This window comes from Rhea pennata, chromosome 2, assembly GCF_028389875.1.
Source record: "Rhea pennata isolate bPtePen1 chromosome 2, bPtePen1.pri, whole genome shotgun sequence".
Classification (NCBI taxonomy): domain Eukaryota; kingdom Metazoa; phylum Chordata; class Aves; order Rheiformes; family Rheidae; genus Rhea; species Rhea pennata.
The window spans coordinates 49,140,749-49,284,927 of record NC_084664.1 but is presented as its reverse complement, the minus strand read 5'-3'; the positions used below and the strand labels follow the sequence as shown (position 1 = coordinate 49,284,927).

The window sequence follows — 144,179 nt, the reverse complement described above, 5'->3', positions numbered from 1 at the left end:
AAGGCACTTCACAGATTACCATCAGCACTGGCTTTTCCTGCTCAGCTTCTCCCAGCTGGACACAGGCAGCGGCACTTGCGGCTCTTACCAGCCTGCGCATGGGCTTTGAGGTTTCCATGGCTACTCCAATGCTCAGCGATGCCAAGCAAATGTGGACTTCCAGGAAAACTTCCTGCCTTTATCCTCTTTATCTCACCTCAGAACACAAACATGAAACACATTTCATCAGGACCACCAAATCAGGTAATTTTTGTGGTGCACAAGTGACAAATGTGATCCCCAGAGCCTGATAAACCAGATATATTACTGTAAGGTAAAGCAGGGGGAGAAGAACGCTTTTGCTTGGAGCACATACACCTTGGTTAAGAAACAGGCATACATAAAAGGCAGCCAAGGCATGATCATTTAGGTTATTACTCCTGTATTTAGGCTGCCTAACATTTTTCATTATAAACAAATTGTGCCAGTTTCTTGAAATGCTTCGAGATGACTATGATTCGCAGGAGATCTTAGAATTCAGCAGGTAGAGCCCTCAGGCTAAAGCCATGACTTTTCTTAGCCTTGTGAACTGCTATCCTAATTTTGCTAAAGTATATAAAGAATTAAAAATGAATAACCACTTCACTCCCTCATTCCTTCCCCCATTCCTCTTTCCTCTCTCCACCTCCCCAGCCCCCAAAACTTTTAAGCACTGAGGCAAAATACCCCACAGCAAACGAATGTTCATTCTAAAGGCATTGGGATCAGGCACTGCTTGAACATCAATGCCACATATTGCACTGGGGATGCTGGGGACTGAGGGGAGAGGAAGGGAGAGAGGAGAAAAACAAAAACGGCTGTGTTTGATATTAGGAAGTTTGATACTAGGAAGTTACATGCAAAAAAACGTCCCCTGCAGGAATGTCAAGAAGGGTGTGAAGTAAAACACTTGGGACTTTGGAAGTGCCAGCTCTACTGCCTTCCCAGAACACCTTTTCCTCCACGTACTTTGTATACCACCATATTCATAGGTGCCACGGAGGGCTGCATTTTTCCACAAGACCCTGTCTCATTTTAAGCACAAGATGGAGGCAAAAAGAAGTAGAACAAAGACTACCTGAACAGTTATTTGCAGCGTTACCTAACTTTTGACTGATGGACTTCAGGAACCTATTTTTAATATTTGCATGCTTAGTATGTTAAAGCACACCCACACACCCAAACATAAGGTAGATTTTCAGCCAGCTCCAGTATGTGGAGCACTACTTGAAGCAAGGAAGCCATGCAGTGGCCCAAGCTGAGAAAAGGGACAGATAACACATCTTCCATTTAAAGCAGTGCTACACCTATCAGCTGAGTCACAGGGGTTGGTCAGGGACATCTATTCAATCATTTTGTTCCCATGTGGTTTCTAGAAGCCCTGGGAAAAGGTTGCATCCTTAGGCAGGACACAAAAACATAGCAGCATGCAGAAAGCCCATCCATGCCTCTTACCTCAGTTCTTTTGGGCTGGAGTTGCAGCTAGGGCAGGGACTCCCTAGGGCTTTTTCCTGATGCCAATGCCTGCCTGTCCAAACTAGTGATTTAGGCCAGTTATCTCTCCACGGACCAGCAGAGATTTTCTCTCAGTCATGCACCCTTTTCAGCAAACTATGAAGAAAGGAGTTTTCCCATCTGCTCTGCATGCTTAAAGAGGGGATAGTACTGGCCAGAAACATTTTACCCGACAAAATTAGACACTAGTCACGGATCAGCCTCTGGCAAAATGCAGCCTCCCAGGTTTATTTGAAGTTACAGATCTGTGTTATTTTTTCCTCCATTTACGGAAGGACTACAAGCAGTTTGTTGCAAATGTCCTCTCCAGGAGCAATGGCCCACACAAGTCACATGGCAGTGTTAAGTTTCCTGTCCGGATAAGCATAACTCTTATAATCAGGAGAAGGATTTGCAAAGACCCCTGGTGGCTTTCACTGCCTAGGGACAGGAGACAGATAAGCCGTGACTCAAAGTTTTGTGCAGACCATTTTCAGCTTTTCCTTTCTGGGCCACACAGACCTTTGCCTGAGGCATTGCTACTTCAAAAAAAAAAAAAAAAAAGAAAAAAGAAAAGGAAAGGAAAGAAAAACAACCTAGGCTGCTCTACAGATTTTTTGGCAAGATACGGATCTTATACTTAATTTTGTCTGAGTACTCATTAGATGAACTTATGTGCATGTATGTTTTTATTTACAGAAGCCTGGCACACCCACATCTGGCTCCCTTCATAATCTTTGTTCCGGAGACCTGGCAAGGCTTTCTGAAAACAGGATCCCACGTTAAAAGGTATTATTCCGCTTGCAAATACTGAAGTTTAATTTTGCTTTCTGTAGGCATTCAGAGGAGTAAATCTAAGCTGTTTGAAAGTTCACAGCTCGTGAACACAAGAGAGGTGTGAACATAGATAAAGCAAGCATATTTTTAAGTCAGAGCAAACACTCACAGAAAACGTACTGCATTCTTCCAGTCTAGTAACCAGAGAGCACACTGGACTGCTCTATTTACTCTGGAGCTGAGTAACTCCCAGCTGGGCAAGAATAGACAGAGGCACACAGAACTGACTGAATTACTTGTCACAAATTATTTTGGAGATTTTTGGCCTTTGCTGTTCACAGCTGGTTTGCAAGCAAAGTTCTTTTTGAGCAAACCTCTTGCATATTCACAACTATTTGGCAAACACAGCAGGTGCACAAATTTGAGCCTCCTGATTGTTTGCAAACAGTGTCCATTCGCTATTCTTAGCTCTGCAACAGGGCAGTGGACTCCAGGCTCCTGTATCAGAACGAAGAGCTTCCCTGCAGGTCAGGTGGAAGCCCTGCCTTAATTAGCAATGCTTCCCGCAGAGTCCTGGTGGAAAGCACACCCTACCTGGACAAACGTACACATCCAGCACCTCCTCACTTTAAGAGTCCCGGTTAACAGGTCTACTGTAAACTCCTAGACATGCAATAGCAACTGGCACTGTTGTGATAGGTGCTTATGATGTTTTTGGCTGGTGAATTATTTATTTGCTGGAAAAAAAATGCAGTTTCAGGGTGGCCAGAACTATTTGTAAATTCAGGCTGCTCCACTCTGCATGGAGTATTTGAACATTTAGCCAGCCAGAGACAAGCACACTGAGGGCAAATTGTTCCAGTGGCTGCTGATTGAGGTGAAAAGGTTACCACTCCCAAGCACTCATCACTGTCCCAGCCTTTCCCCATGTTATCATGTTCCCTGTTTTACTTAGTTTGAACAGTTTGTCTGATTGCCTCCTAACTCCAATTTGTAAACTCTCCAGGTTTAATAATAATAAAAAAATAAATCTAAGAGCATACTACTGCTGAAAATATTTTTTTTTAAGAGTGCCCAAACTCTGCATCATCACACAATCGACAGAAAGTTACACAGCTGGTGTGAAGCAGTGGTAGGAACTGGTGACAAGGATGTGGGAAGAAAGTTATGACAAAAAGCTGGAGATGGAGAGGAGAGAATAGGTAATCTGGATCAACAACTGGAATGGGTCATCAAGGTCAACAGCTGGAACAGGGATTCGAGTATATGGAAGAGAATACACTGGGTTTTACTAAATACACAAAAACAGCATTTGAGCCAGGAAATCCCTGAAGATAGTAAGGTTGGGCAAGCACTCGGGAAATGCATACTTGCCATGTTTGAACACTTCCTCAGTGTTCAAACACCCGCCTCTGGCCACTGCTGGAGGCAGGATACAAGGCTTTGCCTGGCTCAGTATGGCCGTTCCTGCGCTTGTCACCCGGCTAGATAGCCACAGCAAGGAGGCAACGTGCCTGAGGTGTTGGGCAGCTTGGTTCAGATCTCTGCTCTGATTCCAGCTAAGAAAGTCGGATGAACAGACCATTTGTTTGGGTAGTAAAAATGACCAAGACTCTGGGAAAAAGAGGGGGAAGGTGGTAATGGGCACTGAGTGTTATCTGCTAAAGATGCAACCATTGTATATTCAGACAGTACTTTAGATAAGGCTGAGACAATGAAGCAAAAACCAGATCACCAGACAACAAGTGATGCCAACGTATGAGAAAGATAATCAGATCAAGGTTTCTGCATCTCCTACCAAGGACAGACGTGTCCCTGAGATCAAGCAGCATTTGCTAACACACTTTTCCAATGAAATTCTTCACTAGCCCTTTGAACCTCTCCTAAACAGCTTTATGAAAGTAATATTGCCCTCACTTTTTAAGGTCAAAAATGACTATTATTATTTTCTAGCAAAGGCTGTAGAAGCAAGTGGGATAACTGACAGTGTCTAGATCTGATCTGCATCATTAATACTGACTTCTAAAGGAGGTATTTCACACTAGGCAGATGACAGGATCAAACATATTTTAGCACCAGTTTAAGTGGGCACAACAAGAATAGCCATCAGTCTTTGTTGTGTTCTGAAACTTTCCAGAGTATGCAAATAACAACACTTTCATGTCACTAGAGCAGCCAGTTGGAACAGTGCTGGGACCAGTTCTTTCCTTTCAACCGTTAGTATGGCTCATGTACAATCTCCCTGCAGAGCAATCACTAGGGCTTTCTCTAGACGTGCTAAGAGAACTAACACATCACCTCTCAAAAACACTGCAATGACCTGGGTAGTTTGTATTTATACTATTGGCCTTTGCAGGGCAAAACTGAGACTAGTAAAATGTATGTTGTGGGCCGTACATTATAAGTAAACAACATATGTTCTTCTGTGGTCTGGCAGAATCAAGTTTTCAGAGTATCAAGGGCATGTTTAGTCCTTTAAGTCATATTGAACTTCTGTCTGGGACTGCTGGAACATTAAATATGCCTAGCATAGATGTTAGGGCATGGAGGTAAGGTGAAAGGTTTGGTAGAAACCTAATGTTAGTCTCCATGTGTGTTCAAGTCATAGCACTTTGGTTTTTGAAAAGCATTTGGGAGTTGCACAAAACTCAAGAGATCTGCGACTTGCACTGAACAAGTAAAACCCCGACACTGCATTGAGACATGAACTGGATGAAGCCTGTGCCTCAGGCACTGGTCCTCAGAGTAACTTGCCAAGTCAGCCTTATCTCTAGCCTTTCCAAGCCATCTAACTTTACTGGCCACTGCTGTCCAATGCCATTAAGAATGCCTATCTTAATGAAGAAAGTGGTAACCTCACGATTTTTGACATGATTTCTGTAGGTGGACTGCATGTGTCCTCCTATGGCAACTGCTGTTTGCCCTTCCTTTGGTCTTTGCTTAGCAATTGTACCCACAGGCAAATTAACAAGCATTAGCAAAAACAGAGGAGTTGTATACCAAGTGTGACTCCAAAACAACTCGCTTGAATTGCAGACAGGAGATCTTTTCCTCATGCTACATGCTGAGAATTTGAAAATTTCCTCTCTCCAGATCTGATTTTTCTTCACTAATGGAATCTAAAGCAAGGTATAATCCTGACCCTCCTTTCCCCTCACCAAGTGTATCAGAGTGAAAACCCACAGGCTAAAAGCTACAGAGTCTACGTTCTATCATCTGCTGCAAGGAGTGGGCAACATCACACTCTTTTTTCTAGGAGAACCAGCCCTGGTTGCTCACCCTGCTGGTGACAAGAGACGCTTCTGCAACAGTAGTAATGGTGAACCTTGCACACAGGGACCCTGGCTCGTTTACTGCTTGTCAACACCTGCACCTCATTCAATAAGAATTCATTAATCTATAAGGTAGCTTTTCCAGGCAGAAACCCTAACAATTACGGATAAATTAAGCCTGAACTGGAACCAGACCAAGAACATTTGAGTAATCCATCCAGCCTAAGCAAGGTGCCCCAAGAAAGGAAATCTCAGCAAGAGCCTAGAAAGATGTTATAGAAGAAAATAAATCCAAGCACAGCAGTCATGTGCAGAAGTGAGAACATATTAGAGGCAGTACAGCTTATTGCCAGTACAGACTGTACACAAAACAAAACATAAGGAAACCTCAGCTGGGACCACTACTCATTTATAAAGAAAAAATTTGCATCCTTTAGGATCTAGGGGTTTTGATGGCTCTATTCTGTAGCATCTTCTACTATTGTCTTTCCCTAAGTTCCTGTGAGAGAAGTGGGAAAGGAAAGCTAATGAATCCCTTCCAAAAAAAGTGCACCTCTAGGTGCATTAGCCTAGAAAGTGCTAATGCCATGCCCTATTTCCAGGGAAAAAATAGAGAAAGAAGGTGCACTGCTATGGTTTAGTGATATATCCTGATGGTGGAGAGCCCAGAGACCCTTGTAATGGTGTTACAGCCTGAAAACACATGACAGGTGCCTGACCAGGGTCACAGGGACTTTTACCAGGTTGCAGTGCCAGGATCCTACAGGCCTTTTCTTGGCTCACCCTTCTTCTGCTGCACAATAATTATGCTCTGGGGGTAGGAAGTTTCATCTTTCCCATATACCTGCACTAACGTGCCTGCCCTGCCACTCATTTCTGGATATTTCTGTACAGAATAGAGCACCTTGCTGAGGACAAGGACTGGACAAGACACTTTATTTCCCCCAAAGGCATTGCTGGCTCCCAGAACGCAGCACCCTTTCCAGGCAGGTTGGTTTGTCACAGATTTCACAAAAGGCCAGAGCAGCATTTCTCTTGCTCACCAACAAACACATCCCAGCCTGATGCAGTGATTAAACAAGACAAGTAAGTTTCTAGCAAAAGAAACCGTATGTTCCTCACTAGGGGAACTGCCTTGAGGCTCAGTGAGGTTCAATACAAGAAGTATTGTACTTGTGCATCAGCATAGAAATCATGAGAAATCTGAGAGTAGACAAAGGGTACTCATATCACAACGAAGTGGGATAGGATAAGGACTGCCAAGCTTTTAAGAGAAATTGGAATTTAATGAAGTGATTGAACAAAGAAATTGAAAGCCTCCTTTGCCTCCTGCAAGGGTCGAATGGATCTGAGCAATACTTGGCTGCATTACAGCGCTGTTATTTAATTTTAAATAACTTGGAAGCATTCAATGTACTTCATAATTTTATTGACATTTATGATTTGAGGTACCTAATCTTGAAAACATAAACACAGCACTGATCTGCCTCTCACCAGAGAGAACGAGGAATCAGTGCCTACAACCCTTTAATGCAGCAGATCGAGCTCTTGTTTGCCATAGGCCAGCTTGTATCTGGTTTTGTTGTTGATGCAGGACAGGAACCTTGTACTTCTGCAGAACCCCAGGGGAATGAGGCAACTCAGCAATATGCATTTTTCAATACTTAATAAAAGATGCCATACCTTCAAAATAAGCTTGTTTTATATTTACCTTGAAGACTGTGACTCTGGCCTTGCTTCTGTACAGAAATGACCTCCCTATAAGGCTATAATCCTTCCTCACATACATCTCACTAGAATGAGTGTGGTCATGACTATGTATTTAGTCACAAGTCTTCTGCAGCAAAGCTCATGTAGCCTGCTCTTGTTAGCCCTCCCATTGCAAGAGGGAACTAGGAACTCAACATCACAGGCTTGTTCCTGGACACTCTAGGACATACGCAAAGCTACAACTGACCCAATGTGTGTGAGCATATGTTGTATCTTTCCCTAGTTTTTTTGCACAAATATTTTTAAGGTCTTTGAATTGTTTAAGTCTGATTATGAAAAAAACAATTCTCTGTTACTTTTTAAGAGAGGTCTATAAGGTTCACAAAATCACACATCAGAAATCAGTCAGGTACTTTGGGATCTCTCCATCGTACATTGGGTACTCTCTCCCCCAGCAAAGGATCCCATAAAAACAACTATGAGAAATGTTAAATACATGCAATGTAGTAAGTCTCATGTTAGGACCAGTAGTCAGTTCTTATGTTCTAATGCCCAGGTCTGCCCATATGTGAGGGCAGATGTTGAGAGTAGTCGTGCATTAAAATGGAAGGATAATATGGCAAGTCTGAAATTAATTAGGGTCAGATTCTGCTCTCATTTACAGGCAAGCAATTCACATTGACTAAACAAGATGTCATACCCTTGGAACAGACCTTGGTCCTTAACTCTAACACCATGAAATTGGCACTGACATTTCAAAGGCATTACAGTAGCAAACAGCTTGACCCTTGGTCTTTGCTACCAAATGTATATTTGTAAAGCCTAACATTGCACTCATTAGTTAGTGAAAGAAGAGCACTTTGAAGATGAAAAGCACTATTATTATTTCCATATTTTTCCTCAACATGGCTCACACACTGAAGCCACGTGTGTCAAATCTGAAGCATTACTTCAAACACATTGTCTCCGAGCAGACAATTCCCATGTCCCCCCATTGTTCTGCATTCATCTGTGATTTTGAGATTATTTTGTTAAGATGCAGTCATGTGGCAATACTGCAAACATGGTGGAAGGCACATCAGGGCAGGACTGTAAAGCAAGCTCTGACTTGGATTTCACAACTGTGTTAGGGAACAGGACCTCAGAACAGCTTTGGATGTCAGCAGAGGTGAAGGCTATGCTGGAGATGGGGTGGCAGATTGCTGCTGCTCTGACGTAGACTTCCCACGCTCTGCGGCAAGGAGGGTGGGAGGAGCAGCAAGGAATTGAAGATGAGAGAAAAGGGAGAGTAAGAAAAAAACGTACTCTCAATTGTCTCACCCTCACCCCCACTCTGGGCTGGTGGCCCACCATCACACGAGAGGGAGCATGCGAAAACAGGCTCACATATATGAACTGCAGATTTGGACCAAGTGGAAAAGTCAGAGCTGAACATTTCACACACAGAGGCAAAGCTCCGTTGCCTGAGCGGCTTCACTGATCCCTCCTCGAAGCTACCGTTCCAGCCGCCATGTCCCACCGCCTCCATACACGTCCTTAACACCCCCTTCCTTCTCCAGCCATGCTGCACCCTCCGTGGTTCCCCCCGCCCCGCTGCTGCCAGCCCTGCAGTACTCCCTCTCCAAAGGCTCCCAATTTTAGTGGAGCCCACAGGAAGGGCCCGGTGCCGGCTCTGTTCACTAAATGGCTGTGTCGGCACTGCACAGCTTAAAGGGACATAGCCAGGTGGGAGCAGGAAATAACCTAGAGAACAGCAAAGCCCTCAGGAAGTTTTCAATTGATTTTAGCAGACTTTCGGTCAGGCCCTGAAAGAAGCCAAACTTACATGTTTGATATCAAATTCTGTTCCAGCTGCAGAGAGGAGGAGGATGGCTGGGTAGAAAAAAAGAAAGAGTAGAAAAAGTTGCCTCTCATTTTCCTCCTCTGTAAAGCTTCTGCTATTTCATGAACTAGCGTACACAGAGAGAAAGGGAAACTGGAAAGGGCCAAATCACTACATTAAGTAAGAATTTGCAGCACTGAGCTGGGCGAAGTCTGTGCCTCGTGAGATGGCATTTCTGATCTGCAGGCACACAAAGCCTTCATAATTGCTGGAGTCATTCTTTGCTGTAGATGGCAGAGAGACATGGCAGGTACCGCAGGACACATAATGAGCTGGAATGAGTGGTGATGTTAATCTAGTACCATCAAAGATCGGGCTCATTGCAGAATCCCATTAGAGTCCACATCAGCAGCCCTGGTGTTGCTAAGGAATATGTTTCAGATAAGCGCACACATCACTCAGTACAGAGTTCAATCTGCAGCCATACGTTTGCTATCTCCTCCTCTACTCCCAGGTACAGCAGCCAACCTGTCTCCATCCCAGCTTACCCCAGCCAAGTACCTAGCCCAGAGTTTGTTAGAGCCTGGCTGCCTGGATTTTATTTCACTACCAAACTATTTCTAGGAATGAAGAGCCTGGTAACAGCCTTAAATAGCATATGTAGAAATCCACTTATCTTTCAGTCCAGCTTCCAAGCTGCAGGTGCTATGTTACTCTTGTGTACTTAGGGGCTACAAGCTGAGTTTCAGTTCTCAACCACTTTATGTTTATCATGATTCCCAGATGCAGTATCATGAACACCCCAGTGTATCTTCTCACTTCCACAGCATGCCAGGTAAGGAGGATGTGTCTAGACAGAAAGCAAGGCTGCAGCTAGGGATAATTTTTCCTCCAACATCCCCTTGACAGCTTTCAGCATTGGAATGACAGCTAGGGATTTACAGATAGGCTGCCAAGTCCAAATAGACAGACACCTTACTCAGGTGCTCGTGTGGGGCTGGGAGACCTAAGAGACAGCTGCCGAAAAAGTACGATGTGGGAGGATGTGTTTAGTTAGAGCTTTGTGAAGCACATTCCTGAATGTTTATTAAATTCAAATTCAACTTGATACAATTTATGACCAGTGAGCTGGATACAAGCATTCCTACAGATAGAGGTGCACAGGAACTGAGGCTGAACTGCAGCTGACTTCAGTGGAAATTGTACCCAGTGACCTGAGCATTTAGCCTGTTATTTATTTTTGACTCGTGAATTTTGCGCTGTGGTCTCTCTGTACCTTACTATTTTGGGAGTAATTAGGTTACTCCATCTGAACAAAGCAAGAGAATAAGCCCAATACAAGTTTTACCTGCCACTGTGAGGGAAGCTGCAAGACACAGGAAAGGGCAAGTGTGAAGTTATACAGAAGAACTTCATTAGTTGACTGTTTATTAAGAAACTGTTGAAGCAGAGCTTAACGGCCCTGTCATCCTAACAGTTAGTAGGAGAGGCCTCTTTTGGTATACAAATATACTACAGCACAATAAGCAACATACCAAATATAAAACAAAATGTCATTTATTGTCCTACATACCTGGAATATAATGCCTTTCCCCTTCTTTTAGAAAATGGAGATTGTTAAATTTCAGGGACTGCAGTTGTTCTCTTTCTTAGTTGTCTGGCTCTTCTGTTCATTGCCTCTTCTCAAGGAAAATGTGTTCCACAAGGGCTCAACTCTGCCTTGAAAATGTGATTAACTTCTATAGGAGAAACTAATATGACCTGGATAATCAAGGACAGATAGGGCATAACTGGAAGGAAAGTGAAGAATGACGAGAAAATGCCATCAGCATTAAGGGATGATTATTTTTATTATGGAAGTACCAGCCACATCTTGATATTCACATATCAGACCCCTCTTTCAGCTGCAAACTGGAACTCAGCCTTGTTACATGCAAATAATGCATTCATGCTTTTAAAAACTTGAAGCACTTTGAGTGTGGATTGAATTTTCAGAAGATTTACAACAATATCCATCAACTGCTTTGGGTTAGAAATAAACACTGGACCTCTCTGATATTTAGCACTTCTGTCAATCTTCTGCTCAACATTCCCATACAGTTAAAAATGAAATTACTGTGCCCAAGCTGTATTGGAAGGCATTAGCTTGTAACTAAGCCAAGCTGGTAATGAATTATATAACTGTTATGATTATATATACTATTGATAGGGTCAAGTCAACAACTCAGTCATTTCCACAGTTGCCTGATAGTTTGTGCACCAATATTTGAAAAACTACCACTTGCAATGCTGCCTCAGAGACAGTAGATGATAATGTAGCATGGCAGAGGGACAAGCACTGGTCACAACCAAAGTGTGAGATATTAGGTCCACTTGGTTTTAGCAATGAACAATAGGACACCTAAATTAGTTATTTAGACTTTAAAAGTCTAAATTAGCTGTGTAGGTTTCCTCCAGGAGGGAGAACATGATGTTTCCAAGAGGCAAATGATCCCTTCTTACTTACCTTAGGATAGACATCCCCAGAGGCAACTCATCTTACAGATCTCCACCAAGGACAGAGTTACTCAAGACAGTTAAACTGAAGGCTATGCTTTTATCTAGCTTACGTTAAACAAGAAGAAGGCAATACCAGCATATATATATATAGCCACGTACCTCGGAGATAGATGTGGTTCACTTCCTGCAGAAACAGGAGCGCTTGGGGCAGACACGGTCAGTCTCTCCCTTACCACCATGGCCAGGAGACGCGGTGGCCAAGGCTGGCGGCTTCCTGCCAGCACCTTCCCTCTGCTGCAGCAAGCTTCCACAATCGCCCCTAGATCTTCTGTGTTTCTCCCACTGCATAGTCACCATTTCTCTTGCTGCCTGGGCGTATGCCCTGCCCCGACCCTGCCCCGCTCCAGCGGCGAAGGTCGAAGGCAGGAGGCTCTTCTCTGCCTTCTTGAGATGCGGGCCCTCCACTCCTGCCCGCCTTTTCCCTACGAGCGGGACAGCCCAGCGCAGAGCAAACCCCACCAGAAAGTGGAGTTATAGGAAGAGCAGAAACATTCGGAACTTCAATCCAAATTTAATCGTTTCAAGTTCCACAAAAAGAGGATTTTTTTTGGGGGGGGGGGGGTATGTTAAATTTGAAATTTAGAAGCATTTATTTCCTTTCAACACTTCTTTCTGGTATAGCATTTTTCATTAAAAAAGCGCCACAAGTGAAAAGACTAGATATCCCAAAATAAATGTTTTGAATTTAGGTCAAATAAAGAATTAAAGATCTACCCCCCCAAAAAAAATTGTTTTCTGTTTGGGTTTTTTTTTTTTTTTTTTTTTTTTCCAAAGAGCCTAATAAAACTTGGGGGCTTTGGTTCAAAGCCCAGCTCCTTTCGGTTTGGCCCCTGCTCAGAGAAACCCTTTCTATTGCAATCTCTGTCTGACAGGTTTGTTTCCACAACCAGCCATGGGTTTAACGCTCCCAGCTTCTCTGCGTTTATCACAAGTAAGGTGATTTTAGCCCTCAAGGAACTCAAGAAACACAAGAAACTTCTGATTGCCCAGCACATACCCCTGGTAAAGGAGGAGCCAGTCACTGTTGCTGTGGGAGACAGGGAGAGCTGAGAGCGGGATGGCAAAGGAAATAACAAGTATTTCCACGAGCAGGAAGGAGAAAGTATAAAACTCGGTCAGATGAAGTTTATGGCTGCTTTGTATTGCCAGAAACTTAATACAACAGCAGGTTGTATCAGGTCTGCTGGTTTGTGCTTCCTGCTCTGCTGCACATGTCCTTGGGGCTTATAGATTAACCGAGAATGGTGCGTTGTACCTTCTTTCCCGGGGAGCTCACGGGATCTTGGGGAATGAGCTGAAAATGAAGTTTCTAGTGGGGTCTTTGGCTACCAGACTGTCACCGTCTTGAGACTGCCTTCTCCATTTCTTTCTCCATCAACCCCCCCCCCCCCCCCCAAACCGTATGCCGGCCTATTCTGACTCAGTGATTTCTTTTTTTCCTCCCAGTTCTCAGACATCACATCCATGGGGGGGGGGGGCGGGGTTAATTACTTTTCTTTTAAAAATTAGAAAGTTAAGCTTATCTCTCTGCCTGCATATGGGGAGCCATGTGTCCTGGATGAGTGAGCTGAGGCGAGATGGTTTCTAGGCAACTTCTGCAAGCCATGTTGGAAGAGCAGTACAAATTAAAACTAAAAACACAAGCTAAGTAAGTCAGATAAAATAAGTAGCAGCTACTCCACATGAACCCAGTTTTGACTGACTCGTAAAGCTCATGCAAAGTCTTTTGTGGGATAAATGTTGCTTTACTCAGGGAGAGAAAAGCTGCCACCACTGAGCCAGCATCTGTAGTAGGACATGTGATAAGTGTGTATATGTGGACAACGTACCTAACTTTGGTGTGATGAGAGGCCTGTCATGCCGTGTCAGTGTGAAGATATTACTTGATAGCTGAAATGCCTCAACCCAAGTGTTCCCAGAACAGCAGCCTGAGTATGTTCAAGGGCTGGAAAAGTTTAGGGGACAGGGGGAAGGGTGTGATTAACTCCAGTTATTTTCTCTCTCCAAAAGAATTTTGCTTTGTATTTATCAATTCATTAGAAGACTTTCTTAAGAGATTGGTAAACCTTAGACAAAAAGTAGCATTCTAGAGAGCTGCCTCCACGTATTTCTTTTCTCTGTAGCACAGAGATGAGGAGGGTGCCCCACCTGCTCAGGTTATTCTGCAGGATTAGAAATGGGTAATTTCAGAATTAAAGTGAGGTGATACTGTTCTCCCCCAATTTTCTTCTAACAACATTGTCACTAACCTATAGTATTAAAAAAGTCTCAAGCAAAACATAACCTAACTCATGTAAACCCAGAGTCAAGCCACTTTTCCAGTGCCAGAGTAGAATTTAGTCCTCAGTGCCGCAACTGACAATTAATTGTTTCACGCAGTTGAAGTCTACGCTCCCAGCTTTGTTTCTGAGCCAGCAATAACAAGGGGTAATGGATATGATGTTTATAACCTTCCTTTAAGTTGTAGATGGGCAAATGGTGCAGCCCAGGGATTTTAATTATCAGGGTCACTTTCTGATCCTGCACTCACCAGTGTGAATGAAGAGCAATTGCCAAAGTCAGTTGACTTGACTGAGGTGAAGAACCTTCATCGTTCAAATGAAGTTGCCAGCAGATATTTTAAAAGCCAGAGTCACCATCTTTTCCTCAAAGTCTGTGGTCACATTTCAAGAAGTAGGATACCAAAACCAAGTAAAAAACCTTCTAACCCTGCCTCCAAACCAGTTTAACTGATAAATGCTTTTTTCCCCCCCTTCAAGCTTGTATGGCATTGTTTCTTTGAACCTAAGATTCCCTCAAGAAAGCAGGCACCTAACAATGTTCATATTAACATTGTTAATATGAAACCAGAACAAATTAGAAACATGATTAGAAAATAAAATCTCTAAGCCTAATTCAAACTATTCTCCCGGCTCTAAAGAAAGCATCAACCAGCAAAATTCCTGGGCCACTTTCCACAGCTAAGCTATAGAAGGACCTGGTACTGCCTTTAGCAGTGGTTTGTTTTCTCCGCTCAAGAACTCAAAGTAGCACTCCAGGTACTTTAAATTATTCCTTGTGTATCCAACTTCTCACAACAGTAACATGCTTTCTGATCCGTCACAGCTAGTACCAGTGTCTGACAGATGGCCAGTGATTTAGCAGCCCAGGATTGCTAATGTTGGCTTTCATCTGGGAATTGTGTTGTTCTGGATCAGTATCTGATGCCAGTGTCACACTCTGGCTCCATCATCTTTTGCTAGTAAGAAGGCTAAACTTTCCTATCCTGGGCACCTTGTCCAGCAAGAACCTCTTGCTTGTTTCCACAGCTGCTGCTGAGAGTGCTGGCTGTGGATGGAAGTGTTAGACCCAAGTTTTTAAGCCCAAATTTAATCACATTAGCACTTCATTCCCATGAGTTTGGCCTTGATTCTGGATTTGGTCAGTCCTTAGCACCACTGGGTGACCATGCATAGACTTCTTGTAATCCCTCCCAAAATATCTCTGCTGCTTTCTGCGTAGTCCCTGTGACCCACTCAGACCTCTAAGACACTGGTAGTTTCCAGCAGGTCAGAGTGAAGCTGAGGTAAGTACTTGGACTGGCCTCATTTTTCCTGCAGCCTTGCCATGTGTTCCTGAACTGACAGTTCTGCTGCTTTCACTAAATAATGTCTCCTGCTGTCATTTCTGTAAAGCTATCTGCAGGGCTTACATTTTTCCATGCAGACAGAAAGGGGCCTATATAATAAAATAAGGAGGAAAAATTAGCAACAGGGCCATGCTGTGACACTGATTATACTGAGTATTAATAGCAGAAGCAACGACAGCATAATTCAGAGTGACACATACCCTTTGCAGTTAGGCTGTAGCCATTCCAGATGGACAAATCCCTGCAACTATACGAAGCATCCCACAGCACTGAGACTTTTGTACCTGGCTTTTATAAAAGATCCTCCCCTCCATGCTACCTTTCACCAACTCCATTGTCCAGAAGACATGCCGAGGACTATTTTAGGAGAGGTCTTGGATTAGTGAGAGAGCTTTGCATCACAACAGTAAAAGATAATCTCTCCTCTTGGGAATCTGAGCTATTACCTCAAGAAGACTTGCAAACATGCCTTGAAAACCCAGGAAGGGAAAAACAAGCCTGGGAACTGGATGTTGGTAATTGTACTTCTAACCCAGAGTGCTGAAAGAGACCCAGTGGGCATTCATCCTATTACTGTTGTTGTTATTAATACAGAGTGAGAATGCAAATAGTATTCAACATCTCTCATATTAGAGAACTAAATGCTGTCCTGAATTACCTTTTGGGACTTCATTGCTGTTCAAGGACACTGGCTTAGCCATAAGTGAGAATTTGGTGGGGCTACAGTTCCCCTGGCTGTATCATTCCTTTTCCTCCCATGCGCTACTTGAAGCAGGATAGAAGTTTCTAATCACCAGGTCTCCTCTTTACATTTTGGCTGCTCTAATCTATACCAGCACAAGGGTAATTCTGGCATGTGGTGATTTTGGAAGTGGCTCTTCCAGACGTTTTGTGATCTGTTAAATGAAACCTCAAACCACAAATGACTTAAATCTTCAGAGGGATCTGGACAGGCTACAGAGTTGGGTGAAGAGAAACCTCATGAGGTTCAAAAAGGGCAAATGCAGGCTCCTGCACATAGTGAGGAATAACCCCATACACCAGTACAGGCTGGAGGCTGACCTACTGGAAAGCAGCTCTGCAGAGAAGGACCTGGGACTGCTGATGGATGACAAGTTGACTATGAGCCAGCAATGTGCCCCTGTGGCCAAGAAAGCTGATGGTATCCTGGGGTGCATTAGAAAGAGTGTTGTCAGCAGATCAAGGGAGGTGATCCTGCCCCTTTACTTGGCCCTGATGAGGCCTCAGCTCAAGTACTGTGTCCAGTTCCGGGGGGCTAAGAGGATGATCAGAGGGCTGGAGCATCTGCCCTCTGAGGAACGGCTGTGAGAGCTGGGCCTCTTCAGCCTGGGGAAGAGAAGACTGAGGGCGGATCTTATCAACGTGTACAAGTACCTGAAGGGAGGGTGTCAAGGGGACAGGCACAAACTCTTTTCAGTTGTCCCATGTGACAGGACAAGAGGCAATGGGCAGAAATTGAAGCACAGGAAGTTCTGCCTGAACGTGAGGGGGAATTTCTTCCCTGTGAGAGTGACAGAGCACTGGCACAGGTTGCCCAGAGAGGTTGTGGAGTCTCCTTCTCCAGAGATCTTCAAGGCCCGCCTGGATGCAACCCTGTCTAACATGCTCTAGGTGACCCTGCTGAGCAGCAGGGTTGGACTAGATGATCTCCAGAGGTCCCTTCCAACCTCAACCACTCTATGACTCTGTGATTCTGTGATACTATCTGAATCTCAATAGTCTGCCAGGGAAAGAGGGTTCCAGAAAGAGGTCTTAGTTTAGCTCTCCCATGCAAGAAAATACACAGCTATATACGAACAACTGTCTAAGCAATGGTTAGGCGTGTTTCTAAAACCTTTGGTGCTCTTAGGAATTTGAAAGACCTGTGAAAGGCCTTTCCCATGCCCTCCCTAAACTATCCAGAGGTTTGTGAATTCTGCTCCATTAGGCAGCCATCTAATCCAAAGGCACCATGATGCTGCAAGGATCTCACCATTTGAGGGATTTCACATAAAAAAGATGATTGATGGTCAGTTATCAGGTTTATCAGACCCCTATCAAATTTCAGGATCATCTATTATTACATAAACAAGTGCAAATCTCACACTGCAGATTAGAGGCTACCATGTAGAAGGATTTCAGAGTAAGCATCTGCCTAAGGTACTTATTGTATATAGTGAACAGTTATAAGCAGAACAGCTGTATTTGTTCATGCCTTTTAGAGGACTACTGCAGATTCACTTTTAGAATAATTTTGGTTCTGGATATTTGTTGCTCATCTCTTTTGGAGATCTGAAGATATTACCAGGTATAGACATATCCATTTCCTGAACCCAAACCTACAGGCAGTGACAGCTTCCTCTGTATTTGTGTGTGTGTGTGTGTGTGTGTGTGTGTGTGTGTGTGTGTGTGTTTGTACGTGGGCAGTAAAAAATATGATCGTGTTATATACACACACATTCAAATAAAAAAATTCTGCTGATGGCTCAGCCTAAAACCTTAAATCAAAACATCAGAGGTATCAGAATCATAAATCAATTCTGTGGGCTCACCTCACACATAATTTTAGTAAAATTTTACAACGCCTTACCTTGGGAATTGTTCGTGATAGCATTTTTCTAAAGGGAATTCATGAGTAAACTACAGTAGACAAGGGCTTGATTATCTTCTGGAATCTGGTGCCAAATTTTCAATAGAATCTGAATCAAAATAGCAAGGGAGGAAAGATGAAGACAATTTTTCCTCATGTTTGCTACTATGACTTAATAGTAGGATACTCAGAGCTGTTGTCACAGCACAAGCACTTCAACACGAAGTACAAATTAAACAAAACAGAGTGATGGGAATAGCTGCCCACTGTGTTATCTAATCAGCAGAAGAAATGCATAGCTGTGGTAAGAAGCACACAGCGTAAGCCCAACCAACAGCCAAGCTTTCCTGTAACAATTAAATTTTACGTGTTAGTTACTCAGCCTTTCTGTCTCAAATGTACTTCATTACAGCCCATCACTCTGATTTTCATTGCTTAAGGCTTAGTAAGGGACTATACTCCTTTTATTTTGTGGTTGCGGAGGTGGTTAGCAGCATGTCCTCACCATTTAGTGCACACATCAGTCCTAGTCCGGGGGCTGTTTCAGCTGCTGTGTGTAGTAAGAGATAAAGACGTGCAGAAGTTCATGCAAAGTATCACTGTGTGATATTTTGATAAAATGACCCTTGAAAGTTCTGCAAAATGCTCCTGGGCACATTACAGATGTGTGGCCATCCTAGTACCTAAGGGAGATGCTGAGCCGTTCAGTCTAATTTTCTGAGGTATATTGGAATGCAAGCAAGAGGAAAATTCCCATATTATAAGTAATGATTGATTAGATAGCTTTCTGAACAGCCATTTCAAACCAACACAAGCCCTGATGGATTTTTGGAGTAAAGGAGAGAGGCAGCTAACCAATATAAAGGTACATTACTTTTTAAATACTTCATTTCCTGCTATTACACATGGATCCCTCAGAGCAATTCCATTGAAATCAACTAAATTTCTCCAGATTTACAGCACTTAGGGCAAAATTTGCCACCCTCCATGAGGGCCCATTAAGGCCTTTATGATCCGGCAACAAAAAGGGCCTTAATACTCCGTTATTAGCAGTATTTTAAAACGGCACAAAGATCTGAAACAAGATCAGAACTCCGTGGGGCCAGACAGGAAGTCAAACTCATGGTCCCATCTTGTCTCATACTCTGTTGGTTCTCTCTAGCCAAACATCTGTGTTCTCATTTACACTAATGCTCCCTTTGCACATCTCTGTCAGAGTAAAGAGATCTGGAAATGAATTACCCTTTGCTCAGCCTAATGCACCAACCTCTGTTTTCAGTTATGATGATAAACATAAATATAAAATTTAGGCTCACTTTTCTGACTCCCCAGGGCATTTCAATATAAGAATTGTCACCCAGCAACTTCAAAACCCAAAGCAGGTTTCTCGCTTTTGGGTTTTTTCTTTCAGAGTCCTACAGCTGATTCTTTGTATGAAAACAATGCACCAAAAGGCACATATGGCAAATGCCAGTACCTCATCCAAACAGATCTTTCAAGCAGACATTTCAAAATGAGGAAAGTAGCACAGCAGCACTGCCCATCTTCAGCCTGGCTTTGCCATTGGCATTGCTCAGTCAGGCACTGCCACTTCAGTCTGCTGATGAGCAGTAACAGGCATGCAAATGTGATGGCTTGGGGCAGGGCACAAAGCAGAATGACAAGCAAAGGCTAAAAACCATTCATAACGTGGGCTTCTGTGTTTAGTATCTGCCAAAGAATGTTGTTTTTCTAACAACAGCTGCTTTTTGCAAAAGGCTCTTACTGCAAATAACATGAGAATTTATTCCTAAAAGGGTTTTAATAAAGCAGTTTCAGTAGCAAAATAGACCTCCTCAGGGAGGGAAATCATCTACTTTATTGTTTCTGTCCGCTGCTTCTCTCCCTTTGCTCTGGCAGCTGACATTCTCTGCCAGCACATAGGAGGAGCACTAGCCTCTTGTGCCCAGTAGGGCTAATGCTGAGCTTTCTGAGAAGTAGTCGCTGTCATTTTCCCTTAGGAGAGGGCTATATGTGTAGCTTTTAAGAAAAGAGGGTTTGATCTCTACTGCTGATTCAGTAGGAAAAAATGTAATACAGAGAGGAACAGAAATTCAGCAAACAGCTAGCTGGGAGCGCGGAAGCTGTCTGCTGATACCTGTGCAAAGTGCTGCTATTTACCCAGGACAGGTGGCCACCGTTTAAAACTCCTGGTTTTTAAAGTCCTGACTAATGTTGCTTTCTGCATTTCTTTGTTTGCTAATCTTGGTGCCGGAGGGAGGGTCAAGCAATTAACCACTTTTCCTCACTATGGTATTTGTCAAACAAGTAATAAGTGAAAGGTGGCTCTTAGAAAGCAGCCATGGTGGGGAGGAGGGAAGGAAGGTAAATTACTGGGGTGTTCAAGAGTCTTGTTCATGATAGGTCAATTGAGACTAAATTCAAAGGCAGATGTTTAAAAGCTAAAACAATTTAAGAGATTAAGTCCTGAATTTATAGCTTCTGCCTTAAGACATGTCCACAAAATACCTATAGGAGCTGTCTAGCAGTCTTCGTCTTTGGCAAGTAGCAGGCACTGCTAGAACCACTCCCTGGGAAAGCTATTCCCTCTCCATGATCACCAAGGAAGTCCCTAGAAGTGCTCCCTTAATGTAGGACCCTCAGCTGAATGCTTGAGGCTAGATGTTAGGAACAGAGCCCATAATTAGCAAACTTGGATGTAGTCTTCAAGCTCGAGTTGAGATAAAAACTCTGTTTGGTGGCCTTGCTGTCCCTGTGACATTTGGGCAGGAGTCCCGGGCCATGCAAATGTGGAACCTCTCTCCAGCTTCCTCATACTCTGCAACACAGGCTGCAGTTACGCAGAGAAGATAGGAGCAGGTCACCTGGAGGAGTGGTAATGGGATAGCAGCAGTTGGAAAGCACTGAAGCAAACCCAGCCGGTACAAGACAACGGTCAATATTTACTAGCCCTCAATCATGTGATGAGTCTCAGTCCAGCTCCCAGTGAACCAAGGTCTCCCTTGAAAAGACCTTCACAGTCAGTGATGCTGAAAAGAGAGGGCTCTTCCTTCCTACTTTACAGACCTGATACAGTGCCTCTTTTATGGCATGCCTTTCAGCTATGGGGGTCTGCCCATATATTCTGTTGTGGAGAAGACTAAGTTTATAAAGAGACCCTGTGAACTGCAGAGACTGGGTTTGTTGACACCTGTCCTTCCAAACTCCCACTCCTACTGTGCTTTTTTCAAGTGAATTTAAAATTCCCTTTCACGTAATTGGCTATTTCTCTTCCCTCCTTCCTACAGGTTAGGTTAAAAGGGGCAGGAGGTCTTTTTCCTTATTGATTTGTTTTCCTGACCTTTTAGATACATGCAGAGAAGATCAGCAAAGAGGCACTGAAAAATGAAAAGAACAGAAGCATAGTGCTTGCTCTCATTTAAAGCAGGAAGACAAACATGGCACTTAGCATTGAATAAAAAATAAACTGTCTGCTGAGGAAATGAAACAAGCTGCCCTTACAGAGAAGGGGCTGCGAGGGGTACCATGTTACACTGGAATACCAATGGAGCAGGATATGAAAATGGAGAGTCAGCCTTCAAAGAGCAGTTGTGATCTCCAAGGTTTTCTCTCTCTCTCTCTCTCTCTTTTTTTCCCCTCCAGGAAATGTGATTTAAGTAGATAAATTTTATTTCCAAATAAAAGGAAATCAGAAAAATTATTTTTAATCCTTGATATTTACACACTGCTCTTAAGCTGGTTCTCCACCATGGTGCACTGTGTGTGGTACTGTTGTGTGTGCTGTGGCTTTGGTTAGACATAAAACAGATATCTTGATCACTAAAGCTCCCTTGGCATTTTCTCGCAAGTCCACCACGGTGACTTGATCTAATTCTAAATTGGGTAATAACATTTTTTTTCTTATTTAATTCCTCCTATACATTTAGTGAGATTTGATACTCATCTTCCCTCCCTTTTCTCGTAACGCTGCTCTTCCTTGCTATATTCCACACTCAAAGCAGATGTAGTTCAGTAGCAAATGAACTGTTTGTCACAAAGCCTTTACCAACAGGGATGCATGGGACATGGTGAGGATTAATTAACTGCTTATTCAGAGCTTTTATATCCCAAGATTAAAAATAGTATAAGCATAATAAAAACAGATTACTACATTATCAGTATCAGTTATTAAAATCCACAAGGAGTCAATACAAATTTCCTACTAAAAATTTTCAGGACTATATTCCCATCCCACCCATACTAGGATACATGCATAAATTAACCCAGACTAACTTTTACAAGGAGTAAGGTATAGCTCATTAAAGCTCGGAATAACATTCTTTTTCATAATCATGCTGAAACAGATTAGGACCATTTTAATTCTGAAGAGTGGACTCCATCCATTTATGTGGCACTACTAATTCACTTTCAATTCACACTTCTAATTAATTCAGATTAAGTGTTCTTTGGTGAGTTTGCATAAGCAAATCCTTAGTTTGAAACAACTGCCTTCCATTGCAGGTACTCATTAGCAGCTTTTGTAATTTCAGTAACATTGAGGATTTATGTGGTTGGGCATGGGCAATGGTTTCTTCAAAGCTTCAGATATTTAAGATTCAGAAGTGGCACCAGAGAAGTGAGGGAAGTGCAGAGGAGATTCCTATAGTCAATCGCCTGAGATGTGACCCTGGAGTGGCTCCAAATCACACTCCAGATGCAGAGCCCCTTATGGGGGGTCAGCCAGTCAGGAGCAGATGGGCTGCTGGTCCTTCCTCACCATCCACTCTCGCACCTTGGTCATCACCAGTGCTTGGATGCAGAAGAGATTTGACTTGAACAAGGGCAAAAAGCCCACAAATGGGGAGTTGAATGAGAGTACCCTGAAACACGGAGAAGATGCTCAATTCAAAACAACTGAAACAATCCTTCTTTTGTGCCCTGAGGCACTGAAATTCTCTCTGAGAGTAGCATTCTTTTAAAGGAAGAGTAATCAAATATAAAGGTTTTTCATTCCTGAAACACGTATGTGGAACAATGATACACAGGGCTGAATGCATCTGTTGAGAGAATCCCTTTGCTGCTTTCCAGCCCACATCAGGGCAATGTGCTCTAGGTGATGCAGCTCCTGTAGCTGAACGTAGAGGATGTGTGCTAAAAAAGGAAACATCATTACTTTTGTGTACACTTAAACCTAGGTTGCCACCGGGAATTCATTTAAGACACAGGTGGTCCTGAAGCTACATGCCAATGATGTGTTTTGAAGTTAAGGCATATCAATTCATTGCTAAGCAAACATTTACAATATGTTAACTTACTCTGCATAAAGCTGTAGAAGGTGTTTAGAAGACATACAAAAGCAAGTTCGTTAGACTCACTCATCAATGAGGTATTGGAGCACCAATGAGTCCTGCCTGAGAGAGGAGCAAGCATATTACTCAAAGGAGATCTGCAGGTATATACAACATTATAAGGTGCTCTTACCACAGTGTCATCTCCTTTGCAGTTGCTGTTCTGGCTTTTCTTGTGTCTTCTCCTTCCTTTCCTCACCTTCATTATTCCCTATTGCTCATCTACCTTCACCTTGCAGTTTTCTCTCTTCCCTTCCTACCTACAGCTGGAGGCCGCTCTCTTCCTCAGGTCTGACCAGGCCTGCCAATACAGCAGCAGCACATCACCTAAACACTATAAGACACGCAGGCTTGAGTGCATCTCACTTTTTTTTGTGTGTGTGTGCATTACCCATGCTTTGCATTACTGATCTAGTCACCCTAAAAGCTCTATTTTTCTTCTACTAAGACAAATAAACAGATCCTGCAGCGTAATTCATTCCATCATTGCCTTCTGGAGTGGTCTTATGCTTACTGGCTGTGGATATTACAGCTCCTGAATCAGACACCTCGGTTAGATTTCCCTTCATCTAACGATAGGCAGGATGAATCTGGGCTTCATATCTTGCCTGCCTGATATACCATTTGCAGTAGACTTGGGGCTAATGAATTTTTTTTGCCAGCTGAGGTTGAAGATAAACAAAAGCCTGTGAAAGAAAAGACAAATTTTTTAGAAAACAATATTCCCTCTCCAATGCAGGAGGTTTTTTTTCTTTAATCTGAATTCACTGAAACTATGTGCATGCACTCTGCACTAGCTTCTCTCCTCTAACTATGGACAAACTTAAAGCCACAGCACAATCTGAAAATTCATAATCTGTGAGTTTTGAAGGACAGAGAACTATTACTGTACAGTGCTGCACATGTATTATTCAAGCTTCTATAGCCACCCAGCTGGCAAGACAACAAAAGAATAACCATTTTGCAATAAAATTCATTTTAACTGGAATACCAAAGAGTCACATGTGCCTCTCCTTTTAGCCTTATGGACAACAGTAAAACTAACTTCATTTTCAGAGGCATTGCTCTTAAAAAAATGAGGGTCATCATTTTCTATCTGTCGGAGAGCCACATTTACTTTTAATGCCCTTCTATGATACCCCATCATCATAGAAGGGAGTTCATTTTGAGACTACAATGCTGTATAATTTGATTTTAATGGATTATATGGCCTCATTGTCACTTCAAATTTTGATACAGATATTACTAGAGAAGGAGCAAGCACAATAAGTTCTGATTCTGTAAACTCGGTCCACCTTTATGACGCCACTCTGCAAAATTGGTGCTGGGAGGGAAACACTTTAGTTTTTTATCTATTTCTTGTCTTGGCATAAAAAATAGCTCTATAGCTCAATCAACTTATATTCTTTCATTCAGAGAGGAGTGTGCGTATGGCTGTTTTCTGGACAAACTCAGGCACCAGGCTTGATGTTTGCACGGTGACATTCCCTTTTCGTTTCTTTTTTTAAACAAATCACTGGAAGCAATTTTGCACGATCTATGTCTGCAATTTCACACAATTTGAGGCTTAAGTCCCTAAGTGAATTAAACTGCTGGTACAAACAGTTCCAAGCACACATATTTATGAGGCCAAAGCTTGCGAGTTCAAAAAGGGAGGCCCAGATGAAGCCAGCCTCTGGCTAACTGTTGTGTCCCTCGATGTACAAGAGCATATGCTATATGCTTCACCTCCACTTGCCTTCTCTTAGAGCAACCTGCTACTATTAATAGCCTGCTACTGTCAAGATTCAGCGTGACATATTAAAGCAAAAGAATTTGCTCCCTTTTGGAAAAGATAGACAACTACAGCCTTCTTCTGCCTGGCTCCTCTGAGCTATTTGCTGTGTTGTACTCTGCTTATACAAGGGCAAATTCTCTGTCCTTGATCATTGGGTTAAAATGCTGTGCATCAGGCAAGTTAAGTAGAAATAAAATGCTGATTCTCTATACTAAGGCACTTGAAAGAGATACAGTGCTCCTCTGTGATACTGCAAGAGCATTATACTTTTACACCTACCGCAAATGAATATTCGGCATGGCTGCAGAGCTGTTCCTAGGCAGCCTAGGCAGCTGGGAAACTGCTCTCTTGGTGCAAGGAAAGAGATATTTCTCGCAGAAGCGAGCTCTGACTTCTCGTCTGGACAACTTAGCACAGCAATCTCTTCAGTGACACCAAGAGAAAGCTGCTCAAAGCTGGTTCCAGGTTTGCTTAGGGTTGGCTCTTGAGTTGTTTCACGTACCGTAAGCAATTCCAAGGCATGGATATTTCCAGGGAGCTTGAAATGGATATGTTGAGAACACTGTTCTCTCCTTTCTTTAATATCCCAAGAAAAATCACATCTGCTTTAGCAACTGTGAAAGCTTCAGACATATTTTTCTCCTGAAGTGAGCCAGACTTGGCTACTAAAGATAGTAGCCAAGGTGAACCATCTGGTCTGTGGCAGCTTCGCTCTAAATTCTCACTTAACAGATAACAACAGATTTGGCTTAATACACTCCAAAAAAGGGAATAGGGGCAGAAGCCTGAATCCAGAGCATGGATGCTTCACTGGGTCACAGCAAGAGGGGATTTCACAAATCAGACTGAATACTAAACTGGAGATTAAAAAAAAAATGCAAATTTTCAAATATGGGCTCAACACATGTCTGTGAAAAAAATACCAGTCCCAGAAAATCTGTAACTGGACTACCTTTCCAGTTGTGTTACACCACCAATTCATTTGGTTCCTGGGATCCAAGCTCCTTGGCAGAGAACATGAAGCACTGCCAGGGAACCGAGGTGAACGAGACAGCCACGGAGAGCCTGCGTGGAGAGCTCCGTTCAGCGGCAATCTGGAAACACTTCTCATAACTCTTCTTCCATATGCTGTCCTTTCTGCTTTATTCATTTGTTGAATATCATTCACTATGCTGCTAATGCTTAAATGCCACACACCGGAGATTAAGGGGTGTTCTGCCCATGCTTAAAGGACAGCATAGTCAGCTAGCTCTGTTGAGCACTAACATATGAATTCCACATGAAAAACTCCACATGAGACAGATTTCAGGAGGACATGTCCTTCAGTAGCCCCTTTCCAGGCTCACACCCATGGCAGCACAAGGCTTTCTCTTTCTCTCAACCTTAATTCTACTCAAAAAAGATTTTTTTTTGGCTAAGGATTTGACGAAGAAATGGCCTCAATGAAAAATTCCATGAAGGATGTATCCCTTTCCAACCTAAAACTTCCTTTCATTACCCCTTTAAAAACCCACTCCAGAAGAACTGTTAGGCTACCTCTTTCTTCCAAGCCTAACCCTAAGCCTTACTTCAGGCCCCTCTGGGGAACAGGACCTGCATCTCCAACCCAGATGAAAAATTCCTAACCATACAGGTCCAGTCTCTTGAGAGTGTAAACCTCCCTTTGGAAATCCATTTCCACTCAAAAGGCAACTCTAGGCTTTCTCTTTCTCACAATCCTAATCCCCGCACCTATTTTGAGGCCAATACCAAGACCTCCATCTCTGGGCCACATGAGAAACTCCAAAGCATAGTATCAAGCAGGCTCTTATTCTTTCAACATATTCAGGAATGCAGAGGGTGAACATGATGCACATGAACCATCCTAACTGCACTTCAGGCACATTTTGAAGATGTGAGTGATATGTAGGCTCTTTGTACAGGGGTGATTTTCACTCTTCCTGAAATCTCTAACTAGTGAACTAAGTTTGCTTTGTCCTGAGCTCCAAGTAGCATTTTATTTCAGGTGTCCAGAATACTCACCAAGTTTATGCTTGCCCAGACCCTTTTTCACTTTCTTTTTTAAAGAGTAGAAGTTTGTCGTTTTCCTTTTTTTTTTTTTCCTTTTTTGGTAATAATGGATTGTTTCTGAATAGCTAATTACAACATTGATTCCTCCCCTCTACAACACACAGTGAATATAAATACTCTAGTCATGCTCTAAGACTTTGCTGCTACCCTGTACTGGAAGCTACTCTTCAGTTCTCTTCTGTAAAATATATACACTTTGTTTGCTGTTTGCTGGCCTGTAGTCAAAGGAAATAACAAGTAAGCACAATAAATTTAAGAGATGGGAGAAGAGAGAGCTTCTGGATGTGAAAACATAGCTGCCAGCAATTTTAAAACCTTCTTCCACTTCCCCCAGCCCTTCCCAGCTCCATCTGCCTTTTGCCTTCCTGAATATCATCAGTCCTGGAGATGGGGAAAAGCCAGATGAATGATAGCTGCTGAAGTATGGATTCTGCAAACAGTCCAAGTTCAGTCTGCTCCATTCCAGACCATTCGGGCGGAAAAAAATACAGTTATATTTTTAGGCATACATGTATTTAAGAGACCACACACAGTTCATAACTTTGAAATGATACCGTGGGATTCAAAGAATATTTTCTGGTCATAAAGGCTTATGGTGCTGCATCAGAGGCCTCTTTGAAGAAATGAAGCAAAGCCAAATGGCTCTGGCCTGAAGGAAAGGGCCATCCAATGAGACATCCAGATATCAGGTTTAAAACTCCTCAAATAGATACACAACCATCACCACAGGATGTTCTGAAGACCAAAATTACAAATGGGTTAAAAAGAGATTAGATAAATTTGTTGAGAATGGCCCCATTGGTAGCTATTAGACGCACAGATCTGGATGCAGCCGCTGGCTTGTGAAGTTCCCTAATTCATCAGTTGCCAGAAACTGCTAGGTTTTATTGAAAAAGGATCTCCGTACGTGCCTATGTGTCTGTAACGTTTTGTTGTACTTTTCCCTTTTGCAGCTGCTACCAACAAAAGATTGTGGATGGGTACAGCTGTGGCTCAAATGCAAAACACAGGAAATCAGTGCTGATTTTGCTCTGCTGCATTGCTCCAGAACGTATGTGTCAGTGCTGCCAGCTGCACCAGGGTTATCTCATCAACCGAGTTTACAAAGGTGCTTAATGCACATGAAATGTGTAGCAGGTGGGAGGGAGACAAGAAGGAAATGTGAGAGATGGGCTCACAGCAGGATTTGTAGCCAGGGTTGGGCTGAAGCATGTGGGACAAACTAGCCTTGCTCCTCACCTATGTCACATGGAAAGTTGTTAACCACCCCTCTTGGCTTCGTACCTCCAACCCCCACTCTCAGGATGAGCTCTTACTATTTTGCAGCTTTGAACATTGTTTCTGCAGCGGCATGAGGGAAACAAGGTGAGGAGAATATCAAAGAGCTTTGTCTCTAAGTCACTTGCAGATGTGCTCAGGCCTACACTGATTGCCACCACCCCAGCACCACTGATACAGAAAACACAAACCAATCTCCAGACAGGCAGTTCACACGCTATTCAGTGTTGCTTCATGTGGTTTCACCCTCAAATATGCTTCCAGTTTATCTTCACTCCAAGCCCTTGGAAATCCACTGTTCTTTGTTCAGATCTGACATCTGCCATAATTGCAGAAGTGGGCCTGACGGTTTTCTCCTATGCTTGCAAGCCAACTCCGTCACGAGGCTTCCCAGCAGTGCCAAAGGCTCAGCTGAGGCCAGGGCGGGTTGTTTGGGCTACTTGCAGGGACACAATGTCCAGAGCCTGCTTCTCACCAGTGCATTGTACTGCTCCACAGCGGGTGCCTGGCACGTCCTCCCCCCACATAGACGATCACCCAAGCAAGGACCGTTTTCTACCGTATGCCTCCTGAGCTCGGGAGCAGAGCAGTCGTGTGCATCCTAATGCAGCTCCCCAGAGGCTGACAGCTACAAGAAAATTCATTCAGAGTTTCCTGCAGGACACTTGGAAAAAACTACCCTCCCCTCAGTAAAGTCCTTAGCACTGAACATAAACATTGTAGGGCAGTCAGCAGGAATCCCCACCGCAAATCCTTAATCCGGTCCACGACTGAGAGCCTCTGCAATAAAACCTCAGGCTGACTTGAATTAGCCCAAGCCCTAGGAAGGCAGAGATAACCAGAGCCTGACAAATCCCCTCACAGTGGCCCACAGCCCGTGCTACGGACAGAGCGTGTGGCCACAGCAGCAGCAGGTGCAGAGCCCTGAGCGGGGTGGCCGCCTCGCTCCAGCCGCGGGAGAGCATCACGGAGCCTCCAGCCGTGCAGCCCTGGGAGCCAAAGCAGGGCTCAGAGCACGGCCCGCCTACAAGGCTCTGCAGGGCTCTCAGAGCCCCCGAAACTCGGGTTTTATCCGTGTCCCCTATGCCCAAGGCGCCTGGGCTACAGGCACTCCGCACAGATGCCCCAAAGGGAACTTTAACCTGGCTCTTCCCACCGTCTCCCAGCACCACCATCCACGAGCTGGTGGCTTTTTCCTAGGCTCCACCATCAGCTGCAGAGCAGCCACACCACGCTTCCGGAAGAGATACACCTGAGACCATATCTCAAAAATACTCACCAGCTTCTTTAAAACAGAAAATCTTGCCAGCTGCTCCGAGTACGGTGCAAGGTGCCCGGCATTTGTGCCGACTCTGCCCTATGGTCACGTACCCACGGCAGGAGAAGTGACACCTCTTTAAAGCCTGGCCTCTTTCTCAGCCAAAGAGTATTTGAAAATCTGGATTCTCCTCTGAGAAATCTCCTGACCCATCACTGCATTTTAACAGCGTGGCATAGAGGATTCTTCCCGTCTGTTGAGAAGACTTTTTTTCCAAGTAAATGTTCCCTCCCTAATACCTTATGCAAGTAGAGTTTAATGCAGATTCAGTGTGGCACCTGTAAACCACCTGGAAGATGAACAGCTAAGCAGACACAACAGCCCATCCCAAAGTGACATCCCATTGTGACAATGAGCTATAATTTTCTTTACTCACAACAGCTAAGTGCTGTTCTCAGCAACAACCTTTCAAACTCCTCTCTAGGCCCTAACTTTTCTTCTGGCCCTGAATGCTCCCATGATGCCACATCTGGTTTCCTTCTCCTCACATCTACACAGGTGTAAATCCAGCAATACATTCATTACAGTTAGTACAAATGTAGTGGAGATATTCATCCTCTCTCAAACTGTAGGGTGGCATTTTACCAAATTTATGTCAAGGTCACTTTGTAATCTAGGGGGAGAAAATAAAAGTACAAGTGTACGTTAAACTCTGAGCTTGTGCTTTGGCCTGCACTTCTCCTAAATGTCACCACACAGGGAAACTATAGGGAACGGTCAGATGGTCCCCAAATTAGTAGCTTGGTGCAGTTCCAGCGCATGGAGCATAGCAGGGAAACACTGCGCCCATTTTCAGCCCAGGGCTGGCAGAGACAAGCTGGTGGACTGCGGCCAGCTCGCATACTCATTCCTGGCTTGACTACTATAGCTTGTACCAAGCGATAAAAACACCAGGCACTGCCTATATCTGAGGCAGCAAAATCTGAAGAGAGTTTAGGTGTGCGGAGGGAATGATTTGATGACTAAGACACGCAACGGGGACTCCAGGGATGTGGTTCGGCGTGACACCAGGCAGCTCAGCCCCCAGTTCTGCACTCCTTCCTGCGACACAGCCATGGTGGGAGGTTTTAACGAGCACTTGTGAATTCTGCAACCTTTTTTTAATTAAATTGTGCTACACTGTGAACTTTTACAGTAATAGGTCTGGTGTGAAATACTGTGCACAATGATCTGCTTAGAAGTCACCTCTTCACATTAAAAATTATTAGAAAAAATGCATCTAGAATTCATTTTAATGGGCATATTTTTCTCTCTATCCTACTCTAGCTCTCCCACCTTTCTTTCTCACCTTTTATTCCTGGGCAGCCTGTAATAGGCTGGTTCAGGTCTTTGACTTCTGGTTCCTGTGCTGTAGGTTATATATTCAAATCCCTGTGTGGTAGCAGCAGATGGAGCTGAGACAGATGACCTGTTCGGATTTTTTTGGTGTTTTAAAATGGATATTGCACCATTTATGGAAGGGATTATATGTTGGTTTTTTTCAGTCCAAAGGGCCTTTTAAAAGCAAGAGGTAGCTGAAGAAGAAGGAAGACATTTTTTATTTAAATGAAGCAAAGCTTTAAATAAATTGTATTAATGCTAAGCATGATTTCCCAAGTAAATGAGACTTACAGAACAATTCCCCAAATAGCTTTTGGGCTGGCTGGTCAGACTGAGCAGATTTGACAGACAGGTAGATACCTCAGACTCTTATGAGCTTCAAGACAGTCAATAGGAAAGAAAAGTCTCAAGTTAGCTTTGATAGAAAAGCTGTGATTGCACAGATCCTTATCCATTGCAGAGGGTAGGATCCAGAGCCCATCTCTGACCCAGGCCCAGCCCTGACTGCCACTTGCCCCAGCAAACAGCCTGGGAACATGGGAGAGCAGTAGGGAAAGAGGTCAGGGAGGGACAGAGCATGTGGCTTCGTAGGACAGATCATGGAAGACAGTCTGACTACCAAAAAACTCTTTAAATGATGACATAAAAATGTGAGCTCTTTAACTTCTTCTGTTTCCTGAGTGAAATAAAAATGTCAAAGGTAAAAAATGATGATGGTAAAAAAAATGCTAGTTTTGAGCATTCCCTGCAGTTGCTGGGCAATAAGTTGGGGGAAGGGGGAGGAAAGAAGGGGGAGAAAAAAGAACACAAAAAACCCCATTGCTATACACCCAAGTCTGCACACAGTGCTGTAGGGACTACCTACTTCCATGGCAGGGGAAGATGAAAAGAAGCCAGCAGATATTCCACTTACCATGTTGATACCTACGAGTGCCATTACCACTTTTCTAGCCTCCAGATCCAAGCAGGGATCAGGGCAGGGAGGAAGAGAGAAGAAGCAGCCACGAACAGCCTGGTTCCTAGACGAAGATAAGGGGCACACTGTGGGAATCTGAGCATGCTGCAATGAGGTTTTAACAGGCTTTTTTTGAAATCAGACAGCTCCAATAGCCGGCTGGAGAGCACTGGGCCCAGCTGTGTCTATCAGAGGGTCAGCAAGCATTGTGCTGATGCATGCTTCTAATAATGACAACAACAGGGCTGGAAAGAACTGGTAGAGCTGTCAGAAGAAAGCTCCTACAAAGGCCAAAGGAGATTCCCAATCTCATTCACTTACCATAAAAATTTATCCAAACAGGAACAAGAGGGACTCATCTCACTATTCACGTTACAACACAGAAGTCTGCCATTAAGCTGGTCACTCCTGTCTCTCTTCATAGGAAAAGGAGAAGAGCAACACAGTTTTAGGGTGCCAAGACCTAGCTTGGGACAAGAAGCTCGACCTCTTTTTGCTTGAGCGTGTCTTCCAAAAAGAAATTATACTACCACAAGCAGGTATTTTCGGCAAAGATGTGATCTCAAACCACAGGTCAGCTAACACAAGAAAGAGGCTCAAAGCATTTTGTCCTAAATACAGAGAAGCACTCTCCTGCGCCCAGCACTCCTTTTGCAAATTCTCTCTCCACAGCACCAGTTAATTCAAAACCCTCCAGCCAGGGAGAAGGCGTGAGAGCAGAAGAGCAAGCACACAACCTGGCTGCTATCATAAGCGCAAGGGAGGGACCAAACATCACTTTCTACAAAGGAAGTTCTCAGCTACAAATAACTGCTGTGCACACATTAGTCGCCTGCCAGTTGTTCCAAGCAGTGGAGCAGCATATCTAGCCAGTAGCACTGCACCCCCAGAGACCTAATTTGCAGAGGCTGCAAATAATGAAGAGTACCTCAAAGAAAAAAAAATCCTATTAAAAACTTATCTTTTTAAAAGGATTCCACTGTGTCTCCTGCAGTCATCCCGTTTCACGTCTTCAACCAAGGGGTAAAGGTAAGAGCCAGTTTCAGTGCCCAGACATGCCCTTGCAACAGCTGCAATATCGCAGAGCTGCCACCTCCCTTTCCCAGATTCTCCCGTGTGCCAGTAAATCCCCTGCAGGCTCTTCCAGGATCAGAACTGCTTCTATCTGTGGCTCTTACACAGCACAAACAGCTCTTAAAATCCTGATGCACTGCATCTACAACAGCAGATCCACCAGATCTCACTTCCTCTTTCCTTCCCAAGAGGTTATCTGCCATTCTCTTTACAAATGGACACCTCTGCCTTTGCCCCTAAGCACCATCCCGGTGCTGCACACCAGCAAGGCTTGCTTTAGGCAGGAGGAGCCCACCATTCCCTCCCGTGCTGCCTTTTCCATCGCCTTACCAAATAGCAGATGAGTTTTCCAGTTGCCTCCGACAGTAGACAAGCAGAGAAAGCTGCAAGCAAGACACTTAGCCAGTTCCTCAGACTACCATAGGCCTATAGCTCTGATCAAAAAACATCTCCTCTTCTAGACCTTCACCTCTTTCTCCAGCTTCTCAGCTCCTGTTTCTATGCACTTGACTTTAATGTTGCCCTCCCAATAACAAGTTGTGCCCAGAACTGGGTGTGGGCACAACTGTAAGTGGTTAGAGAGGCCTGTCACCCAGGCACCATGGCTAGGGACTATTTTGTGAAGCATACAGATAAATGAAAGAGTAAATTTCCCCTACTTTGGCTGGAAAAGCAGGTTTCAGTGTGGTCTCAGCCTCAAGGACTGGGAATATTGGTACTAGGCTTGTGGGGGTAGAGCAAGCAGGTCTGATGAGCCAGGTGACTCATGCTGGGATGCTTGAAGATGCCACTCTCCTCAGCTGTCTATCATGTCTCTGCCAGAGGTTGACCCCCATACAGTAGATGTTCAAGAAATAGCTTGACTTTATGTTGGCCAAATGGACACCATGGCAGGGACACATCACCCATCCTGGTACTCTGCTACCCGAGGACCTCTTAAATCATCTGAGCATGGATCACTGCAGCTCTTCAGGAAACACCTGCAGTTTCCCATATTCCTTAGCTCAGTCATTTTGTGAGGCCCTAAGAGAAGGCTCTTGTCTTACTTAATGTGACCACACCAGATGTTGCTGGGAAAAGTAAAATAAAGGGCAAAGGAAAAAAGCTCACATTTTTCTACTGGAGTTTTTTCTGACTGATTAGGTGCTTTCATCCCACTCAGGGAGGGTTTTGGCTGAATCCAGAGAAGGCAGCTGCCCAGAATCTGTGATGAGGCTGCTCTTATACAGCAGCAAGAGTTTCTGTAGGCTGATGAACCATTTTCCATCATACTCAGCCCTATAAGCCTGCTTCAGGCTAACAGGGATCAAAGAAGATTTGGTTTCGGTGTCTTATCCTTAGATAGATTTGGAGAGATGCACAGGACAAGGGAAAGCTTGTGCATTAATGGTCTCATTCACTAGGACCAAAATGGCCATCTGCTCCTCCTGAATGCAGGTCCTATGAACCAGTTCCTATGAACCCATTTTTGATAATGTAACACACACCTTCACAGCAGTTAGGGAGAAGCATCCAGACCTTGAACCCAGGACTTTTCTAGTCCTGGGCTGGATATGCAGATTTACAGATGAATGAATGCTGGGACCTTACAGCCTTCCCTATCTCTCTGTTACTGATTCAAAGACAACAGCATTCAAAGCACTGAGGCGGAGCACTGAATGGACACAACCCCGAAGGGGTTTCCAGTTAAAAAGACACAAGGCGAGAGATCAGCATGCCACATTATTTTTCACCATGGCTTTCCCACCTTCTGTATGAGACACTCAGTTAATCATGATTGCCTCCTTTGATAGTCAGTTAGTGATTTGAATCCTTTTGGTAATTATTCCATCACCTGCACGAGATAGATAATTCCATGGGCTTGCTAGTGCACTTCAGCATTAATGTCCCCAGGTTATAAAATGAAGTGCTGAATGGAACAATTTAATGAGTAGGGGCTGGTAAAATTTTAAATTGATGGCAATGTATGGCAAAGTCTCTTAAATAATATAAAATGCCCTTTTGGCTGGAAAGGGCTGGATGAACCTGTGGTTGATAAGTTGTTAAATTACATCCTATGGCTGACTGCTTGTCTTGGGAAAGTGCTGAATGATAAGTGCACAAATTATCATTACTGCATGGAGTGAAACTATTTCCAGCAGAGATGATTTGATAAAAGAGAAGTTATTTATCATGATTAAAAATACCACATTTGTACTTCTCCACACTGAACAGATCCTGAGCTGGCAATCAGTTTCCAAAAAGGTACCTTAGCTTGATTTAAAGGGCTTTATGACTACTTTAACTGATGGATTTTTCTCCCATGGAGAAAGTATATTTAGATATCTAAATTGCCATGTTTCTGGGAATTATCTTCCCTTTCATTGCAAGTAGCTTGATTTCAGTTTCTTCCACATCTTGTTATCATATTTTACTTTTTCAAAGAAAAAAAAGAAAAACACTTTTTTTTTTACAAACAAGCAAAAACAGGCTGCTAAGAGTAATGATAGAGGAGAGCTTTCTCTTCTACAGCTTCCCTTCGGGCCCTGCAGAGCCAAACAGCACTTAAAGTCATTTCCAGTGGTTGGCTGCTTAGTGACATGGGGCTGGTGGAAGGAGGCAACAGAGTCAGTTGAGTTGCTAAAGATAGAGTGCCTTCAGTAGCTACCACCTGGTGGTCTTTTGAACCTCTCAGTGAAATGGCTTAAATGATCTTGAAAAATGAGCTTCCTATATAGCTCTACAGAGCACTGCTCCAAAGCCAGGTCAAGAAATGCTGGGCAAGGTGAAGCTGGCAACATTCAGTAACTTTAATGGAGAAATGAAGGGTTTAATTCCCCAATTATTATACACTCCTTTGCCTCAAGCCAGTTAAATGAAACCATTAGGTAGGGCTACTGATGGAGCGCTACAAGGAACTGGTGAAAGCCATCACAGGAATCACCATACAGTACTGCTTGCATGGAGAAGAGGTCCAGTTGCATTCCCAAATCATTCCCTTTCCCTTCTCCTAGGTAATGAGGTACTCGACCATTTTTTTCTTTCTTAAAACAGATTGAAAACACCGTTTCACTATAGTGTTAAGCGTATAGCCCAAGATGGCTAGCCACATCTGGCCCAAAAGACAAGAATAAATAAAAGATTTCAGTGAGATTGCCTCATGTGGGTAAAGTATCTGAAAGAAAAAAAGCTTGCCAAACCAAAACTCTTTCCAACATTCCTTGGGGCCTTCTGTGGTAGATGTCGTTGTTGACATTTTGACATTAGCTTACAAGCCTGTTAATGCCTAGTCATTCAACACTGGTTGTTTTTGTAGATAGGTCATGAAATCACCTGATCTGATCTTCCATTTAATATGAGCCAAGGACTAATCTGTGCAAGATAATTATTTTCTTGTAGTTCAGCCGAGCTCACTTGCATCTGGCTAAAGTGCACCTTTCACAACCATCTTAGTCTTGATATGAAATCTTCCAAAGAAAGTTCAACACCAGTGTAGGCATTTCAAAAGAAGGTACCGCTGAAAAAGGATAAAGAAAGTCCACCTATAAGTATAAAGAAAAGCAAGTGGCTTAGCTCAGTTGGTTAGAGCATGGTGCTGCTAATGCCAAGGTCACGGGTTCAGTCCCTGTATGAGGTTTGGACTAGATGATCTCCAGAGGTCCCTTCCAACCTTACCATTCTATGATCTTGCATAAAGGCTTTAAGTGTAAGTGTATGTGTATGAGAGCACAATAATGCTGCAGTACTTGGCACACTGGTGCTTTCCAAAGCTCCACTAGTGCCATCACCAAAGGGAAGAAGACATAAGCTTGTGCTGACATGATCACTTCTGGCAAGGTCTGTGTAAAGTATTTCCCTTCTTGTATCACAGGGGATGAACTGCTATCGCAGTTTATTCCTTTTGGTATTTTTTCCTTTCTGTCTCTGTCTACTTGTTTGTTTATTTTTATTTCAAGAAAAATTTATGTACATGAAAGTTTGAGATTTTTGATGCTCAGAACAGGTAAAATGTCAATAAGGGATATTCAAAAGATGTGTGGTTTGGCAAGAAAAGCTTAAAGAAGAGAGCTGGAATTAGATATCAATTGGAGAATTGAAAAATTGCTCTTTTAATCTGCATGCTTGCTAGCAAAACAAGCACAGGGCAGCGATCCCATTTCATAACTAAGTTTTCACAGGGCTCCTCAAACTGCCCTGACAGGATACAGTGTGGAATATTTTTCCTCAGCTGTACTGCAGTATCAAACTCAACTCCATCATGCCTCAGTAGAGTTGTGTCTTCTCAAACAAGAGCTGAATTTGGCCAAGAGGCTTCAGTGGGAGCAGCACACAGATAGCCCTGAGCAAAATTCGGTCCTGTCAAAATGTCTGTTTTCAGTCTCCATTAAAAAAACATGTCCCAGCATATAATCACGCAACTAGCAGAATGTGGATCTTCTTTTACATGCAATTCATCTGAGACCTGCTCCTTCTGTCCTGACCACCTTTATTTGCAGTGAAAGAGCTGATCACTCAGCTCATTCCTGGCACACTTGAGGCTGTGCAGAAAAAGGACCTTGTCAAGGAGAACTTTGTGTGTCACACAGATGCCAGGCCTAGCTGGTGCTGGGCAGCAGCTAACCATACTGGCATCCATGGGAAAGGCGGCAGACGCTACAAGCAGAAACAGCTGAAGGGACGTTTTGGGTGACTTAGTCTACTTTGCTGAAGCCAAAAGGCTTTGAGGCAATTTACTTCCCACTGGAAAAGTTTTGTGAGAGAGAAAATACTGGGTGCTGTCACAGACTGAATTAACTGCTGCTATGTGGCAAAAATTGTTGTGTACTGGTAAGTAAGTAAGGAAGTGGGTGAGCTCACCTATTCAGTGTACATAAGAAGAGGGCAAACCTGTATTGCCTAAATTAGGTGGAGAGCAGCTCTGCTTACCTTCAGCTATACCACTGGGAAGGAAAACCCAGGGTTGTCCCCAGCTCTGGCGAGGAGCCAGTAACCCAGCTATCGCCCTGAGCCCTGGCTGGACATGTCCCCTTCCACTGCCCTCAAAATATTGGACATGAAGAATGAAAACAAATGGCAAAACTCAGAAGTTGCCACAAACTTGGAACTCTCCTCCTCCAACTGACTTCATTAACCAAGCATTTTATCAGCATCTGGATTCTTTACAAAGAAGTTACAGTCTTGGAAATATTAAAATAACACCAGCTGTTTAATTTCTAACAGTGCTCAGAAAATTGACTCAGGCTCAGTTGAGCAAAATGATCCCCTGCTTGCTTAGCTTGAGCATGTGCTTAGAAGGACTGGGCCGGGATGAAAGCACATGCTTAAAAATACACATATGAATAATTGTTTTGTTAAGCTGGGGGCTTATAATTGAAAAGGTCCTTTTATAAAACTGAGGGAGGAGATACAATTCTGATATCCAACCGTACCATTAAATGTAACTGCTGTCAGATGTTCACATATGGTTAATACATGCACAGCATCTAAAACTGCATTGAATCAAACTATACTGTGAGCGTAATAGTTTCAATTCCCATGCACTAAAAAAAAAAAAATCCCATGCTCCATTTATGTGTCTTTTCCCCTGTGTCTCCTTTGTAATAACCCAGGGCAGTGATGGAAAACAAACTTATACCCACATCAGCTTGCTAGAATTCCCTTTTCAAGACCCCAGAGTAACAGAGGAAGCTCTTACTGGCATTCAGTATTAGCAATTCTGCCCCTTTGGGGGCTGAAATGAATTTTCTTCATCGTAACTCACAGAGATCAAGAGCAAAGGCCTTGATCTTTGCCCAGGAGTTTGCAGTGCTACCTGCAGCCTGGGGAACGTGTGAGGCAACATATGTGCTATCAGCAAAGCAAGGAGCAGCAGCACACATGCAGTAATACAGCAAAAAATGGCCTAAGAAAGGCCATATTGCATCAATCCAAAAGCACATCTAGCCCAGCATCCCCTCTGACTATGGCCAGAAGCAAATGCTTAGAAAGAAAAACAGAAATAGGGACTGTATAGAGAGATCTCGCCCTGATACACTTAGCTTCTGGCAATCAGTAGTTGAAACACTTCCTAGTTCTCAGGTTGTGTATTTTAGTTAGCAGTAGATACATCCTCCCCCATCTTCCCCATTCCTATCTAAATGTTTACTAAACCCATTTGCACTTAAGGCTGCTTCTGCAACCTATGTCTGTGAGCTCCATGAGTGGTTTCTGTGCTCAGTGAGTTACCAACACACGTAGCTGAGGACCTGTTCAGCTACTTCAGGGAATCCAAAAGGACCAAGTTTACTGACCAGTGTGGCTTGTTAAGAATCAATCAAGCAGAAGATGCTTGTTATTTATCCTGCCGATTTGTTACCTCTTCATTCTGCCAACGAAGCTTTGCTGAGCAACTACATTCTCACGCCTAATGCCCATGTTCCTCCATGCCGCTGCCTTTCCGTGCTGCATGCAATGTCAATCTGCAAGGTCTTCAGAGCAATGCAGTTATACTCTGAGCTGTCTAACAAGCTCCTGGTAAGTGGAGAATATAATTACCGATAGTACTACTTGGTCCATGTTATTAAAGCTAGCTCAAACTCACCCATATTCTGCCAGGCAATTTACTTGAGATGTTGACAACCAGCATGTAAATGACAAAGTTACTTTGTTGTAAGGGAAAAGCATGTGGGTACTTAAGATATTGATGAACTGGACTATAAGCGGATTATCGCCACAGTATGAGTAGAGACTAATTTCCCAGTAGAAAAAGCTTTTTGAAATTCAAGACAAAATGTCAATCCATTTACTAGTCACACATATTTAAAACATTTCTCTCATTTTGCTCCTTGCTACTGACTCTCTCAGACTTCAAAAGATACAGAACAGAAGGAAATGTCCTGCATTTAAACACTGCATAGCTCTCATAAAATCTGAATCTGAAGATCTGGATACAGGATGGGTTTGGGATTTGGTGGGGAGCCCAAAGGTTTGTACAGTTCCATGGTCTATCTAGATTCCCACTTGAGTCCAAAAACACAAACATAAAGATCTTCTTTAAAGGTTACTGTTTTGGGACAGGAGGATTTCTCCTATGGGTTAGTAAAAATAATCATAAAAAGATTAAATAATCATAAAAAATCGTAAAAAAAGTAAAAATATGGAAGTCTCTAAAATAAGAGGTCTCTTGTTAAAGCTTAGAGGAGAACTCAGAGGAGAACTCAGTGCAAAAGGACTTGAGACACTGGGCAATTTGCACAAAGTTACTCTTGGACAAATCATAGCTAAGCCTCTGCTGTCTGTAGGTGGCTTGTCCAAGTCCCAGGTTCAGCATCCCCTGCCCTGGCTGCAGCCCAGCATGGTGCCAATCATGAGACAGAGTGCCCACCTCTGGCACTAGGCTCTACCTCCTGCTTTTTTCAATTAGCTGCTGCTCCCCACAGGAACCCGTTCACAAGTTCTCAGAGGAAGCAGAGTCCATGCGCTCTTCCAGCCTAACTCTAATCTAGCACTTTATTTTTTCTGCATGCTATTGCAATCCAAAAATAATGGGGCATTTGTCTCTCCAAATCACCTTTTTTTTTTTTTTTTTTAATTTTGTCCACCAAGGTAGCCCACATGTTACAATGACGATATACATTACAATGATGATACACGTTCCTAGAAATGTGAAAGCTTGGCTCTGTACCTACCTCTGCTTGAGGAAATTCAAGCTCTCTTTTTCTTGGCTCTCACAAGGCTGACAGAGCCAGTCAGCTGTCGATTATCTTTACCCACCCTATCGAAACTATGCTGCTGGGTAAAATGGGAATTAAAGGTTTGAGGTCCAAAGAGAGAACATGACTCTGTTGTCTTTAATTAAAATCTCAGGCACTCCCCTCGATCAGCACTGTCTTTTGGCTGCTTTAGCTGCCTCCCTCTGGAGTCTGCTGTTGGCTCTGGGCCCCCTTTTGAGGTCCTCACTCTTTCCTGTCCACTTTATAAAGAGCCTTGGTGTCTAATACAAGGTGTTAGACTCTGCTCTGCACAATGAACATTTTGGTGCCTAAGCTCACCATGGGAATCTGGCTTTGAATAAACATGTTAGAAGAATGCAAAACATGCTGTTTGGGGGGAATGTAAGTATTCTTGGCTACTTACATGACTACTACTGCAGATGTAATTATTTTCCCTAAAACTGTGTGGTTACTTGGGGCCACCCAAGCACTGGTGCATGTCAGAAGGTGGAAAGCCATGACCATCTCACAGGTGGCCCAGCATGTTCACACCACCTCGCTAAGGATCAGGAGACCCAGATGCCACAAGCTACGCTGTGGAGAAGGTCCTGCCTTCACTGAGAGCCAAAAGCTGCAGGGGAAATGACAGAAATTTCACAGTGAGGGCTGAGCTGAGGCAATTCAGGTGGTTTCATGGCACAGCTCCAAGAGGCTGCTCCAAAATTAACTGAAGACATGGGGAGTACTTCTACTGATGTCTTTGGACAAGATTTGGGATCTAGTTCAGGAAAATGCATGAGCAGCGGTAAATCCAATTGAGGATAATGATATTTAATCATGCCCTTGATTTTGATCTTATGCTTACGTGCATACCTGTATAGGAGGCTAACAACAGTTGCCCCTATAACTTCCATTTTTTCCAGTTTCCAGTTGATCGCATCCTTATATTGTTAGGGTCATTTTAATTATTTTAATCATAACTTGGTTGGAACAATAGACAGGTTGCTTGTCTAGACATAAATCTATTTTTGATAAATAAATAAATAAATAAAAGCGAGAGAGGGAAGAACGAAATCTTTTAAACCATTTTCAAATCCCAGACCTTCAAACAATGCAATTTCACAGCCGATTTCAGGTTTGGGTTTTGATTTTGCAAGAAAAAAAAGATGTATAATTTTAAAAGCCATTTAAAGGGTCTTGCCAAGGCAAGCACCGCCTTATGAAACTCTGACACTTGTGTCTCACTCCCATCGTGAAGGATGGGGCCCACGGGTGGAGCAGGTGGTGTGTGGGTCACCAGTGCCCGGGTGACAAACTGTGATAATTGGATTGTTTGGTGAGCTGGGGAAGGGAAACAACCAGTGTGCACAAATCTCGGAGGAGAATTAGAAGTGAGCCTGGATCCCAGTTAATAGTGTTCTATAAAAATGCAAAGTGGCTAATGATAAGAAAAGGAAGTTCCATTATGCCAAGTGCCTGATGCAAAAGGGTATCATTGACCCTGTGAAGGATATTTGCGGGGAATGTTCAGGCAGCAGAAACAGGTGCAGAAATAAAAGCAAACCAATGGCTTGTTTTAAACTCCCCAATTTGCAATGTTAATGAACACGAGGGCCAGGGAGAGCCAAAGAGACTAAAGTGGCCAGAGTATAATTCTTCCTATCCATTAAAGTCACAGACATGCACAAAACCAGGGCAAATAGGAAAAGGACTTCCTAAATCCTGGCCATTTATTAGCCATGCCAAGAAGTATATGGCACAGAGAACTTGCTGAGTTGATTTGGGGTGGGTGGAGAAAGGAGCTAGGAAAAGTTGCCCTTGGCCCCAAGCATCGGAGAGGAGGGGGTGGCGGTTGGTGGGGGAAACGGGCTCTCGTGGGGCCCATAATGAGCCATCCTCATTAAAAGATTAGATGCCAGAGTGAACAACACCCTCTTAATAATGCACACATCACTATGACAACTGCAGAGTTTGATACCCGAGGACAACTTTATTGTGTTTGTGAAATTTCCTTATTTTAAAAATACTATTTATAGTTATTAGACATCAATTCACCATATCCATCCTCCTCCTCGTCTCCTCGCCCTTCGTGTTTCCAAGGCAGGATCGGCCAAAGTGTTAACTTGCCTCTCCTAAGGTTAGTAAACCGCTGTCAAGTATCAGCGTCAGAGTATGCTGACATAATTATCCTGCTATCCCATACATAATTAGTAAAGCTAAGCCCAAACTATATTAATACCCGGATTAATTACAGTGGAAGCATAAACAAGGATATTAATGCTATGAAAGTATCAGTACAGATATTCGACAGCCCATATGCTTGTCTGTAGGACCACTAGGGACTGTGCTGAAGCGGGAGCTGTGCGGTGCCCTGACTGTAATGAGAAATGAGAAAACTGCTGAAAAATTGATGCCGCCTGCAGATTGCACAATCCGCTGAACAGCAGGGGGTCGGCTTCTTACATCTCCCGCTCTCGGTACAATATGCTAATTTCTGCATGCATACGAGTGTAAAAGGAAAGAAGAAAAGATTTCACAAAAGGAAAAAAATGCAAATGACAACCACAAAGATCACTGCAGAGAAATCCATGAGCTTTATATGGATTAACTGTGTTGGAGCTAGTGCTCGTTTGGGTTTAACCCCTTCCGTCCTAGAGCCTTGGGCGCGTCCTTTTCGCCGTGCAGAGGAATACCTACGGCGTCTTTGTGGGAAGGCAGGGAGGGAGATGAGGGCGGCAGGGAGCTGAAAGGATGGAAAGGAGCTTCCCCCCCCCCCTTTTCCATGACTGCATAACTCTTGCTTTAACATTGACTGGGAGGCAAGGATCCGGCAGGGAAGAAAAAGGGGCTGGGAAGGGGGGGTGTAGAAAAGGAGGCTCATCAAATGTTGGTGGGGTTTGGGAAAAGACCGCTATGGCACAGCCTGATCCAGCTTTAATGGGGGGGGAAGCTGGCACGAGACCCTCCCTCGGCCGTGCAAGGGATCCTCTGACGCCCCTTGCCCCTTAGAGGGTGACTTGGGAGCGTGCAGCTGGCAACGTCTTCTCAACAACACACTACAAAATCCTCATCGAGACGATCTCCCCATTACTATTTTCCACTCACGACTCAGAGTCTCTCCCTCCCGGGCTAAAGAAGCAGATGTGCTCGCTTAATTAAAAGCCTGTCTTTCCACTGGGGACAGCCGATGCGCTGCCTGTCCCGCCGCTCCCCCCGGCGTGCCGGGAAGGCGCCGTACCCCTGCACGCAAGCGGGCCCCAGCAGCGCCCAGGCCACCCCGCTGCCGTTTGCCTTGCTCCCGGGGCGAGCCTAACCCCCGCCTGCGGCAAGCCCAGCCACCCGCGGGCTGGGGGGGAATCGCTGGTGCAAACCGTGCCTTGCACGTAACACTGCCAGTGTAAGGTAATGCCAACACATGCCAGCTCCTGTGTAGGTGATGCAGGGGAGGGTGTCTGTACAACCTCATCCTTCTTTTGGGTGCCGTTGGCAAGGGCCACCTACTGATGGTTTAAGCCCCTCTCGCGGCAGAACAGGAAGGCGAAGAGCGTCTCCTCCCCAACCTGCGGGAGGGAATTATCTATGTTTCTGCAATAAGACAAATCAAAGCCTTAATTCTTCTCCAATAATTAAAAAGATTAGTTGCTCTCTCTTTAGTAGCAGCAGGAGCAGCAGCAGGTGCTGTTATGCTTGGTCCGATGTATGCATAATGTGGCTTCCGCATGCAATCGCTGTGTCCAAGCGTGAACACAGTCCTACGGAAATATTTGTCATTAAAAAGTTGCCGCCGGGCCTCTGTAATACAGCAGGTGCTTAGGAAAAAAAAAATAAATTGTTTGGTTGTTCATTTTAAGTAGTTTGGGAAAGAATTTAGCACTCCTAAAAGAAAGCGCTAGTGCTCTGGCAGCAGCACAGAACACAAGGATGGAAATGTCTGTCTCGCACCCAACAGGGAGTGAGATGTGCTTCTTAGGAAATGCAGCCTGGCCGCAACCTGGACAGACACGTGCAGTGAATAGGAGAAATGGCAGAGAATAAAAATAGGAAAATATCTGTCCTGCCTCCGTATCTAAACTTGGTCTCTTTGCAGAGGCTGTGTGAAAGGAGGAGGACAAATATTTTGGGGGTTTTTTGGCAGCAGAATTTTGCCACCAGAAACTGGGATAAAAACTAATGAGCATCCTCCAGATTTCAGTACCTTTGTGAACCTTTAGTCCACAAGTGAAAAATATTTATATTCCATTGGAAACTCTCCAATGACCTTTTGAATGTCCACGCATCCACCAACCTTCTCCCTCAACACACCATTCATCCCTTCTCCCCCAAGACTCTTGGAGCAAGCAGTGTATAATATTCCACTTTAACTCTATAACTGCTTACATTAATTGCCATTTTCTGTGGGTTTTCTTTCTTGACTCATCATTTTGATTTTAATCTTTGTATCTGTGATTACTGTAAATGCTCTCCCTCCCTTATGGAATATTTTTCCCACCATATGATACCAAATCTCTTCCCCATTTAGACACTGGGACCTGTATAAGCAGTAAAGGTCTCAGCTGGGAGCTATCCATCGCAAATCCTGGTTCCTATATGGTTGCATAATGCCTCACTGACCCTGATTCAGAGCACCACTTACCTCAGCAGCTGAGGATGGCTCTGCCCCAGGCCACCATGCAGTGAGCGTACCCTCACTGAAACCCTCTGTAGTGACGGCAGTAACAGCAGTAATGCAAGTAGAGCAGCAGTTAGCAAACAAGGAAGACCATGCACTTCATGTCGCTTCTCACATACTTGTGCTTGCAGGTGAGCAGGGGCGTTTATGCAAAGAACAGCCATTCCCCTGACATTTGTCCAAGCAGAAGTCCCTTTAGGTAGATAATGAGAAAAGCAAAAAAATAAGTAAATGAAGTATGACTTGAGTAGCATCGTCATTTGGAATACTAATGTGTATTTGCAAACAACCTTTTTACTGGATTTGATCATCTCTACCTTACAATAACCATCCTGAAGTCACACAGAAAGTCTAGAATGGCACTAAAACTTCAATTTTCTTTTTTATTGTTCTGTCTGCATCTTCCTGACAGACTAAGAATACGAATGCTGCGCTTCAACCTTGATCAAGTCAAAAGGTGGTTGGGGGAAGGGCTAAACAGTGTGTTTATAATGGAAATGCTGCCCCGCTAATGACACAGGAGCACCAGAAGGCACCGTTATAAATATCATAGGCGGAAAAAAACCCAGCTCGTGTGAGGAATATCTTGCTGACACCGATTTAGAGCTGCTATTTTTGTGTTTTTTTCAGGAATACGCTGCATACTCCCAAAGCCTCCATTGAAGCCAGCCAGCCGGGGCAGATGTTAAGATCACAAAGTCAAACAGGGCGAGTGGGAAGTCTCAGTGCCACCAGTGCTTCTGCAAAACCCACCGCAACTGGCTGCACCATGTCGGATTTAACCAGCTCATTAAGGTGGCTTCCCAAATTTATAATCCAGGCCTCGCTGTTGCAAGCACCAAACCGCCCCCCCCCCCGAACTACACGTGTTTGATCTGAAACAGAATGGTGCCTAATTCTCCCAGTCCGTATTGACTTAGTCCATGAGCAGTTTAATTCCCGCTGTAGCATAACACTGCACTCTCTGTGGCAGCAAATTTCAGTTTGAACAGATTTTATCCCTCTTCTCTCAGATTTTTTTTGCATTCCTGCAGCATCTCTGGTAAAATTTCTTGCACTTTAAAGCTCCCCCCTACCTGGTTTTGTTATTTAAACTTGCATCTGTTCATTGGTAAGGTCAAAAGCCCAGGAGCCAGAAGCAGTCGCTGCTGCTGTGGTGAAGGACAAACATTGGGCAGGGCAAAGCGACCAGGGGTGGGCAGAAGCAGGGACTCCTTAAACTGGGATCATCACTGAGAAGAAAACAAGAGGAACAAGAGTTTGCCAGAAGAACAAAACAGGGTTCCCACAGGGTCGTGGCACAGACGCGGTTCTCCCCAGGGGAGTCACTTGTGTCTGCAGGGTGACATCCCGGGGACAGTGGTATTTTGAGATCTACTGCAGAGTGATGCAGGGCATGTTTTCATCGGGACACGTCTGCTTGAATTTGTGCTGAGCTCAGGAGGACCAGGTGAGTTTGCATAATTAATACTCTGACCTTGCACCACTAACGCACACATAGTTCCCACTGAAGTCAATGGGAATTTTTAAAGTGTGAATAATGCCAGCCCAAGTCTCTAAAACAAGCAGGAGCGTTGTATATGGCAGTGGTGAGTTCAGCCATAAAAATGTTTATACAGTGGCAATATTTCTTTTTTCTTTTCTTTTCTTTTTTTTTTTTATTAAGAGAACTTCTAATAACTATCTTTGCGGTGGCAGCAAAGCACAGAAAGACTCAGACCATTGCCATGACAGCACCTTGCTGCTTGGTGCAAAACCCCCACAAACTAGGCTTTGCCGAGCTCTCGCAGGAGAGGCTCTTGCTGCTGCTCCGGGGCCCGCTGAAGATTTGGACCGGGGCGACTGCAAGGGGGAAAAGGAGCAAAGCCCCCCCGGTGGCGTCCTCCTCTGCAGGTTGTAGCAAGCAACGGGAGCCGCAGCTGTGCTAACGCTCTGGCACGCTTCCAGGGGACCCCGTGTCCACACACACACACACCCCCCCCGGCCGCCGCGCTCCCTCTCCCCCGGGGGGGTCGTTGTCAGACAGGCGCAGCACCCGGATCCGGGCACGGGCAGCGGCGTCGCTCGCTCGCTGGGACACGGTTCGGGATAAAAGGGGCTGCGGGAACACGAGGTCCCGCTTGCCCCCCTGGGCGCGGGCACCCCCGGAGCAGCACTGATCTGTCGCGGCGGGCAGTTCCCTGCCTGATATAAGTAATAAGTAATTAAAAGCAGCCCGGCGTGCCTGTTCCCCGCCCCCCCTTCGCTCCGTTTGCTGGCATTTACCCAAAAGAGCGGTGACTGATGGCTCTGAGAGCGCCGCCGCTGCTCCCCCTGCCATGATACGGCCGCAGAGCCGGCAGCATCTGCCAGCTCATCAGCGCTTCCTCTAATTCCCTGCCTCCAGGATTTTTCCCTTCCCCTCCAGGCAATAACGAGCACCCGCTCGGGCCCGCGGGATGAGACCTGCCGGCGAGGGCAGCGGCGGCGCTCGGCCTTGCAGCGCTGGCGGCCACGCGCTGACCTTCCACGGGGGGTTTCAGCCCCGGGGCCGCGGCGCTGGGAAAGCCTGCCGCCTCTCTCTGCAAGGGGCCGCAACCCTGCCTCTGCCGCAGAGCAACCTCTCCTGCCGGAGAGCAGGGGCAGGAGGGCGGCAGCAGCCCCAAAGAGCTCAGAGCGTCGGGCTTAACGACAATATCAAAGAGGAAAACTTACAGGGGGGGAAAGTAATAAAACCACGTTAGACTGAGTTATACCCTGCAAGAACTGCACCCAAACACCAGCCTGGTACCAAGAGCCTTAAAATGGCCTTTTTGCAAAGCATGGATGAACTCCGCATCTGTTGCAGCTCAAGAGATTCGTTGCACAGGGACGTGGAGTGGGTCTGGCCTGCGCCAGCCCGTGCTAAATCCCGTCTCAAGGCAGAGCATCCAGCTTGCAAAAATCTTGCCTCCCTGTGCAAGCCCAGTAACAGAACAACCTAGAAAGCGGACGAAGGCCGTCTCCTTCGGCGGAGATGCCCCTCGGCGGCGCGGGCGGGAGCGGGGGAAGGTCTGGCAGACCCCTGCACAGGACGAGCAGCTAGTTCACGACTTGCAACCTCGCCGCGTCTGCACCGAGCGCCGCCTCCCCACCGCCGCGGCCTCCCAGCAGAGCCCGGCTGTTCGCCGGCCAGCAAGCCGCAGGCGTGAAAATGCTTTCTGGCTAAAGGCTGGAAATTTAACATCCCTCCACGTCATCAAAAGTGAGCGTCAACTCAAAGAAACCTAACGGGGGAGCAGTAGCCATCAGCGCTGAGAGACGAGCCGCCGCCGTCGATCTGCCGCCGCCCTTTCGCACGACAGCTTTATTATACGTAATGCCTCAGGTCTCCGAGTTGCATGAACCGTGTGAATAACTTTGCATGAACTGGCACGGCTCCAAAGGCCTCGGCACAGCTGTGCGGGGACCGTCACGGTTTTTGTGAATGAAGACCGAGGAATAGCGTGTGCCAACAGCACCCGGGGGACGGGGCACCCCTAGGCAGCACTAGAAGGGACCGTACCCATGCAGAACTGGTGCTAGCCCATTTTCCAGGGTGTCCAAGGGTACCTTATTTCCTCTCTTCCCTGTTAACATAGCTATTGCTGCCCATGCGTAAGAATATTTCAGTTTTAAACTCAGTGCAAGGCCAGACTAACCAGAAACCTCATTTTTCCTTTTTTTTTCCGCCTTTCTTTTCCTCCTTCCCCCCCAATTCGGCTCTATTTTCAGATTTAGGTGTGCACACACAGAGTAAAATGACTCTTCTTTTCAGTCGTTCCCGTGCACGCCTGACCGGTCCGCCAGGCACCCCGCTGGCCGTTTGCACGTGCCGAGACCCAACTTGCAGGCTTGCCCACAGACCCGGCGTCCTGCCGTGCCAAATACTTGTCTCCCACTGAACGTGCATCGAGCCGTCGGCCGGAGGGTTTGTGCGCGGAGCGCCACGTGGAGCCGTGCCGAGGCGGGCGGGCGCTGCCCCCGGCGGAGAGCTGGCGCTGCTCGCGGTCGCGGAGCACCGGGGAGTGGAGCGAGCGGTGGGCGGGCGGCAGGCGGCTCGCTCTTCTCCAGGCGCAGCACAGCGGTCGCAGGCTGCAGGACTCCCAGCCGGCATCGCCCTCTGATCAGTTTTTTGATGAAATTTTGGATTTCGAGAGAAATATAGAGATATACTTAGAGGGGATTCAGGGAAGAATATGGGGGGTTTTGCCCACTTTTGCTTCAGAATAATGAGGTATGAAGGAGTCTTCCTTCTGCTGGTGTTTTTTTTCAATCCAGATATCAGGACAGTCCAACCTTTTCCTGTGGTCATGCTGGCAGGACTTTTGGAGGGCTGAGAGGCACGATTCTCCCAGGTGCTTTAGCCGTTAACCAAATTTGGGTGAAGAGAAGACTAATTTTTTCTGGCAGCGTGGTTTTGCTCCCAGGGTAACCTGTTCTAAACTTTTAGCCACCAAAAGAAGTGGAGGAGCCCACCTTACCCCGGCGTCTGTGCTGCCCCTCTTGCGCCAAAGCCAACTTTGCGTGCGGCGGCGAGGTCGGCTGGATCGGGAGAGCTAACCCACCTGAAAGCTACTCCTAGGAGGGGAAAAGACAAAAAAAGAAAAGAAAAAGTGATTGCTTTTCAGCCGAACCAGCTCCCTCCTCCAGCAGCCCGCGCAGCCGCGTGGGCAGTGCGGTCGGCACAAGGCTGGGGCAGATGCACGCAGTCAGCGAGGAGCCGAGGAGCCAAGACGGCCGTTCTCTGGGGCAGCTTGGGCTGACGTTGTTTTGAACTGCTGGTGGAAGCACACCCAGAGTGCCTCTCAGCTCTCGGAGTTAAACACGCTATAACATAAGCGACATTCTCAATGTCACGCTCAAGACGGAAAACACCACATGCTTGGAAATGAAGCTAGGGTGAAGAGTTTGCAGGAATGTTTTTTCCTCATCCCAAATTAATATTGTTACAGAGATGTGGAGATACGAACAGGAAAGCATAACGTTCCACATTTATAACTTGAAAGAAAAGCAAAGCAGCAAAGACCTTTCAAAGAAGTTTAGGCCTCTTTATCTAAATATTTTCCTTTTTAATTGCCACTCTTTTGCAGTATAACCACTCCAGTGGTAAATGTGCTTGTTAGAAATACTTGCATGCGTCCCTTATTTAGAGATCACCTGTATCCAAACATGGTGTAATTTCCACTCGGGGTGGGGGAAAAAAGCATTCTCTGACTTTTTCTGCTACTGGGAAGGAGGATACATTTTTTATTAAGTTCCCAGTGAGTATTTGGAGATATCCCTAGTCTGACAAGATTAACAAGGCAAACACGTTGTTCAGCACGGCAAGATGAACTCTGCTGACTCCCCAAAAATAACAGGGCGATAATGAATAGCAAATGCGGGTCGGATGCTCAGCTAATAAAAATGGGCATCGCTCATCAGTCCTCGGCAGAGCTTTGTTGGTTTACCCCAGCGAGGAGCTGGGTTTTCTCACTATGCTTGAGGATATCTATAGAGGATTCCTTATTTGCTGGGGTGGCATAAAGCTGTTATTGACATGAATTTGGGATGCCTGCTCCACTCATGATTAATGAGGCCACAGGTGAGTGATATTAGTCACCCTGGCATGACTGACACTTGAATTTTTACCATGCCACACCACTGCCTCTTGTTTATGCCAAAGGATGTACAGAGATAAACCCTGAGACATTATTAAAATATACTTTTTTAATCCCCCTACCTATGCGACTAATTCATCTTAGCAGAGACCTAAGAGAGAAAATAAATACAAATGGTGCATTTCAAATGTCTAAGCAACTCCCTAAAACAGTGATTCTGTCAGTTAGCATCACAATTCTGAAATCTTGCTATTTCCAACTGGCTGCGGTTAGAAACGTTTGCTGTATTCTTCTGGAAAGGAGGATTTCTCAGCTTTCCAGTAAAAGAAAGCCTTTCAAGGACTAATAATGATAGATATTGATATTTGCTTCTTATGACTGTCACTGTTGGGGGACTGAATATTATATATATAGCAAAACCAGCCAGCAGACTGATTGATTGACTGGCTGAATTTTAAGTAGAAGCAGGATTTTGTGTTTGAAAATGAAATTTTTGCTGCTGGTCAATGTGAAGAAGGTTAAAATGAATTGGCTGCAGTATAAAATATCAGATATGTGTTCTCACTTACAAAGAGACAAGTTTGTTCTAATTAGAGTAGAGATTTTCCTGGTCTGCAATCCCAAGGGAATTCTTAACCAAGAAGCTGTTCCCAAGGAAAGGGCTTCTTCAGCAAACAAGCCCAGTGACTGAGGTGATCAAAGGTGAAAGTCAGCTTAAGTGCAGTTTAGCGCCTGCTTTGGCACCATACTACATGGAGGTACGACCACCTCATAGGGTATAAATGTGTGTGTGTATTAAAAATTGATATAATTCAGGGAATACGTTCACTTCAATATGTAAAAACTTGGCTATACAGGACAATTATATTGCTGTAAACCAAAGTGTGAACTGTACCGCGATGCAAGCAGCTGGTAAAACTGTCCAGTGCAGTCAGTTCCTAACTCCCCACCTCAAACATGAAAGACAGCTTGTGATCTAAACTACGGGGACAAAGCATCTATATGTTTGCACTGCCTGTTTAGTATCTACCACTACATGGAACTAATTAAGGTTGCAGTGAAAAACTAACAACCAGTATCTATGCAGATAGTTCAATAAATGCATATTGTTCCCACAGTTGCAAACCTGTGTTTGCACTTTGGAAGCGAATGTGCACAGGCGAGTGGGTTTAGGAAAAACCTTGACATTTTCATTATTCATCCACATGTTAATAAAGGAAAAGGCTGAAGAAAGAGGTCGAAAAGCCTGAAGAGGTGGAAGTCACATTAAAGTTGCTTCCAACGGTGCATAAAATGGTGAGTAACTCTAGTGTCATAACAGTTCAACAAAGAGCTGGCAGCGTATGCTCTCATGCATGCCAGTTTCTCATGGGGCAGAGGAGAAACTTCCTTGAATTGTCAAGCCTGCTCCAGCTGAAGAGGTAATTTGGGCTGGTACTGGCAGGGCTGGTTTGCTTTCAGAGGTATTAAGAGGCATTATATTCATTTCCAAGTTACAGTGACATTTGCTTGGACTCAGATCCTCTTGAGGCTCTTACTCCTATACTTTACTTACAGCGTATTTCTTTTCCAGGGGCAAATGTCTCAAGATTTTGTAGTTTGCTTTTTTGTAGAGTAACAGCTCTAGCATATAGAATAATCTCAGTGAAATGAAGGATGAAAGTAGATGAGGGAAGGGTTAGAAGAAGAGTAGCTAGGGAAATATCAAACTTAGGTAATAATAAAACAAAGTGTCCAGATGATTTACAATCACTTCTTTTCTTTCTGCTCCTCATCACTGCCTTTTACCAACAGTTAAATATCAAAAGCAGAGATGAACCAAAACCTGTGATATGAACAGCCCCTCCTTACTCCTCTACTAAACTTTAGGGAAGTTCAGCTCCAAGCTTTTTCCTATTCGATATTAAATCAAACATCTCAGCATTCACCACTGATTACACTCCTCAGCAAAGCTGCCTGCTGCTGTGCTGTTTCCATGGAGGTTGCACTCACCAGTTTTGCACTATTTTGATGCCTATGCAGGTTTTCAGCCAACTTGAAGGCATACCTGAGAATATGTAAGGCTCCTTTCTTCAGGGAGTCTTTTTTAGCTTGGTACCTCCACCCTACAAGGTTTGCTGCAAGGCCGAGCCCCCAAATCACTAACTTCAGGTAGAGAAGAAGGGCTGTGCCAAGGTGGAAGCAATTTACCTAAGGAACCTACCTTTGGGAACGCTGCAGGAACATCATCAATTTAGGAACGAAATCCTAAATCTGTACACTTCTCACCAATTCTTGCTACCAGGAAAAGACACAATCAGAAGACACCAAGCTGATCTGGGCTGTCTTGTTTACCAGCTTTGTTTACCGGCTGCTCTAGGGAATGGCCATCACGTCACCCGGGCCGCTGGCACCCCTACGCTGCTCTGCTCAGCCCCCTCTGCAACTCACTTCCCTCTTGATTTTGTCAGCGTAATTGCACATGAAAAGACTCCCTAACCCAACTGTTGAAGTGATGAGAGCTACAAAAATAAACGTACTACTGGAAGTGTTGCGGCTGACCCAGATAGCTGTGACAGAATTGGGTTAGGGAGCACCTCCAACCTGCAGCTATGCTGGCACATCTGAAGCAGGGATAATGTTTAGCAGGGTGGAAGAGGACAACTGCGGCATGGGGGTGCTCTGAAACCGGGTTCATCCGAGGCCAGAAGAGCACGTTAACCCCTGATTTAAGCAGCACCTGCTGCAGAGAGAGCATCTTGTTTCTTAATTGTGTGAGCCCTTCCCTATGGCATACACATGCAGGCAGCTTTTTAGTGACAAGAGCAGCAGAGCTAGAAGAGGCAGCAGAGAGGAAGAGGGACAGGGTGAGAAGCTGATAGTAGAGGCGTAGGTTGCTTTAGGGTCTAGGCGAATTCTTCTGAATTACGCACAAGAAATAGAAAAAAATCCTCCTCTTTGGCCAAAACTTCAGGGCTATTTAAAGGGGACTTTTTTTTCTGAACAGAAGCTCCCAGCTAGAGACGAACTCTGCCGTCTCACTGAGCACCTCTGAACCGAGGCCCGTCACTCACTCAACATTAGCGTTTCCCTCTCTCCTAGCACTTGTTACGGCAGCCACTTGAGTCCGTGAATGTCAGACCCCGTCATGGCACCACAACCTGACTCTGGTCACATGATGGGAAAGACTACTACAAAGATAAGAAAGATTGTAACAGAGGAAATAAATAAAGTTTCTGTTTCTTGGAAGCGCTCCTCTGCTTCAAGTTGTTAACCGAATAGTATCACTTTTTCCCGCAGAAGCGGAGCAATGGACTAAGCCTCTGCGGTCCTCAGTTGCTAAAAGGCTGAGTGAAGAACAGGAAAACTGGGAGTGGAAAGTAACCAACCATCTGCCAAGGTAAAACTATATAATCTTTGTAGCTAGAGAGCAGATGTCAGATCTGTCCTGGAAGGTCAGACTTAGGAGAGGAAGAGAAGATACCTGAGCAAAGGCAGAAAGGATCGCTGTTTTTTAAGACTACCTGGATGTTTCCCGACAGGGCACCCCTGATGAAAGAGGTGTCATGCTCACACAGCCCCGGCCAAGGGAAGACACCACAGGCCACTGTGTGGCCAGGGAAAAATCCCCCTAAGCCCCTGGAACAGAATTAAGAGATGATATTAAGTGGAAATTATTTGCATTTTGTAAGTAAAAATCTCTCATTCTTAGCAGTACTCCCTCAGGTCTTGACTTTACAGTATAATTCAGACATCATGTTTAGCTGGGAAACTGGAAGCTGAGTGTAAGTGTGAATACCTCCTTTAAGTGAGTTTTTTCTTGAGCTTTGTGAAGGAACTGAAGTGCAAGGGAGAAAGAGTCATTTTCATTTCCAATAATATTTTATTGATTTACTTCACCTAATGCAGTTCAGTAACTCATCCCCCAGACAGATGAAACTTCAGCTCCATATAAATAGGTATTAATCTCAAGTAAATTACTGGTGAGTCCTAATTAAGCAATAAGATGGAACAGCCATGGTCGGGCTGATTGAGGGCACACCTTGGACGTGCGCTGAGGCACCAGGCAAACTGAAGTCCACCCACGTTGTGAAACCAAGCCACACAGCAGCAACTCCAAACCCACCTGCAGGGTACCGGTGTGCTCAAGGGCTCAACTGTTGCTTCAGCCATGACCTGCAATTTCCAACTGCTAATTTAAAAGAATATATGGCAGAATCCGATTTGTTCAAAACACCAGGCTGTACGGTTGCATCGTTGTTTGCATCTCTGTTATGCATCCAAATAAAGTAAGGCAGCAAGAGTAGCAGAAGCACCGGAGAAGGTGCGTAACGTAGGAAACTCACCAAGTACAGAGACGCCTTTGCAAATCCCTGGAACACAGCGCGTTCTTCAGTGTAAGCTGAAAACAATCCCACCGCTTGCAGAGGGCAGCGTTCTGATTTTGTTTATGGCGCTGTAAATTAGGAGGGACTCCGTGGAGGTCAACAGAACTAAGAGAGTGTGAAATCGATGCGAGGGAGAGAAGAGGGGGGAAAAAAGCTCCGTATGTTTCTCTCCTTGCACTCTAGCGCCAGAGTCTGCTTCCTGGTTTATCAAAGCACGCTATAGCCCTTTATATTTCCTGCTAGAGAAGCAGACTATTAGCATACAGCTGCACCTCTTAGGAGAGCAAAATAGAAAGAATGGGAGTTTTGGTGGAGTAGCTTTTTTTTTTTTTTTTTTTTTTTTTTAACACAGGCAGTATAAAACACACACAAGAGGGAGACACTAAAAAGCAGGCTCCCAGCACAGCTTCATTGTAGTTGGTGGAGCGATACAGATTTACACTAGCCGGTTAATTTACATCAGCCTCACCCCCCTGCCCCATCTCCCTCCTTCTGCATCCAGAGAGGTTGAAAGCAAGCACTGAAGAGTAAACAACATATAAGGTCAAAGAAATTCAAGTGGTGGAGAACCTTGTGGCATGAGAAGGCATCAGTATTTCACAACACAAAGCCTACGTGTCAGAGAGGAAAAAGGAAGACAGGAGACGTTCACAGGAAATTGAAGTTTCCAGTGGAAAAGGCATTACAGCTGGACAGTCCTGGAGTGTCAGCATCACTTCTCAGCCTCTTCTGAGAAGTAAAGGTACCTTTAAGAAGTGAGTAAATGAGAGAAGCTGAGATTAGGGGTTTGTAAGTATGGGAGCCCAATGATTACAGGCTCCCATTCCCTCCCCTCTCGGGGTCCCCCGTACGCTGGAGGCTTTGCGTGCCTCCATTCCCCTGTGTTTCCCTCTGCTTCACCAGGATCCTTCCTACCACAGCACCTGGGTGAGCTCTCCCTATCTTCTGTCCTTTCTTCCCTCCTGTGTCCCTCACTCTTCTTCACCAGGTGCTTTGTGGGCTCTTCCTTCATTAAGGCTGACGGTAGGGGAAGAAAAGAGCCACTGGCCATTGATTATCAACACTGCAGACTTCAGCTCCGTAGATAATTGTCCTTGCAGATTGCAGGACTGACTGTGGCCATCAAACCGCTTTCTGGTTTAATGATACTCTTCCTGTTGGCTCTGTCCACCCTTCCAATACAAATTTGAAAAGTACAGAGCAGGTTGGAAACTTTGACAATGAAAATGGGACCTTTATCATGAGTGTTACATATAAAGCCTTTGTCGGGAAGAACTTCTCTGAAGGAAATTAAGAGGGCGGGCTGTAACCTGGGAGAGCTGAGGAATGACCAGGGCACCTATTTCCAGCACAGTCTGGCTCTGACGGCAGGCAGCTCCAGCTGCGAGGTGAGGTGGGCATGCAGAAGTCATCAACCTCTACAGGCATCTCCACTGAATCCAGCGGACAACATGAGCTGGGGCATTTCAAATGGACTTGTACAAGTTTGGATGCCACCCTAAGCCTTCTCCGAACTTCAGAACTGTGGGCTTTTTTACCCAAATATCAAAAGAACTCATTTTTTTTTCTATTCTAGGACTTTTTCATTTTGCACTTCAACTAACCTCCACATTACTAACACACAAACACACACATTTGAACTACTGGCAATCCAGCTGTATCTGTCCTAGCAAAGCTCTCCAGGGAAGACAGAAGGAAAAGCAGCCAAAATGCTTTGGCTAGTGCACCTTTTACTCTAGTTCATTGAAGTAAATGAACTTTGTCAGAGGAAAAAAAGTTTGTTTTCATGGTTGATGTTGGTGTAACTGCAGCTGCCATAAAAATACAGCTGGAAATGTCACAGCAGAATCGCACCCTGACTAACAATGAAATACCAGCCAAAGTTTCTAGCATAGATCTTGCATAAGAAAATACCAAAGTTTAATTTCTAGGGCAAAGGCAGACCCAGCAGGCAAGAATTTAAAAGAAAAGAAAAGAAGAAAGGCACCTTGGGAGAAAACAATTCTATTATTAAGCAGCTATTCACTCATGTACATTAACAGATAGTGCCGTATTCCATTAACAGCCACTCTTAGAACAGCAAGAATTTTTATGTGTGTTTAAGGCCTCTGGATAAAGCTGCCAATTGTTGAATGGAAAAAGCTCCAATGAAAATATTTAGCTTTGGTGGAGACAAGGCCACCTACGAGTCTTTCCAGTTCCCTTTTTTCTTCTTGTTCTCCCTCTCCCAACCCCCTTGCAGCCATTCATTTACTAGCAGCAGCTGTGATTGTCTGGAGATATGCAGAGAAGAATAAGAAGACCCTCCTGTACCTCATGCCAATGCTGTTAGTTCAGGAATATTAGAGGATTATTTTTTAAGATGTTCCTCCTGTTGTATGCAAGGCTGGAATTGGAAAAAAGGAACTTAAGAGGATTTTCATGCAGTGTGTTTGTTATTCATTTTGTTGTTGCCACAGCATGAGGGATTTGTGTGCGTTTAAGATATCAACTTTACTACGTTCCCTCCACTTCATTAGTTTTGTTTGCCAGCTGATGGGATGCCAAGGTGAAGCAACGGAATCAAAGAAGATTTAAAGTAAATACCATTTAGAATATAGGGCAAACAATATAATACCAGTGAGGTGGCTAGAGAACGGGGAGAGGAGGAGAGGAAAGCAACTATCATGTGCCGTTTCAACAGAGGATGTCTCTTCAAACGACAAATGGCTGGAGAAACCAGTTGCCCTGACAAAAATAATCTCAAAAGTTGCCAGAGACTTGTGTTGTCATCAGTCCCTTCTTTCAGAGGATTGCTGCACTTGGATCTATCTTTTACTGTGTTGTAAAGGGATTGCAATCATTAATTATCCTTACAAGGAAAACTATAAATAATCTACTGCACCGTGCAGTAGATTATTTTGTCTCATTTGCACAGTTTCAATACCAGATAGGCCTTATCAGTGCATGCCCAACAGACTCTACTATATAGCCATTCAAAGGCACACTGGAGATTTTGCCTTTCATCTTCTCATTTGCAGATTTTTCTTTACAGGTACCAAGAAGATAAAGGCTAAATACCAGAAACTTGGGGTGTAAGCACTAACCATATACTCTCTGCCCTACCTCCTTTTTTTTTTTTTTTTTTTTTTTTTGGATAGCCCTATTGAGTTAGATCACATTATTCACATGGCAGAGCTCTGTCCAAGGGCAGGCATTACCTTCACTGTTTTGTAGTCAGAAAAGCAAAATCTATTATCACATACCTATCTAGGCTTTCATTCGTCCCGGAGATTGTCTCTGACAGGGGTCAGCAGCAACTGTTTTAGAGAAAGGTGTGAGACATCCCATTGCTGACACTCACAAAATAATTCAGATCTTGTGCAGCTGAATTCTATCAGGATCTCTCACTACCTGCACTTAAGGCACTTCCAGCTTAGGGTCACTCATTTTCACTCTGTTAAACAAGAGAACAATATTTTTTTATGGGACTACACTAGGGCAGGGGGCAGAAGTCAGAAAAATTCTCTCTCTCTCTATCACTCTCTCTCCTCCCACCAGACTTTGGAAATGAGAATATTTATTAACAGTGACAAAATGGAAAAGATATGGTGCAGTGAAGGGGAGATAATATCGTTATACCTTGTGAAAACCATTTCCTAACACTTTCAACGGAAATGCCTGTGCAGCCTTCACTTGAAAAGAAAGAAGCCAGGGCTTCTGGGATCTAACAAATACCATGTAAAGCATGAAGAGCCAAAGCCTAAGTTACCAAGCAAAGTTTGGATTTCAAAACGGCTTGCTCAGTGCTCTCCAAGCCTTCCTGCTTTCCAGGTCGTTGCCCATAATAGCGGATTTAGCCTCAGGAAGGCCTTGGGAGACGGGGGACTCTGAGCCCCGTTGCGCAGCTGGGCAGGACAGCACAGAGGATCAGAGCGGTCGGGAGCTGGACTCAGATCTCCCGAACGCTCATCCGGGGCCTCAACCGCAAGCGACAGGCCATCCGCAACACCCCTTCGACAGGCGCGTGTCACCGGACAGTCACAGCTGTCACCGCGCCAGCACGCCCCGGGCTGGTGCCTACCCAGCAGATCGCAACCGCGCCGGCAGCACGTGCCGGTGTACCCGGGCGGCCGGCGGCCGGCGTAGCGGGACGAGGGGACCCGGGAGGCGGCACGGGCCGTGGCGTGTACCGGGAAGCAGCCTACGTAACCGGGATCCCTGGAGCGCTTGCACGGCGGTAGCACTTGCATGCTAGCAAACGTTGGAGCCGCGGCGGTAACACACGCACAGCCGCTGCCACCCACGCTGGTTGGAATAAAGTCGGACGCGACAGCGTCACACCTCCGCTTTTCTGCGAGGCTCTCGGTCCTCGCTCTGGAGTCACAGCCTGGGGGCACGAGACAAGATGCCGTGGGGACATCTGAGTGCACAGCGCTTGAGACAGGCCATTCCACCTCTGCTTCTCAAGGCACCGGGGTTTGGCAGCCCTAATGATTATCCCCACACTATCATCGAATCTTTTTGCTCTCCTGTTTACAGCGCAGCTTACGAGGGTGGTGCGTACATCTCATGTGTAGTTTTACTTTTTTGACCTCCACTGCTTACAAAACCCCATTTAAAGGGCTGAAAATAAAATTTCTCTATTGATTCCTTTTCTTCTTCCATTTGGCAAACATTGATTTTTTTTTTCCTTGTGTTTTTAATGGAGCTTGAAATTAGCATGAATCTGTTTGTTCAGATCCCTGTTTGAATTAGTGCAATTTTAGTAATAAAGTTAGGTAGCTGTTACCTTGGAAACAGAGCTCTGTTTTAGCAAACATTTTAACAAACATTAGGGCCTACACACACAGAAGGAGTAACATCAAGTTCTTTTCTAACAGATTAGTGGACATTGATAGCCGTCAGCACCTCCTGTCTGGAACACGTTGCCCCCCTGATGGCAGTCATTTTAAAAATGTCTTAACCTGGGGGCTTTGGCTAGTTCACAGTGTTTAAGTTTTTGCAAGTGCTTCTTTTTTCCCCCTTTTCATCTAGTAGTGCCATGTTGTCAGTCAGCATTAGGGATCCTCTGCTTTTCGCTATCCCTTAATTGCCAAGGTAATGTGAGCTTCTTGGCTTAGCTGCATGAGCCTTTCAAGGTGCAGATGTATTGTGTGTACCTATGATTCACAGCAGTATCACATGTAAAGTCCTGGTTAGGACTGTCACAGCAGTACAACCACAGGGACCTGACAACTGGTTGCAGGGATATGATACGATGCTGAGAATACGCAGGTCTCAACAGCAGTCCATCTACACAGAAATAGGAAGCCTTAACTTCTGCAAAACTGCAAAGGAGAGCCTTGACACAAAAAAACCTTAAATGTGTGTGTTGACTCAGTGTGTGGTGGTACACACACAAAGGTAGGATATATCCCACAGTCAAAACTGCAAACATCTGCATATACATATACAACATTTTCCCTGGACAAAACAAAAGAGAGAACAGACTGAGTCAGCAGCAGGTGTTAAACCTGATCACCTGGAAAATGCTATTTATACAGGTTAGATAGTGTTCGTTTTTCTCAGTTGTTTTAGGCTCTAGTAATATCCAACTAGTCTACAAAGACAGGACTCTGTTGCACCCTCCCTCACCTACTTCCCCCAAAGAGGAAGAGTTTTTAAATGACCAAAATGCTTTAAAATTATAGAATTGTTTCAGCACCTCTTTGAGAATTTTGATTCATGTATCCTCAACTTTCTTGGAGCATGAGGCCAAAGGTGTCCCAATCATGCTTGCTCAGATTCCAATTAAGAATAAATAAAACAAAATGATGTGGGAGAGATGACACACAGTTTGGCTGAGGTTTGTTGGGTTTAAGATTTTTTCTGGCTCCCAATATCACCTTCAAAAATGAAACTTGTAGCATTGCAAATCACTAACTGGCTACTGACTTATTTAGCTACAGGCATCCTTCATGGACAGGCAGCACAACAGTGGCGAACCGGTGCTAATGCTTACTGTAACCCCAGCATTAATGCACACAGCGTAATAGGTGACTAGCCACTGCATTTGAAAAGCAGTTCATGAAGCAAAGTAGAAATGATATGTGTGCAGGATATAATTACAGCAGTAATGTAATAACATTCCATGTTAGATTATTAGGGGTCTATTCTGGCCTTGACATGCCTACATAACTCCCATTAATGTTAATTGAGGTTATGTATGTGAGTCAGCAGCTGAGCAAATCACTAAATTAATTACATGTAAAATACCTGTTTCGTTGTTTTAAATCCACCGATACATTTGGCCAGCACAAAGTCCAGGAAAGAACTACCGCAGGGTGGAGGAGAAGAGGTGCGGAGGAGAGTACATGGATTTTAAAATCTCATTAAACAAAATTAGGTTTTGACAAACAGGTAAGGGACACTAGGAATATTAATTCCTGGACAAGGCTTTCTGTACACCCTTCAGAAACCTTGGGGGTCCGTTTGGATAAGCTAGGAGAGGCTCCAGCTTTCCTGCAGCACCTCCAGCAGAGGAGGTTATCTCCGGTTTTTATGAGCAAAGGTGTTAAGCACCAGCTCTGCAGGCAAAGGCAGCCCCTACGGTGAGTGCAGCCGTAAGAGCAACAGCAGGCCCGGATGAGGCATACAGCTACTATTTTTTTCTGCTTGGCAATCGCGACTGCCACTTTCTGTCCAGGAACACTTTGATCAAGCAGATGTGATGACAAGGATCAGTGTGTTGGCAACATCTTTGCTTATGGTGGGAGAAGTTTGGGCTTGAAATGCAAAGCGTGTGTTTCACTGAAGGGTCTCATTCTGCAATCGCTTATCCTGGAGCTTGCAGGATGGCGGTTGTTACACAGGGAACTAAATCAATCTTCTCTCGCTCTTTGTTTGATTTTTGGTTTAAGTACCGGAGGCTCTTGAGCTTTCAGTACACCCGAGCGCTAAAACTGGGTGCAAAGAACATAGCTGAAAGTGCTTCCTGGAGGAAGGAGTGGAGTGGAAAGTGCCGTCCATCATCTGCACCTCTAGCGTTGCCTCGCTGCAGTGCTATAATTAGAGCAGAGCTGTGGTCGTCAGCCATTTCCACACCAGGAACCCCCTGAAATTCCCCTCCCAGCTAGGCAGAGTGGGAAGGGATTCCCCCACCTGCTTAGCAATCTGAGAAGGCCCCAGTGGTCATAAAACCCCGGCACCTGTTTGTGATCCCCCCACTGGGAGGGGGGACAACTGCCCCACATTCGGACTTCCTGAAATAGAGCAATATCCACGATACAACTAGCAGTCTCCTTCCTTATAGATTAGAACAGGATGCCTGTGCTTTTAAACCTTTATTTCACATGAAGTAAAGAGCCTCTCCGGTTTCACCCTGAAAGAGCAGCCTCTGGAGTGGTTTTAGTTACAGGCATCTCCACTGCCCTCACAGATCATTTATGACCTGCCTCCCCATGTGTGTCTGGTGGCACATGAGCATGTTGCACATGCTCAGCCATGTGAAGAGGCCTGGCTTCAAAGAGTTACAAGCTCATCGTCTGCCTGACAGGCAAAGGGGAACCTAAGATTCACCTCCAGACACTGTGGACACAACTGCCAAAGTAAAGTGAATCTAAGCCTGGTCAGCTGCACTGCAGATGGGGTTCCCAATCTAAATATTAGTAACAATAGCTTGTTGTAATTCTTAGTAGATATTTATTCATTATAATATTTACTTATTTGTAGCAAGATAAGCACGTAGAAGTTTCTTGTCATCATAAACAGGGCCAACTTGAGGCTTAAGCAAAGTGTGCAATCACCTAAGCAGGCAAAGGAAGAAGAGAGGCAAAACTGCAGCTCTAAATGAGATAGATAGATACTCGGGATCTCACTGCAGTGACCACAGCTTCATCCCTAGCCTGCAGCAGTTCAGTGGCAATGGTATAGCTGCTCCCACAGGTCCTATCCTTCTTGAAGAATGATGATCAGTCGTGGCTGTGCCACCTTGGTGTCTGGCTTACTTCTATCTCTATCCCTCATGGATGAAGACAGAGAGGCTAGACAGCAAAGGTGCTTCCCAGAAGCAGGGGAATGAAGGTGGGACAGAATAAAGGTGTCTGGAAGCAGACCGTGTTCTTCTGCTCTCCAGCATGTGGTGCAATGCTGTCTTGGTGCGACCAGGAAAGGTGGAGGCAGCAAGTACAGAACAAGGAAAGGAGCATCAGGCAGTAGGATCACAGGAGCAGCCCACACTGACCTATGTATTTGCCTAAGAAACTAGATGGCTTGTTCATCCATTGATTTTACTCAGTTCAGTCCACAAAGGTCTCCAGAAAGCATTCAAGTTTTTCAAGTTTGTTGTTTAAGAAAGAAAGATGCATCTTGTGGACATAGGACTTGCTTTCCACATGTCTATGTTCCTAAGCATTTGTCTCACAAGCTCAGTTGCTGCAGGGGACAAAAATTTAAGAAACTTTTAAGAAAATACAATTTAAGAAAATACAATTACAGAACAAAGTGAAGACAGTATGTCAAATACTCACTAGTAGGTTTTATAAAGTTCTATAAAATACAACAGTCTCGCTGTCCTCACTTCACAAAGGAGGGGACAGGTGCTCAGGGCAGAAGCTGTGGGTTGTCAGGCAGCTATCAAATGGCACATCCACTGCAACGTGCTCCTGTCCCGCCGTACCGTGCAAGTTTCATCCTTCACTGTGTGCACGGATCCTCTTCCTGCCACAGGTCAGATTCAGAGCTACTGGGCAGCCTACCTTCCCTCCAGACCGACTTTAATTTCTTCAGCCCACAGTGCCTTTCTAAGACATTACCCATGCATGCAGGCTTCGTGCATGTATACAAAGTCCAACGATTAAATATCATTGTATCAACCAGTCAGTAGTCAGAAATTTTACTTTGTAATTCCACAAATATTGATCAGTTGATCTGAACTCTTCAGCTCTTTATGATATATCGTAGATCACATTTTATTAGAGCCTCTCCTTTTGAATTACAAATTTCACTTCAGCCTAGATATTTAACTCCAGTTTACTTTGTTTAATAAAGTTCTGGGCACATCTGTGCTGGGAGGGAAGTTATCAATAACATTAATAGATGGCAGGTCAAGTGCTGCAAGTAGAGCCAGCCCAACCAAACAGAATTTACAGGATTCAGACATTCACGGTATTAAATTTTAAGACATTTAAACAGAATTGGATCATGGCTTTTTACACTGGGGCCTGGTTAGCGGGGTTGTCACTGGAGTCGGCGAGGACTTTTCACACGAATGAGCTTCCACCACTGCATACAATGATCGCACGATACAGCCCATAACCGGCAGCCTGGGCTGGAAGAGGGAACTACGTTTTATTTTTCCACGAGGCCTTTTCCTCGCTGCATTTTCGGGCTCCCCGGACCCAGGCGGCGCGTGACAGGGAGGGCGGGAGGCAGAGCGGAGGCGGGCGGCAATCTGCTCCGAGTGCCAGATGTGAGCGGCCTTGCGGGAACGGGAAAGCCGGATTTAATCCCTTGGAAAACAAACACGGCCCGGCCAGCGCCGTCCCCCCGCCTTCCTCCCCCTCCTCCTCCTCCTCCTCCCCCGCCGCCGCCGCCGCCCGCCGCGGCGCTGCTGCCCCCTGGCGGCCGCCGCCGCGCTCCGCGCCGCCGGGGCTTCTCCTCCCGCACGTGCAACGCTTTCCCGGCAACAATAACAACAGTAACGATGATGATGAGGATGATGATGATGATGATGATGCCCCGTCCCCAAACCACGCGCGCTCCTCGCGGCGGCCTCGGCTCGCTCGGCGCCGGGCGGTCTTCTCCGCGGCCGTCCGACGTCTTCTCAGCAAACGCTGTTAGCGATTCAGCTGACCGAAGCGAAGCAAAATTTTGCTCTGACATTTTGTCGGCTCCCAGCTGATTGCAAGCGTAAATTAAGGTAGAATTTGGTTACCAGTGAGTGCAAATCTCCGGCGTGTCTTTGAGCAAGAAAAGCCTGAAATGGGATGAATAATACTAAAAGTTTTCCAGGAATAACTAGAACTCGGTGGTGAAATATGCCAAGAACCAAGTAAACCCCACCATTTTAGTTCCCGTCCTACTCTTACCTTTCTTGCTATTCTTCCCCCTTTCCTGTGCTCTTTTTTTTGTGTGTGTGTTAATAGTATTCACTTTGCAGATGACCCTCAGACTGACGTAAATTACCCTACGTCACCGTCTACCTTCTCGCAACCTTTCCCTTAAACTGTGCAGCCACAAACCAGCCTGGAATTTCCAAGCCGATGTCCAGCCACTTCCAAGTAGGGATTGATTCCTCCTCCCGTGTTTGGTGTCATGAGGTGACGACGGACAGATGACGGTTGTCACTGTGCTCAAACAGTTGGCGAAGGCTGTGATGAGTCAGTGACGTCTAGGCTGGAGCATGGCAAGAAGTAAAACTAGGACTGAAGTTTCTTATGAACCTTCATTGGTAACGGGCAATAGGAGGAAAGATTCAAATGCTCCTGCCTATCACTGCTTTACTCACATGTACAGCAGCTAGGGGTACAGTCCTCTCTGTGTGTTAGAAAAATGAATTAAGGCTAGATAGGATTCTTACTCAGAAAATATTTATTCCTCTGTAGCTATATTGATTAGCTTTAGGTATGAATAGCAATGCCATTCTTACCCTCTAAATGTTCATTCTAGTCAATAACAAAATTAATTTGTATACCAACAAATCCACAGCTATCCAGAAGGAAAATGAGCTCAGTATATAATAGAGGGGAGAGTTCTGGTGAAAGGGAGAGTGTAGAAAGAAGCCTGCTTATAAGAATTATTGATAAAAGATTTATATATTTATAGAATCCAATTCTGTATCTTGAAGCACTTTCTATGCTTAGTCTTCAGTGATAACTGCAACCATCTTGAAGCATTTTATATGCTTAGTCTTCAGTGATAACTGCAACCATTTCAATAATTGCTGCACGGTAAATAAAATTGATTCAAAAATATGATCTCTTATTCATTTACTTTTTTTTTTTTTTTTTTTTTTTTTTTTTGTACTACAGTAGCACCCCAGAAGTCCAGTTGGACTTCTCTGTGGTTGGTGCCAAGTAAATTAAAAATAAAGGACTTGTCCCTTTGAACCATCGCACAAGAACTGGCTTTTTAAACCACACAGTAAAAGAGATTCAGGGTGTTTGTATATTTGTACATGTTATTGCAAGACTGAACTGAAGTCCAAACCTGAGATAAAAGCATAAGTTTGGCAACATTTAACATTTTAGAGTCTGCACAGACTCTCAAACACCAAAAGGTGCCTTAAAAAGGCAAGCAACCCGACCTGAATGTCCCTAACTCACTTAAACCCCAAATCCAGCATTGAGCATCTGGCGACGCTGCCGAAGTGACCTCTTCAAGCTCCTTGCAGGGAAAAGGTCTGGCTGCAAGGGAGCTGGGAGAACGGAGGAGTGCAATTCAGAATCACTTCCAGTCTCTGTCTGTGCTAACCCTAAGCTGGGAGGCCAAAGAGGGAAACGCAGAAGGTTTGCAGAGGGGGGACAGTATGCAAACAACTTCACCTCTCTGCGTTGGAGAAACAGGCTGGCACGGCAAACGCTCGCTGCGGTTCTGCTCCCCTCAGGTGGGGACTGAAGGTGCAGTGAACAGGCTCCTTCCTTCCCCACCTGAGAGGATTTCCCGGCCTCCCTGCTGGGACTGTAGGAGGGAGGAAGAACTAGTGAGCAAATGGCCCAAAAGGCACAAAAAAATGCACTGGGGCACTCCGAATGCAAAAAAAAAGTTTGCCACTGTACTGTAGATAGGTAAATTAGACTCAAAAGTAATAGGAAAAAAGTATTATTCTCTTCACGTTATGGCACATGGTGAACTGCCAATATGGGAAAACAAGACTTTAAGAAACAGTATTACACAGGAAATTTTTGACAGAAGCAGGAAGTGATCCCCACTGCGGTATCCAAATAACAAGGCTTACCCTCCTCTTAATCTCGGCATTAACCACCAGGCAAAATAAATGAAACTACATTTCAAGGTCAAGCGATTCCTTCTCACATACTGTACCCGCAGGGGAAAGAAAATGAATGTTTCGAGTAAAGTAAAGTACAAACAAGTAATGTGGGGAAAATCTGTCCTCACGCAAAGGCCTGCGCTAAGCCAGCGCAGCTTAAGTTGAAGCTTACGTGATACATGGGTTCTGCGCAGGCTCCTAGGAGGAGGTGTACTTTATCCCCCTGCACACACAGACACAGCAGAAGCTGGGGAATGTGCACAAAGAATGCACACCAAAGACAAGGAAGGCAGCCACTATATGGACAAACCACTATATCTGCATAGTTTGTCCTTCGTTTATCTCTAAAGCATATGAAGTGCAAGTCTCTGAACAGTAAGGTACCACCAATCACAAACGCGACAGTGCCAAATTCTCGGCTTTGCTAAACTGGCATAGCTCCACCAAGTTACATAAACCAGCGGCTGGGTCATTAACTAAAACCTGAAACCAGGGAAATTATTAAATTCTGGGAATGCAGACATTTCAGCTTGCTTCACACCCCTCTTGTTAAACTTTTTTTTTTTTTTTTTTTTTTTTTTTGGCATTTGCACAAAAAAACATGCCAGTGTGTCTTTTACAATATTCTGATGAAGAAAATTCAAGCTGCTCTGCCTGATATTACGACATGTGGCATTTGGTAATATTTGGATGGAATCCAATTGCTAAACTCCTGAACTGCGGTTTGTAACATAAGCACAGCTTGAAGGGAAAGCAGTAAAAGACAGATGAAAATGGAAGTTATCAACAGGAATAAAAGAACATGTGAGCAGAGAGCAGCAGGAGGAATATACAGTGTCTGAGAATGGAGAGAACTGTACCCAATGCATTAACAGTGGTATCAGTGATTTAAACGCAGCCACGTTGTGAAACTGAGCACTAGCATCATGATAAATTGGAGTGGGAGTAAGTGAGTAAAAGCGTAGCATGTGGCCAAATGCATGATGACATGGGAAATGAAAGCGACTCCACCTGGAATATGTTAGATGCTAAAAAACAACGTGTGCTACTTTTTGAGGTGAAAAAAAATGAATTTGCAATATGTAAAGTGAATACTTAGAAGAAGAAACAGATTCTCCTGCTATTAAGAAGATCAGGATTTGGTCACAAAGGACTTAGTTGTGTAACCTCCAAGTATTCAGCCTCTGAACAACTGCTGTTTTATTATATACATACAAGTGTTCAGTAAGTGTGGGATATCAAACTTATGCTTTGATTTTTTCCAGATATTGTCAGTTTATTTCTGACTCTTAGTATAACCATTGCACATTTTTGCTTGTAAAGGAATGGTAAGGTCCTAAGAATATCACATGAGCCTTTCTAATCAGAGTCCCACAGAAAATAAGGCTGGACGGGACCTTGCAAGGTCATCTAGTCCAGCCCTCTGCCCTCAGGCAGGATCAATTATGCTCAAATCACTCCTGACAGATGTTTGTCTAACCTGTTCTTAAAAACCTGTGGCAATGAAGAGCCCACAACCTCCTCAGGCAGTCTGTTTCAGTGCTTCACCAGCGTTATAGCTAGAAAGCCTCTCCTAATGTCTTCTTTAAATCTCTTTTGCTGCAATTTAAATCCATTAGTTCTTTTTCTATTCCCAGTGGACACAGATAACAATGTATTACTTTCCTTTTTGCAGCAAGCTTTACATATTTGATGACTGTTATTATATTCATCTTCCCTCCTCTACTTCTCCTTTTTCTAGAGGTATAATCTCATTTCCTTTAGTCTATCCTGAAAAGTCACATTTTCCAGACTTCCGATCAATACCAGTACTTTCTGCTGAACTGTCCAGTCAGTCTACATCTTTCTTTATGGAGGTGTAGTGCACAAAAGTAGACACAATACTCCAGCTAAGGTCTGGAGCAGAGAACAGTTTGCATAGGATTACATTTCTTTGCCATGACACATTTATTCACAGAGCCCAAATTACATTAGCTTTTATCACATAGTGACCTGTGTTCAGTTTTCAATTCATGGTACTCATAGATCCCTTCCTGCAGAAGAATGACTGCTGAGTCAGTCACTCTCATCATTTATATATATTGTTGACTCTAGAAATTCAGTGGCAAGATCCTGAAGAATTCAACACAACTTCCTTGTGTTTTTCTTGAACTTTACCGAGACAGGTAAGGAGCTAATGTATCTATCAGTGTCATTTCACTGAACACAATTAAGTAACATTGGAAAAGAACTTAGCCCAGGCTGCCCATACAGAATAGAGGAATTCAGTAATGGTTCTTTGCATTAATACCATGGTTAGCATATTCAGTCTGCAATAATCTGAAACACAGTGATTTCTTTTAGAGGAGTTTGAGAAGTTTAAAATGTGGAACATTAAACACTCAGAAGTATCCCAATATGATGGAAAGTCTCCAATCTATTCATATCCTAGAGGGCATAATGCCCAGAGAGCAGAGGGTTCTTTTAAGCACAAATTATATACAAAATAGGATGAAATGGGAACTGTATTTCATCAGCCACATCTTCATTGCCAGGTGAGGAGTACAGTTCAATCTCTATTCATATCTATAATATACAGAATAATATTTACCTTAGTCTTGAAAAATGCCATAAGGAAACAGCTGTTCATCCCCATCCTGTTCTGTTGGCAGATCCTTCTCTGTAGCAGCCAGAGTAATTTGCACGTACAGCCTCAAGCAGACAGAGAGATCAAGGTTCATCACAGTAATAGGGCCCCATCAACAACCCCAAAAGACACTATTGTAAGAAAAAGGCTAATTCTTCAAGCTCCAAAGTGGTATTTCACCTGAACTAGAATTACAAGTTACCCACTCCCTGTTTATAAGCATATTAAGCAGAATAGCAATGCAATTAAAACATTGCTCTGAATTTGACCTTCCTCTGATTTTTATTTTTACCACATATTTAAAGCATTTTGGCAGGATTAAACATTAATAATGGAATATTAAGTAGCTCAAAGCAACAAATATTCTAACTCCCATCAAACCTGAATGCATAATTCCCATAGGTGCTTCTGAAAGTCCCTGTTTTGAATGTTGTTGTCTACCGGATGGACAGCTTAAACATCACTGGCTTTCACAAACACAGCCTGTCTGCTATAATTTATGAAAATCATAAAAATGATTTAAGCTCTGTTCACTGCTCCATAAATTTTAAGCAGTCCTTAAATTACAAAACTGCTGCTGCAGCACTGATCAGAACGATGTTTAATCTCTTCTCTAGAGATAGCTGGCATGTAAGAGGAGAAAAGGAGAGACTGAGGCAGCTGAACTGCTTGTTTCTATTTAACAGGCAGGATAAAACAGCCTAGATGCCAGGGCTGTAGTCCCACTGGGACTGTGTTGATTATATTCATATTGCCAAAATAGTTATTCTAGCCTTCCCTTATACGTAAGCCAAAAAATAACTTCTCCTGATTTCACCAGGATACTTTCTTGCACATATCATCAGATTTCAAGGACATCTATGAGATACTTGAGACGTTCATTCCCCTTTCAGTTTATAATCAGTGTGTTTGTGTTCTCATACACGGTAACAAAATGCTTAAATTGCCTAATTGCACACTGGTGTAAAAAAGCTTTAGAAACCTCATAACATCCTTTTCGAGCAGTATCCCTCTCAGACCAAAACTGTTCCATACCAATGCAGACTTTCTGATTTTACTAAACTTAGCTGATTCGAGTGTAATTTCTCTACACTAGGACTTTAATTTCACCTTATCTGAGCTTCATTGCCAAAAATACTGGTTTTAATCTTTGTCAAAGAATGTAGCGATAAAAGAAAAAAAATACCCTAAAAAGTCTACTTTTCAGTTACTCTTAAATTCAGTCAACTCACATATTAATACTGTGGACTGCTTTGACTTTATCATTTTATGCGCGCGTGTGTGTGAGTATGCGCTAGCTAAATCAAATGAATAACATTCCTTTTTTTCTACTGAAGTCTCATCTGGAGTAGCCCAGTTTTCAAAGGCAAGTGCTGAGCACTTTATTAGAATCACTGTTTTCAATATTTTATCCTGGGGATCCAAAGTCAGCAGCTGCTGTAGCCTTTTTCTTAGTACTGTCACTTTCTAGCTCTTTTCGCTCTCCTGATGACGATTCCTAGTCTGTCATTCAGACAGTTGTCATTTTTAAGGGATGCATTTTCAGCCTTACAATACTCACTTTTCTCCCACGTAACCCTGTGAGTTTCACTCTTCCTCGTATGCTATGTTTTTGCTCAGAGGTATACAAACCATCTGTGCCTCTAATACAATGTTCTTAAATAGCCTCCAGGCAGATCTCTATGGTTTTTAAGTATTTCTCTTTGCCCTTCAGCCTGCTGTTAACCATTTTCCTTATAGTTTTATAATCTGCCCTTTTAAGGTTCGTTGTTACTATGTTGTCCCTAAGGGAACAACTCTTTTATGCTATCAGAACTAAAAGTGCGCAGTGATCACTGTTACCCCACGGAGGCTTGACAACAACCTCCTGTAATAACTTCTGCCTATTACAAAGTAGCTCCTTCGTACCCATAGCTTTACCTATTAACAGGCGTTGTACAGGGGACCGCCACGGGAGTCAAGGGAAAGGAATCCTTTGCCATATACACCAGAAGGGCACCAAAGCCGCTTTCCTGTACATCTCCCTAGAGAGGAAACCCGCTTTGGCCAACTGTTGCTTTACCTCCCACAAAAAGAACAAGAGGTCACGATGGGAAAAGTGCCATAAAATTCAGTCTCCTGCAATTTGCCGTACTGCTCCCATTCACTTTCCTCGGGAAGAAGCTACTTTCCAGGGGATGGCTCTAAGATTTTATTGCTTCTCAAAGTCTTGAGGAGGTCTACAGGCGGTTACTGCCATTTGTACAAAACCTGTGGGTGTCTCTCTCTCACCCTTTTAATTGCTGCATCTGGAAGGCTCTCAAGGAAGTGGAGTGGAAGGGGATTTCTACAACACAAAAAATCTTTTTGCACATTGACACCTCGCCACAGGAATGGAAATAAAGGGACAATACTGAAGAGGCAGTTGATATGCCAGCCTTTCCATCTGACAAATACACAAATGATTTATGGCATCTTGCCAAGGGAAAGGGCTATAGGTGATTAACTGGCTTCAATGGACAAACACTTACTGAGACAGCATATCGCACCTCTTATGGTATACCAAAGGTAATGACTCATCTTCAGAAATTCCTGATGTCCTTGAGAACGCAACTGGCTCTACACAGCCAAGTGAAACATTACTTAGTTAACACACTACAGCACAACGGAAACAATCAGCCAAAACAATGACACTGCTACTTCTGCTTCATTATAAATCTGCAGTTTCCTAATAGGATTATATGCACTGAAGCACTGTAAAATAAATAAATATACATTAAGCCCAATGATGAAATTTTTAAAATGCGCAATGTGCAATTGAAACAGCTAAATACAGGCTTCCTATGCTCAAAGTGTCTGCAAAACACAGCCTTTGAGTCCCCAAATGATATTTTCTGGAAAAGTGCTGGAAAAAAACCCTCTCGGTATAGAATTCTCACTCACCTGTTCCTGTTGAGGCCAATGAAATGAACATTTGCAGTCTCTACAAATTTGTTTTTATTTGAAGAAAAAAAATAATCTTATGAGACAGGCTAAAAATATAACCAAGGGAGGGAAATTCTGGGCTACCTTCTCACACCTATATTCTCTTGTTCACTCTGTCACATGTTGTTGCACTTTCTATCTCAATAATGCAGCATTTTTGATTCCTACCATTTATAAAAAGATGCTATTTCTTCTGAAGACGGACTGATCCAATTCCTTGATGGCAGGCACCAGGCCTGCCCCGAAATAAGCTGCTTAGATATCATCTAAGGTGAGTTGCTCTGTAATCTCTGTAACGTAACAAAGCCTCCACTATAAGCACCCATGGCTACAATACTACAGCGGTTCACCAGGTTTGTTCCAGCTTACTACTAAGCTACAAATAGTGAGAATTAGCACTGCCATCAATAAACGTTACACACCTAGCCAAGCAACCTCCACAAGGAAAAAGGAATGTATTTCTGACTACAGAAGGAAAAAAGGGATGGGCAGGAGGGAAAGCGAAAAAGCCAGGAAATTCGTCCATTCCAGTCCCAGCCCCATGTTGAGGCACTCAACTTTGGCTTCCTCTTTCTAATAAAGTTCTCCCAATTATTATTTTTTCCAAGGCCCATTGCTTAAGACAGGTGATTGCTTAAGACAGTTTCACATTTCTTTCCCAAATGAACAAGTAATTGTTCTCTTTATAAAGTCACAGGTTCCAAGGGGAGTTGATGGCGTGTATAATTCTCCTGGTGTGTCACATTAAGAACACTGAATTTTCACACAACTGCCTAAAATGCTTTTGGGCATCACTCACACCTCTTAATAAAATATATCCAATTAGTTGTTAAGTGAACCAGGAGTGAAATACAACGAATACAAAGGTCTCCTGGTCAGAGCACTACAAATCACAGACAGAATAAAGGAAAGAAAATGGGTTTGTGTATCCACCTTTCTTCTCCCTGCTGTGTTGTCTGAAGAACAACATGGCTTCCATTATATTATTTCCAAGCAAACTAAATTAATTTATTTGCATTCCAGACATCTGCCATGAAGTTGTAGGGCAGGGAGTATGGTTAAGCAAATGTACTGCACCCATTTTTTTGAGACAACCTTTTTTTCTTTTTCTTTTTTTTTTTTTTTTTTTTTTTTTTTAACTAATCTTCAATCTCAAAAGTCTATCACCAAAAAGAGTAAATTTTGGTTAAATACAATTACTGACTCAGTTCAAACAAGATATCAATCTCATTTTGAATGTGCCAAATAAGTTGTGTATTTGAAGGGCCCCCTTAAATTGTAAGGTAAATCTAAATTCCTTCTGATTCTTGGCAAGCATTTATCTCTTGATAAGCATGTCTCTGGAACTGCTGCAGCTATAGTGAAGAGCTTTCAGGCTGTGTGAGAAAAAAATGTAGGCAAGTGTATTTTTGTGCTGACAAACAGAATCAGAAAAGTTTAGACAAACATTCATACGTTAACTCATTCTTTCAAATCACAGAATCAGTAAGGTTGGAAGGGACCTCTGGAGATCATCTAGTCCAACCCCCCTGCTCAAGCAGGGTCACCTAGAGCATGCTAGACAGGGTTGCATCCAGGCGGGCCTTGAAGATCTCTGGAGAAGGAGACTCCACAACCAACCTCTCTGGGCAATCTGGTCCAGTGCTCTGTCACTCTCACAAGGAAGAAATTCCTCCTCATGTTCAGGCGGAACTTCCTGTGCTTCAGTTTCTGCCTGTTGCCTCTTGTCCTGTTACATGGGACAACTGAAAAGAGTTTGTCCCCATCCCCTTGACACCCTCCCTTCAGGTACTTGTACACATTGATAAGATCCCCCCTCAGCCTTCTCTTCCCCAGGCTGAAGAGGCCCAGCTCTCGCAGCCGTTCCTCAGAGGGCAGATGCTCCAGCCCTCTGATCACCCTCGTAGCCCTACACTGGACTCTCTCCAGTAGCTCCATGTCTCTCTTGTACTGGGGAGCCCAGAACTGGACACAGTACTCAAGATGAGGCCTCCCCAGGGCTGAGTAAAGGGGCAGGATCACCTCCCTCAACCTGCTGGCAACACTCTTCCCAATGCAGCCCAGGATACTGTTGGCCTTCTTGGCCACAAGGGCACATTGCTGGCTCATGGTCAGCTTTTCATCCACCAGCAGTCCCAGGTCCTTCTCTGCAGAGCTGCTCCAGTGGGTCAGCCCCCAACTTGTACTGGTGCCTAGGGTTATTTTTCCCTAGGTGCAGGACTCTGCATTTGCCCTTGTTGAACCTCATGAGATTCGTCTCCACCCAGCTCTCCAGCCTGTCAAATGGGCCTCAGCAAGTCAGAATATTTACTCCATCCCAGAAATACCACAAAATATTCCTTCAGTATACTGTAACTCAACAGGGTTTCCCACGGATATATTTAATTTTTAAAAATGTATTCAAACAAGTTTTTAACCACAGAAAATAAGCAGAAAGATTAATCCCTATAAACCTTTGACTCAACATTCCTTTTTCCTATATATGATTTGCTTTCTAGTCAAGTTATCATGCTGCACCTCTGGCAATTCCAGCATCAGACCAGTGGACCTCAAAACTTTAATATCTCCTTATAGGTCTGCTTTTAATTTCCTGAAACCACAATATATCTATCTATTTTCAAAATTGAGGTAACGTGCACTCACAAAATCAGTGTGAAATAGTACACAAACTTACATATGATTTTATGCTGCAGGAAGTTACTATGGAGACAAGTAGCAATTGTAAGAGGCTTACAAGCTTTGGAGTTGTCTGAGTGCAGGTTATTCCAAAAATCCCATTTTATGCCCTGAAATTTTAATTTAAATACATGTAGACTACACATAGAAAACATAATTTATTAATACCAGGTTAACAAATTAAAAACAGCTGTTTCATACAGCAACTTCAGATTTGCTCCTCAATGAAGCTTTACGACCTGAATAATTTTGAACATCCTGTCACACAGCAGAAGAACTGATTTCATAGTCTCATATCCTATAATTCTGCAGCAGTCTCAGGTCTAGCTTACATATGATTGCAGATAACATAATACTTTCAAATCACTTAAAAGTCACTAGTCCTATTTCCATCACCTTGTTCTCCCCAATCCCATCAGTTCTCAATGTTATTTTGAGCTTCATACGTGCTGTTACACAAATCACATAGAAATGGTCTATTTCAATGTACTGTACGTGGTCAAATGAAGAATTTTAAAGCTTCATATCACAGCTATAACATTTCTTGACTAAGATTTCCTGCTTAGAATTTCCTACTGTAACAAAAAACAAAAAGGTTTTCCACAGCTTAACGGTAAAATACAGGTTTTAAAATAAACTGTTAGAGATCCCATATAATTATGCATGCATATATACACTTCTGACTTGAAGACAGACTTTTTTTTAAAAAAAAAAAAAAAAAGCACTGAGCCCATCAGTGTGATAACCAAACTGTACAATCACCGTAAGTTTAGACATCTTTCTTTTGCAGAAGCTGATACAATCAACTAGAATCAAATTCCTTACCTCTTACTGGCACAATCAATTCAAACAAACTCAATGCTTCTTGGACTTCACTGAAGACAGCATTAACAGTACACGATTTTAGCAACTGAAGTCTCACTTAGTCTGAGGGGTCTTAAAAAAAAAGCTAATCTGCCAAATCATATGTGCAAAATTCAGTGCAAAGTTTTAAAATATGAGACAAAAGACTTTAGTCTGTGTGCCACAGCAATGCAGTCCTTTTCTTTTGAATGCTAAGTCAATATTAACAAGGGAAAAACAGACAACTATGGAATAGGGCCACTAAATGGAGAAGAAATACTATTTTAGTAAAAGAGGACATTTCAAAATGCACTGATTGAAAATGTATTTAAGCTGGTTATGTACAGGTGAATTCTGCTGCTCTGATCATTTGTGATCTCAAATAACTTTGACACACACATTTAAAGTCTCTTTTAAAAAAGAGAGACGTGAGATACTGCTTATATAGTTTTGTTCTCACTAGCTTTATACTAAGTTTCTCTAGTTGGAGTATAACAAAGCCTCAGACGATAACCCTCAATTTCTAAGAAAACTCTCAATCTTACTCTGATCCCCGAAACAGTAAGTAAATTATAAATATATACAACTCCTAATCATCATTTTCTTCATCATCAAATGAAAGAAGACTGCTATTTTTTATTTGCTTAGCTGCACTCTGAGGTGTAGATGCTTCTCTTTTAGCTTTCTTTGATTCCTTCATCTTCTTACTTGAACTTACATTGAGGCCTGAAAACTTCTCTGATGAACGTTTGGTGGGCTTCCTGAACATAATTTTTCCATCAGCAGGTTCTGGTTCACCATCTGTAACAGTGAGAATTAAATCAGAATTCATCTTCAATGATCATACACACATAGAGAACATTACTATTATCTTTTCTTTTTCCCCACAGCCAAGATCAGCGGAACATCTGAAATAACAAAGCAATAGTGAAAACTTATGTTTTTGGCCATAATTCTCCACTGAACTGAGGTCCCTCATGCACAAACATCTGCTCTTTGGCAACCAGCACCTGAAGACAGTCCTCCTCCCAAAATAGCTATTAGAAACAGGTTCTTACTCACCAGAGCTTTAAGTTAGAAGAGATTATAAGGAGTAGAGCTCTTCCCACACAATCTAGCTTTATCCACTTATCAAAACACAGAAGACAACTTTATATGATCCTCTAACTCCAATTCACTATTTGTAAAATCTACAGTAACAAATGCACTTATTTCAGAATTATGGCACCTCTTTAAACGACTAAATGTTACATTTACAAGACAAAGCTTTTCATTTACTTGAATATATCCTGTCTTACGGAGACAGTTAGAAAGATCACATGGCCATAAACCTACTTTTTATTATCGTATGGGATGAATGTTTCAAGATTTCTTCATATCTGCAAAGGCACCAAACTATGCCCTGACTAATACTGCTCCTCTATATGTACTAGAGCAAATAACAATTTAAAAATGAGAAGTTCAACTTAATTTTAAAGACATGAATCAGAAGCAAAGTCTTGTGCTGTAATTTTTATATGTTAATATAAATGTTTAATGCTGTAAAAATTTTTATAATGTATATGTGACGGATACTAAAGAACCATAGGGGCTCCATGCAAGACATTTTTTCTGAAGTATTTTTATGAATAAATTATTCAACAGAAATTTCCGAACAATATATCAGTGTTTGACAAGATTACATTTTATTTAGCCATAACCAATAAACGTTTTTTGCCTTCTGCACAAATTCTTTCTTGAATACATAAGCATTATGGCAGAGGACTAATATTTTAGTGTTATCACACACAGCACTGGATGAAACTTTTCAGTGCATGTTCCAAACAATACAACTATTAGATTGATTGTATTAAACATTTTGTGGTACATATCAAGACATCAGTTTAATTAGGAAACTTCACTTAGAATTCCTTAGTTTTCACAGACTTTTTCTTTTTTTAAAAGGAAGAACACCTAACTTAAACTAGCTTTAAAAGCACTCCTAAGTCACTCAGAAGTCAATGACTTCTGCAGAATGTAGATTTCTGCAGTAGAATACAAGGGAATAAATACTATGCAGAAAATAACTAACTAGATTTTTGGAATATAATTCAATATTTGTGTATTACAAAAGCATTAGAGTTACAAGAAATAACCAGCAATAATAAATAGTAGTTATTAAAAGCATGTTTATCAATGGCTCCATTATGAATTGTATGCAAAAAAAAAGTGTTTAGATGTTGTACATGCAACTTTAAATTTGTACATATACAAGTTTAAGAAGTGATCACAGTAAATTTTGGGAGGGAAAAATAACTATTTCTGAATAAATATATATCTAACCAATCAAAATATACTACTTGTCATTTCTCTCAGAAACCATGCTAAACTTAAAAAATTTAAATAAATTTTCCCATCATAAATTCCATTTTGGGGCTTAGAAGCTTAATGTAAAATAATTCATCCACTGATTGTTGGTCAGCTACAAGAGAACAATGGAGTTTGTGTCTATACAGAGACCCAGCTTTTCTAATTTAACAAGACCTGATGCAGATGATATAAGCTGAATCCTGCAAAAAATGCATCTGTAATAGAAATCTCACTTATGATCAGACCCAACTGTCTATGTACTTGTTTCAGTCAACACACAGACTGCATACAGTACCAGTTGCCACTGTGGAAATAGGACTTCAAAACAACCAGCTGTTACAGAAGCATGAGAAGCACCAAAAAGTCCTTTTAGATACTCTTATAAGAGTAGTTACTACATTTTCTTAAAACCAAAATCTTTAAAATCTAACAAAACCTGCAAAATAGACCAGCTAAACAACTATGTACTCATATTCCATGGAAGAATGAAAATCAGAAGTTTCAAATTTTACTCCAGCTCTCCTGCTACTCATGTTGTGAACTGCATTAAGCCTCTCACTTTGTCTACCAGATGAAGAAACTGATAGGTAACTTTGCAACATAAATTTAAAATCTTTATAAGCAAAGGGCATAAACAGAACAAATCTCAGAAACGTCACTAAAACAGCAACTGAGTTAGCTTTGAACTCCAGGGCTTCAGTATTATTTGTGTATCATTCTGCAATAAAAGAAAATATTTTAGTTCCTGGCCAGGTAAAACATTTTCAAAATTTTATTATACATATGTTAAAGGAAATTCATTTCAGTAGGAAACTCGGGCCAACTTCAGAGAGCTATGTCTGCAGTGCTTGACAAAGAATCAATCAGAGAAGGAAACACAGCAGGTCTGACCTTAACTAAGCAGCTTGTGGAAAGAGAGAGAACAGAAAGATTATGCATTTTGAAAGAATTTGACTTAACAGTTCAAGAATTTAATGTTGATTTGTTAGGACTGTCTTTTTCAGATGGTAAAAAATGTCACTTTATCTCTTTTAATTTTACTAGACTGATAACAGCAGCTGCTGTTTGCATTGATGAACTCCAGAAACTGATTTTTAATCATTACTAAGCACAGCAAAGAGGAGATTCAAGAATAAATCTCAGTGTTGGTAGTCTTTAAAATAGAGCCTTGATAAAAGACGGTATCAGTATCACAAATTAAGGATTTCTGATAAATGCATTAGAACACACAAGGTAAAAGACAAGCAAGATACCAACCAGACAGCATCACAGGAGAAACAATAAAAAACATTTAGTCATAGCTGTTTATGCCTGGATCACAAACCTTTACCCTGGTAGACTTAGAGAGATATTCACATGTTGAGTCGAAAGCTTACTTCACAAATGACATCAATTTAAGAAGCCACAAATTCAGAAAGGTCTGTTTCCTCCTTTAATTACAAGATGCATCTTACAAGGACAGTAGAACTGAGGGACTGAAAAAGAAACACTGCTCTTCAGTTCTGAGTTTTGTTTTTTTTTTTTTTTGTTTTTTTTTTGTTTTTTTTTTTTTTCCAAGCAGTCACCTGTGTAGTCAGTAGTACCATTTTTTCAGCAGGGGAAGTTTCTGTCCATATGGGTCTATTAGGCTGCAGAAGGAAACACACACCCCACTAAACTGGGGGGAATGTCAGGAAGAACAACACACGCAGTATTTCAAAATGCATATCTACTTAATGACAAAGGTTAGAAAAAATTGTTATGGTAACCTGGCAAATTTCTTGCTGGTTACTATGGTTAAAAGTTTGGGTTATCAGACACTCCTCTGTTTAGTGCTTCTTTGCCACCCATCTCTAAACATGTCTTGAAAAACATTTATTACATCCACAAACTGGTCCCATGTAGGTAACACCACCAATCTTCCTCATATAGTCAGTCTCATGCGCTACTGAGGGCACTCTGAATTAAAACCATTTTTGGAAAAGTTTGGGGTTTTTTTGTTGTTGTTTTGTTTTTTGCTTTAAATACTACAAAAACAGCCTTGATGTAGATTCCTACTGTTCACTTGAAAAAAGCAACACGAACTCTAAATGTGTTAAAACATCTGTTTAAGCTAAAGAAAGAACTTTGATACTCAAGACAGGCAAAAGTCCTGAGGCTGGATTCTCCTTGCCTCTCCTTTCTCTTTTCCTCTTCCACCCCCAGCATACAGAATGACACAGGAATAATAGCTAGAGACTTCAAATGAGTAAGAACACCTCCCAACAAATTTGGTCATCTGCATGTAGTAGAATATCCCAGAGCCAGATGAACAAGAAAAGCAGCAGAAAAATCAATTCTAGAGACTGTAATCAATGCTGAGAGAAAAGTATCTTGCAGCAATTACCATCTTTCTTTTGTGCAAATTTGATTTTTCTAAGACCTTTTTTATTTCTCTCTGAACTGATAGAAGTTATTTATAAAATGCTCCACACAATTCTTAAGCAAAATGACTGTTGGTAAACAAATGACTTCTTTTTAAAAAGCCTTTAAGTCAGCCTTCCATGGATAAAAAGATTTCAGCAAAGAAGGAGTTTTTTTAATATAGGAAAGGTTAAGCCAGCTAAAAAAGTTCTCTACTACTATACTTGTAAAGCCAATGTAAGAGCATTACTAAATTTTACTCTGCCTCAGGAGGCAGCTAAGTAAGGCTAGAACATTAATCAGCTATTTTTCACAGATTAATGAAAGATTGAAGCTCATCTTTTAAAGCAAAAGCAAGTCACAGGAACTGCTGGTGCTTGAAATAAAAAAGTTTAGCCATGTCAAACTGGTTATAGAAAAAAAATGACAGAGAAGAAAGTAAATGAGATTTGTAAAATCCTAGAATAATATCCCAAGCTAAAGCCTTTGGACAAGGATCTTCAGGTGAAGACAATCATTACAGATACACAGACAAAGGGAGGCAGAACCTCAAAACTGGTTATTTATGGTGTTTTGGAAAACAGACAGTTTCTATTCACAACACATAATTAGAAACACATTACTTATGATCTATCAAAGTGCCTTGGCCTTAATCTCAATGGCGTAAAGGAAGATTAGTGGTTCTGAAATTTGCTTCTCTGTACTCTTTAAGTCTTCACATAATTTCACTGATGATCTGATTCAGTGACATATATTACAGTCTACTATCTGTTAAATTCATTTCACTTTCAGCTCTCGGAAAAATTCAAAGTAGTAAGAAATGTAATCAAATTATACAACATCAAATCTTCATTACACTTGCCATTTTATGTGTGATAATTAAACAAAGAGAGTAGAGAAAGATGTTATTCAAAATCTCCTTATTAAACTAGAAGTAATCAGCTGCCTAAATATCTGCCTCTGACTAGAAATCAGAATTTAAATCTAGAAATAAAACTGGTAGACGAAGACTCAAAGATGCCTTCAGCAAGCTGAGCACTGTCATCTATACTTCCACTGAAAACCTCACCCCAATCAAGTCCTCTCCATAGCAGAAGAGCATGCTACCACCTACCCTGTTCATTCCCATACCTGAAAAAAGGTAAAGCAGGCCAAGACCTCATATTGATAGCAAAGGCAAATGAGCAAAGAGTAATATAAAACTGTAGAATAGAGAGCAGCAGTCTCCACAGTACAGTAATTCAACAATTCTGCTACTTCCTACTGTATATTTTTTCCTCCAATTGCAAGTTGTTACTCAAGGGATGAACAGGTGATAAGCTGAAGTGCCACAGCCCTACAGGGGCTTAATACTAGTATATCCACGACACACATTTGTGTCTTAGGAAGGTCTTTTTCCATCAGAGAAGAGGTTCAGTTTCTCTGTTCAAATATATTTTCATTTCACACTGTGTGTTCAACTTAGTGGATCAGCTGCTTTTGGACTTTTTTCACAGTATGAACTCTAACTCAACAGACTCACGGACAACTGCTGCTTTCTGTCCAGCCCTATATAATCATCTTTCCTTCTGCTGTTAGTTCTCAAGATTCCAGTGGCTGCTACAACAGTTGCTTGCATAAAATATAAATTGCTCAGAAAGAATCTTGCTATTTTCTTCCAGAAGGCTGAAATTTCTTCCAAGACCTAGAAAGTGACACCCCTTTTAAAAAGAAAACATGTGACAGCTTTATAAACAACAAAACCAGGTACATGCATTACTCTTCAATAACAGAGACCAGGGAGTAATCAGGAAGCTTGAGCACATACTCTCAGAGGAGTCTGAATTGTATAAATACAGCCCTTGGTCCCCTCTTTGTTTATGCCTACCACTTCCACATAACTACCTGCAGAAACAAATCAAATAGTTTGATTTACTTTGAAGCCAACTTATGTTATAAAATTCTAAGAATTTTTCATCAGTCTGCTCTTCAAAAAATGTAAAATTCTCAGTGTATTTGTTCCTTCTGTTACGTGAATTCTCTATTTTCTACCATTTAGACTTTTAAACATACCCCTACTTGACAGATCTGTAGCAAAAACCTGAATTTTCTAATCTAAATGGTAAAAAAAGACAGACGCACCTATGGATGTCATACTAATAGCTCTGTGCTAGCCTCTCATTCTCCTCTGAACTCAATTTACTTCCTTTGGAAATAGCCACAATAGCTAACCAAGGAAAAATTACACAGCTTCTGTGAATCATCTTTCTGTTTTATACTTGTGAGAGTCCACTTCTAGATGGTTAATTGGGTCAAGACATCCTCTCTAAAGACAGTAATATTAACCTATAATCTGTCAAGTCTTCTGATAAACACACACACAAACACACACACACACACAAAAAGCAAAGTTACACTTCTTCACATCCTGTGTTATGATGGAAGAGTTTTTGGACACCCACTGCATTTGTTTCAATAATATCTGAATAATGAATACTTACAGATGTTCTTAACTGTATACATCAAATATAATGTCATGTCTTTACTGTCTAACTGCAACAACCTCTTCTACACCACTTTGTCTTTCCACTGTTGAAAAGTCTGTTTAATAACTTAGATAAAACCTTTCCATTCCTTGTACAATATGAATCAAGAATGCTTTTTTTTCTGTAGATGTTTGTTGCCACTATTGTATCATATGTTACATTCAACTAATCCATTTAGTTTTGCATAATGTATCTGCAGCATAGGTTTATTTGTGAAGCTGTTGTGAAAGTCCACTCAGCAGAAAAATTTTCAGAGCTCTAAAATCCATACATTGTTCATGTTGTATCACACTGAAATTGATGTCAGTGGAGATTGTACTTGCATTTAAAAAATACTAGAAGGCTTCTAACTCCAATGAGTATACTTACGATTTTTGAGAACAGCTAATCACCTCTATCCAGAATTATCAAGTTTTTTTACCTTACTTTATTAAGAATGTAGAGCTATAATCAGATTGTTTAAAAGGATTTAATATTACAATGACATTATCCCTTTCCCATCAAGAGTCGACACTAGGTATTAGTTGAAATGTTTTTTTTTCATTCTATTCACTCCTGTCATCAACCCACAATGGCAACCACTTTGCCATACTAGCTGCACTATTTTCTTGAATCAATAATTTAATATATTGTATCTTTCTCCTCTAGCGCTCTAGAGACTTTATTATTTCCATAAGAACCTGGCAATGAGAAAAGAACTTTCATTGCTTTGTTTTAAGGGGTAAAGGGGATGGGGGTTTTTTAACTGTAAAAGTTTATATTTTTTTTTAAAGTATAATAACCTGACAAATAGTTATTTGAAACTTTTATTTATATTTACATAAATACAAAATGGCACAGAAGATTTACCATTGCCTTATGAGCCACAGAAATAACAAAGCCTGGTTTACTACAGTTTGTTTACTACAGTCTATGCTCCAAAATACCTGCCTCGAAAATCCTAGTTCCCTCTTTCATCCTGCAACCTCACTCACCACATTCTTGAAAACCTTCAGCTCACCTTCTTCCTTTCTCATCTCAAATCACCCCCCAGTACTCCTAGGTCTTTCCCATGCCCTCATAACCACCAGTAATGTAAGCAAGTAATATGTGGGTCATTCAGTTGCCTGAACATGTTAGTGAACTTGCACATCAGCCATTCTCTCCTTCCAAGTACTAAATTGAGTTTACTCTTTCTACTCAGGTGCTGTTTTACCAGCTCATACTATTATCTTTAAGTCTCCTCACCTCTCCGTCAAACTTCATTGAACTGATTAATGGGTTCGAAAGTTATCACAGGTGATGAAAAAAGACTGTTTATCAAGTTGATTATGACATCCCACAACAAAACAAACAAACAAAAACAGACTATAGCTATATGGAGGTAGGATGCATAACCAAGAAGCACGTAACTGCAACATTATAAAAAGCGAATCTTGGATGGGCATTCAAAGAGTTCATATTAGAAATCACAAGTGCTAATTATTTTAGCCAAAAAAAATCAAAACTATTAATTTGAATCTACTTGTAATATTAAACAAGCAGAAAACTCAGTAATTACCATCACGCTTCCTTTTACAGTTCTGTCTCTTTCCTTGGATATACAAAGCAAGAATTAGCAATTTGAAATTCACCTGATTCACTTGATTTTAAGGCATCTTTGATTTGCTCTTTAATTTTCATTGCTTCTTCTGCAGTCAAGTCCCCCTTTTTCAGTGTCACCACTTGAGGCTGCTCATCCTCTTTGTCACTGTCATTCTCATCATCTGCAAGTGGAAGCTGTTCTCTCTAGACAGAAGAGAAATGAAAGCAGTTCTGATCACCACACCAAATCACCACTCCCAAGGTGTAACAGTGGGCCAGTAATACAGGGTGTAAAGAGGATGGAGCCAGACGCTTCTCAGTAGCTCCCTGTAATAGAATAAGACTGGGCACACCCTGAAACACGGGAAGTTCTGTCCGAATCTAAGGAAAAATTCTTTTACTGTGAGGGTGACTGAGGAATAGAGCAGATTGCCCTGAGAGGTGATGGAGTCTCTACTCTGGGCAATATTCAAAAGTGGTCTGGACACATTCCTGGCCAACCAACTTGAGGTGATCCTGCTTCAGCAGGAGTTTTGAATTAAATGATCTCCAGAATTGCCTTCCAACCTCAACCATTCTGTGATTCTTGATCTTTTGTTTCATTTCTGCTGTAAGCTTAGTAAGGAAATCTGGTATGGCTTTCAGTGCCAAGCTCTCCTAACACACACTATCCAAACAACACAAAATTACTGTCATATTTTTTAGTAAAATGGAGTATATTAGTTTGGCCTACCATACGCACTCCCTTATGCCCTCATCACAGTACAGCAGGCATAGCCAAATTCTTTCATGATTTGCTGGTACTTGGCAGCTAAACAGGCTCTTGGGGAGCCACTGCAGCTGGGCACAAGGTTAACAATCCAATTCCATCATTGAGACACAGATTCCCGTGGAAAAAAGCAGTATGTGCTCTTTCAATTAAAGACCAAAGTAGTATGAACTTGGAAGGTAAGAAATTCATTGCCTTTGTTCATAGAAATAATGTCTGTCATTTCACACCAAGATAATCTTAGATATCTGGGATGAAATTTGAATCCTCTGTGCTATACTGAAAACACTGAGAAGGGAAAGAGAGTCCATGGTGGCTTTATTATTAAAGCTTATTAAAGCTACCCAATTAAATCATAAACATTATTAACCTAAGGAAGACAATTTCCCTGTTTCCACTCTCCCAAACTCATGCTCTGAGAAAGAAGAATGATCTGGGACAAAAATTTTATACAAACAAACTTGGTCTAAGGCAGAGAGTTGCTATGGAAATCTTAGTCCAACAACATAACGTTTGGTAAGATTATAGGAACTGAAAATAAAAGTCTTAGAAGAAAATGTATAGATAGTATTATCCTACTCTGCTGAAGTTACCACAGGAATAAGGAAATTCCAATCTTCCCCATGAAATGAAATAGCTCATGATAAAGGCATACATTATCTCAAATTCAAACTCATTTACACATTTATTTTCTAACAAATCATTGCTGTTATTACTTCACTGACCAGTCTGGAGAGAGTAGATGATATTGGCTTAAGCCACATACCTTGTGTGTGTGTATATACATAGCGTATTGATACAGCTTAAGACCTACTACATACTAGGATTGAAACTTAAAAAGGCAGTAAAGGCAAATGAAACAAGCAGTGAAAGACAATACTTTGATTGTAATAAAAATATTTTCACAGGTAATTTACCTGTCCTAACTAGGTAACACATAAGATACTTCGTGCTTTTAAGTAATGAACAATCATAGCTAACTACCATTTAAGGACAGTATTATACAAAGCTACTTCAGAGAAGAGGACGTTGTTCCATAAACAGCTTTTGGGTGGCAATGCTAGTTTTAGCAGTAACTAAGCCAGCTGTGTGTCACAGTGGTACAAGCACGATTCAAATAAAGGCACTGATAATTAGCCACTGGTTGTTTTTTTTTTTTTTAACTCTCCTCTGCGTCGCTGCACACAGGTCATCTGCAGGATCCCACAAACATTTCTGCCAGTACAACTAGGCAATAACATAACTGCACAAACAGGACTATCACAAAAATTGCATGACAGTTAAATTTAAATTTTCTTATCAAAATGTGTCTGTAATACATTAGGGTAATAAGGGGACTATTTTTCTCAGGGCATACTGTAAAACACTAGAGTTAGCAGAAATGCTGAAGTCTGGAAACACACACAAGCCACCACCATCAGGAAAGCCTACCTTGCTGCCCTAACCCTGCCCATCTCACAGTCCCAGCAGTCTTTGTGTCAGCTCACCTGACTTCAGGACACGTTAACCCCTTTTCCATATTTTTTTTACTATACTCTTAAAACTTCAAACATATCCTTTTAGACAGGGAAATTAAACTTTTGGTAGGGGGCATCATAACTTTCTCCCCCATCGCCCTTGCAGGCCGCTGGCAAGGGCCCCGGTACCGACAGGGCCGTGCTACTGGCCGGTCAGTGCCGCCCCAGGACCAGCGGCTCCCACCAATGGCACCGCGACTACCACGGCTGCGATTATTAAAAACAGCAATAGGCCGAGATATTGGTTTTTTTAATTGGAAAAAAAAAATCCCCCGACACAGATGCAAAAACCACCCTACGTTACAAAGATGGTCTCCGTTATCGTTTAGCCCCGTAACTACTTCTCCCCAGCACCCGCCGCGGGACTCTCCCCCCTTGCGCTCATGCGAGGCCGGGGGCAGGCACGGCCGCCACGGGCGCGCAGCTGCCCCTTCCCACCCGCGGCCCCGGCGAGGCGCAGGGCCACGGCGGGAGCACACGCCACCGGCGGCACCCACGGGCCTGCCCGCGGCCGGGGGCCGCGGCGGGGCCCCAGCGTGGGGGCAGGCCGCCCCCCGCGGGCGGGCGGGCGGGCGGGCGGGCATCGGGCCAGGCCGTTACCTTGGTTTCCACCGTGGGCCCCTCCCGATACCCGACCTGCCGCTTGAAGCGGCTGAGAAAGGCGGGCTCGGCCGGCCGCACATAGGAGACCTGATTCTTTTTGCTCATGGCGGCGGCGGCCGCCGCTCCCCGCCCCGCCGCGGCCGCTAACGGCCCCGCCCCTGTCACGCACTTCCGGCCCCACGGAGGCGCGGGCGGACGGTGGCCCTAGCGGGCCACGGCCAACGCGCTTCCTCCCCGCCCCCGCGCGGCGGCTTCCCCCGTCACGTGACAGGGGAACGGCGCCTCCAGCCAATAGCAGGAAAGAAGGCGGAGCGGGCCGTGGCCGGGGAGGAAGCTTGAAGCGAAATGGCCGCGCCCATCCCGGCTTCAGGGGGGAGGCGGGGCTGCGTCATAGGGGAGCTCTTAGCGCCAAATTCAAACGTGCCGCCATTTTGGGGCAGGCGGCCGGGGGGCGGGGAGGTGTGGGGGGTGGCAGGGCCGGCGCGGACCATGGCTCCTGGCACGAAAGGTGAGGGGGAGCCGTGGAGGGGCCTCGGGGGTACCCCCGTGCGGGGAGCAGGGAGCGGGCCCGGGCCCGGGCCCGCGCTGCGGGGGAGGCGGCGCTGCTTGGGGTCGGGCAAGGGGCGGCTCGGCCCTGCCGTGGGGCTTCATGCGGGGGGGAGGGTCAAAGCAAATAGTCTCCAACCCCTCCGTGTACTTGTGTTTTTCACATAGCAGCAGAAGAACATTTATATAGCATAAATGCTAATCAAGACTAGTGCCTTTACACATTATTAATCCTACACTTAAGGTATAGGTTTAAATCCTCCTACAATAAAAGCTGACCAAATTTAGAGGCCTAATATTTTAGTAAATCATCTTTCATTGTCATTTTACTTGTTTTTTTAAGTTTGAGTCTTTTATCACACTAATAACTTTATTTAACCTATGTGAAATAATTTCCTGTTAAAGTCATCTTTAAGTAAAAAATATGTCACCTCATCTATCAATGGAGTTATATGTACCATCTGCATGAAATGCTAAGCTGTGCAGAACGATGATCGTATGTGCGGCAGAACTGTATGCATTATAGAGTGATGCTCAATGTTACTTCATAAAAGTGAAAGCAATATAACTGCTCAGATTTTGCTGGTGCTATGATAAGAGTTTCTCAGTCACATCAATAAAGCTGTTCTATACTGTGTTGTTGTTTTACCTACAGTGGGTTAGCAATTTTAAAACATAATGGGAATATATAATGCTATTAAAACTTATGTTTCAAATTCTCCAAAACACTTGCAAAACTTCATGTGCATTCACGTAAAATTCATGTTCAATGAATATATTCATTTTAACAGGCTTCTTGTGCATGTAAAGTTAAAAGCCTGTATGTGCTAGTATTGCAGAACCAGAGTTTTCTCTACCTTTGCAAGAAGCATTCTGCCAGAGAAAGATCATTACTAACTGGTTTTGTGCAGTTCTGCTTCATCATGGAACAAACACTTAGAAGATTTTCCATTTATTTTCTTCAGTATTGCTTATAGTGTTTTCTACTTAATTGTTTGAGATGATTATATATCATTTGGTATTTATGTGGCATTTTTCCACTTGTGTTTTATAGGAGATTTGCGTGACTCTACATTACCTTTGTTGAACTCACCTAGGTAAAGAAGTAATTTGCCAGTTTCTTTATATGAATAATCACATTGCAGAGAACATGCAAACATTTATGCTTTTCATTCAACATTTTCTTGCACAAAATTACTGCCTTTCTCTCTAAACCTCGTCCTAAGATTTCTGAAATTGCTCTTAATGGAATTGTTCTGAGACATCAGATTCTTCTTGGAATACTACCATGCAGTAAATTCTCATTTGTCTATTAACTCTACAGCTGACTTTGGAATATCTCTGAAAGGCTGGAAAGTCCTAAGCTAAAAGAAAAAACAAAAAACCCTCCTCCAAATATACACAGATAGTTTTTGCCCCAACTCAAAATAATATTATATATGGAAAAAGCTTTTGGTGTTATTGTCATCTCAAATCCAATATCACATACATCTCCATTGCTCCCTGGGTTTTTTTTAGCCCTTTCCTCTGCTATTCCTCCACTCCACATTTCATTCATGAAGTCATTTTTGTGCTTTTAAATTATTCTACTCCTTTCTTTTGTTTATCAAAAGTAAAAATCAATGCCAGTTATAATGCCCTTATGCTGTAGCTGACTTTTGGGAAACAATTGAGTGGTTAAGTAAATCCAAGTTTGCTGTTGTTCAAGTAAAAATGTACTTCTTCAAGTACTATACTGTTATTTATGTCAGAACTCCTCAAAGCTTTAATATAATAAACACATGCAGTTGCTTCAAGCTAAATTTACTAGTGCATCTACCAATGAATGTGATGAAATAGGCCAGGGAGCTTTTAAATTTAGGAGCTGCTATACTTTATCAGAGTCATGGATCATTTAGTCAATTATTCTTTCCCTCCCTGTGAGCAGCAATGAAAAATGCTAGTAACTTTCTTGCTAGAATATATCATCTGCTCCGTGTATAAAGATTTTTTTCTAACTTTCAGTAGTAAGAAGGATGCTTGAACCTTAATCTTAGAAACTTCCAAAGCCTTTAACATTATATTTGTTGTTTATCATCCATGTATATGTCAAGTTCACTCTGAAATGCTCTCTTTTAGAGCTGAAGTTGCGTGTAACAGCAACAAATTCCAGTTAACTTGTTCTTTATTTTTAAATCTGCCACATCTTTAGCTTCAATGAATCTATGACTTGTAACAAATTCATTTCTATAGTTAAAAGTAATATAATTTCAGGAGAGACCTTTGTATGACTTCACATGCTTAATCTGATTTTTGTGATTTCATTTTATCAAACAGCCAATAGATCTGTTCCCAAATAATCTAATGTATAAATATTCATTTAGCGTTGAAGGTGATGCTATCAAAGTTTATGTAAGGGTGCGTCCCCCTTCAGAGGGAACTGCGTTAGCTGATGGAGATCAAAGCCTGTGTCTATCTGTTCTTTCAACAAACACGATTCGTCTGCATTCAAAGCCTGAGCCAAAGATCTTCACTTTTGATTATGTTGCAAATATGGATACAACACAGGTAAAAACTTTGAATACTATTGCACTTTTCCCCCAGATTATGGCAACTGTGACATTAAACCTTTTTTAATATGTAATTTATTGGGTCTTATTTTTATGCTGTGATGAGATTGGTTGGATATTTAGATGTAGTACACAAATATTACACTAAATTCTATTAGTTTTAATATATTTTTAAGAGTTTTAGTAATTTCTTTAATCAAAGCTTGCATTAAAATGGAAGCTTTGTAGATGTTATAGTAATACTACACACCAAGAATAAATCTTGCTGTTGAAAGCATATAAAAACAGCTGGCTGTCAGTAGCTGACATTGAAAAGGTGATTTCTATATTAGGAACTTACGGAATTATTTTTCTTTCTGTATTTCCTTGTTATACACTTGCCTTGAAATAGCTGTCTTGTTCAGAGATTTTACTGCAAGTGCTAATACTGCTTTTATTAGGAAAAGATCATACTGCAAGGAAAATCCTCCAGTTTAAATTTTATAATACTATATTTGTAATTCTGAGCATAATATTGATTCATCCAGGACTTCAATCCCATTTAATATCCAAAGCCCTTACTTCCATTTCCACTCTCTTCAGGAAGCCTTTCCTTCCTGTCACGTTATCTTAATGGGGAAAATTAAATCTATGTAACAAATATTTTTAAAACAGTTTGAGCACTGAGTTGTTTCTGTGATATCCGGTAAGTTGTGATGGGTTCCATTCTATCATAAAACTTTGGTCTTGTGTAAAGAATAAGAATGAGATCTTTTTTCACAATGTTATTTTAAACTTATTCTAATAAAAGGGCCATGTCATCTTTCAAGTAAGTCTTTTACATAAAGAAGTAAACTATTTGCTGCATCATGTCACCTACCTTCTTGGAGAATTTGTCATAGAAAATGTTGGGCAGTTATAGTATGATCCTGTAATATATACTGTGCCTCTTTAACGCAACAAAAAAACAAAAAATACATTCTGTATGTCAGTTAGGCTGTGATCTGGAGCTAAGCTATCATTGCAGCTTTAAGAAATATATGAGAACAGATGAGAATAGATGTTGTGCAGATTAATAAATACACCACAGTGCAAATGAGTCATGGCAGACATAGAAAATTTTGAGTGTGATAGGCTCAATTTTGACCTACTGATGTTATAAACAACATAGGATAATTACAGCCCAAAACTGCACAAAAATTAATGTAATATATTTTTAAAGTCTTCATTATGATGCTGAGTTTCATTCTTTCAGATTTTAACATGGAATAAAATACTTTTTTCAGAGGGTATGATTTTTGTCACAAATGCTTATGATATATTGTTTTGTTGCAAGAAAACTAGGAGTCATGATAACTGTCTGACTTTAAATAATGCAACATTTTATATATTTTAAAGTTATAGCATAGAGAATGTTAATAGAAGAGCTATTTGAAGCATTGGTGCCAACCACTTTGTTTGTTTTTTTTCCATCCCCAGGAGTCAGTATTTTCAAGTGTGGCCAAAAGCATTGTTGAATCTTGTATGAATGGCTACAATGGAACCATCTTTGCCTAGTAAGTCATTTAATCGTATTTCATATCAATTACAACATTTGAGAAGTTTGTGTACTAGTGTACACACTAGAGTACTAGTGGCTTTAAGTTCCAGAGCCTTACTTAACATTACAGTAAGCCTTTAAAGTGCTTCCTTACTCAGTGCAGCATAACATAGGGAATTTTTTTTTGCAATATTCAAAATTGCTTCTTATTCCTGCTCCTGAGGCATCTATTTATAGCTGTCGTACTTCTAATACGTAAAGCCGCTAGTGTGGATTGTAAACTAATTTCATTTTTACTATTATATTTGTTTAAAAAATACAAGTCTTACTGTAGTGTTAAAGAGAAAGCTAGTTATTTTCATTTTGTCCATGACGAAATGGAATGAAGACTGCTTTGACTTGATATTTGGCCAACTCAGTTCTTTAGTTGGTCTTAGCTGCTTGTGGGAGAACTCGCAGATGATAATTTTAACTTTCAAAATATTTTCAAGACAGGAATATATATAATAACTAGTAGCATGAATATCATTATGTTAACCTTCATAATTTTTTTTTCATTTGAAAATCCATGTAAGCACTTTGGTCAAAAATGTAATGACTGATATAATCAAAACATTTTTTTTTTTTTAGCTTAGCACAGCATTTGCAAAACTGAAGTGAAATCTACTTTATTACAAGATATGAGCACAGAAAAATGGAATAAAATTGCCCTGAAGTTTCTGTAGAATGATTAATAGCTATGCTTATAAAGAAGATGTATTCATTTTGGAAGGAAGGATTTTTTTTCTGTTTTTTTGGTTTGTTTTCTACTGACTGATATAAAACTCAAAACATTGAGACAAAAAATTAGTTTAATGTGTAAATTTGAAAGCTCTTATTTCAATGCGGGTTCCACTATTTCGATTTCAAGCAGAAAGAAAATGGCTGGAGAAGGAGGAAATATGATTTATATAAGAGAATTTAGCAGTCAGATTTGCGGTTATGTTTTCATAGGGTCTTTTTAGCTAATTAGTTTTCAACTCGACCATGTCTTTTTTTTCCTATTTTTTCCTATTAAACTGCCAACTATCACAAAATATGCAGATAAATGAAAAATTCACAATCAGAATAGAGCTTTGTTAATCTGTTTTTTTTTTTTTTTTTTTTTTTCCCCCTCCTTTTATTTTTTTTTCTTCTAAGTGGCCAGACGGGATCAGGAAAAACTTTTACTATGATGGGTAAGTGCATGAGAACTTAATCTTTCAGTGATTTCTTAAAGTTTTTGCATTGTGTTGAAATGTCATCTTGCTTGAACACCAGAGGTGAATTAGATTTCTGTCCTTCAGCAGATAGCTTGTATGGTTTAAAAAATGGCATAGCATTCAGTTCTTTATACCAAAAGAATCACAGAATGGTTAAGGTTGGAAGGGGCCTCTGGAGATCATTTAGTCCAACCCCCTTGCTCAAGGAGGGTCACCTAGAGCATGTTAGACAGAGTTGCATCCAGGCAGGCTTTGAATATCTCTGGAGAAGGAGACTCTACAACCTCTCAGGGCAACCTGTTCCAGTGCTCTGTCACTCTCACAGTAAAGAAGTTTTTCCTCACATTCAGATGGAACTTCTGTGTTTCAGTTTGTGCCTGTTGCCTCTTGTCCTGTCTCTGGGCACCACGGAAATTTGTCTGGCCCCATCCTCTTGACACCTTCCCTTCAGATATTTATGTACATTAATAAGATCCTTAGTCTTCTTTTCTCCAGGCTAAAGAGGCCCAGCTCTCAGCCGTTCCTTGTTGGCCGCCTTGGCCACAAGGACATGCTGCTGGTTCATAGTTAACTTGTCCATTAGGACTCCCAGGTCCTTCTCTGCAGAGCTGCTTTCCAGCAGGGCAACCTGCAGCCTGTACTGATGCATGGGGTTATTCCTCCCTAGGTGCAGGATCTTGCACTTGCCTTTGCTGAACTTCATGAGGTTTTTCTCCACCCATCTCTCCAGCCTGGCCAGGTCTCTCTGAATGGCAATGCAGCCCTCAGGTGTGTCAGCCACTCCTCCCAGCTTGGTATCATCAGCAAACTTGCTGAGGAGGCACTTTGTCTCCTCATCCAGGTCATAAGTTGACCAAGACTGGTCCCAATACTGACCTCTGGGGGATTCTGCTAGCTACAGGCCTCCAACTAGACTCTCTGCTGCTGATCACAACCCTCTGAGCTCTGCCTTTCACCAGTTCTCAATCCACTGCACTGTCCAGTCATCTAGCCCATACTTCCTGAGCTTATCTAGGAGGATGTTATGGGAGACAGTGTCCAAAGCCTTGCTGAAGTCAAGGTACACAACATCCACTGCTCTGCCCTCATCTACCCAGCCAGGCATTCCATCAGAGAAGGCTGTCAGATTGGTGAAGCAGGATTTTCCCTTGGTGAATCCATGCTGGCTACTCCTGATCACCTTCTTTTCTTCCATATGTCTGGAGATGACATCCAGGATGAGCTGTTCCATCACCTTTCCAGGGATGGAGGTGAGGCTGACTGGCCTATAGTTGCCTGGGTCCTCCTTCTTGCCGTTTTTGAAGTCTAGAGTGACCCTGGCTTTCTTCCAGTCCTCAGGCACCTCTCCTGTTCTCTGTGGAAACAGATAATGGAAAGATAATGGAAAGTGACCTAGCTGCTCTTTCTGAAAATATATCATCCTTCTGCTTTTCAGCAGGAGAAATCTTTTCAATGAAATCAAATACTTTTAGTAACTTGACTCAAAAACGAGTAGTTTTTCTGGTTTCCTTGTTCAGCCAATATCTCTTGCATGTCTAGAAACATATTTTAGTACACAACTCTTCCATATGAAAACATAGTGAGGTTTTCAAAATAGCTCTCCTAGCCAACTAGGAATTTAAGGTCCTCTCTGTATATAAAGGAGACTCTAATATCTTGCTGTTCATATAGTGTTAATTTTAAATATATTTATATTGTGCTTGTCTTTAGAAAGTTACTGCAATAGCTAGAAATAGTATGGCCTGCATGTTTTAGAGGATTGCATAGAAATTAAATGAGCTTGGAGCCTTTTTTCTGGTTCTTTAGATGAGGGTTGTGGCACTGTGTTAGCACATCTGTATGTGTTTTCTATAGAAGTCCATGTAATTTATACTGTTCTAGACATGCGTCATCAGTCCATGTTACCTTTCACAGACATTACTTAGACTACATTTAGATCTGATTATGGAATATCATCTTAAATTTTGAAAGATCATTTTTATGTGTTTATTCAGTGTTTTGCCATAAATTGATCTTTTCAAAATATCTTATAGAAGACTTAAGCAACCAGGTTTTATTCAACCATTACTATTGAACAGTACTAACTAATTAAAACTTTTTTGATTAAAAATCTCTTTAGGACCATCTGAGTCTGATAATTTCACTCACAGCCTGAGAGGTGTAATTCCACGGAGCTTTGAATACTTATTTTTTCTAATAGAACGTGAAAAGGAAAAGGTACATTTATTTTTATACTTATTGCAGTGAAAGTAATGTTTCAAAATTAAGATTAGAGCGGTCAGTATTTGTTAGCAAGCTTGGTGTATACTTGTTAAATCTGCTGAATTATGACTGGTTTACATCAGTATTATTAATGAGCAATACTTGCTTCTAGTACTCTGCTGAATGATTGTGTTCTTTCTTTGGACTCAAGTATGCTTATATTCTGAGTCTATAAATGCACCTATCTTTCTGGATGACATTTATGATTTGGGCATCAGAGGTATCTAATATACAGAATATATATGCAAACTCTTACTTTTTGTGTATAAAAAGAAACTCGCTACCACTTAATAAAACGAGTCTGTTTATAGTGCAAATTATCATGTTTTTCAGGCTGGCGGTGGAAAGAGTTTTCTCTGCAAATGCTCGTTTATTGAAATCTACAATGAACAGATATTTGACTTGCTAGATTCTGCTTCAGCTGGACTCTTTCTCAGAGAACACATCAAGAAAGGAGTCTTTGTTGATGGTGCTGTTGAACAGGTTTTGTCATCTGCTGCTGAAGCATACCAGGTAGTCCTTTGGTCACTTTCTAATGTTTGGACTATGCATTTCGTGCTGATTTGGTTAATATTTCCATTTGATTAAAGCATATATTTTTGAACGGTGTCTGTGACACCCTCTTCTACTGCCTCTGTCTTCCAGGAAAAATAGTGGAATAATTTCTTGTTTCTATGAGATGTTTCCTGACTGTCCCACAGATGTAAGAAATCATATATCTCTGCAGTTTGGAACCTAAGAATTGCAATAGCAGTAGTCTTTCCCTAATGCTTGCACTATACATCTCTGGAATAGTAATAGAAAACAGCATCTGGAACTAATTGGGCAGTGTAGGTTCCAGAAATTGTCAGGTTTATTCTTCCAGATTGTGAGGGCACAGTATTTTTGCAAGTTTAAATATTTTTTTCCTTTTGTACTGTTAACATACAGTACTGTTGGATATGTTATACTCCCAAACTGTAATTGCACCATTGGAGGAAAGAAGCAAGTATTAATGTCTTTATTAAGTTTACTGCTTTATTTTTTTACTTTGAAAATACTTTCTTATTGGAAAAAAGTCTTTGTCTTCAGAGTTTTTGACAGCTATTACACTTTTATCTCACCTTTGCATAACTACTGGGTACAGTCTGAGATGCTTGATACTGTTTCTTTTTTTTCATGCCTAGGTATTAACTATGGGCTGGAGAAATCGTCGTGTAGCATCTACATCAATGAACAGAGAATCCTCAAGATCACATGCAGTTTTCACAATCACAGTGGAATCAATGGAGAAAAACAATGAGATTGTTAACATTCGATCTTCCCTGCTCAACCTGGTAGACTTGGCAGGATCTGAGAGACAAAAAGACACCCATACAGAAGGATTGAGATTGAAGGTCAGTTCTGTGACATCTATAGTGGTTTGTTTTTTTTTTTTTTTTTCTTTCAGATGTGTTGCCCTGCCCCATCCCTGAAAGAGAATCTGCTCACTTTTGTTTTCTTCTTCTTGTAGGAAGCAGGTAACATAAATCGATCACTAAGTTGCCTGGGCCAAGTAATCACAGCACTTGTTGATGTGGGTAATGGAAAACAGAGGCACATTTGTTACCGGGATTCCAAGCTCACTTTTCTGCTACGGGTAATATATATAATCTGAATTTTATATGCTAGTTTGTGAAGGAAAAATATTTGGGGGAGTTCATTCTAAAAACCTGAACTCCATAAAAATGTGTGTTACTATTTCTTGGAATATCAGTTTGTGTGCAGTAACATTTCAGAATCTTTTTGCATGTGGCTGGATTCTTGGATTGTTTTTGAGATTCTGCAAATCAATTTCCAATTCTTATTCCTTTGTTAAAAAATAACAATAATAATAATCCTCTGAGGTAGGAGGGTGAGTGAAAGAAAGCTGGAAAAATATTTCTGCCTAAGCAGGTAAATTCTTTATTGCTGTTTACAGATGACATTAAATTTATTTTTGCAGATACGTAAAAGCAATTACTAAGTATTAAAGTATTAATGAAAAAGGAGCATATTTTTTCTTCCTTACAATTTGGGAAATACTGTATATTAAGGTGTAATATTTAGAGGCATGTTGAAATGTATAGAAACTTCCAAAATTATCTTATATGTGCTAAGGTTTGGTATGACATTAAGAATTAGATATTTACAGTTGCTATTTGAGAGCTCATGGGCTCTTTTCAAGATGAATAGCAAAGTAAATAAAGGTGGAAATGGTCAAATATTTTTCTGCAGAGTGCCAGCACTTTTTAAAATTCTGCAGTTATGAATAATAACTTCAATTTTGTATTATAATACAGTAGTATAGCAATTAGTTTTGGAGATTCTGCAAATCAGTTTCCAATTCTTTTTCCTTTGTTTTTAAAAAAAATAATAATCCTCTGAGGTAGGAGGGTGAGTGAAAGAAAGCTGGAAAAATATTTTTGCCTAAACAGGTAAATTCTGTATTGCTGTTACAAATTGCTATATTGCTGTGTTTGTGATCACAGCAGAATTTCCCAGGTGTTCCTTCCCTGTTTTTATGTATCTTCCAGTAGCACAAATATTGAAAGAATTATTTTTTTCGAGCGTAACCTAAAATACATAGAAACTGGAAGGGAATTGCAACCATTTAAGCTGTTATTTTCTTAAGTCATTATTTTTAGGTGGTTGTTCTGCAAAGAAGTCCACAAACACAGGACTGTCTCAGCTAGAGAGAGGATGTTGTGGAAACTTGTGGGCTAATTTGTAATACTAGATTATTCTCAAACATTACTTTTAGCTGCTGCTTCCTACACAGATTTGAGACCTCCTTGACAAATTGCACTGAGATATTTGAAAACATGTATGTAAAATGGAGAGATTTCATTTATTACTTTGGTCAAATTGTCCATGGATCATCTCTGGTTTTGTGGGTTGTATGTTGTTTTGTTTTTTGACACCTACTATTAGAAATTTGGTAAGAACAATGAGCAGACTAGATGACCTTCAAACAGTGTAAATACCAAGCTGCTAATAACCAGGATTAAGGTGAAATATCTACTTTATTCCTTTTATTTGTTTGTTTCCCTCCCCGCCCATTGCTGTGTATTACTAATCATCAGTTACTCAAATTGATGATTATTAATGTAAGATCTGGATTTAAAAAATCCAAATAAAGCTTTTTTGTAGTTGCATTCTTTTCATCAAGATTAGAAATGAAATTTCAGAAACTAAAAAAAGCAATGTAGAGATTTGTTGAATAAAAACCTCTTCTGCAGTTTGCTGAAAAGGCTACCTAGCTGTTAGAAGGAAGGTGATGGCTTCCTGCTATAACCAAAAACCCACAAATAAAGCAAACTTCTCTATGTTTTCAAACAGGATTCCCTTGGTGGTAATGCGAAAACCTGTATCATTGCAAATGTTCATCCTGGATCCAGGTGTTTTGGTGAAACACTGTCCACTCTTAATTTCGCTCAGCGAGCAAAGTTGATTAAAAACAAGGTTAGAGTTACTCAATGTTTTTATTGTGGCAACAACCTTTCTTTTAAATTACATATTAACTTCCTTGAAATACTCCTGTGCTATCAGTAATTCAAATAAACATAGCTTATTTTAAAATACAAAATTTGCTTTCCTAAGTATTTTTATGATGTGATTTTTTTTTAAGAGGACTTGTTTGCTTTTCATTATGAGTGGAGTACAACATCTGGAGAATAGACAATGACTGATAATGTTAACAAATGGTATTTTTTTTATCCATTGCTTGTTCTTTGAGCACTCTAATAGAATGTATAAAATGTAAGTATATCTGTATTAAAATTTAAAATTGTCATAAAAAGACTAGATTCAATAGTATTTCAGTGCATCTAATTTTTATATATGCCAACATCCGGGAAAATAATTTCTGTCTTAAGTGGATTTTGAAAGTTTATTGATCTCTGTTAGGAGACTATTCTGTCTTTACTTTATACTCTTTGCCTTTAGTCCGAAAAGGTTCCAGGGTAAATTATTCAACAAACATTAAATTTTTACTTGAAGTGATTTTTAGCTAAAGGATAATTTACTGGCTCCTCAGAAAACTGAACATTGCTTTTTCCATGAATTCTTTTTCCCTTAGATGGAAGGACTTGCAGGTAGTTACATGTTGCTTTGCAGTATTTGAGGTTTCCGTTATCCTATAAGTTTTAGAATTTTTATTTGTAGTGCTCCCTAATTTCCTCTTAAAATATTTATTAAAGGCTGTAGTAAATGAAGACACACAAGGAAACGTGAGCCAGCTGCAAGCTGAGGTCAAGAAGCTGAAAGAGCAGCTTGCTCAACTTACTTCAGTGCCATCAATGCATGATATTTCTGTATCTCAAGGTAAGAGATAGGTAGGGGGAGATAACTTTCTTTTTCAGCCTAGAGTGTTGGAGCTTTATGTAAATCATTAAGTTGGTGAACAATTAATATTTTTGTTTGTGGAGATTGGTCTACAGAGACCGCATTTGTCTTGTAGAGTACATTGCTTGTATTTGTATATAACATTTTTCAGAAATTGTTAACCTGGTGAGATTTCATCTTTCTCCCTCTTATAAGTTTGTCTGTGGAGCTATGATTCTCTTAAACCTAAAATTTTCTACCAGTTTGGAAGACTTCTGCTGTTCAATCTTTTTCAGTAACCAAAAGTTTGCATATTGCTTGTGCATTTAGGTTTAGGGGTAAGAACACTAAACTGTTGATAATGCCTTTTGAATCTGCATCCTTTTTAATCTCAGGACTGGATCTTCCCCCAATCACCCCCCTGCCAATCTTCCCCTCTTACCTTTCAGTGAGATAGTTGGAAGGCTGTTTACCTACAAATAAAAGATCCATTTTAATGTAAAATGGTAATTTTTTAATCAATATGTAAACTTTTATTCCAATACATTTTCACTAACCATTGTATTTGCAGTACAGATCCTGGCATAGCTTCCTACTATATACACTTCTCACTGAAATATGCTACTTTATGATGCTTTACTACAAGGTGGTAAATGTGGTTTTGTAACTTAGTTTGTTCCTGAGTCAATTCAACTCTTCTGTGACGTTACCAAGAAAGAGAGGATTTTGATAGTTTCAGCTCCAGAAGTTAGAAGGATTTGACTGATGTAAAGCATGCATGGATTGGTTTTCCCAAGGAAAATTACTTGTTTGCTGTTCTCTGATCATACAAATTTAAACAATTTAAAAAAAGAAGTCAGTCGTTATGTGGGACACTGAATCTATGTCATTGTCTCTGAATGTTGACAGAGGGCTCAAAACTGCTATGTTACTCCTGTGGTGGATAAGCATTCTAAGGGAAAGCAAGCAATAATGCCTCAATGCTGAAGACAGATTTTACGCAGCACCTAAAACATCAGAACTGTTTAGTGAATGCAGTTAAATCGATGTGTATGTAGTAATAGATCACACCTACGAAAGCATGAAATTTGCTTGCTAACTAATTTTAAAACAAGTTGGTGGTTTTTAATATATTAAATTACCATGGAGTAGTTATTATGCACCTAAATACTATGATGATTAGTATTCTATAAATGAGTGTTCTTGGCTGCATGAGAATATTCAGGAAAATTATTTTGAATTAATTTTTAAAGTGAATTAGTTAAAACCCTTTTAATCCTTTGTGCGGACACTTTCATCCAGAATAAAGCATTAATTGTTCACTTGATTCACTAATTTTCCTGAATTTCCTTTTTATAAACCAATTAGTCTACTTCCAATGTGTATAAAATACAATAATAATACCAATATTGTTTTAGTGTTTCAAATTAGTTTCTGAAGGGTTTTTTCATTTTAAATATTGTCAGCTGGACAGGCTGATTCTTTTGTTTTAGTAAAGTTAACCTTAAAGCTATTTAATGTTTGGTTGTTTTTCTTTCTTTTTTTTTTTAGTGATGCAATTATGTACATTGGCTGTCTCTTCTTTACTTGCATTAACAGGTGGCTAAGAATTACAGTCTAAATGTTTCTTTGCTCTTGATATGGCAAATGATCTTTGCAGAAGAATTACTTTTTTTCTAGGAATGTACTGATTTTTTTTAGATATAACTATCATGTTATATATGCAATAAAACCTGTTTTTAATTGGGTATCTTAATAAATATGACATTTGATTCTTTGAATTTCTCTACAGGTTCTGTTGAAAAAGAGAAGAAAAACCTAAATTATATGAACAACTTCCTTGAAGCAATGTTGTTTTGGGAGAAATCTGAAGGTGAAAAAAAGGTAAGGAAGCACTAACATTCCTGCAGTGCATTCTGTGTACTCTGATGAGAGATTGGCAAGCATATTAAAACCAATTCTCTTCATGATTGTATTTTCATCATTCTTGAATAAAAATACTCTGTCCAAAGACAGCAAGGTTTGGTAGCAGAGGAACTAATCAAAGACAAATTTGAGACAAAATCTTTAATCTCAAATTTAGACTAATCATAAGGTAGCCTTCCTAGCAGGCTTAGTTTTAGGGATTTCTTAGTCAGTTGGTTAGGGATTCCTTAACAGAAATTAGAACAGAACAACAGATTTTGTTTTAATTAGTAGTGTCTGTAACTGTGTGTTTGGATCAGCAGTGTGGGGTTTTACTTATTTTGTTTTTGTTCATGTCATGGAGCAGTGCTGGATCATGCAAACTGAATTACTTTTGAAAGAAACTGAACTGAAAGATCCACTTCAGGAGTCCCTCTTATGTGCTTCACTATTCATGGATGTTTAGTCCCCAGGATTGTACTAGAGCTTCTTCAGAGTAAAGTTTCTGCAATAAGTATAGTTGGTTGCAGTGGAATTTGTGTTCTTGCTATGAGCTATGAGCTCTCTACAGGTCTTTTCCAAATGAACCACGGACTATGCAAAAAGAGTCTTTGTTTATTCATGTAAATTGTTATTAATTGTGAGATCTGCGTGATTTGCATGTACATGCAATATATACACCTTAGAAATTCATCTAGTGTCACTGTCATTTTTTCCATTAATTTATATATGTGCTTTTTAAGACTCTATTAGAAAAAGTTGCTCAATTAGAAGATCTCTGTGCCAAGAAGGAGAAATTTATTCAGTCCAATAAAATGATAGTTAAATTCCGGGAAGACCATATTGTTCGCCTGGAGAGATTACATAAAGAAGCTGGTGGAAGTTTATTGCCAGAAGAGCAAGATGATTTCCTCAATGAATTGAGGGAGGAATTGCAGACCCTCAGAGAACAGGTACTTCTTTATTTTTCCTTTCTAAAACAATTTTGTTCTGTGGGAATAGCTTATGTGACTGGAATTCTGTGATGGATGGATATAAACATTTTAGGAAAGACAGGTGAGGAAAGAGAAGATGGTTGGAGGGATTTCCCTTTACATAAGTAAAGGAAAACCTCAAATGCATAGAGTTCTAGGAAGGTGCAATGGGCTGGTTTGAGAGCCTGTGAGTTTGCATTAGAGGAGAGGCCTGTAAGGGTGATGTTATGTGTTGCCACAGGCTGCCTGATCAGGGGAGGCAGTGGACAAAGTCTGCTTTAAATAGCTTAAGGCTTAAGTCTCCAAATCATAAATCCTCATTCTTGTGGGAGGTTTTAACCTCCCTGACATCTACTGAAAAGGCAATTCAGTGGGATGCAAGTAAAACAGTGGAATTCTGAAGGAACACATATGCAAGCAGGGGTGATGATATCCTGGATCTATTACCCGCAAACAAGGAGGAATGGTCGCGGATGTGTAATCAATGGTATGGCCTTGGTAAGTGACCGTGAAATAGTGGCGATCCAGATCATGAGGAAAGCAAGGAAGCAAAGTACCAATACAGGACTTGAGGAGAGCTGACTTTGGCTTATTCAAGGAACTGGCAGGTGGTATCATTTGAGAGGCAGCTCTGTAGGACAAAGAAGCTCAAGAGAGAAGGCACATCTTGAAAGAGAATTTCCTCCAGCACATCGCAATACGTAGGTAAATGAGTAGACATGTTAGGATACCAGATTGGCTCAATATTGAACTCATGGCTGAGCTCCAAAGCAAAAAATAAAAGAAGACATGTATGGAAGTCAGGACAAGCTTCAAAGGGGACTACAGAAACATTGCTAGGGCATGCAGTGTTAGGAAAGCCAAAGTAAAAACTGGTAAGGAATATCAATGGTAGCAAGAAAAGCTCCTAAGGCTATATTAGCAGTAAAAGAACAAACAAGGAAACTATGGACCTGCTGTCTTCTGAGAGTAAATTCCAAGGGAGTAAAAAACCAACAAAAAGCATTTAAGTGGTTTTAACTACTCTAAGGAATACTTTCTTTTCCCCCTCATCAATTACAATTTAGTGCTTGTTAAGGGTAGTGACACAACAGCTAGATGTATAGCAATATCTGGAAAATAAAAACTGTTGAAAAAAATATTGTTCATCGCAGATGGAACAACACCCACGAATTGCTAAGTATGCCATGGAGAACCATAACCTCAGAGAGGAGAATAAAAGGCTTCGTTCTTTACAATCGGTGAAAAGGGCCCAAGAAATTGATGCTCAGACAATTGCAGAGCTAGAAAAAGCTTTTTTGGAAGCTTCAGCCACAGAGAAAAATACTGGAGGTAAAAATATGCTAATGCTTTCATGAGCTAAAATAGTTTACTCTGTTTCTGTTGTGTGGAAGGGTAATGTTGTCTATCTTAACATATTTTTCCTTTCTTCAAAATGCTACCTGAAGACTTTGATGAGACACATTTGCTTCATTTTATTCATGTTGGCCTTCATGCAAGCACAGCTATAGGGGATTTGGATTCCCGTGCATCATGTGAACAATATCCTTAATCTCATTTTGCTGTCCTTAGTTGTCATGAAGGCTGTAGTGATACAAATTATTGTATTTGTTTTTTCATATGGACTGTTGCAAATAGGCATTTCATTCAATCTGTTGTATAACTGTTCATAAGCCTGTAAATGCTTTCATTTTGGTAATTTTTTTTTTTTTAAGCTGCTCTGTTTTAAGAGAGTTTTACTCTGTTTTGTTCTTTAGGTCATTACTTATATTCCACTACCATATCAGTAGAGGGCAATTCTGTGGCATCTGTTGAAAGGCTGAAGGCACGCCTGCTACATACTCAAAGTGAACTGACAAGTTCCAAACAAGAATATGAAGAATTTAAAGAGCTAACCAAGTGAGACAAAACAGCATAGAATTGTCTTTAATATTTCATTGTCTTTTATATCACTACTTTTATTGATCTAAAAAATTTAGACTAAGATCCTGGATACAGAGCCTAAATGCATTCTTTGCATTTAAGAGAGTTGAGAAAAACTGGACATAAACATAAAATCCTTTCCAATTCATCCCGGTTACGGGCTAGGAAGCAAAAGTAAAGTGACTTGGAGGCATATCTGCACTGTGGCAAAATTCTTTCTTTCCTCAAGCTGCTCTTCATGCTAACGTGCAAAACAATGTTTCACAGTATGCAGGATGTACATCCTCTGAATTTCAGAGGATGTGTGTCCATATAGGTACCCACCTAACGGAACAGGGAGTGTTTGGCTTGCTGTACATATTTTGGAAGTATTTTCAGTAACTGACATTACAGATAGAAGCAGTGATGGATGATAATTGATGCAGTTCCATGTGTGTTTTGTAGTGCGACACTTGCTACTATAGTCTTTTTAAGGCTGTAAGTTAGAGTCTCCATAAATGTAGAATCCAAGCACTACAGAAAATTTTGGCTAATATGTTAATTTTTGTCTCTTTGAGTTTTGAGAAAGCACTAACAGCAGGTGAGACTTGTTACCATTGCAGAGATTTAAATCAACCTAGAGCAAAGACACAACATCAGTAGTTCATTAATGTCCATTTGCTTTGGCATCTGAATGTGAGGGTCTACTTTGTCCTCACTAAGGTAGTAGAGATTTTACTATCACTTCTCCCTGAGGCAGCACAAGATAGTGTGAAAGGGCCTGGATGATACCTTTGCTTACATATCTATTCACATGCAAATACATGGCTTAATCTGATTCAGTTCAGGTTTTTGAAAAATTCAGGTCCTGTGCCTTCAGAGACCAGGAAAAATAATTGCATTTCTAGCAAATATAGCATATACCTGGAAGGCAAGAGGGACCTGTTCTTATTTGTTTTAGCTTGCACCTACTTTGTCACTTGCACTGATTTGTACAACTGTGTGAATATGCAGAGAGGACATTTGCCTAAAACTGGGGAGGCAGAAATGGAAGTATATTATCTGTCTGGTGCCCCTAGAATTACATGTTAGACACACTGAAATCAATTACTGGCAGTTTTTTAGTGGAGTGTAATCAATCAGAAAAGTACTTTTGATCCTGTGGATTCATTATGAATATCTAAATACAAAACTTGTTTCCAGTTTCAGAGTAACTCGATGCTTAATTTTACTTACAAGTAATAGTTGTATACTTCTGTAAAAGAATAAATACTGTAAAACTTAATAATTTTGTAAAATCAGTGTATGCTGTTTTTTCTGCTGCCTTAGCGGTAGGTACTAAGATTATACTCTGTTCTATATGGTATTTTGTTGTAGATTCTAAAATTATGAGAGAAAGTGATAGCATTAAACTCCCAAAAGATGAAATAATGTATTTCTCTGTCTGTAGACTTTGACCCTGCAATTATGTCAGTAAGGCAAACTGTCACAGTAATTAACATCTAGCTCTGCAAAATACCTAATGAAAAGTATTCCCAAATTTCTGTTCAACTGATTGATGGATTTTTTTTGTTAAAGTACCCTTACAAGGCAAAATAATCTTAAAAGAGCAGCACTTCAAAAAAAAAAAAAAAAAAAAAAAATTTAAGGATTTTTTTTTAATCTTGGCTACCACCAGTTCAGACTTCTCATATAACTGGATAACACTTTTAAAGCCTAAAACCATATTGGTGTGGTGACATCCCTTTCTTTTAAAAAGAACTGCAGAGCTCTCAACTTATTTATTGCTGTATAATGGATTGTTTTTCCTGACATGTTTAGTTATCCACATATTTTCTTCATTGTACAAACAGAAATAAGCTTCCTAGCCTTTTAATTTTTTTTTTTTTTGGGGGGGGGGAGGCAGAAGGGGAGAATGTTAGGGGATATGGGCAAGAGTTCAGCTTCAGCAAAATGCTCATTGCCAATACAGCACCTTATTTTTATTGATGATAGTGAGCATATGAGTTTTTTGATAGTAGTAACATATTTTCTGGGAAAATATGTTCTAGGAAAAAGCATATGGAACTGGAATCAGAGCTTCAATCCCTTCGGAAAGCAAATCAACATCTTGAAAACATTCTGGAGGCAACCAAAGCACACAAGCGCCGAGAAGTCTCTCAATTACATAAGCTACATAGAGAAGCTCTTAAGGTATATTTAAAATCATACATAATTATTTATGAATTGTATGAGTACATAGATTTTATTAGTGTCCTTTCCCTATAGTGTTCTAGCATATAATCTCTGTGATAAACTAGAAATGCTGGGTTTTATTCTGGAATAGTTTCTGAATCACTGCTACTTGTAATCAGATGGCAAATCTGAAAAACTGTAGTTTTATAGAATTGTGACTGACTTTAAGCATTTTATTTCATTATTCTGCTTATAAACTGCTAAATATGTTACCAGACAAAGTCTAATACTATTTTACAGTTAAAATAAAAACCGCTCTGTAATTTTTATAACAGAACATAACCACTCCAACAAAAGCCTACCAGCTAAGGTCTCGCTTAGTGCCTCGAATAAGCCCAGAAATCTTAGATTATCATTCCGAAGATTTTCAGTGTTCTGGAGAGATGATGGATGACATTTTTAAAGAGCCGGTTCCCCCAGAGATGAATGAACAAGCATATGAGGCCATTGCAGACGAACTCAAAGTGGCGCAGGTGAATGTTCTGAATAAAACTGAAGTATATGTCTTAATTTTATTTTAAAGCAGGTTTTGTCGTGAAATACCTTTGTTGTTCTGTCTCATTCCATTCTCCACTCCCCCCCAACAGGAATGTATTTTAACTGTAAAACTGAAGCACTTAGCAAATACTTAAGGCTTCACAAAACAATTCTCTAAATGTGCATTGTACTTAAGAGGACTTACGGTGGAAATATTGAAAGTGATTGGGAGCTGATATCTTAACGATGTGAGGAGCTGAAACTTGCTATGCATTTTGTCTGGAGAAGGTCTTGTTTACATTTCTAAACAAAAGGTAGTTTCATAAATACTCAGGAACATTTAAATTTTATCATTCCAGCCCGATAGCTTGTTTTAAGGAAACTTCTAGGTAAGCCTATGATGACAAATATGTTTGGAACACACCCAAGCTTAATATCTTGATGAAACCTGCCAAATATTGTTTGCCCACCATTATACCTTAATTGTCATGTACCTTTCCTGAATAGAAGAGTGCTACAAATTTAGCTGAACTCCTCCTGAGAAAATGGAACTGATTTCAGTGTGTGTAAAACCTTGCAGAGCAGCCAAAGTCCCTCTTTCTTCACTGTAGTGCAGAGATCTGTAAGAAATTTAACTAGTGTATGTTTTGAATAACTACCATTCAAAGTCTTATTTCTCTAAGAGAAACGTGTCTGAAGACTAAGCACACACAAGTGTTTGTAGGATTCAGTCCTTACATGGTCTGATGGATCGCTTGTGTTCTGGCAGTTAGTTAGCAATAGGAGAGAGATCAGCTACTTAGGATGCCAGTTTATTTCTGAATGTTCTGTTTTCTGTTGTTTCAGGTCATAAAATAAAGTAGTTGACATTTTTATATTTAGTATGCACACACTGCCATATGGCATGTGAGAATAACTTGAAGACAGGTGTTCTAATTTTGAGTGTCTGTTGTGTCACAGGAACAACTGAGCACAATGCAGACAAAGCTAGATGAAGAGGAAAGCAAGAATATAAAACTTCAGCAGCATATTAACAAGCTAGAGCATCATTCTGCACAAATACAGGAGGTGAGAGAACAGTATAATGCAGGGACTTATGGAAGTATGTGTGTGCATGTGTGTGTATGTGGTTGTGTGTGTGTATATATACATATACATAGAGAGAGAGAGAATGACAGGTAGAAATCTATCACACTTGAACTACTGTGTCTTTCAGTGAGGTCTGAAGCATTACTTGCATTTTCTTTAGAAAAAATGTACTAGAATCATAACCCAGGGCTGTGCAGAAAGACAAGGACTATAATTAACTTAACACTGCAGTTTAAGAAATGTGATGCAATTTTGAGCCTACTTGCTTTTAAGAACATAAGCAAATAGATGCTCAAGATGTCTGTGCTTATATTTGGCCAACTTTGTAATTTCTTGAGGAAGCATCAATAGTTATCATAAATTGTGAGAACTTTGGAATGCTGAAAATACTGCCTGTCTTAGTTGTAACTCAACTAAATTATCATTACTATATAAAATATTTCCAAGTCTTCCTTAATTAGTTGTTTTGATTTTAATGTAGTAAATGATGAATAAGGCTTGAACTCTTCCTGTAACAGTCCTGTTTCAGATATTTAAGTTTTGGAGCAGTACTCAGCTTCCAAGCTATGTATTGCTTTTAAATGAACATTTTCTCCTTATATAAATTCACTTCTTCAGTTGTACTAAAATAATTTTTCTTGGACTTATATGGATTTCAGATTTACCAAACTACATCAAGTTTACCAGAAAATTTATCTTCTGTATAAAATCAACTAAAGAAATACTTTAACACATTATTACTGTTACAGGTCTGACTTAGCCATTCTTATGCCTTTCATTCAAAAATTTACTTCTCTTCTCTTAAGCTTTTTTCATCAGAAAGAAATGACTGGAATAAGGAGCGCCAGGAGCTCCTTGAACAGATAAAGTTACTTGAAAAGCAATTTCAAGACACTCAGAGCAAGACTGATAGTAAGTCAATGTAACACAGAAATTGTGTGAAGTTTCGAGGAACCTTAACCATTTAAAATGGCACATGTTTTGGTTTAAGATGTTAAATACCTAACAGGTTTGATTAAAAAAAAAAAAAAAAAAAAAAGTGTAATACTGCTAAGGCTGTTCTGATAGCCTTTTATCTGCCTGCTCTTGCACAGCATGCAATATTGATAATTAGTCTTTGACTGTGAGTGTAAAGGAGAACTTAATATTTTCTCTTTAAAAACATATTCTCTAAAAATAAAGAGAAAATCCATTATCAGTCTATGGAAATGCAGAAATTTCCAATATCCTCTAGAATCTTTTTGATTCTCTCTATACTCTTTATTTCAAAGTCTACATTTCATTGACATTTGCCTTTTATAAATCCCTTTTTTATTTGATTTCCGTAATTCTACTGAAAATGTGCAAAGTTCTGTGGTTCTATAGTGTTCATTGTCTTCTATCTAGCATAGTTTTTCAAATAAATTAAATGTAAAATATTTGTTTGGTTTTCAACAGTATTAACAAGTGAAGTCCATGACTTGCGCATTGTCCTGCAGTCTGCAGATAAGGAGTTGTCTGCTGTAAAACTGGAGTACAGCACCTTTAGGGAAAAGCAAGAGAAGGAAATGAGTCAGCTTTCTGGTAGACATATGGATGTACAGTTCCAGCTGGATAGCGTCAGGTATGTCGGCAGCATAATGAAATAGCTTAACCTCTCTTCCAAATGCATCCAGTGCATTTTCATACCTTTCTGTATGAAACCTTACACTTCAACATCTGTCCTTTTAAGTTGTTATTTTATGCTTATGTCCTTCCCTTATTTCTTGTTCAAGTCTTTCCTGCCTCCTTTTGAGTCTTAGTAGAACATGGTGAAATTATCAGAAAAATATTAAAATAAGGCTTCCTTAATTTCAGTATTGGTTTGCTGTAGCACTTTTCCATTAAATAGGCTTTTTGATCTTCATAAGCTAAATAAAGTGGCTGAAGAGGCATGATTTTTTTTCCAGTTTCATCCTAAAAATAACTACTACTCTTCTGTCTCTTCCCAAGAAGCAGGTGACATAATGATGCTAATCTAAAAATACAAGCAGAAAGAAACCACAAAAATAAAACTGAAACTAGGTAATTGAAACCTGAAAAGCTCACTGCATTGTGTGCAATTATTGACATTAATTATTATTAGGAGTTGGAAATGAATAATGTTTTTAATCATTAGTGCAACTAAGTTAACAGTGATTTTTGCCTGGAAAACTTAACTGTGTTAATGCATTGTAGTCCTGTCTTAGCTGAAGTCATCTTTTTAGTGATGCATTGTGAGACTGGGAACCAGGAATAGAATCTAAATGTTGTGATGTCTCCAATATCTTATGTTTTAGCAAAAGTACTGACTTTTGTAGGGTGTGTGGTAAATATTCTTACTGTGGGCTCTCTATTAATAACATGATTTATAACACTTGTCTAGTAGCTCTTTTATCCCTCTTAGCTTTTTCCTTTTGTAAAAGATCAAATAAAATAAATCTGCAGTGCAACAGTGCAAAGGGAAATAACCCATACTTGCCCAGAATATGGAAAGATTTTTATATGGGACAAATAACCCAAGTATCAATTAAACAGATAGTGTAGGTACCCAGGATCATTTTGATAGTTATGGTGGCTTTTTGTAGAACAACTGATTAAAAAAAAAAAGAGAGAAGAAGAAGAAAGAAAAGCACCATGATCAAGACACAGTGGCTAAAATTTCTACATGTATAGAATTTGGGAAGAAGTGTATTATTTCTCGTGGTCAAAAAGAGTACTCTGTCATTTCTGCCAGTGTCACTTAAAGCTCTTGTCCCCTTCATACTATACTCTGTAGATTATCTCAAGCTTGTAAAATGTAATTGATTAGGGCTTTTTTATAATGGAACAAATTCTTATCTCTTAATATTTTGGTGCCTTTTTTAATAAAGACTAGAACATGAAAAGATTCTTGAAGAAAAAGCAAGTCTGCAGGATGACTATGACAATTTGCAGGAAGTAACCAAGTTTGAGACGGATCAACTGAAGCAACAGCTTGAGGACAGAAAGCAAGAAGCTGAAGCAATGAAAACTGAGCTTTGTGTAAGACAGTCAAGGATTTTAAAAGAATTTATTAGCCATTTCCTCATAAAGCCAGATTATTTAGTTCATGTTGTTATGTCATTGGTAATACATTGGTAATTGGTTCTACAATAATAATAGATTTTTTAACAGTCTCATCTGGAAGAAGCATCCAGATTTTTTTTTTAAATTTAGTGCAAGATTTTTGCAACTACAAGCTAGAAGGAATATCCAATAGCATGATGAAGTATCAAGTTCTTTGGCTGAAGAAATTGCTCTGGGAATTTTGAGGGAGATGGTTTAATTAGTAAAGGAATAAGGAACCACTGTGGATAAGGACCCTGACATCTAAATGCTGGTTATATTTGATCTCAGTGCTAGCTAAGACTAGCTTATTTATTCCATCTCTGAAAAATTTGTAAGGAGCTACTTTGTTTAGTGGTAGTGATCTTGTTAAAATGATCTGTACCTTTTTGTGTTGAATCACTGTTCTGCAATTTAGTTGATGCTGTCCTTGAAAAACTGTCAGACTGCAGTGACTGCAAAACAGCAATGAGGTTGCTCAAGGGCTTTTGCAAGCAATTTTGCCTGCTTTTCTGCAGTGTTTACTGTTTGCCTGCTCAGCAAGTTTGCTGTAAAATTTCTTTTTTAGTGTTTAAAGGAACACTGACAAATTGAAAATCATGTTTTTAGAGTCCTCATAGTCTTAATACTTCAAATTGCACATTAGGAGTTGCTTTGATTTTTATTTTAGTTTGAATTATTCTAAAAGCCTTATATTGTAACTTACATATTCTAAGTTCTCTCAGTCTTCACCTAGAATTGTTTTCATATTCTAGAACCTCTTGAAACTCCTGGAAACAGAAAAAGAACATAATCAAAAACTAACATTACAACTACAAGAAGATAAAGAAAACAACTCAAAGTGAGTTTTGATTGTGTGTGGGTTTTATTTTCACCTAGCTTCAATGGTTTTGTCTTATGCTAGACTTTGTAAGGGACCCTTTTTGTAGACGTGTTTATCCTCAGTTCTGTAGAAATGATTACAAATTTTTTTTTTTTAATTTATCCATTGTAGAACAATGCTGCATTTTTATGTATTCAATTAACGTTACAAATGTAATTCTTGATATCAAAGATAGTTCCAACACTGATAGCAGTGTATAACTAGTAATTGAACTAATAGTGTTTTATATGGTACTGAGAAGCTGGTAGTTAAAGAACTCTTCAAAATTAAATGTAACTAAGAATAAACTGATATGACTTGATTCTTGTTAAAGCTCTTACATTCTAATTACATTTCTCCCAAGAAACATGTTTTCTTTTCCAGGGAGCTCTTGAAAGTACTTGAAAAAGCACAGGTGGAGGAATCGTCCTCTGAAATGGTGAAACAATGTGAGCAGCAGGTACAGTAGAGAGTTAAATAAGTCTAAATCATATATTTATTGATTTCTGTGTGCATTGATAGCACTCATATTGGTGAACTGACTGTTCTGTAGATTAACAGTAAAATAAAGGTAGAGTTCTCAAGTTTCAGATTACTTTGTTACTGCTTTTTTTTTTTTTTTTCCTTCCAGGTAAGTTAAACAGCTTAGTTCCTTCCATTTACTTCATAGCTTTGTGCATATACAAAACATATTTCAAAAGTAATTAAGGCTGTCTTTTACAACTAATATTTCTTCTAGGAAGCAAAGCTGCAGAAATTGGAACAGAAACTGGCTGCTGCTGAAGAGATTATTGCTTCTTTGAAGAAGACAAATGATGCAGATAAGGTTTGGGCTTATTTCTGTTACTGATATCCAGGTTTTGCAGTTAACTGCATGCTCTGAAGCGGAGTTGAAAGCCCAAAGCCTTCCTATGATACTTGGTTAATTCTGTGATTTTAGGCAAGTCTGGCTGTATCTAGGTAAAATAAATCCTACCTTTTACTCCCATGGAGTTTGCAGGATGGGAGAAAAATGGTATTTATAGGAAACACAAGAAGATAACTGAGAAAGGAGAGAAGAGGGAGGAGGGGAAAAGGACAGTACAACATCAAGCTATCTGGTGGGCAAAACATCTAGTGGAGAATCGATGCATAATTCCCCTGCTGATTTACACAGCCTTCCAGTCAGTGTTATAATGGACTAATAGAAAAGTTAAGGCATTGTGAGAACTTGACTATGGTTATGGTATCTTATCAATAAAAACAAAGCACTTTTACATGGAAAGACTGCTCCAGTGTTTTGAAAGCTTAAATAACAAAAGTTCCCATAGCACAAGCATTTATGATATATGTATAATAGATATAAGAAATTGCATAGTGTGTTCATTAATCAACAGGATATATTGTTTCAAGTATTGCTTTTTCTGTGCTAAAAATAAATCTGACATTGTAGGGTCAGAAGAATCTTATATGTCAGTGCAATGGTATTTCTGAATGTACCTTTTCCCTTTACAAATCTGAGCTTAAACTATAGTAATTGTAATCTATTAGAAACATATCACAGCTTGAGTCTAAAGCTTTTGTGTACTGGCGGCTAGTCTTCTCTTACAATTAGCACAGCAGGTTATTTAACTCTTTAAATAAGTGGTTAGAACCAAAGGCCATGCATTAACAGTGAATTTCCTGTTACTCCTTTACATGTGTATATTGAGGTCTCATTTTCAAATGTCTTTGAAGTTTGGAGTTGACAAATTATACATGAAATAACATTTAGTAACAAATAAATTTTAAAAAAATCAAGGCTAACTTTTTTTTTTTAATGTTGCAGGAAGTTGTAACTGACTTGATGAGACAGATCCAGGAGCTGAGGTCTTCAATTAATCATAAAACTGAGTCCATAGATGGGCTGACAAGAGAGCTGGAGGACATAAATGTATGTTCCATCATTTTGAAGGACATAGTGTAGTTTTTCAAAAATGGAAGGCAATGACATGTCTTATGTGTCTCAAACAGCATAACTTGCTGTAGTACTATGGAAGGAAACTTCTTTGTTTTGACATGTTGAAATCTTCTGAACATTTTATGCCTAAGGCTGTCTTGAAAACCGAACTCTTTCCATGTGGTGGGTAAAAAGCAGTGTCTCTGAAGGGATCTATTCACATCCTGTAAGCTACACTCAGCTGACAGTCACATTTAGATTTTCTGGGAAATTGGTGATTAAAGACATCAACAGTTGAAGCTGAACTCAGTAAATTCATTTTTGAGAGAATCAGTTATATGACCTGTAACTGAGAAATGATTATTGCTACATCTGTAAACATAAGCATAAAGAATTAAAACTATATATGTGAATAACCTATGTATAAATATGATGCATCTTATTAAAATAGATTTGATTTAGAAACTGATAGAGCAACCAGCGGAATGTTTTAGATGAACTAGCAATCTAAAAGGTCCTAAGGACAAGATATTCCTAAAACTAATTTCTACATATCTCTTTTACCAATAATGGATGTTTGTAGTGGTTAATACATATTAAATTAATAATTTTTCTTTGATTCTGACAACAAATTTTTAATAACTCAGTTTGTACAACTGAGCAAGTATGACGTTTCACTCTAATTTAGTGTCACTAACAGATGAGTTTTTAAACGTAAAATTATAGTAGTTATAAGATTTATGATATATGCTTATTTATATTATGTTTGGCAACATTCTTTGATAACATGTTTTCAATCCCATTCTAAAATTTAGTTTAACCTTTTTCTTAGTGCAAGTATAATTCTATTTTGGCTGCAAAAGAAGCAAGCAAAAGGATCATAGAGGATCAGGAAAAAAAGATTGAAGAACTAATGGAAGCCTTGGAGAGAAAACAAATAGCAGATAACATTGAGGTAAAAGCATTAATGCTAGTGTATTGTGATTATCTATTTAACAGAGGAATTGTATGTGTTTGTGCTTAAAATACTAGTATAAAATTTAACCTCATTTTAGTTCAAATATAACTTGTTAGAATGCTCTAAAGGAATTTTTAATGAAATACCTGACAAATTCTGTTAAATTATCACATTTTATCACATATATTTGGTATAAATATTTTATAAACTACTTTATAGAAACCTGTGCTAAAAGCCTGGTTTAATTCTTGTTAAGGCAACTGAGGAGACAGCAGCTGAATTTAACAACAGCATTAGATGATGAAGCTGAGAAATTAAAATAGATGGAAGAATATGTTATATTTAACATTATCTCTTCCCCCACTGCTACCTCATTAGATTAGTTTCTTCTCTTTACTCATAATTTTAACCGAAAGCTCCACCTGCTGGAAACAGATTTAGAATGCGTGGTTGATTCAACTACAGTTTTGCTTTTATAATTCTAATTTTTTAATTTAGTCTCTCCTCTTATTGCCTTTCTTATTTCAGAAAACTTGTCCTTCAGCCAAAACAACTGCCTTATCCTTATGACTAATTTCAGATTCTGCAAGATAATCTGTCGTATTACATATGCTTAGTCCAATCAGATAGCAGTAATGTCTTTCAGAGTAGTGTGTGCTTCTCAAACACCACCTTTAATTATATTTCTACTGTGCTTAAAGAACAGATTGACTTCATTTTTAACCATATCTAAATTTGACATGATGGAATCAAAAGCAAAATTCCCTTTCAAATGAATTATGGTTTTTTGTTTGTTTGTTTTGGATAATTTGGATGTTTTTAGCAGACGTAACTGCATTCTTTAGGTACATATCTGTCTTCTGATAAAATTACAGGGTCTCCCATTCTTTTAAATTTGTTCATCAGTTAGTAATTTCCTTCATATTTTTTTTTTAATGGATGAGAAGATCTCTTCGGAATTAGTCCGAGGTGGTGTTTATGATACCAAATACTGTTTTGCCTTCTGTGTTAACATACCTCATGGACATATGATGCCCTGTCAGATCAGGGGATTGGCATCTAGATGCTCAAATAAATCCAGAGGTATCTACAGAACAGTGGTGCAGCTGTAAAAATCTGTAAAAAAAAATCACTAATTCAATGTGGATTAAAATCTAGACCTTCCTTTCTAGCCTTTTATTTTTTAAAAACAAAAAAATTTAGTATATGTTATACTTGATTCTAAGCATTTCTCACAAATATATAGCTAACTATATTGTAGAAAAGTTCTCATTTTTGTTCTGCAGCAAATGCATTTGGGAAGGTTTGCCAAGATAAGTTTATAGGTGAATTTTTGCCACAGTTCAGGAAGAAAAAGTGAAAGGAAAAGGGAAATGCTTGCTAGTTGTTAGCAGTCTCCAGCAACGATAACAAAAACATCTTCAAACAACTGCTTTACATTTATAACTTTCAGTTTAATATTTCTTTTTTTACTCATCCATCGACTTAAAATAGAGAGACCTTCTGTGTGAAGACTTGCATCATACCACTGAGCAGCTGATAAGGCTGACAGAGGCCTCTAATAAACATGATGCGTTGCTTCAGTGTGCACAGGAAGACATAACAAAGAAGGAAACTCTAATCCAGGAACTGAGGGAACAGGTAGAACAAGAAATTCTTCTGATAATTAGCTCTTTAGGAGCAGTTGTGGTTATTAATAGCTTGTGGAAATGGTGAGGGATTTTAATTTTAGAGTATTTTGTATGCAGTACTCTTAGTAAGCAGTGCTTCTTGATATAAAAGCACAGCAGTAGTTCAAAGGATTTTGAACAAAGGCTAGATAACCTTTAAATACTTTGAAAAGGTGTCTAGAGCTGGCAAAAATGTTAACTCTAAAAGCAGAATAGAATTGTCAGTACCTAGAATGATAGAGTAACTGCAGTATAACCAGTGTAAGTGAGGGGTTTACTTTTTCCTCTGCTTACTCTTGTCCACAGATGGTATCATTATGTAATGGAGATAATTACTGAGCTCTGTAAAAGATGCAATCTAAGAGTGATTTGGAGCTTTTGGAGACCAAATAGCTACATTAAGCTTTTTCCAAACTTTAATAGTCCTAATTGTCATGGTGGTAAATAATATATATTATCTGTTTTGACAACAACTCTAAGATGAGTTATTTCAGGAAGAAGGGACCTTCTATCATGTTAGCTTGTCCTCTTTCAGAAAATTAGACCTTTATCAGTTTTTTTAATCAAATCGTATTTTGACCTGTAATGTTTGCCATCAAAGGTCTTATTAGTTCATCTCTGCTACCAATCACTTTGAAATTTAGATTAAACATTCCTATAGCAAAAAATAGAATGCCAGCAATGAGAACAAAATTCAGTTAGAGATGTAAATGTAGACAACTAGCGTATATATGCTTTTAAACAATGCTTATTAAATGCAACTGTTGAGTGATTAACAGTTTTATTGAGTAAATATAGAAAACAACTATGAAAATGAAGTTTAGAATACTTTTAAATAATCTATGTATATTTGGAGAGATCTGTCTGCACTTTAACATTTTTTGAGTATTATTCACTAATCTAATTCTAACTGGGGTTTCTAATAGTTGGATAAAAAGACAGAAGAACTAGAGAAGAGGAAGAATGAATATGAACTAAAAATGAAGCAAATAGATTGCTTTGTGGACTCATCTGCAGTAACATTTCCTCAGGTATGGCATTTGTGAGAAATGTTTTTGTTGTAAAGACTATTAGAACTTAGCTCATTGAAAAAGTTTAACAACTTAACACTGGCTTCAGACTGAAAGCAGAAATGACAATGTATTGGGAAGTCTGAAATCCCATTCACCTTGTTTGCAAGTTAAATGTATTACTGGTGATTTGTCTACTAGGACTTAAAAATATTAACACATCTGCAACTATTAAAACATGTCACTAATTAATAAATAGGGGAAATAATTCTTTCCTAATAGTTTTTTTTTTCTTTTTTTTTTTTACCTTGCTAGTGTCCAAAAACTCCCCCTAATTTTGATATGAATCTGGCAAAAATCTTGGAAACTCATGAGCAAGAAATAGCTGATCGGAGAGCTTCTGCAATTACTCTAGAGCATCTTGTGCGTGAACTGAATGAAGAACGAAGAGCTAAAAATGATGAAATTCTAAGACTTAAGGTATTGTAAGTTAAACTCTATATAGGCAATCTGTTAGGTTAAAATAAATGTGAATTCTGTATTCTGTCTTAATGAGCTCTCATTAGCAGTCTGTCCAGGAATGCAGGAAGGCAGGCAGCTCTTGGTGGTCTTACCTAGTATAGCAGCTAGCCTGCAGCTTGGGAATGGGAGTATCTCCTAGCACTTTGTCTCTGGTGATAGGAAAGTTTTACACAGATGGTAACTTGCTTAGGGGTGTCCAAATATTTCATTTTCCCAAGGGCTCAATTGATTACTGTGCATAAATATCAATATTACTCTTGCTGGTGAAACTGTTTTGCCTCTTCCTAAGTAAGTTTTTAAAAAAACTGTAAATAGAAGGGTTGTACAGGTCTTTGCAAAACAGAACTGTGCTTGTTTTTTTCAAAGAGTTTTATCTTGTCGAGATTACTTTAAAAATGGGTTCTACCAAAAGTGAAAATAGGAATTGCATTTCTGTCTTCAAATAAAATGTTTCCAATCTGACTTGTTTAGGAACAGTTAAACGAATTGGCGAACTTGCATCTGGAAATGCAGATATTAACAGAAAACAACAGGAATTTACAGAGCCAGCTTATAGAAGCTCAGAGACAAAGCAAAATCAGGTAAAAAAAAAATAGAACACGAAAAACTTGTCTTAACTTAGGCAATTGCATAAAATAAACTGAAATTTACATTTTTATTTGAAATACAATATTGCATATAACTTATTTGTATAATTAAATGAGAATCTCAGCCTTTTCCATAAAAATCTTTTACTGACTTGTAAATTTATTACCTTCAAATTACAAGTTATACACAAAGTTATACATAGAAATGGACAAAGAATGCAAAACAATTACCTTTGTAACCATTATAATACATTATGTATTTCCACACTATGTATGCAGCTATGGATTCAGTAGATATGAAATATCACAATGAAATCAACAGAAGTTTTAACATTGACTTTTGTTAGACTTTTAAGGGACAATTTTAGCAAACAATGACTTAGACACCAAGATTGATAACTTGATGCTAGGTAGAAGCTGATTTTTTTTCTTTTCCTTATTAAATGTTTCAAAAATATTTTTCATAACTTCTAGAATATCTATATTCAGTAAAGCATCAGTGTTGTCAGTTTTAGAACTGGCTTTTTTTTTGTAAGATAAATATTTCAAGCTAAGAGAACATTACTAAACTTACAATACTAAATATTCCAATTAGAAGATGCTATAATTACAGGTGTCTGTGCAACTCCAATTTTTCCTTTTATATACACATATATATATATAAATAATCTTCAGTTATTGAGTGATTCATGGAGCTTGTGGAAAACAGTCTGCGCACGAAGCTTGCTTGGAGGGATAGATCAGGTGGGATACTGAATGATACTGTGGTCTCTAGGGCATTCTGCTTGGTTTGTGGCAGTAATTTTCAAGTGTGTGGTGAATTAGAGTGGGAATTGCAGAAAAACAAGTGGCTACTTGCCCTGGATAACTGGCTTCTGTGGCTTAGTTTTTCATACGGTTTATAGAGTAGATCACTTAGACTAGTTTTTCCACGCAATAGGATTAATTTTATATTCTTTATTTGCTGGATGCCTGACTTGAGACCCTAGGATATAATTTGCACAGCACTAACAGTTCCCAGCTGCTGTTGAAGTTGACAAGAGTTTGGTGTAGATAGGTTGAAGGCTGTATTATATTACATTCTCTATGAAAAATCAGTTTCAGATATATCAGGTGGGGATAATCATAATGCAGGCTCATGCCATATATATTATGGAAACAGCTGATAGCAGTAGTGGATGATTATCCTTTGTGCAGCCCAGTGCTAGAGACCAAGATGATTTGATCATTCGTCTTACACATGACAGAGTGGTGAGATGTGAGGATCTTTGGCTGCACTGGAGGCCTTAGTTGAATGCTTGAAAATACAAGATTAGGCCAAGTGCCTGTTCTCTTTTGGTATTTAGTCTTAGCACAGGGAAGAGCAGCCATACAGGAAAGGTCTGCTTTCATCTATGTAACGCTAAGCTGGAGCAGACTCTGTTCACCTCTTTGAAGTTGGTACAGGCTGACCAGTGCTAGAATTTGAAAGGCTCCAGCATAATTGGTGACATTATATTTTGGAATTTTAAGGTTCACATAACTTATCTACTGAGAATAAGTAAACAGGGTTTGCTGTAGTCTTTCCCAAAGGTGTATAACCTGGCTGAATCTATGTGGATTTTGTGGAGGTGAGAGGAGGTACAGGACTTCATACAAAATCACTTCTCAAATCTGTCCCCAAAACATAAGGGAGAAGCGGTTAGAAGTGGTTAGATTGTTTAAACTAGCATTTAAATAGTATTTAAAAAATAAAAAAAGACCAACCCACACGTTCAGCCTGAGGCAGCATATACCAGGTATGGTAAATATTACCCTAGCTAAGCAGATTGACAGAGACTTTGTTACTGAAAATAGCAATCTTTTACAATTAAGTCATATTAGAATAATTATTAATCAGCACAGTTCTTCCCTGAAGGCCAGCTCTGAGAAGGAGGTAGCCCTAATGGTGTTTTGGTTTAGATGTGTGTTTGGTTTTTTATTTGTTTGATTTTTATTTTTATAGGGTTTGCTTATTTCTAATGCAGTGATGTTTATTAAAAATTAACAAAATAGTTTCCAAGTCTTCTGAATAAAAAATCTTTTATCCTCTTAACTTGGCAAGATCACTGAGCAAAGATCCTGTAGGAGAGAGTTGCTTTCTGCAGTCTTATGTGCAAGTGAATGCTATCAATAAAACATTTACCTCAGTCCAGAAGTTATCTAACACAATTGCATGGTTACTATATTTTCTTTCTAATGATTTTTTCACTAAAACATTAATTTCTCTATACTTATGCTCTGCCAAAGGAAAATGTGGTACTTCTAGAATATTAAAACTCTTCCAGAGTGACGTTTCATGATGTTCAGTATTCTTAATCTGATTGTGTATCAAGACAGTTGCATGCATTACAAATTTAATTTGGAGAAGCTGTTATTTTTATGATTGATTTTTTTTATTTATGTGCAAAACTTTCTTCATATTCTTGGACTTCCTAGTGATCAGAAATATCCTGATGTTCAGCATCTCAAAGAGAAGGAGATTGCTGAAGAACGACTGGCCAAGGTATGTTACTTTTCATGTAGTATTCAGGGTTTTTTTTTTCCCCCTACTGGGAAGTATTACTCATCATGTTTTCTTCTGTTTTGTGTCAGTGAAATGAGCACTAGCTGCTAGTGAATTCTAGTAGACACAGACCTTGACACTAATCTCTTTTGATTTCTACCTTGGACTAACTCCACTGACCTGGGTATCAAATTTACAGAATAAGCAAAATGAGATTCAGATCAGTAGATCTGATTTAGTACCAGTGAGTTGGAAAGCAAAGATTATGTCACTTGCTGATATCAAGACTCTGCCAAAAGGAGGTTAATGTTGTGGTTTCATGGATTTCCAAGACAGAAAAATGCCCTGGCTAAAGCTGCAGTGGCTGGTGGTTTATTTATGGGCAGAGACATTGATGTGGGTCATCTCTGCTAGCATGAAACAAAAATATGTTTGAATAATAAGGAGATTAACTTACAGTGAATGTTAGAGATGTGACTTATTGGGTAATAGGGTTATTTTGGTGATATCTGAAATTAAGATACTTGACATCAAGTAAGGGACAGAAATAATTTTAAGTGTGTGTATATACATATATATATTATATATATAAAAATATTAAGAATGTAATTTATATTTTGAACTTTTGCAGAATAAGGCAGTGGAGGAGATGCTGAAAATCAAAGCGGAGTAAGTTTAATATTTCTCACTAAATTGGAGACTTGTATTAAACTCATTAACACCAAAAAGATGTAGTGAATTGGATTCAATTCAAAGTATTTGGAATTCAAGTAATTAGAATTCAAGATCTGAGTTTATAAGAGACAGTGTGGAAATACCATTTATACTTTTGAAAGAAACATCCAGTTTTTACCATCTTTCATCAGTAGGTGGTAGTAGTACCTATTATTAATTTGCTGCAAGAGTGGTAGTTTATGAGGAAAATAGTCTGAAATAGGTGGAACTATAGAAAAGCTCAGCTTGGAAGGGACTTCATGGAATTGTGTAAAATGATCTACAGCATAGGCGTTATCTTACTCTAATCTATATTGCTTCGGAGATTCCTGTAATTGCCAAATTTCCTAATATTTGGGCTATTTACACTTAATAGTATGCTTTCTATAAAAATAACTCTTAAGAATGCAAATTTTTTTATGAATATGGTCATTTCAGAAGGATTTCATTCTGAATTTTTCAGGCATTCTAATCTTAGTTAGGGTTTATTTTGTTTTTAATGCATTGCATTTTCATTTCTGGTCATGTTTGCAAGTATTCATGTCTGATATTTAAAAATATACATTCCTTAGAGTATTACAGTGTCTCACATGAATAAATAACATACAGAGAAGAAAAATATTGTGGTTTTTTGTCATCAAGGAAATGTCTTGACAGATGTATAGCAAATAAAGACTCATTTTCTATAGTTGGCTTTAAACCTCAGACTTTAGCGAAACAGGAATGAGAACAAAAATACTTGAGAACAGAAAAACCTACTAAAGTTCTATCAGTAGAAATGCTGCTAAATTTGATGACACAGTTTAATATTCTGTGATCCTGATAGGATTAAACCATTTTCAGCAGCTGTAGCGTCTTTCCGAAGTGGTGGTCCTTATCCTGTCCTCGGGGCAGACAAGCTCAGACCCCAATGAGTTTTTCAAAGATGTTTCTCAGCAAAAATGCTATTAGGAAAAAGCCATATACAAACAAGCTATCAAAACTGGAGGGGGATACACACATACTTCATAAAAGCAGCAGAGTTCGTCTGGTAGATTTACAAGTGTTAGGTGAACGCCAAGGCTCCCCTTAGGCTTAGTTTCTATTTTCTGTTTCATGAGTGGAGATGTATGTCCTGGGTTGGAAACAATATGCTTTCCAAAAGAGGAGCAGCTCCAAAACATTGACTAGTTACACATAACAGCAAACATAACAGCTGGGAAGCAGTATGTATGTTTTCCTTCTGTTAACACTAGATTCTACGGAAAGAAATTGTGTCAAAAATTGTTTTAAAGAGTCCAATGTCCAAGGCTGACGTAATTCAGTCATATGCCATTTATTTTGTGTTTTGAATATTTTGTGATGCTATTATATTGGCAGGTTAGAAGAGATCAAAAATACCCTCAAAATCAAAGAGAACACCTGTCTTGAAATGACCCTGGAGATAGAACGAACAAGAGCTTTGGAGCTGAAAGCATTTCATGAAAAAGAAGAAATTAGATCAAAACTGGAGGAAACATATGAAGAGAGAGACAGAATTGGAAAGGTTATAAATGATTGGTTTGGGGAGGTTTTTTTTGTTAACTTTACAGTAGAATCATATTCACTGGAGGTAGAGCTGTTGCTAGCTGGTTGATATTGTGAAATAATTAGCAATTAAAGACTGACTTTGAAAATGTTTTATCTTACCATGCAGTTACATTTACAATGGTATTTCCTGGTGTTCTGGTAAAACACTAGTGGATACAGAAATGTGGGTACAGAAATCACTGCTGCAGTTCATAATAAAAACCAAATGATGCATCTCTCCTTTAGAGAGATCTAATGTAGCACCCAAGACAGCCAGTGACAAACATATTGCCTGGGTGAACAAACTTTTAAGTTGAATGTTACAAGAAATTTAAGTGGCAATGTTAATCAGTTCATAAGAAACTTTCTTCTGGAGAGAGAAGGGAAGGTTAAAGTCAAGGTATACTGAAGTATTTATGTAATTACACATGTATGTATGTCGTGTATTTATTAATTACAGGAAATGGACTTGCTGAGGAAGCAAGTGGAATCTCTTGCTGAGGAGAATGGGAAATTGCTAGGTCATCAAAATTTAAACCAGAAGATCCAGTATCTTGTGAAACTGAAGAAGGATTATGCTAAACTGATTGAGGTAAGTTTCAGAGAGTAGAATTCAGATGAAATAGATGTAGAAGAAAGCTGAGCTTTAACAATGGAAACTAGAATTCTTCTTCTGTCTAAGAGTTATTGATACCTCTGATTATATGATACCTCTGGTTCATGGCTGGTCTGTCTTCTCACAGACATTTAAATAAAAATCACCCCACTGCGTTTCCTCAAGTATATGGTGTTTCCAACACTTGAGCAAGTGTAGGTATCACTCATTTTGAAATTCAAAAGAAATGTGCACACCTTCCTTAATACCCATGTAGTTCTAAATACCTTTCCTTTCTTTTTACAGGAGACCGAAAAACTACGTGTTGAAAATGCTTTTCTGAAAGAAACTAAAAAATGTGACACATGCAGAAGTCATGATCAGCTATAATGATAGAAATAAAACTGCAAAACCACATTTTGAAAATGCACAGAATAAGAACAAACCAGTTGTCAGACTTGGCTTTTGCTATTAGTCCCAGAATGTTGTCAGCTATACTCAGAATAATTTAAGTATTTTAGTTCCTGGATGTTTTGCTGATGGTAACTTTTAGTGAAGAATTCTACTCCAGCTAACTGGGCAGCCTTCATTGATACTGTAACACCTTCTCATTGAAGGGGCTCCATAATTTTTACACAAACTGATTTTATACAGGTGCTAAAAGAAACTTCCCCGAAAATTTTGTGCCTTGCCAAGGAAAAGCTTTCTTGCAGGAACATCTCTGGATTCTTGTTTCTTTTCATTCCTGAATGCCAGTTCATGTCTGTTCTGAAATGCTAATTTTTTTTTCTACCTTAGTTGAATTCATACAAGCACAATTTCTTTGTGATTTTTAGCAAAATTTACAATGTTTGACAAATTAATTTTAACCCAGTACAAATCTGTGAACTCATTAATACTCATGGGTTGATTAAAAATAATTTTCATATTGAAGTTCATTCAGTAAAATAGGAAAGTCATTTTAATAACAGATTTGTAAATAGTACTATAAATACCTTGTAGCATTGTATTTCTCTCTTATTATAGTTGAAACTAAAATGCTTTGCAAACTTGTTTTTTCCCCCTATTGTAAATTTACAGGAGACTTCTGTGATAGCATTGTGGAAAACAATTTCATAAGTGTTTTGTAACCATTTTCTTAGCAAACAAAAGATCTTATTTCTTAACAGTTCTGAAGATACACAAAATATTTTTAAGGGTGCAGTACCATCTCATTAAGTCATGTGTAAGATACGGAGGTTTACTGCAACTAACTGGAACTTTCAGCAGAACACAGAACATTAATCTGTATAGCAGTATCAGACACTTGTAGGTGGATTTTTTGTTTTGTTTTGTTTTTTTAATACAGTCAGTACTCCCATCATTCTATTTTTGGCTACTTTGTACAATACTACTCAATGGTGAGGCAAATGGAAACAAAGATGTGTGCCAGTTAAAGAGCAAGATATCTAGCGAGTTTGTTCTATACCTGACTGCTGAGAACCAATTTTTTCCCCCCAATTTATCTGTGGGCTTTTAAAGTCACAGTGCTGCAGACTTGTTTCTACTTGGAACTTTGGTCTGAAGCATCAAAGTTTAAAACTGAGCTTAAATTGAAGAGTTTGAACATCAGAAATTGGAAGAAGCTAGAGGGCCGGTGCAAAAGAACAGGCAGCCAGGGCCCGTCTTGGGCGAGGACCCCCTCGTTGTTGTGCCCTCGGGGGACCCACAGACACACCCATTCTTTCGTTTGTTTTTGTTTGGCGTTTTGTTTGGTTTTTGTCATCCCCCTAGGTGTGCAAACTTGCCTTTGGGAGGCCCCTAACGTCCTCCCAGGCCCAAAGTGTCCCCGGGGAGGCGGCGGGAGCACCCTGCCAGCCCAGGCCGTTGCTCGCTCACGAACCAGTCTGTGCCCAGCATTCCACTGTTACCAGCTTTGGTGCTGCATGTGCTTTTCCTTTCTTCATTCTTTTTTTAATAAAGCTTTTGTATATAATGGAAGCTCTCACGGGTACTTTGTTGGTTTTTTTGGGGGGCGGGGGGTGCAGGCTGTGGAGCACCGGCTGCCGCTGCTGCAGCACAGGCGGCGCGGCCATGAGGACAGTCACCAGGGCCTCGCTGCAGCGCCCACGACCAAGAGACGTTAAACGGGGCTTCAGCCGCGGCCCCCACCCGCGGAGCCCGCGCCGCCCTCCGAGAGCCGGGGCGGGAGGCGGCGCCGCTGCCCGGGCCCGCCCGCCGGAAGGCGGCAGCGGCGCCATGCGGGCGGTCGGCGCGGCGGCGGGCGCGGGGCTGCTGGCGGCGGCGGCGGCGGCGGCGGCGAAGCTGGCGCTGGGGCGGCGGCGGGGCGCGGCGGCGGGCGGCGGGGTAAGGCGGCGGCGCGGCGGGCCGTGAGGCGGCGGGGCGGAAACGCTCCGCGCGCGCTGCCGGTTTGTACCCGCTTCGTTGTGCGCCGGCCTGCTGCGTGGGCGAGGCGCAAGGCGGGGGTTACTGTTCGCGGGGGGGGGGGGGGGGTAAATTTGGGCTCGGACTCCAAAGGAGAACCCAGGAGAGGAAGATGGATCCGAAAATATCCACCCCTACTCCCCCCCCCAGGAAAAATAAATAAATAAATTTGTGTGATTATCGGAGATGGTTAAAAAAACTAAACAAAAATGCTAACCGATCCTCTTAATCCCTTCCGATATGTTAAAAGGGATGGTGGGAAGGAGAATCAAAAATGTTAAAACCTGATACTCACCCTGACCCCTTCTCTCCCCCCAATCATCCCCATCTGCTCCCCCCCCCAAAAAAAAGAAGAAGATTTTGCTCTGTGCTATGAGGAAATTGGAGCATGAAATTCCTGAAAATGTTGCCGCATCTGCTGGGAGTATGTTTCTCCTTCAAAATTTGCAGAACTATTGGCCCGTTTGGTTTTTTTTTCTCTAAGCAAAGTGGTTCCTCCAGTTGCTTCCTTCAGGTCCGTTTTGGGTGACAACTGTGAAGCCGGTTAATCGTTCCAGTGGTGAAAACAACAGTTTTAAGTAAATGCCGTAATGAGCTCTCCGGTGGCTCCGCTGCTGCAGCGCCTCGCGGTTGCCCGCTTGGGAGTGTGCCTTGCTCGGGCGCGCTTGCTGCAGAGCCGTTCGCGCGGAGCGGCCGCGAGGGAGCGGAGACCCCGGGAGCTCCGCTGGGCCTGAGGAGGAGCCGGCCGGGAGCCAGAAGCGAGCGGGATGGACCGGCCGCCGCGGCCTGCGTGGGCTGGCAGGGGGCCGCGGGGACTGGCAGGGGGTGAAGCCTCCGTGGGGCCGGGGGCGTAGGGCCGCGGCGCGCTCCGCGGCCGCATGAGGTTGGGTGTGCAAGGCGAGGGCGCGCGAAGTGACGGCCCAGCCTGAGAACGGCCCGGCCACGAGGGGTCATTTCGCTTGAACAAAACCTTTCTCCTCCTTTTCTTTACCCTGTCGCCTGCCAATCTCCGTTTACGCTTACTTCTGCCACTCCAGGAGTGATTCTGGCTTATCTGAAGTGTACACTGAAATTAATCTCCTCTTACGAAAACAAGCAGCCCCGTAATCCTTGACTCACCGGGCTGGCTTGGCTGAGGGGAGGAATGACGTCCCCGTCCTTCCTGGTGGCGCGCGGCGGGGAGCTGCGCCTGCCTGCGCCCCGCGTGCCTGGGGGTTGCCCCGCGTTGCTCACTGCAGTCTGCAGCCGAGCTTTGGACATCTCCAAAGCTTGAAGATCTCACCAGCTCTGCTCCAGTGTTTGACCGCGTTTATTTTTTCCTGTGCCCGACCCAAATTTCCGTTGTTCTGACCTGTGCTGGCTCCCCCTTGCCGTATCCCGGCGCTCCGCTGGGAACAGTCCAGCTCCATCCTCTCTGCACCCTCCAGTGGGCAGTTGGAGTCAGTGATGAGGTCTCCTTTTCTGAAGGCTCTTTCTCTGAGCGGTGCGTCTGGGAAGGCTGTTCCTGATCGTGGGGAGAAGCTGCTGAATTTAGTTAAAACCCTCAGGGTGAAACCTGGAGTAAGGAGCAGCCGGAGAGGGAGGCCAACGCCGCCTGCTCCCCTGTTAGCAAGCGAACCCCCGTCCCGCGACGGGCTGTAACGCTGCAGCAGGCGTCTTCCTCCGAAGAAGGGCAGCGCCTGAGCACCGTTACCGCTCTCCATGGGGCTTGCCGCGGGGCAGCCGGTCTCCGGGAAAGGCTTCGTGCCGCAGAGCGCTTGTAGCGCTGGAGACCTTTGGCAGGAGCAGGGTCGGGGGAGCCGCGCAGCCTGGCGGAGGCAGCTAGCCCCGGCGAGCTTGCACAAGTCATCGTCACCTGCTGAGGAAAATCCTGTCGCTTTCCCTTGCTTGTAGATACTCATTTCTCCTTCCTAGTGAGGACAGAGAAAGCATGGTGGCCCCAGCTGCAGGGTGAGCTGGCAGAGGGCCACGTGCATCCATCCCTGCGGGGCAGGCGACACCTCTCAGGTGTGTTTGCTTGCAGGCTCGTAGCTACTTCTGCGCCCGCTCCACGGCTAATCCCCTGATGGGCTTGTGTTGGCGGAGAGAGGTGACAGGCAGAGAAGGCATGATCATTGTGGGCTTTGGCAATGCCTTGCTTTTCCTCACCTTCACATGCTCACTGCTTTTCAGCTTGTAGTCAGAGGCTGAATTAATTGCAGGACACGTCAGAGCTGCAGGCCCAGGGGTCCTCTCTTGCTTCTGTTGCCTTCTGTGATTTAACAATATATTTGAAACTCATATTCATCATCATTTAATAACATTCATTCTTCAGTTTCAAGCAAATGCCATTTGGCTTTGCTCCAGGTGCCCGTGAAATAACGCAGGTGAGTGACCACTCGGTTGCAAATACGTGGGTTTTCCCCTTTCATTCTACAGCTGGATGTGCTGCTTCGAGGAGGCTGCTTCGGCTTGGTGTTCGCATGCAATGCGGTCATGTGGACGGTCTTCGCAAAAGCCCTGCGCCTCTCCTCCTCCTCAGCTGCTGCCTCGGTGACCACAATGGCCTCCAACTTCATCTCCTCGGTGAGTAAGTTTGTCCCAGAGGCACTGGAGCCTGCAGAAGTGCAGTGACGTAAGAACAGTCTCTCTGGGCAAGATTGGTCCTAGCTCGTCTCCTGGCGAGATGAGGGGCCTCTCCGGCCACAAAGGGAGATTAAACTACCCCTGCATAGGCAGGCAGGAAATAGTTGTATCAGGTGTCACCTGATCTGATCTCTTAGTGTAATGGAGGAAGAGCGTTGCTGCCAAACGCAGCATCTCGTGATGGCTGCAATGTTTCCTGAGCTTTTATAATTGCCCGAAATAAAATGGCACGGTGAGAACTGGAGCTGGAAACTTTCCCTTGTTTTGCTTTTACTTTAGCAAAACCTCGCTTGCATCAAACCAGAGCTACCTGCGAGATCATTTTGGACCTGTACATTTTTCCTGCATTCTTTTCACATTGTTAGTCTGGTTTCTCTGCTTTAGCAATTCTCAGACAGGCTGTAGAGTTGTCCAAAATACTTTGAAACCAGTGGGACCTCTTTTTTATTGAGTTGAGTAGAGTCTTGGTTCCCCAGAGTTGCTGAGAAGGCAGCAAACCAGGTGCACATCTGCCAAAATCCTGTTTTGGGGCCCCAGTGTGGCTGCACTTCCCAGCCTGGATGCCACAGTAGGTCTTTCTCAGCGTTAGCAGCAGCACTTCGAAGCAGCGGCAGCATTTCTATTGGTGGTCCTAGCAGGAATTTTTTTTAAGCAGGTTTATCCTGGCCCAGCTCTCCCAGCAGTGTAAATCCTGGCATCTCCAAAAAGGCGTTGAGCTGTTTGCTGCAGCCAGCCTGCTCCACCACCCCGTAGTGCTGCAGGCTTTGCGGCAACTCAGCCCAGTGAAGCTTTCTCTCTTTCTTGTCCTTCAGGCCATCCTGGGCAAGTTGCTGTTTGGGGAGACGTGGACGCTTCTGTGGTGGATTGGCCTTGCCGTGACGCTGGGCGGCCTCGTGCTGCTGCACACCGCTGCGCCCCAGGCAGCGCGGCTGCCGCCGGAGGAGAAGCAGAAGTGAGGTGGACAGGGGGGTTCCCTGGGCAGTGCCAGCCCTCGTGAGACCTTGGCTGCCAGACCTGCTTCAGGTCCCCAGAGATGCTGACAAGCGATGCCATCCCCTATGGACATGACGTGCTTAGCACTGCTGGGCCAATGGTGTTGGGTTAAGAAGAACAGCACACTGCTGCGCGTGTTCAACATGTGGCGTTGGCAGGGGGACAGTCCAGGAATCGGGCAAAATCTGCTCTCCCCAGACTTCTGGGCAGCTCACCAAGCAATTATGGTTTCATACTAAGTAAGGCTGAGATACGGTTTTGTGTGTCACCATTTGGCTGAGACAGATTTCCTTCCCCTCCCCTTTACCCTTGGGAGTCCGGAGGATTGTGCAGCCATGCGAAATGCAGTTGTGGCAGTCGATGGGAGAGCTGGAGAAGACACCATTTCATCTGCCAAGGTGGGCTTGCTCCCCAGCTGCCTCCAAAATGCTGGACCTCTGCCACTGCCTTGCAGGGCAGTTCCTTGAAACAACTCAGCTTGGAACGTTTCCCTTTTTCTCTTTTTTAGCCTGGTAATGTTTTCATTATTGACACAGAATCATAGAATCAGTAAGGTTGGAAGGGACCTCTGGAGATCATCTAATCCAACCTCCCCACTCAGCAGGGTCACCTAGAGCATGTTAGACAGGGTTGCATCCAGGCGGGCCTTGAATATCTCCAGAGAAGGAGACTCCACAACCTCTCTGGGCAACCTGTGCCAGTGCTCCATCACTCTCACAGGGAAGAAATTCCCCCTCATGTTCAGGCGGAACTTCCTGCGCTTCAGTTTCTGCCCATTGCCTCTTGTCCTGTCACATGGGACAACTGAAAAGAGTTTAGCCCCATTGCCTTGACACCCTCCCTTCAGGTACTTGTACACATTGATAAGATCCCCCCTCAGTCTTTTCTTCCCCAGGCTGAAGAGGCCCAGCTCTCGCAGCCGTTCCTCAGAGGGCAGATGCTGCAGCCCTCTGATCATCTTTGTAGCCCTACACTGGACTCTCTCCAGTAGCTCCATGTCTCTCTTGTACTGGGGAGCCCAGAACTGGACACAGTACTCGAGATGAGGCCTCACGAGGGCTGAGGAGAGGGGCAGGATCACCTCCCTCGACCTGCCGGCAACGGTCTTGCTGATGCACCCCAGGATACTGTTGGCCTTCTTGGCCACAAGGGCACATTGCTGGCTCATGGTCAACTTGTCATCCACCAGCACTCCCAGGTCCTTCTCTGCAGTGCTGCTCTCCAGCAGGTCAACCCCCAGCCTGTACTGGTGCCTAGGGTCCTGCTACGTGCAGGACTCTGCACTTACCCTTGTTGAACCTCATGAGGTTCCTCTCTGCCCAACTCTCCAGCCTGGCCAGGTCTCTCTGAAGGGCAGCACAGCCCTCAGGTGTATCAGCCACTCCTCCCAGCTTGGTATCATCAGCAGACTTGCTGAGGAGGCACTTTGTCTCCTCATCCAGGTCATTGATGAAGAAGCTGAACAGGATGGGACCCAGTACTGAGCCCTGCGGGACGCCACTAGCCACAGGCCTCCAACCAGACTCCACACCACTGATGACAACCCTCTGAGCTCTGCCTTTCAGCCAGCTCTCAAGCCACCTCACTGTCCACTCGTCTAACCCACACTTCCTGAGCTTATCTAGGAGGATGTTATGGGAGACAGTGTCCAAAGCCTTGCTGACGTCAAGGTACACAACGTCCACTGCTCTGCCCTCATCTACCCAGCCAGGCATTCCATCAGAGAAAGCTGTCAGATTGGTGAAGCAGGATTTTCCCCTTGGTGAATCCATGCTGGCTACTCCTGATCACCTTCTTTTCCTTCACATGCTTAGAGATGACATCCAGAATGAGCTGTTCCATCACCTTTCCAGGGATGGAGGTGAGGCTGACTGGCCTATAGTTGCCTGGGTCCTCCTTCTTGCCCCTTTCGAAGACTGGAGTGACACCAGCCTTCTTCCAGTCCTCAGGCACCTCTCCAGTTCTCCAGGACCTTTCAAAGATGATGGAGAGCGACCTGGCAACAACATCTGCCAGCTCCCTCAGTACCTGTGGGTGCATCCCATCTGGGCCCACAAATCTGTGGATGTCTAGCCTGCTCAGAAGGTCTCTAATCCTATCCTCCTCAACCAAAGGAAAGTCTTCCCTTCTCCAGACTTTCTTCCTCACATCCAGGCTCTGCAATTCATGGGGGCTGCCCTTAGCAGTGAAGACTGAAGCAAAGAAGGCATTCAGTAACTCTGCCCTCTCTGTATCCCTTGTCACCAGGGCCCCCGCCCCATTCAGTAGTGGGCCCACATTTTCCCAAATCCTCCTCTTGCTGCTGATATATCTGAAGAAGCCCTTCCTGTTGTCCTTGACATCCCTTGCCAGACCCAATTCCAGCTGGGCCTTAGCCTTCCTCGCAGCATCTCTACATACTCTGGCTGCATTCCTATAATTCTCCCAAGTAGCCTGTCCCCTCCTCCACATTCTGTGTATTTTCTTCTTCTGTCTGAATTTGGCCAAGAGCTCCTTGCTCACCCATTCAGGTCTCCTGCCCCCTTTGCTGCGCTTCTTACTCATAGGGATGCACCGCTCTTGAGCTTGGAGGAAGTGATGTTTGAATACTAGCCAGCTCTCCTGGACCCCTCTTCCTTCTAGGGCCTTAACTCATGAAATTCCACCAATTAGGTCTCTGAAGAGGCCAAAGTCCACTCTCCTGAAGTCCAGGGTTGCAATCCTGCTTGTTGCCTTACTTCTTTCCCGCAGGATCCTGAATTCCACCATCTCATGGTCACTGCAGCCAAGGCTGCCCTCAACCTTCACATCTCCAACCAGTCCCTCTCTGTTGGTAAGGACAAGGTCCAGCAGGACACCCTTCTTCGTAGACTCCTCCATGATTTGTGACAAGAAGTTATCATCAGCGCATTGCAGGAGCCTCCTGGACTGCTTGTGCCTTGCTGTGTGGTCCCTCCAGCAGATGTCAGGGTGGTTGAAGTCCCCCATGAGAACCAGGGCCTGTGATCTTGAGGCTACTTCCAGCTGTCTGTAGAAGGCCTCATCAACTTTCTCTTCCTGGTCAAGTGGCCTGTAGTAGATACCCACAACAGTGTCCCCCATCTTGGCGTGCCCTTTGATCTTTACTCATAACTTCTCGATTGCCTCCTCCTCCACCCCTAGGCAGAGCTCGATGCATTCCAGTTGCACTCTCACATAAAGAGCAACTCCACCACCTCGCCTTCCTGGCCTGTCTTTCCTAGAAAGCACATATCCATCCATGACAGCATTCCCGTCGTGAGAGCTATCCCACCATGTCTCCATGATTGCAATGAGATCATGGCCCTGTGGCCACACACAGATCTCCAGCTCCTCCTGTTTGTTCCCCATGCTGCATGCATTGGTGTACAGGCATTTCAAAGAGGTAGTCATGCCTGCAGGTTTCCCAGGAAGGGTGTAAGGGGGTCCCACATAGCCGTGTCTCACATGCACATCCCCAGCTGCATGTACCCGTTGGAGGCCCCCCAACCCAACTTGTGTTTTGTTGTCTACACTGTCTCTATGACAACCCCCCACTTCCCTTCTACCTAGTTTAAAGCCCTCTTTACTAGGCTGGCCAACCTGTTGGCAAAGGCAAATGTGCCCCACTTGGTTAGGTGAATCCCATCTCTCCCCTCCTAATCCTACCCATAGCCCCCTCATCCTGTGCTCCATTTCCATCTTTTCTTCTTGCGCCAGAGTGCCTGTGCCAGTCACACACGTTCAGACTCGTTACCCTGTTTGCATGCTTATCTGTGGAGTAGCAAAGGTGCACACGCAACATCTTTCCTGGTAGGTACCAGGAAACCAGGCACCAGCCTTTCCAGATGCATGGTAATGGTGACCTCCTACACTGTGTCAGTAACGACTGCTCCAGAGAGAGGTGGCCTCTTCTGAGTCAGTGTACTGGAAATGGAGACCAGAGGCTTATCAGCCACTCCTCCTCTTCACACCCCAATGTTGTGGAGCTTTCTCCATTTGGGGGTAGAAATTTGAAAGTAAACATGGTGGCTGTAGAAGGTTCCTGGGCATCAGAGCTTTTCTGTAAGAGGAACTGGCCTGAAATAGAAAAGCAAACAGAAATAGCTGCTGAAGACTTCTGACATGTCTGTTCTGCTATTTGTGGTTTCCCTCTCTACCTCTGGAAATGCCCCTGTGCTCATCGTAGCTTCTCATTGCTCAGGAAACTGTGGAGTACTTAATTAGTTCCTTCAGCTTGCCCAGTCAGTCACATACAGCTTTCAACTTGCCATCTACGTCTGCTGCCTATACTTCCCGCTTCCCCATTCCTGACCTATTGCTCATTTTGATGTAAGGTTGATGCGGTTAAGGCTTTTTCCCTTAAACTTAACCAGGATGGATTTTTGATCACCATCCCTGGTTCTGGGTAGGTCGGACAGATTTTGGTGGGAAGGGAACAGAGCACACATGAACCACGAGCAGTTTTCATTAAGGGTACGCATGTTCAGTGCAGGTTATGTGATAAAAAGCTCTCCACAAGCAGAAAGGGGCACAGTGAGACCGTGGCTGGTGGGGGAACCCACATAATCCTCTGCCTGGCTGTTCCCAGGCCCATTGCAGGAGTGCATTCAGCCCAGCAAGGGCTCTCACCACCACAAGCTCAGAAGAGCATGGAGGCGTAATGGCAGTTGGGGCACCCAAATTACCCGTTTGGAGGAGTGACACCCTGTCCAGCTACGCCAGGGGAGCATCAGCCCTGGGGTGACACTTGGTGCGAGGAGACCACAGAGGCGACTCTCCCGAGCACCTTTTGGACTGGGGGAGTGCCTGCCCCGGGGAGTGGGACATGTTGTGGGACGCAGGGGAAGAGCATTTGGGGATTGTACAAGGTTTATTACGGGGCGCTTGCAGGAGGAACCAAGAGCAGAGAAAGGGAGGGATCTGGGGGATTTGAGGAGGAACAAACATGGGAAACCAGAGGGCTAAGAGGGCAAAAAGGGGGCTCGGTCAGGTGGAAATGGGGCTGATCAGTGCACGTGCCAGGCCATGTGCTATGCCTGAGCAGTCTGTCCTGTCTTCTTATTAAATCCATTTCTAACCATTTTCCTGGGTGAGGATCTCTGTATTCTGCATGCGTGTGTGTGAGGGGTCTGCACCAGCAGCTGGAGTGGGGCTGTGGGAGCATGGGTGTCCATGGACCAGCAACTGGGGAGAGTGGGGAGCCAGGGCCAGTTACTGGGTGGGCTGAGGATCTCAGCCCAGCTGCTGGAGGACCCACACATGCATACATATATGTGCATATATGTGCATGTGTGTATGTGTGTGTCCATGTTGATCCCTGTGTTCAGCTCTGTGTACGACGTGCACGTGCGTCGGCGTGGGCGCCTGCTGGGAACACACACTCAACCCTGCTCTGGGTGGACCGGGGGGCAGGGGGCGGCAGCAGCCTTGTCCCACTAGCTGCCGGGTTCAGCCTCCGTGCAGAGCAGCATCCTTCCCCCTTGCTTCAGCTGACAACCCTTTTAGCTTTCGGCGAACTGGAATTTCTCAACTTTTTTTATTTCCCCCCACATCTGTGAGTGATGCTGTTTTCTTTTTGCACAGTTTATTTAACCAGATCACTGGTACTTACATGCGTGCTAAATTTGGGGTGAGGGATGCCTTTCCGGATGAGATGCATTCCTATACATTACACGTGTAAGGAATTATCATTTCTAAGGTATCAGCTTCTCTCTCCTGCCCACACAGACTTGTTTTACTTAGAAATCTTTTAATGGCAACCCTAGTTGAGAAATACAATGATGCCTAAAAACGTATTGTAACATGCTGGTGATAGCACTGGTTCACCCTGAGCTTACCAGACCATCCGTGGCATCTTGCAAGAGCGGCAAGCGAGTCATGGTTGCGGCATGTGCGTAAAAGCTAAGGACATATTTGGGAACCTCATTACCAGAACCTGTCAGGTCTGTCTTGACTGGCAGATCTGCTTGGTGTCCAACAGGAGATTAGAAACAGACTTGCAGAAAGAGATGCTGCTAGAGTTGGGTTTGTGCCTCTTCCTTCCTCATGTCAGGAAGGCGTAAAGCCGGTGCTCCCCCCCCCACCCCGAAGAAGCTGTTTGCTCTAGGTCCCCTGCCTGAAAAAGTTGCCCCAACTCATCACATCTGGCACCCATGCTCCAGAGAGGCAAGATCTTTACTTCTGCCCCTGTACATGTGCCCGTAAATCCTTCCCCCCCCAGAAAAGAAGAACTGGTACATAAAATGGCAAAGCGAGCGAAGTGCTCTGAGTGCTTTTTTCCCCCTAGGAGCATTGGTCTTCATAGCTAGGAGGACTCGTCTGGCACCTGCCGAGACAGAATGAGCGCGGCACGCTCAGCCACCTAGAAAGTAGAAACTTGATGTGATGACAGACTGACAGAGAAGGAAGTATCTTCTGTTTGATTAGTTGACTGATACCTGGTGATAGATTGGTTTGAATCTGCTTAATTCAAGCACAAGCAGAAACACAAACATTTGCCACACTTGGTCTGACACAGGCCGTCTAACCCAGAGTGACTCACGACGGATGGAGGCGAGTCCTGCAGTCGGTGGCAGAGGCACCGGCAAGCCGGGAAGAGCCTGGGTGCTGCAGCCAGTGGTTGCAGAGCCCCCCACGAGGACAGGAGGCAGTGGCTGGGAAAATTAAGGGGCATTAAGATGCAGCTTCCCTCATATATCAGAGCAAATGACAATGCCGAGTTATACTTTTACATTGCAAAGGCAACAAAGTCTCCGTAGCCTTTATACATTGCAGCAGCGTGGTGAAGCCCACAAGCCTGAATTTCTTGTCCCTGGATGTGATTTTACCAGCCTTAGTGACTCAGTCAGCTGGAAGCTGCAGCCCTCTCCAGGAGACAGGTCGGAGAAGGATCTGACTCTTGAGGCTACCAGGATTTCTGGCTTTACCAAGCAGTGATCTCCGGCTTGCCCCAGGCCACCAGGACCTGCTGTGCAATGACATCCACACAGCAGCAGCGGTGGCCACCCACCCATTTGGGGTGGCTTCCTTCTTGCCCCAGCATATACTCATACGAAACTGCGAAATGTGGAGTTTATACCACATCCTGCCATACATTGTAGTCTGTATTCTCATTGGGATTGTCCATGAGCAAAATGCTGGAGGATTCCTACCAAATGGGGATTTAGCTCACTGCCAAGTCCATAGCTGGAGCCCAGAAAAAGGAAAAGTTTATTCTTCCTATTCTAGCTTGCATGTTGCTCGTTGGGCCGTATCCCCACCTCCTAACGTATCTTTGAAAAGATTTTTAACACCATTTCCCTGTAACAGTGTCATCATTACTGGTAAAGGCCAAGAGGTGTTTGTACATGTGCGGAAAGCGCAGACGTCTTGCCCTTGTAGTGCTGGCGTTTAAGGTGGACGGCAGTGGCTGGACTGTAGTCCCAGCCCCCGAGGGAGGGAAGGGCTGCTGAGCAGGGTGCGTTTTTCAGCAGAATTTCCTTCCTCTGCGTTTACAGGGCTTGGCCCGTCTGTGCCGGCCATGCCTGTCAGCACAGGGCCGGGGCTGCAAGGAAGGCTGCGATGAGTGTACAGCACAACGTTACGCCTTTGGTAGCTGCTTTTTGTGCGGTCACTCAAAATGCAACTGGAGATAAATGACTTCCAAAAACCACACGGGCATTTCCAAACTAAAACCCTATGCAAAGCTCGGTAGCTGAAATTTTGTATTTGCACATCCTTTAGACCACACACACACAAGCAAAGTGAAGCGAGGCCAGCGAGTGAGCTGCGTGTGATTAGGTGCACCGCTCAAATCTGGCAGACCTGGCCAAGTCAGCTGGCTGAAGCTCCTGGCCAACCGTAGCACCTTGTGGCTTCCAAGGCCAGAAGGTGGGTTACTGTTGCGCGGGAGCCACCGTAATAGGTTTCTATGGAGCTTCTTCATACGTAAGCTGATGTGTTTATAGAGAAACTTTTGCCCTGAAACTCCAGTGAAATACCACTTCTATTTACACGCTGCAGAATACTTCTGCCAGGTCACAGCTGTAATGGGTCGCTCCTAAACTCTCTGCTCATTCTTAAATACAACCGTAATTTTTTTGAGCAGGTATTGTTAACAGCAAGGCTCACAATGTCACAAAGACTGAAGTAAGTATGCTTGAGTTAATGGTGGGAAATGTTTGAAAAAGCTATTGTACAAACAACATCCAAGAATATTCTATCCTAAGTTAAATAATAACTGTATATAACTTTACAAGGAACAAAGCCAAACCAAATTAGTGTTGCAATTGAACCTTACAGCATAGTTTAACTTGATTAGATAAGGAGCTATACACAAAACCTTTGAAATGCCCCTGTTGTCACTGACAATGAGCCACTGAAACTTGGAAGGAGCGTATGGTAGATCAGCCACAGCTCACATTAAAATAACTTAATCCATGTTATGCATAGGTGATAAGTAGCAAAAATTGATATGATAAAAGATCACTAGATTAAGTCTGAAATACTAAAAAAAGGTCTTATCTTTCCAAGGAAATTTATTCAGAGCCAGCTTAATTTGCTTCAGAGAGCTTAAATACTGATAACACTACAAGGATGTCAGACACACACTTAATTGCACTAAAGCACTGCAAGGTTTGGTGTGTCTTCTAAGGAGGAAATCTCAATGATTCAACCCACAAGAAGAAAAATGCTGTCATGGATCTGACCTTCGCTGCAACAAAAAACATGAAGCTAGGAATAAATTGGCATTAATCCCAATATCTTTGTGGTAACAATCACACAACCAGATGTTCCACTCAGTTTCTACAAAAGAGAAGCAGTGAGCCTCAATTTTGAAGGTTTGTGAGCTGCAGAGTAGCAACTTGCTCGCAGAAGTCCCAACCGTTTGTGCACCTCCCTAGGGCTGGGGTTGGGACAAGGCCAAGGCAGGCTTGGTGGTCAGCCATGGGCTGGACTGCCAGTGGCCAGGCAGCAGCAGGGACAGTAAGGGCTGTCGGTGCCCCCAGGGCACAGACATAGTCCATGGCTCAATATCAGGCTGGAAAAGGACACCAAGATGGCCGGGGTCCACAAGGATAGGTTGAGGGACCTAGGCTTGTTCAGGCAGAGGCTCCACGGTGAAGTAGTAGCAGCCAAAAACTACTGGAAAGGGAGTTAGGAAGCCAGTGGAGCCAGACTGTTCTAAGTAGAGGGGGACACTAGAAGAGGATGCAACAAGCCTAGGCGGCATCTTGGGAGGCTTAAGTTGGACACTGAAAAAAATTTCACCAGGAGGTTAGTTGCCCAGAGAGATGGTGGAGTGCCCATCTTGGGAGGCTTTTCAAGACGCAGATAGACATAACTTGATCCAGCCTGCTCTAGTGTTGGTGATCATCTCATGTGAGCAGGAGGTCAGACTTTCTATGACTTACGGGCAGACTTCATGGGCAGCCCCATCTACAGCGGGTTTTCCTGTATGCTTCTAAGTCTGGCTGTTCCTATTGAATGCTGCCATGCCACAAAAAGGAATTATCTTCCTGCAATTCCAACCAATCCTGGGTCACCAGAGGCTTGACAGCTAACCACGGAAACGTTGACATGTACTTGTGTAGGCATTTGCAGCCTGAAAACGAAAGTACTGCTTTCAAAGAAAAAGACCTCATCATCTGCAGCTTTGTGCGTTTGCTGGGTTCAAGAGATGGACTAGCCGTGACTTTCCAGGCAGGGTAACATGGAGCAAATGGCAGCAATCCAACATGAGGTGACAAAAGCATCTGTGGACTCTTCCCTCCCAGTGCTCGTTCCCGTTGCTGCATGCGGCACCACATTAACCCATGACTATAGTAACACAAGACACAAGGGAATTTGCTCTCCTGGGCAGCCAACCAACCCGTCTGCTCACTCTCCACAGAAGGATACCTTTTTTTTTTTCTTTTTTTTTTCTTTTTTTTTCTGGTTTCTAACTGTTTAATAACCCTGCTAGTTGCTTTGATTTTTTTCCTTAGGGTACAGGGAAAAGTGGTTGGTGAGTGGCTAGACTGGGCAAGCACAGAAACCCATAGGTTTGCAGGAGGGAGATCGTGCATGCCCACTCTCACCCCCGCGCGGGCGCTCGCTGTGCTCTCTGGGGGTAAAGCCATGACGAGGGTGACAAGCGGGAGAGGAGGGCTGCAAAGAGCAGTATCAAACAGGGTGCAACACCGGAGCGTGCCTCTTGCTTTCTGAAGCATGCACGTGCATTTTGAACCCATCGCTCAGAAGTGGAAGAGTTTCCCCCGCCTCAGGGGCCCAGATGGGCTGCGGTTTTGTTATGCCTGCGGGAGCGAGGCCCTGGCTCAGCTCCTGGTAGCAGCTCACCTTGTCCTCCTCATGGGAGGTATTTTAAAAGCAAGTAAAGAGAATTCCAAGCAAGGCCCCGGGGGAGAATTATCTACTGCAAATTCCATGTTTTCTGCTGCTGAGTTAGTCTTCATCCAGAGATGAGATAATTCGAACACATTTCTTTCCCTTCAGGACACTCCGGAATTATGTAACTTGGATCCGTGGATAGGCTGGGAGCTGGTGCTGCAGGAAAATACTCACTTGGAAATGTTGGCTGGTGTGGAGTTGTGCCAGCTGCTCTCCAGGACGGAGCTCGTGCTGTTCTGGCTCCAGCAATGACAGCTGAGCAGGACTAACTTCATGTACCTCAGGGGCAGTTTTCAACTTCATGAGTCGTGGGCTCCTAAACATTTCCCCAGGGTGGTGCAGACGCTGATACCATGTATTTCCCTTACAGGCAGCAGTGCTGCTGGCCGAGTTGCTTTTCGGAACAAATAGCCATGGATCCCTGGATAAAACTGACTGTTGTCGCTCCCCTCGCACCGAACAGGCTGACCCCAGCCGTGCAATCACACGGGACACCTGCATCTACAGAATGGGCCAAAGTCTCTGTGCCTGCAGTGTCCTGCGATGCCTTGGGCCCGCTCCCCTACAAGGCATGGCTGCCCAGGGCTGGCTTCTGCCTTCGAACCTTTCTGATCGAGAGAGATTTTTCCTTTGCACCTTCTCATATGGATTTTGCTGGTAGTTGGCAGGGATACTGTATGGCATGAGCTGTCTGTAGACTACAGGTGTACAGACAGACAGACAGATGAGGGAAGCTATCGCACTACCCCGGGATGAAGGACTGTTACTTGAAAACCCTGGCCTGCGAGTTCCTGTTTTCTCGCTTACACACATGTGCGACCAAATGCGGCTCATATCCTGTAGGTGGGAAGGTATTCAGTCAGTGTTTTCCTTGTTCACTGAAGCTGTTTTTAATATATAGATAAACTATTTTATCCCTGGTTCAATATTTGCACTGTTGATTTCCTTGCTCTTAACATTTATTTTCTGCAAATCTTTCTTGCTTTACTTTTCCTCGTGCCTTTCCATATTATTTGCTTTAGGTGTAGTCTGTGGATACGTGCCTACACGGCAGTCAGTACGTGTGGTCATATGCACATACTCAAAGTTAGTGCAGGGGTCAGTGATGCTAGGGTAGATACAGCCCTGGAGTCAGCGCTTCCACCCCGTTGAACCCTTTCCAAGTGCACCCCATGTGCAGCGGGATGGCATAGCTCTTCTTCACATCACATAATGGGAGTTCTTCTCCCCACATTGACTCACTTGATGGGGTGGAAGAAAGGTATGAGGAACAAATTAGCTAACTAGATCTATTCACCATGAAAAAGAGATGATGGTGGTGTGTAACAGAGGTCAACAAGAGCATGTGTTGCATGGAGAAGACAAACTGAGGTAACTGTTCACTGACTCTCCTGCTACGCAGACAAGGGGCCTCGAGTGAAGCTGGCAGGCAGCAGCTTCAAAAAGGAAGGGAGCTATTTCTTCACATGATGCCCTCTGCGTTAATCCAGCCTTGGCGCTCCTCCTGGCCAGACACTGGCCCTAGACCCTGGAGGTTTACACGGGCTCCGAAAAGGGCCAGCGCTATGGAAGAGAAAGCTGCTGAGGGTCACAGCACGCAGACGGCAGCTTTGCCTGGGGCGGCTGCTGAGCTGCAGAGCACCGCCTGGGAGGAGAAGTGACATTATGGGCATTCTTTATCATTTATTGCACACGGTTCTAAAGAAGTGCTTTGTTGAGAAGTCAAAGGAAATATGTTATCCTGAGTCATTTAGTGTGATGTTTAATGTAACCATCCTGGAGCATAATTATTTCAGAGTTTTCAGTGAAGCAGTAGTTGCACCACAGTTACAAGCTGCCGTAACACTGAAATCACAAGTTTATTTTTCATGTGTTGTTGTTCCCTATGTGGGGACTGACTGTGAAGTTTTCTCCCTTCTGTCTCAGCCAGGGAAGGGGAAATGAGTCTTGAGAAATGGCTGGAAAAGATATTTCAACACTGTGGCCTTTAGTTGGCTGTTAAATCAAATCTGTACTTACATGGTCTGGCCTAAAACCTCAATTTTCTGTGACAACCACAGGGGCTTTGCTTTCTGGGCAGGGAAAACACTGTGCAGGGAAGTCGTGCCTCAGTAAGGGTTGCAGGACCATGAGCTTACATTTGGTAGGCATGTAGTTTCGGTCTCCATTTTAAGCTAAAAGGGCTTCTTTGCCTTCTGCAGGGGCAGACCCCCTGGGTGTGCTGCGGTCACAGCAATATGGTTTTCGTTCACTCTGGATGCAAGTGCCCAAAGTCAGGCACCTAAATCCATAAGCTCAGGTCCAAAATCCCTCTCCCAAAGCCCCAGGAGAAGCCAACAGCGAGACGTCCGCAACGAGCTTATTGGCATCTCTTGCTTCACTGGTATCTGCCTGTGGGAATCTCATCGCCGGAGAGCCGGGGCCAGCCGTTTCGGAGCCAGCCGGGTTCGGCAAGCTCGCCTCCAGCCCTGCCGCCCGACCACCTGGCACGAGTCACGCAAGAGCGACCGGCTCCGGCGTCTGGGGCCACAGGACGCCCTCGGGGAGCAGCTGATACGCCGCTGCCATGGCCTGTGCTTAACGTGCCCGGGCGAGACGCAAGCAGGCTGATGCTCCGTCGAGAGGCAGCACGTCGCATCCGTTCCGCAGCCCGAGATGTGCCTTGCTGCTAGGAAATTCCTCATGGCAGAGATAAGAGCTTAAAGCAACCGTAA

At 42.2% G+C, this 144,179-nt stretch overlaps 3 protein-coding genes across 7 annotated transcripts; 2 read left to right on the top strand and 1 right to left on the bottom strand.

The window, feature by feature from the left end:
* Positions 1-65,031: 65,031 nt before the first annotated feature.
* Positions 65,032-88,215, bottom strand: KIAA1143 (KIAA1143 ortholog). Of its 5 annotated transcripts, none has more exons than XM_062569455.1 (6): positions 88,060-88,215; positions 85,224-85,377; positions 77,073-77,155; positions 74,456-74,564; positions 69,836-69,936; positions 65,032-65,232 (listed from the first exon to the last, which is right to left on the bottom strand). In XM_062569455.1, exons 1-6 carry the CDS (start codon positions 88,165-88,167, stop codon positions 65,101-65,103), a joined length of 687 nt encoding a protein of 228 aa, XP_062425439.1. In that variant the 5' UTR covers positions 88,168-88,215; the 3' UTR covers positions 65,032-65,100. The 5 variants fall into 5 exon arrangements, with proteins under 5 accessions (XP_062425439.1, XP_062425443.1, XP_062425440.1 ...); XM_062569456.1 differs by lacking the exon at positions 65,032-65,232 and adding an exon at positions 66,099-66,198; XM_062569459.1 differs by lacking the exon at positions 74,456-74,564 and having other exon boundaries at positions 65,150-65,232.
* Positions 88,216-88,551: 336 nt separating this feature from the next.
* KIF15 (kinesin family member 15) lies at positions 88,552-125,466 on the top strand. The gene is made up of 35 exons (XM_062567880.1): positions 88,552-88,570; positions 89,666-89,705; positions 90,972-91,155; positions 92,616-92,692; positions 93,856-93,893; positions 96,037-96,134; positions 96,513-96,692; positions 97,346-97,555; positions 97,672-97,797; positions 99,519-99,641; positions 100,379-100,502; positions 102,295-102,386; positions 103,151-103,360; positions 104,536-104,713; positions 105,139-105,280; positions 107,335-107,476; positions 107,794-107,991; positions 108,956-109,063; positions 109,891-109,996; positions 110,522-110,687; positions 111,955-112,105; positions 112,924-113,009; positions 113,415-113,490; positions 113,770-113,856; positions 114,838-114,942; positions 115,781-115,903; positions 117,401-117,547; positions 118,503-118,607; positions 118,902-119,066; positions 119,580-119,689; positions 122,153-122,219; positions 122,851-122,888; positions 124,293-124,458; positions 124,942-125,073; positions 125,383-125,466. Exons 1-35 carry the CDS (start codon positions 88,552-88,554, stop codon positions 125,464-125,466), a joined length of 4,203 nt encoding a protein of 1,400 aa, XP_062423864.1.
* A 1,848-nt stretch (positions 125,467-127,314) lies between these two features.
* Positions 127,315-136,167, top strand: TMEM42 (transmembrane protein 42). Its single transcript, XM_062568484.1, has 3 exons — positions 127,315-127,422; positions 129,919-130,065; positions 130,938-136,167. Exons 1-3 carry the CDS (start codon positions 127,315-127,317, stop codon positions 131,079-131,081), a joined length of 399 nt encoding a protein of 132 aa, XP_062424468.1. The 3' UTR covers positions 131,082-136,167.
* The last annotated feature ends 8,012 nt before the right edge of the window (positions 136,168-144,179 follow it).

Excerpts from the sequence above, each read along its gene's own strand:
- KIAA1143 (XM_062569455.1), bottom strand. The coding sequence starts at position 88,167 with ATGAGCAAAAAGAATCAGGTCTCCTATGTGCGGCCGGCCGAGCCCGCC. Across the intron at positions 85,378-88,059 it reads GGCCCACGGTGGAAACCAAG|AGAGAACAGCTTCCACTTGC; the intron begins GTAACGGCCTGG and ends TCTTCTGTCTAG. Across the intron at positions 74,565-77,072 it reads AGAAGTTTTCAGGCCTCAAT|GACAAGAGGCAACAGGCAGA; the intron begins GTAAGTTCAAGT and ends CCCATGTAACAG.
- KIF15 (XM_062567880.1), top strand. Across the intron at positions 89,706-90,971 it reads CCTTTGTTGAACTCACCTAG|CGTTGAAGGTGATGCTATCA; the intron begins GTAAAGAAGTAA and ends ATATTCATTTAG. Across the intron at positions 118,608-118,901 it reads CTGCAGTAACATTTCCTCAG|TGTCCAAAAACTCCCCCTAA; the intron begins GTATGGCATTTG and ends TTACCTTGCTAG.
- TMEM42 (XM_062568484.1), top strand. The coding sequence starts at position 127,315 with ATGCGGGCGGTCGGCGCGGCGGCGGGCGCGGGGCTGCTGGCGGCGGCG. Across the intron at positions 127,423-129,918 it reads GCGCGGCGGCGGGCGGCGGG|CTGGATGTGCTGCTTCGAGG; the intron begins GTAAGGCGGCGG and ends TTCATTCTACAG. Across the intron at positions 130,066-130,937 it reads CCTCCAACTTCATCTCCTCG|GCCATCCTGGGCAAGTTGCT; the intron begins GTGAGTAAGTTT and ends CTTGTCCTTCAG.